The sequence below is a fragment of the Hyperoodon ampullatus genome (assembly GCF_949752795.1).
Source record: "Hyperoodon ampullatus genome assembly, chromosome: 18".
Taxonomy (NCBI): Eukaryota; Metazoa; Chordata; class Mammalia; order Artiodactyla; family Ziphiidae; genus Hyperoodon; species Hyperoodon ampullatus.
In genome coordinates, this window is record NC_136931.1 from 36,012,753 (window position 1) to 36,156,931 (window position 144,179).

General features: G+C 43.7%; 1 protein-coding gene and 1 long non-coding RNA gene across 2 annotated transcripts in view; one reads left to right on the forward strand and one right to left on the reverse strand.

Moving 5' to 3' along the window:
• The first annotated feature begins 32,935 nt into the window (after nucleotides 1-32,935).
• Nucleotides 32,936-85,694, forward strand: N4BP1 (NEDD4 binding protein 1). The gene is made up of 7 exons (XM_079724407.1): nucleotides 32,936-33,148; nucleotides 67,792-69,485; nucleotides 76,742-76,872; nucleotides 78,747-78,843; nucleotides 80,968-81,075; nucleotides 82,781-82,888; nucleotides 84,932-85,694. Exons 1-7 carry the CDS (start codon nucleotides 32,951-32,953, stop codon nucleotides 85,287-85,289), a joined length of 2,694 nt encoding a protein of 897 aa, XP_079580533.1. The 5' UTR covers nucleotides 32,936-32,950; the 3' UTR covers nucleotides 85,290-85,694.
• A 54,890-nt stretch (nucleotides 85,695-140,584) lies between these two features.
• The window catches only part of LOC307066509, a 7,344-nt gene continuing 3,749 nt past the window's right edge, over nucleotides 140,585-144,179 (reverse strand). Inside the window, exons 2-3 of the long non-coding RNA XR_013811379.1 lie at nucleotides 142,118-142,218; nucleotides 140,585-140,907 (exon numbers count right to left, since the gene is read on the reverse strand). This is a non-coding gene — a long non-coding RNA (uncharacterized lncRNA). The remainder of the gene's footprint in view (nucleotides 140,908-142,117; nucleotides 142,219-144,179) is intronic.

Consider the following 144,179-nt stretch of genomic DNA (forward strand, 5'->3'; position numbering starts at 1 on the left):
AACTCAGTTTAAATATTAAAATACAAACAAGTGTAAAACTATAGAAAAAGATAGATGATGCAAATAATAATAATAATAAAGTTGGAATGGCTATGTTAATATAAAAAAAAAAGTAAACATCAGAACAAGGTCTATTGCCAGGGATTAAAAGGAATTTTTCATAATGATAAAGAGTCAACCTATCAAGAATATGTAGCAATACTAAATTTTAGTGCAAATGATAATAGAGCTTCAAAATATGTGTAGCAATAACTAATAGAATTGAAAAACAAAATAGAATAATCTACAATTACAGTTGGATGTTTCAACACTCTTCTCTCAATAATTAATAGAACAGTAAACAGTACATCAATAGGGCTACAGAACACTTTCAATCAACTTGACATAGTTGACATTTATAGACTACTCCACCCAACGACTGTGGAATACACATTCTTTTCAAGGGCATATGGAACTTTCAACAACACAAACTATGTACTAGACCACAAAACAAGTCCCAATAAATTTAAATGGATTGAAATTATACAAAATATGGTCTCTAACCACAATGGAATTAAATAAGAAATCAATAACAATATGTGGAAATTTCCACAAATATTTAAAAATTAAAGAACACATTTCTAAATAACATATGAGTAAAAAAAGAAATCACAATAGTAATAAGAAAATTTTGGACCTAATGAAAATGAAACCACAATATGTGAAAATGTGGGGAGTACAGCTAAAACAGCGCTGAGAAGGAAATTTATGGTTTCAAATGCTTTAAAATTAATGATCTAAGGTTCCACCTTAAGAATCTGGAACTCCACTTCTTATTTGCTACAGGACTTAAAAGACAAATGCATTTAAAAAAGTATAAATCTATGTGATTGGTACACAATATATAAAGATATAATTTGTGACATCAATAATATAAAGTAGCAAGCACAACTGTAAAGGAGTAGAGTCTTTGTATACAACTGGTATTAAATTGGTACCAATTTAAAATAGATTGTTATAAATTTAGGATGTTATATGTAATATCCACAATAATCCAAAGAACATATCTATAGAATATACACAAAGGAAATGAGAAGAAAATCAAATGTTTCATTACCAAAAAAAATAAAATAAACACAAAAGAAGGCAGTAATGGAAGAAATGAGGGATTAAAAGTCACAAGACAAACAGAAAGCATAACAAAATGGCAAAAGTAAGTCCTTTCCTATCAACAATTACTTTACATTCAGATGAATTAAACTCTTTAACCAAAAGGCATAGAGTGGACCAGAGGGCAGACATCAGAAGCAAGAAGAACTACAATCCTGCAGCCTGTGGAACAAAAACCACATTCACAGAAAGATAGACAAGATGAAAAGGCAGAGGGCTATGTACCAGATGAAGGAACAAGATAAAACCCCAGAAAAACAACTAAATGAATTGGAGATAGGCAACCTTCCAGAAAAAGAATTCAGAATAATGATAGTGAAGATGATCCAGGACCTTGGAAAAAGAATGGAGGCAAAGATTGAGAAGATGCAAGAAATCTTTTAAAAAGACCTACAAGAATTAAAGAACAAACAAACAGAGATGAACAATACAGTAACTGAAATGAAAACTACACAAGAAGGAATCAATAGCAGAATAACTGAGGCAGAAGAACGGATAAGTGACCTGGAAGACAGAATGGTGGAATTCACGGCTGTGGAACAGAATAAAGAAAAAAGAATGAAAAGAAATGAAGATAGCCTAAGAGACCTCTGGGACAACATTAAATGCAACAACATTCGCATTATAGGGGTCCCAGAAGGAGAAGAGAGAGAGAAAGGACTGGAGAAAATATTTGAAGAGATTATAGTCGAAAACTTCCCTAACATGGGAAAAGAAATAGCCACCCAAGTCCGGGAAGCGCAGTGAGTCCCATACAGGATAAACCCAAGGAGAAACATGCTGGGACACATAGTAATCAAATTGGCAAAAATTAAAGACAAAGAAAAATTATTGAAAGCATGAAGGGAAAAATGACAAATAACATACAAGGGAACTCCCATAAGGTTAACAGCTGATTTCTCAGCAGAAACTCTACAAGCCAGAAGGACGTGGCATGATATACTTAAAGTGATGAAAGGGAAGAACCTACAACCAAGATTACTCTACATGGCAAGGATCTCATTCAGATTCAACGGAGAAATCAAAAGCTTTACAGACAAGCAAAAGCTAACAGAATTCAGCACCACCAAACAAGCTCTACAACAAATGTTAAAGGAACTTCTCTAAGTGGGAAACACAAGAGAAGAAAAAGACCTACAAAAACAAACCCAAAACAATTAAGAAAATGGGAATAGGAACATACATATCGATAATTACCTTAAACATGAATGGATTAAATGCTCCAACCAAAAGATACAGGCTTGCTGAATGGGTACAAAAACAAGACACATATATATGCTGTCTACAAGAGACCCACTTCAGACGTAAGAACACATAGAGACTGAAAGTGAGGGGATGGAAAAAGATATTCCATGCAAATGGAAATCAAAAGAAAGCTGGAGTAGCAATATTCATATCAGATAAAATAGACTTTAAAATAAAGAATGTTACAGGAGACAAGGAAGGACACTACATAATGATCAAGGGATCAATCCAAGAAGAAGATATAACAATTATAAATATATATGCACCCAACACAGGAGCACCTCAATACATAAGGCAACTGCTAACAGCTGTGAAAGAGGAAATTCACAGTAACACAATAAGAGTAGGGGACTTTAACATCTCACTTACACCAATGGACAGATCATCCAAAATGAAAATAAATAAGGAAACAGAAGCTTTAAATGACAGAATAGACCAGATAGATTTAATTGATATTTATAGGACATTCCATCCAAAAATAGCAGATTACACTTTCATCTCAAGTGTGCATGGAACATTCCCCAGGATAGATCACATCTTGGGTCACAAATCAAGCCTCAGTAAATTTAAGAAAATTGAAATCATATCAAGCACCTTTTCTGACCACAACACTAGGAGATTAGAAATTAATTACAGGGAAAAAATGTAAAAAACACAAACACATGGAGGCTAAACAATACGTTACTAAATAACCAAGAGATCACTGAAGAAATCAAAGAGGAAATCAAAAAATACCTAGAGACAAATAACAATGAAAACACTATGATCCAAAACCTATGGGATGCAGCAAAAGCAGTTCTAAGAGGGAAGTTTATAGCCATACAAGCCTACCTCAAGAAACAAGAAAAATCTCAAATAAACAATCTAACCTCACACCTAAAGGAACTAGACAAAGAAGAACAAATAAGCCCAAAGTTAGCAGAAGGAAAGAAATCATAAAGATCAGAGCAGAAATAAATGAAATACAAACAAAGAAAACAATAGCAAAGATCAATAAAACTGAAAGCTGGTTCTTTGAGAAGATAAAATTGATAAACCATTAGCCAGACTCATCAAGAAAAAGAGGGAGAGGACTCAACTCAATAAAATTAGAAATGAAAAAGGAGAAGTTACAACAGACACCGCAGAAATACAAAGCATCCTAAGAGACTACTACAAGCAACTCTATGCAAATAAAATGGACAACCTGGAAGAAACGGATAAATTCTTTTAAAGGTATAACCTTCCAAGACTGAACCAGGAAGAAATAGAAAATATGAAGAGACCAATCACAAGTAATGAAATTGAAACTGTGATTAAAAATCTTCCAACAGAAGTCCAGGACCAGATGGCTTCACAGGCGAATTCTATCAAACATTTAGAGAAGAGCTAACACCCATCCTTCTCAAACTCTTCCAAAAAATTGCAGAGGAAGGAACACTCATTCTATGAGGCCACCATCACCCTGATACCAAAACCAGACAAAGATACTACAAAAAAGAAAATTACAGACCAATATCACTGATGAATATAGATGCAAAAATCCTCAACAAAATACTAGCAAACAGAATCCAACAACACATTAAAAGGATCATACATAATCAAGTGGGATTTATCCCAGGGATGCAAGGATTCTTCAATATATGCAAATAAATCAATGTGATACACCATACTAACAAATTGAAGAATAAAAATCATATGATCATCTCAATAGAGACAGAAAAAGCTTTTGACAAAATTCAACACCCATTTATGATAAAAACTCTCCAGAAAGTGGGCATAGAAGGAACCTACCTCAACATAATAAAGGCCATATATGACAAATCCACAGCAAACATCATTCTCAATGCTGAAAAACTGAAAGCATTTCCTCTAAGATCAGGAACAAGACAAGGATGTCCACTCTCACCACTCTTATTCAACATAGTTTTGGAAGTCCTAACCACGGCAATCAGAGAAGAAAAAGAAATAAAAGGAATACAAATTGGAAAAGAAGAAGTAAAACTGTCACTGTTTGCAGATGACGTGATACTATACATAGAGAATCCTAAAGATGCCACCAGAAAACTACTAGAGCTAATCAATGAATTTGGTAAAGTTGCAGGATACAAAATTAATGCACAGAAATCTCTGGCATTCCTATACACTAATGATGAAAAATCTGGAAGTGAAATTAAGGAAATACTCCCATTTACCACTGCAACAAAAAGAATAAAATACCTAGGAATAAACCTACCTAGGGAGACAAAAGACCTAAATGCAGAAAAGTATAAGACACTGATGAAATAAATTAAAGATGATACAAATAGATGGAGAAATATACCATGTTCTTGGATTGGAAGAATCAATATTGTGAAAATGACTATACTACCCAAAGCAGTCTACAGATTAAATGCAATCCCTATCAAATTACCAGAGGCTTTTTTTACAGAACTGGAACAAAAAATCTTAAAATTTGTATGGAGACAAAAAAGACCCCAAATAGTCAAAGCAGTCTTGAGGGGAAAAAACGGAGCAGAAGGAATCACACTCCCTGACTTCAGACTATACTACAAAGCTACAGTAATCAAGACAGTATGGTAATGGCACAAAAACAGAACCATAGATCAATGGAACAAGATAGAAAGCCCAGAGATAAACCCACGCACCTATGGTCAACTAATCTATCACAAAAGAGGCAAGGATATACCATGGAGAAAAGACAGTGTCTTCAATAAGTGGTGCTAGGAAAACTGGACAACTACATGTAAAAGAATGAAATTAGAACAGTCCCTAACACCATACACAAAAATGAACTCAAAATGGATTTGAGACCTAAATGTAAGACCGGACACTATAGAACTCTTAAAGGAAAACATAGGAAGAACACTCTTTGACATAAATCACAGCAAGATCTTTTTTGATCCACCTCCTAGAGTAATGGAAATAAAAACAAAAATAAACAAATGGGACCTAATGAAACTTAAAAGCTTTTGCACAGCAAAGGAAACCATAAACAAGACCAAAAGACAACCTTCAGAATGGGAGAAAACATTTGCTAATGAGTCAACGGACAAAGGATTAATCTCCCAAATACATAAACAGCTCATGCAGCTCAATATTAAAGAAACAAACAACCCAATCCAAAAATGGGCAGAAGACCTAAATAAACATTTCTCCAAAGAAGACATACAGATGGCCAAGGAGCACAAGATAAGCTGCTCAACATCACTAATTATTAGAGAAATGCAAATCAAAACTACAATGAGGTATCACCTCACACCAGTTAGAATGGGCATCATCCAAAAATCTGCAAACAACAAATGCTGGAGAGGGTGTGGAGAAAAGGGAACCCTCTTGCACTGTTGGTGGGAATGTAAATTGATACAGCCGCTATGGAGAAGAGTATGGAGGTTCCTTAAAAAGCTAAAAATAGAATTACCATATGATCCAGCAATCCCACTACAGGGCATGTACTCAGAGAAAACCATAATTCAAAAAGACACATGCACCCCAATGTTCATTGCAGCACTATTTACAATAGCCAGGTCCTAGAAGCAAACTAAATGCCCATCAGCAGATGAATGGATAAAGAAGATGTGGTACATATATACAATGGAATATTACTCAGTCATAAAAAGGAAAAAAATTGGGTCATTTGTTGAGACGTGGGTGGACCTAGAGATGGTCATACAGAGTGAAGTAAGTCAGAAAGAGAAAAACAAATATCGTGTATTAACGCATGTATATGGAACCTAGAAAATTTGTACAGATGAACCAGTTTGCAGGGCAGAAGTTGAGACACAGATGTAGAGAAAAAAACGTATGGACACAAAGGGGGGAAAGCCGCGGAGGTGTGTGGGGATGGTGGTGTGATGAATTGGGCAATTGGGATTGACATATATACGCTGATGTGTATAAAATTGATGACTAATAAGAACCTGCTGTATAAAAAAATAAATAAAATTAAATTTAAAAATTATAAAAAATGCATAGAGTGAATAATTTATTGAAAAAAAAATGTTCCAACTATATGACATCTACAAGAGGTTCATTTTAGACCTAAGGAATACATAGACTGAAAGTAAAAAGATATAAAAAGATAATTCATATGAATAATAAGTAAAAGAGAGCAGGAATGGCCACATTAATATCAGACAAAATAGACCTTAAGTAAGAAAAAAAAAAGTTGCAAGAATCAAAGAAGAGCATTCTTTATTGATAAAGGGGTCAATTTTCCAAGAATATATAACAATTACCAAATCTTAGAGCTCAAAAATATATGAAGCAAACATTAACAGAATTGAAGAGAGAAATAGACAGTTTTACAGTAACAGTAAGGGATTTCAGTACCCCCACTCTCAATAACAGATATAACAGCTGACAGAAAATGAAGAAAGAGAGGACTTAAACAACATTATAAACCAATTGGACGTAGCAGTCATATACAGGACACTCCACCCAATAATAGAAGAATACATATTTTTCCCAAGTATACATGGAACATTCTCCAGAAGAGATCATGTATTATGCCAAAAAATTTTTAATAAAATTTAAAAGATTGAAATGATACCAAGTATCTTTACTGATCACAATGGAATGAATCTAAAAATCAATAGCAGCAGGAAAACTGGAAAATTCACAAATATGTGGAAATTAAATGACACATTCTTAAATAACCAATTGTCTAAAAAGGAAATCAAAAGGCAAATTAGAAAATATCTTGACAGAAATGAACATGATAACACAACATTCCAAAACATAGGATGCAATGAAAGCTGTGCTAAGGGGAATATTTATAGCTGTACAAAAGAGAAAAGGATCCCAAATCAACAATCTAAGTTTATACCTTGAGGAATAAATAAATAAATAAATAAATAAATAAATAAATAAATAAATAAATAAACTATAACCAAAACTAGCAGAAGAAAGGAAATAATAAAGATTAGAGCAGAGATAAATAAAATAGAGAATAGAAAAACAATAAAGAAAATCAATGATACCAAAAGTTGGTTCTTCTAAAATGACAACAAAATTGACAAACCTTTATCTATATTAAAAAGAAACAGGGGTCTCAAATTACTAAAATCATAAGTTTAAAATGGGAATATTATTATCAATTCTACAGAAATAAAAAGGACCATAAAAGAGTAGTATGAAAAATCATATACCAAAATAATTGGATAACCTAAATGTAATGGACAAATTCCTAGAAACACACACCCTACCAAAACTGAGTAATAGAGAAGTAGAAAATCTGAACAGATCTACACTTACTAAGGAAGTTTAATTCTGTAAGTTAAAACTTCTCAACAAAGAAAAGCCCTGAACCAAATGGCTGTAATTCTATGAAACACTTAAAGAAGAACTAACACCAATCCTTCTCAAATTCTTCCAAAAAACTGAAGAGAAGGGAACACTTCCTCAATCATTCTACAAGCTCAGCATTACCATGATACCAAAGCCAGACAAAGATACTACTATATATATATATATATATATATATATATATATATATATATATATATATACAGACCAGTATTGTTTATAAATATTGGTATAAAAATACTCCTCAAAATACTAGCAAACCAAATTCATCAGCATGTTAAAATGACTATAAAACATGACCAAGTGGGATTTATTCCTCGAATGCTAGGATGGTTCAACATATGAAAAACAATATGATACACTAAATTAAGAGAATGAAGTGAGAAAAACATCACATGATCCCCTCAATAGAGACAGATAAAGCATTTGGCAAATCCATACCTTTTCATGATAAAAAAAAATTAATTCAATAAACTCAGAATAGAAGGAAACTACCTCAACATCAGAAAGATCATATATGAAAAAACTACAGCTAACATCATATTCAATGGTTAAAGTTGAAAAGCTTTTCTTCTTAGATCAGAAACAAAACAAGGATAACTTTCATAACTTCTATTTAACATAGTGTTGGAAATTCTAGCCAGAGCAATCACAAAAGGAAAAGAAATACAAGGTATCCAAATTAGGAAGGAAGAAGTAAAATTATCTCTGTTCACAGATGACATAACCTTATACATGGAAAACCCTAAAAATTCCACAAAAAAACTGTTTGAACTTATACACAAATTCAGCAAAGTTGAAGGATACAAAATCAATACACAAAATCAGTTGCATTTTTATACACTAACAGTGGACAATATGAAAGGAAAATTAAGAAAACAATCCCATTTACAGCAGCACCAAAAAGAATAAAATACTTAGAAATAAACTTAACCAAGAAGGTGAAGACTTGTACACTGAAAACTACAGAACACTGTGGAAAGAAATTAAAGAATATACAAACAAATGAAAATGCATATTCATAGACTGGAAAACTTAATACTTTTCAAATATCCATACTACCCAAAGAAATCTAGAGATTCAATGCAATCTCTATCAAAATCCTAACAACATTTTTGCAAAAATAGAAAAGTCCATCCAAAGTTTCAAGGAACCCCAAGTAGTCAAAACAATCTTTGAAAAAAGAGCAAACTTAGAGGTCTTATACTTCCTGATTTCAAAATAAATTACAGCTACATTAATCAAAACTGTATTATCAGCATAATGGCAGACCAATGGAATATAATAGAGAGCCCAGAAATAAACCCTCACTTATGTGGTCAAATGAGCCAAAAAGGGAGCCAGGACTACACAATGGGGAATGAACAGTCTCTTCAACAAACGGTCCTGGGAAATCTGAACATCCACATGCAAATGAACAAAAATTGGCCCTTACTTTATACCATAGACAAAAATGAACTCAAAGTGGATCAAACCTAAACATAAGAGCTAAAACCATAAAACCCTTCTTAGAAAACATAAGGGTAAAACTTCATGACATTTGGCAGTGATTTATGGATATGACACCAAAAGTACTGACAACGTAAGAAAAAATAGATAAGTTGGACTTCATCAAAATTAAAAATTTTGTGCATCAAAGGGCACTACCAACAGAATGAAAAAGCAACTCATGGAATGAGAGAAAATATTTGCAAATCATATACCTTATAAGTGGTTAGTATCCAGAACATATAAAGAACTACAACTCAACAAAATATCCCATTAAAAATTGGGGAAAGGAGATTTCCAGTGTCCAATTCCATAAAAAAGGAGCTGAATATACTGAAAAACTAACAACTCTTTTTGGATCCATAAGAGAGGTAAGATCAAAGGGCAAATCAATGTTGAAATTGTTACCTCTAAAATCAAGAACAAGATGGAGATGCCCACTCTTACCACTTTTATCCAACATAGTACTGGAAGTCCTAGCCAGAACAATTAGGCTAGAAAAAGAAATAAAAGTCATTAAAATCAAAAAGGAAGAAATAAAACTGTCTCTATTTGCAGATGATATGATGTAGAAAACCCTAAAGACTCCACCAAAAAATTTGTTAGAACTAATAAAAGAATTCAGTAAAGTTGCAGGATACAAAATCAATATACAAAAATCAGTTGTGTTTCTATATACTAACTTCAAACTATTAGAAAGATAAATTAAGAAAACAATCCCATTTATATTTCATCAAAAGAATAAATATCTAGGAATAAATTTAACCAAGGAGGTGAAAGACTTGTACACTGAAAACTATGACATTAATGAAAGAAACTGAAGACACAATAAATAGAAAAATATTCCATGCTCATGAATTGGAAGAATTAAAATTGCTAAAATGTCCATACTACCCAAAGCAATCTACAGATTCAATGCAATCCCTATCAAAATTCCAAGGGTATTTTTCACAGAAAAAAAAGTCCTAAAATTCATATGAAACCACAAAAGACCCTGAATAGCCAAAGCAATCTAGAGAAAGAACAAAGCTGGAGGTATCAAATTTCCTGCTTTCAAACTATATTACAAAGCTATACTAATCAAAAGAGTATGGTACTAGCATAAAAACAGACACATAAATCAATGGAATAGAGAGTCCAGAAATAAACTCACGCATATATGGTCAACTAATTTATGACAAAGGAACAAAAAATAAAAATGGGGAAAAGAGGGCTTCCCTGGTGGCGCAGTGGTTGAGAGTCCGCCTGCCGATGCAGGGGACACGGGTTCGTGCCCCGGTCCAGGAAGATCCCACATGCCGCGGAGCGGCTGGGCCCATGAGCCATGGCTGCTGAGCCTGCACGTCCGGAGCCTGTGCTCCGCAACGGGAGAGGCCACAACAGTGAGAGGCCCGCGTACTGCAAAAAAAAAAAAAAAAAAAAATGGGGAAAAGATAGTCTATGCAATAAATGGTGTTAAGAAACTAGATATCCACATTCAAAAGAATGAAATTGGACCCTTATATTATACCATACATAAAAATTAACTCAAAATAGTTTAAAGACTTAACTGTAAGACCTGAAACCATAAAACTCCCAGAAGAATACAGGGGAAAATCTCCTTGATATTGGTCTTGTCAATGATTTCTTGGGTATGGCACCAAAAGCACAGCCAACAAAAGCAAAAATAAACAAGTGAGAGTACATCAAACTAAAAAGCCTCTGTAAGCAAAAGAATAAATCTACAAAATGAAAAGGCAACCTCATGGCATTCACAAAAATTAACCTGAAATGAATCATAGGCCTAAATGTAATCGTTAACTCTCAAAGAAATCATAGACTATTTTGAAGTAAGAGCAGGCAACATTTTTTCCAATAGGATACAGAAAGCACAAATCATAAAAGAAAAAATATGATAAAATTGGATTTCATCAAAATTAAAATCTCCTCCAGGATTATGTAAAAACTCCTTAGATGTGCCTTCACTTCCCATACCTTAAGCTCTTTGGGGTTACTGGAGGTTAACCCACCCAGAAAGCCTAAGTCTCAGCCCTGGGCATTTGAGGTGAAATTTGAAGCTGACACATGCACTGTAATAGATGACAATAAATTTTAAGGAAGTTTATAATGCACGCAAGAACTGCTATTTAATAGGTTGCTTTGAAAACAATAAAGATACTTTTGGAATTTGTATAGTTATCCATGTTTACGTTTATTGTCCTTACAGTTGAATTTGTCTCCTGGTGAGTCTTTGAGGTCTTCCTCACATCTTACAGCTGGGAAGAGGGAAGTGGGGAGGAGGAGGGGGCAGGAAAGGACCCCAGAAGAAAGATGGAAAGAAGAGAGGGGACAGAAGACAGGAGGAAAGAGTAAATAGTGTGATGAGACCCTTCATCACCTACCAGACCAGTAGGGGATCCACAGGGGGAAGAGGGTAAAGATGAAAACTAGTGTTTCCTAAGGTGAGGACCCCAGGCACATGGCTGAGAGGTGGGATTCTCCCAGCCTCCTGCCCATAGATGACAAGCACTTTTGCCCTGGTCTAGGGATGGAGAACCATGAGGGACACTTCTCAGCCACAAGTTAGAACTCCTTGTGGACCCTGAGAATGGGAACTGTCTGCCTTCTTCCCACAGTGCTGGGCAAGTAGGGCTCTGAAAGCCACTAATATTCTGCAAATTCTTGAACATTAAAACAGACAAGGTCCCTGCCCTCAGAGACAGTCAAGTGGGAAAGACAGATACATGAACCCACCAAGATAAGATTACAAACTGCTACAGAGAAAAAAAGAGGATATTTAGATTTAGATTCACAGTGTCAGATGTTGCAAAGGTAGGGCCCCAGCAAGGACAGAAGCCTACCTGGCTTACCTGGGATTTAGCTCTGGCCCCTCGCCTTGGCAGCCTCCAGCTGAGATGCCAGGGCCAAGGCACTTCCTAGCTGGCATTACTGACTGGGAGCAAGTCAGGGAGACAGATGGATTCCTCCCATGCAGTGTGCTTGGCCAGAGGAACACTGGGGACTAAGGCATGTTATGTGAACAAATAAATAGCCTTCCCACTTCTCAGCACCAAAATAAATTTTGAAAATTAAATCTTGAAAATCCACTTGGTAGAAGAAAAACAAAATTTAACTCCTGCTCTCCTAAAGATATCATTTTAAAAAATGAAAGAGCAAGCCACAGAGGGGGAGAAAATATAACACATATAGTTGAAAAAGGATTGGTGTCCAGATAAATTTTTTAAAAAACAACTCTTACAACTCAATAATAAGACAATGCCCAATAAAAAATGAGCAAAAAATGTGAGTAGACACTTCGCAGAAGAAGACTTACATAAATGGTCAATAAGTCCATGAAAAGATACTCAATCAACATCATTAGTCATCAAGAAAGTCCAAATTAAAATCAAAATGAAGAGATACCACTGCACACTCAATAAAATAGCTAATATAAAAAGACTGACATTGGGACTTCCCTGGTGGTCCAGTGGTTAAGAATCCACCTTCCAATACAGGGAACACGGGTTCAAACCTTGGTTGGGGAATTAAGATCCCACAGGCCGTGGGGCAACTAAGCCCACACACCAAAACTACTGAGCCCACGTGCCACAACTAGAGAACCTGAGTGCTGCAACTACAGAGCCCATGCACTCTGGAGCCCATGTGCCACAACTACAGAGCCCACATGCCCTGGAACCCACACACCACAACTAGAGAGAAGCCCGAACACCGCAACAAAAGATCCTGCATGCTGCAAATAAGACCCGACGCAACCCAAAATAAAAATAAATAAATAAATATTTTTTAAAAAACAACCAAACCAAAACAACAAAAAAAACCCACAGTGCTAAAAAAAAAAAGCAGTCAGGTTTAAAAATATATATCAAAAGACCGATATTATCAAGCATTGGTATAGACGCAGAGCAACCCAACCCAAGACCCTTATACATTGCTAATGGGAATGTAAAATGGCAAAATCGCTTTGAAAAATAATTTGGCATTTTCCTTTTAAAGGCTATCCATTATAGTATGACTCAGCAATCCCACTCCTAGGTATCTACCTAAGAGAAATGGAAGTATACATCCACACAAAATCTTAAGGAATGTTCATGGAAGCTTCACTCATATTAGACAAAAACTGGAAACAACTCAAATGTCCACCAAGAGATAAAATGAATGAACGAATTAGGGTATATACATATAATGGAAACTAGTCAGAAAAAAAAATTAATACACATGACCTGGATGAGTCTCAAAACATGCTGAGAGAGCCGGACATGAAAGAATACTTACTGCAGGTTTCTATTTACAGGAAGCTCTAGAAATGGCAAATCTAATCTTTCGTGGCAGAACAGAGGTCCGTGGGTACAAGGAAATGTGGAGTGACAGCACTGTTCTATATTTGAATGTGGTGGCAGTGGACACCTGGGTGTAAACATTTATCAACACTCGTGGAACTGCACACAAAAAGGGGTTGCATGTTATTGTACGTATATTATACCTCAGTAAATTTGTTTTTTAAAAATCTCAGGCCTGGAGACTTTAAGCATGACATCACTGAAACAAGGAAGTCAGGAGAATTTTCTTGGTGAGATAACAGAGCTGAAACTTGCCTCTGGCCTTACCCTCTCATACCAGCTCCACCCTCTGCTGACATCTTCTCCCACTGAGGCCCAGATTTATACTCTTAAGCTGCCCAGACAGAGTAGTGTCACATCCATACAACAGTCCTGCAAACAGGTAAAGAAAGGGAAATACTAGGTCGTAACAAGCCCTAGAGTGAGGAACAAAAAGCCCCTCAGCTTTGCCCCCCACCAGCTGGACAGCCTTAGTCAAGGAAGTGGCTTCACTTTGGTGGCCCTTGGCTCCCTGTCTGCAAAACTGGGGTGATCATCAAGAGCCCTGGTAACTCTGAGGGGTCTGCTTGCTGGAGTGATGAAGCAGGAGCCTGGCCAAGGGGACCGGGAACGGAGGTGCAGGAGAAGACAGCGCTTAAGAGTTCCCCATGTCCCACCCAGCTTGATTACAGAATACCATTGAATCCAGTCAAGAAAACAGGCCTGTAAGCCCTTTGCCAATTGCTAAGGGCTAAGCAATTGTAAGCGACTGGCATTTTGTCCCACTACTCCTGCATTTTCTCTCTTCTCTCATTTCCTCAATGGATCTTGACAGGACAGTTTTCTCCTCTCTTGATGTGCATGCCTGAACATGGAGCAGGCACCTTATTCCATAGGAATTCCCTTTTATTTATTTGTTTGTTTGTTTGTTTGTTTGTTTATATTTTTGGCTGTGTTGGGTCTTCGTTGCAGTGCATGGGCTTTCTCTAGTTGCAGCGAGCCAGGGCTACTCTTCCTTGCGGTGCACAGGCTTCTCATTGCGGTGGCTTCTCTTGTACAGCACGGGTTCTAGGCATGTGGGCTTCAGTAGTTGAGGCTCATGGGCTATAGAGTGCAGGATCAGTAGTTGAGGCACACGGGCTTAGCTGCTCCGCAGCATGTAGGATCTTCCTGGGCTAGGGATCGAACCCGTGTCCCCTGCATTGGCAGGCGGATTCCTTTTTTTTTTAAGGTTTATTTTTATTTTTTTTTTAACATCTTTATTGGAGTATAATTGCTTTACAATGGTGTGTTAGTTTCTGCTGTATAATAAAGTGAATCAGCTATACATATACATATATCCCCATATCTCTTCCCTCTTGTGTCTCTCCCCCACCCTCCCTATCCCACCCCACAAAGCACCAAGCTGATCTCCCTGTGCTATGCAGCTGCTTCCAACTAGATGTCTATTTTACATTTGGTAGTGTATATATGTCCATGCCACTCTCTCACTTCGTCCCAGCTTACACTTCCCCCTCCCCGTGTCCTCAAGTCCATTCTCTACTTCTGCGTCTTTATTCCTGTCCTGCCCCTAGGCTCTTCAGAACCTTTTTTTTTTTTTTTTTTAGATTCTATATACATATGTTAGCATATGGTATTTCTTTTTCTCTTTCTGACTTATTTCACTCTGTATGAGTCTCTAGGTCCATCCACCTCATTACAAATAACTCCATTTCATTTATTTTTATGGCTGAGTAATATTCCATTGTATACATGTGCCACATCTTCTTTATTCATTCATCTGTCGATGGACACTTAGGTTGCTTCCATGTCCTGGCTATTGTAAATAGAGCTGCAAAGAACATTGTGGTACATGACTCTTTTTGAATTATGGTTTTCTCAGGGTATATGCCCAGTAGTGGGATTACTGGGTCATATGGTAGTTCTATTTTTAGTTTTTTAAGGAACCTCCATAGTGGCTGTATCAATTTACATTCCCATCAACAGTGCAACAGGGTTCCCTTTTCTCCACACCCTCTCCAGCATTTATTGTTTATAGATTTTTTGATGATGGCCATTCTGACCTGTGTGAGGTGATACCTCATTGTAGTTTTGATTTGCATTTCTCTAATGATTAGTGATATTGAGCATCCTTTCATGTGTTTGTCGGCAATCTGTATATCTTCTTTGGAGAAATGTCTATTTAGATCTTCTGCCCATTTTTGGATTGGGTTGTTTGTTCTTTTTTTGATATTGAGCTGCATGAGCTCCCTGTATATTTTGGAGATTAATCCTTTGTCAGTTGCTTCGTTTGCAAATATTTTCTCCCATTCTGAGGGTTGTCTTTTCCTCTTGTTTATGGTTCCCTTTGCTGTGCAAAAGCTTTTAAGTTTCATTAGGTCCCATTTGTTTATTTTTGTTTTTATTTCCATCTCTCTAGGAGGTGGGTCAAAAAGGATCCTGCTGCAATGTATGTCATAGAGTGTTCTGCCTATGTTTTCCTCTAAGAGTTTGATAATGTCTGACCTTATATTTAGGTCTTTAATCCATTTTGTGTTTATTTTTGTGTATGGTGTTAGGGAGTATTCTAATTTTATTCTTTTACATGTAGCTGTCCAGTTTTCCCAGCACCACTTATTAAAGAGGCTGTCTTTTCTCCATTGTATATTCTTGCCTCCTTGATCAAAGATAAGGTGACCATATGTGCATGGGTTTATCTCTGGGCTTTCTATCCTGTTCCATTGATCTATATTTCTGTTTTTGTGCCAGTACCATACTGTCTTGATTACAGTAGCTTTGTAGTATAGTCTGAAGCATGGAAGCCTGATTCCTCCAGCTCCATTTTTCTTCCTCAAGATTGCTTTGACTCTTCAGGGTCTTTTGTGCTTCCATACAAATTGTGAGATATTTTGTTCTAGTTCTGTGAAAAATGCCATTGGTAGTTTGATAGGGATTGCATTGAATCGGTAGATTGCTTTGGGTAGTATAGTCATTTTCACAATGTTGATTCTTCCAATCCAAAAACATGGTATTTCTCTCCATCTGTTTGTTATCCTCTTTACTTTCTTTCATCAGTGTCTTATAGTTTTCTGCATACAGGTCTTTTGTCTCCTTAGGTAGATTTATTCCTAGGTATTTATTCTTTTTGTTGCAATGGTAAATGGGAGTGTATCCTTAATTTCTCTTTCAGGTTTTTCATTATTAGTGTATAGGAATGCAAGAGATTTCTGTGCATTACCTTTATATCCTGCTGCCTTACCAAATTCATTGATTAGCTCTAGTAGTTTTCTGGTAGCATCTTTGGGATTCTCTATGTATAGCATCATGTCATCTGTAAACAGTGACACTTTTACTTCTTCTTTTCTGATTTGGATTCCTTTTATTTCTTTTTCTTCTCTGATTGCTGTGGCTAAAACTTCCAAAACTATCTTGAATAATAGTGGTGAGAGTGGACAACCTTGTCTTGTTCCTGATCTTAGTGGAAATGGTTTCAGTTTTTCACCATTGAGGATGATGTTGGCTGTGGGTTTGTCATATACGGCCTTTATTATGTTGAGGAAAGTTCCCTTTATGCCTACTTTCTGGAGAGTATTTTTCATAAATGGGTGTTGAATTGTGTTGAAAGCTTTTTCTGCATCTATTGAGATGATCATATGGTTTTTCTCCTTCAATTTGTTAACATGGTTTATCACATTGATTGATTTGCCTATATTGAAGAATCCTTGCATTCCTGGGATAAACCCCAACTTGATCATGTTGTATGAGCCTTTTTATGTGCTGTTGGATTCTGTTTGCTAGTATTTTCTTGTGGATTTTTGCATCTATGTTCATCAATGATACTGGCCTATAATTTCCTTTCTTTGTGACATCTTTGTCTAGTTTTGGTATCAGGGTGATGGTGGACTCATAGAATGAGTTTGGGAGTGTTCCTCCCTCTGCTGTATTTTGGAAGAGTTTGAGAAGGATATGTGTTAGCTGGCAGATGGACTCTTAACCACTGCACCACCAGGGAAGTCAGAATTCCCTTTCTTACAGTCCAAGTCCTTTTCCCCAGCTCCGTTCCCTGTTTTCTGTGTAATTCAATCTATGGTGGACTTAGCAGTTTGGAGAAGCTATGTTGTATTGAATCATTGTAAAATTCAAGCTCATTCAGATCCATAAACAGAGGTGTAGCACTTTGTGGGGGAGGACACATGGCAGCAGCCTTTCTCAATACACAGCCATCTTCCCAGAAAAACAGTCAGTCCTCAGCTCAGCATTTCCCCAATGGCAGTCATGTGAATATACCTTCATTATTCTGCCAAGATTGTTATATTCACTTATCACCCAACTAATCTAATTTTCTTTAAATCAACTTCAAATCAGTTTATTATTTTTTAACTTAGCTCACTCTAAACAATAATAACCATGAAGTCATGAGTATGATGTGTTAATAATATATCTTCCTAATTAAAAAATTATATATATAGAATTACATTCATCCATATAACCTTTAACATCATTTCATGTACCACCATGTTCCACATACCACACTTTGGGAAACACCACTTGAAGTCACCACTGTGACCCAAGACCAGGCCTCAACATAATAGTAACACTAGTCAACCCAAACCCCTTTTTAATTTATTTTTATTTTTTATTTTTTACAACTTTATTGGAGTATAATTTCTTCACAATGGTGTGTTAGTTTCTGCTTTATAACAAAGTGAATCAGTTATACATATACATCTGTTCCCATATCCCTTCCCTCTTGCGTCTCCCTCCCTCCCACCCTCCCTATCCCACCCCTCCAGGCGGTCACAAAGCACCGATCTGATCTCCCTGTGCCCCTTTTTTATTTTTATTTTTAATTTTTTTTTATTGAAGTATAGTTGATTTACAATGTTGTGTTAGTTTCAGTTGTACAGCAAAATGATTCAGTTATATGCACATATATATCTTTTTTTTCAGATTCTTTTCCCTTATAGGTTATTACAAAATATTGAGTATACAGTAGGTCCTTGTTGGTTATCTATTTTACATATAGTAATGTGTATATGTTAATCCCCAACTCCTAATTTATCCCTTCCTGCCTTTTCCCCTTTGGTAACCATAAGCTTGTTTTCTATGCCTGTAAGTCTATTTCTGTTTTGTAAGTAAGTTCATCTGTGTCACTTTTTTTAGATTCCACATATAAGCTATATCATATGATATTTGTCTTTCTCTGTCTGGTTTACTTCACTTAGTATGATAATCTCTAGGTCCATCCATGTTCCTGCAAAATAACATTATTTCATTCTTTTTTATGGCTGAGTAATATTCCATTGCACATATATACTATAACTTCTTTAACCATTCATCTGTCGATGAACACTTGGGCTGCTTCCATGTCTTGGTTGTTGTAAATAGTGCTTCAGTGAACATTGGGGTGCACTATCTTTTCAAATCATAGTTTTCTCTGTATGTATGACCAGGAGTGGGATTGCTAGATCATATGGTAGTTCTATTTTTAGTTTTTTAAGGAACCTCCATACTGTTCTCCATAGTAAGACCCCATTTTTTAAATAGAGCTTCCACTGTATGTGCTCTGTCTGGATTGAGGTTATTGCTTTTGGGGGCTTGTATTAGTCTGCTAGGGCTGCCACAACAAATTACCACGGACTGGAAGGCTTAAACAACAGAAATGTATTTCCTCACAGTTCTGGAGTCTGTAAGTCTGAGATCAAGTTGTTGGCAGCGTTGATTTCTCCAGAGGCCTCTCTCCTTGGCTTGTAGATGCTGCCTTCTTGCAGAGCATGCAGAGATGCTATAATGTAAACAGCTCAGATAGTATTACCCCCTCTTCTACAAACTCAGAAAGATTAGGTGAATGACTTACCTGCAACTCCCTGGGAAGGAGAGAGGGGCGCTCATGCCAGAACCCAGGTCTCTGACTGCCTGGCTCCAGTAAATAAAATAGCACAGGTCTAAAAATAGTCTAAAATTTGGGGGTCCACACCAGAAAGGCCTCCTTCTCTTGCTACAGAGGAAATATATCAAAACTGTTATAATTGTTTGCTCTGGAGCCAGGCTGCCCTGAGTTCCCTCCCAGCTCCAGCCTTCACCTCTGAGGGAGCCTGATCAAATCACCTCATCCCGCTCCGTCTCTGCTCCCCCAGCCCTGCAACATGGGAGTAACAATAATACCTGCTTCAAATAAACTAATCCATGAGGAGGACTTGACACAGTGCCCGACGTATAAAAAAGGCTCAATAGGATGTAGCTAGCAACACCCTGTTACCACAGACAGGAGTCACCCAGTTCTTATGGTCACCAGCCGCTTTCTTGATGGTAATGCCAAGCTGTTGCCACAGGGTGGCACTCTCGTCTCTGGCCTCCTTTCTTGCCTGAGTCACTAAAACTTCATTTCTCAAAATGCCAGGTTGGGCAAGGATGAAAGACAGACCCAGAAAAAGATTTAAAAGTTTGGGCACTACAGCCAAAAGAGTGTCTACCCTGTCACATCAAAAGTGCAGAAACTGCTTCATTCATTCATCTCTGCTGGCTCTTAGAGCTGGGTTCCCAAGCAGGGCTGGTCCCCAACCTTCAGAAGAGGCTGAAGGAGCTGATAAAACTGGATGGTCCAGCCTCACCCCCACACACCATGCAGGGGGGTCAGGAGTCGGGCCTGGGAGTCTGAGGGAGAAGGGTGATTGGAAGTCACTGCCCCAGAGCAGAGCTCTCTCAGACTTTAATGCACCTGCAAATCACCTAGGGACATTGCTAAAATGCAGATTCTGATTCAGCTGGTCTGGGGAGGGGCCTGGGATTCTGCCTTTCTAACAAGCTCTCAGGTGATGCCCATTCTGCCTTGAGTACCAAGAGTCTAAAGGACCTGGCCCATTGCCTAGCAGCATACACTCTTTGAATGCTTACTATATGTCCTAATTCACTGAACCCTCACGATAGCCACATGCACTCAGTACTGTTGTCCCTGCTTTCTGGATGAGAAACAAAAACATTAACTAACTGTCCCAAGGTTGAAACGGCTAATTAATACCAGAGCCGAGGCTCACAATACACTTTTGCTAAAGCAAATATTAAAGTAAACACGATCCAGCTTCCTTCCCTCACTTTCCAGGACAAAGAGGAAAGGTCACAGAGGCAGCAGAGCAGAGCAGTGAAGAGCACAGATTCTGGAGCCAAACCACCCAGACTCACAATCTCAACTCTGCCACTTAGGAGCTGTGTGACTTTGACAGGTTGCCTGACCTCTCTGTGCCTCATTTTCTTCATCTCAAAACTGAGAATAACAATAGCACCTACTTCAGGGAGTTGTCACCAGGATTAAGTGAGGCAATTGAATAAGGTGCTGAGCAGGCCCCTGGCACGTGGTCAGCACCCAGCATTGCCTGTGCCCCAGTCATACTTTCAAGGCTGTGAGAATGGCAGGGACAACGAGGTCTCCACTCTGGGTTTGCAGGAGCTCACAGTTTAATGAGGGACAGTGGGAGAAAGTGCTAATGGAAGGGCCATCAGAGCACCCATGGAGAGTGACCACCACCATGCAGCACGGAAAGAGGTGGCACCCCAGCACCCTCGTGTGCAACTTACATTAATTCATTTGTATGCATCTTCCCACCTACCCCCCCCAAAAGTTTAATATCTTGAATGACTCCACTCCACCCAACAAGCCCAGAGAGGGCATGAGATGGGGGCTGTGAATCTGCTGGGCCCTGTATGCCAAAAGCCTCTCACGGTGTGAGCTGACCACAACGTGGGTGACTGCAGTGTGTAAAGACACTTGATTTGGACCCCAAGGCCCCTAAATGCACACCTGCTACTCCATATGGCACGTTATCCATTCCAGCTCTGGAGGAAAAACAGCCTGGGATTTACTGAGGCAAGGGGCCGAGTCTTGAACATGGGCCTGTCGGTCTGAGTCTAAGCAATACATTTTATTTTGAGGTCATGGTTTAAACTCTGGGTAAGTTGAGCGGGCTCTTTTGGGTGCTGGTTACCAATATGTTTTCAAGAGACTGGAAAAAATCTTGAGGCCCATCAGCAGGGGAGTGGTGAGTGGAAACTATGGTCTCTGTACAATGAGCTACTCTAGCAGCTAACAGAAGCAATGAGGTGCCGCATTATTTACAATAGCCAAGATGTGGAAACAACTTAAGTATCCATGGATGAATGGATAAAGGAGGTGTGATGTGTATGTATATACACAATGGAATTCAATCATTAAAAAATCAAAAAGCAGGAAATCCTGCGATTTGCAACAACATGGGTGGACCTTGAGGGTATTATGCTAGGCAAAGCAAGTCAGAGAAAGACAAATACCATATGATCTCACTGATATGTGAAATCTAAAAGACAAGCAAACAAAAACCACACCCATAGCTACAGAGGAGGGGGTGGGAGGATGGAGAATATGGGCAAAGGGGGTTAAAAGGTACAAACTTCCAGTTATAAAATAGATGTCATGGGGATGTAATGTACAGCATGGCGACTCTAGTTAATAATACTGTACTGAATATTTGAAAGTTGCTAAGAGAATAGATATAAAAAGTCATCATCACAAGAAAAAGTTTCTGTTAACTATGTAAGGTGACAGATGTTAACTAGACTTATTGTAGTTAAGGTATACAGATGTTGAATCATTAGGTTGTACACCTGAAACTAACATAATGTTATGTTGATTATACCTCAATTTAAAATTTTTAATTCTTAATTAATTTTAAAAAGGAATGAGGGGCTCTTGAAGTTCTGCTATAGAAAGATCTCCAAGATATAGTGTCCTATGACAATAACAAGATGCAGATTGGTATGGATAGTTTGTTACTCTTTGTACAAAAAGGAAGGGGGGGGATGTATTTGTATGTATTCATGTGTACTTTAAAAAGGAAAGATCCATATAAAACTAATAGCGATGGTTACCCATGGTGAGGGGTCACCAGACAGGCGACAAAGGCAAGAGAGAATCCTCCTACTGAATGCCTCTTTTAAAAAACTGTGGTTAGGGCTTCCCTGGTGGCGCAGTGGTTGGGAGTCCACCTGCCGATGCAGGGGACGCGGGTTCGTGCCCCGGTCCAGGAAGATCCCACATGCCGCGGAGTGGCTGGGTCCGTGAGCCACGGCCACGGGGCCTGCGCGTCCGGAGCCTGTGCTCCGCAACAGGAGAGGCCACAACAGTGAGAGGCCCGTGTACCGCAAAAACAAAAAACAAACAAAAAAAAAACTGTGGTTAAAAAAAAAACACATAACATAAAAGTCACCATCTTTAAATTTTCAAGCGCAGTTGTCAGGAATGTTAAGTGTATTCACGTTGCTTTGCAGTGGTACTGAATACGTTTTAGTACTTTGAAAAATTTTTGAACCACATACCTGTGTTGCCTACTTTAAAAATTAACTCTAAAATCGTTATACCCAAATAATGTGAATAAAGAGAATTGTTGTACAGGGAAAAGTTAGGGAAAAAGAACACATGCTTTGAAATCAGAATGAATTGAATTCCAATCCTGTCCCTGCCATTTACTGGACTGGGGCAAGTCAAGTAATCCTCTAAGCCTTAGTCTCCCCTTTCTTTAAAATGGGCAGAAAGACGGTGCCCCCTCAAAGGGCAGTGGTGAACATTAAATGAGAATTCTCATGAAGCCCAGGGGCAGTACCTCGCAGGAAGTAAGTTCCCCATCCACAATCAGTTATTTTTTCACTGCGCCTGGAAGAAGCCTGGACAAAGGAGTGCCTTTCAGGCTAGTGCAGTGGTGTGCATCCTTTGAAGGACAAGAATCGCGGGGGGGCGGGGGGGCGGGGACGACACTGCCTCCCAGGACTCCACTCTAAACCCACTGCCCCAGAATCTACTGGTGAGACCAGAGCACTCCGATTCTAACACCCCCCCTCCCCACCACCAACTCAGACCAAAGCGAGAGAACACCTAAGGTGGAGAGCCTGTGCTCCTGGATGCACCCCGGCCTCCAGCTGCAAAACCTACCTGGACTTTGAGCTGTTTGCTCAAGCCTCCACCAGGCGGAGGAGGGCGGGCGCTGGCGGTGGGGGCGGGAGGTGGCAGGCCCAGGCGGACGGACATGGAGATGTCATTCTGGACGCAGAGGAGTTCCAGCCTCCTCGCTGAGACTGCTGAGAAAGAGAGCTTTGGGGAGCAATTTCCGTGTGTGTTGCGGGGCGGCGGGGAGAGGAGGTGCCTTTTCTGTACCTTGAATCGTGCATCGCCTTCCTCTCCACTTAAAGCAGCAAAAAAGAATGCACTGTCCCAATTAAATTCATTCATCATCCATTTATTGAGCTTCTGATGCAGCTCCCCAGCTGCTCTCTCCACACCCGGGGATGCGGTGGCGAGCAGACCCAGTGCCCCTTGGTCGCCTGGAGGTGCCAGTGGTAAGCGTTTATCCCAGAGAAAAGCACGGCGAGACGAGGCGGCGGCGGCGGCTGCCCACTTTCCTTCGGTTCTCTCCGGGCCCTTCCATCCGTGGGAGGCTTGTCTTCCAATCGCCCACATCCATTTACTTTGTATCCCCTTTCGGCCTTGCCAGCTACTCGCAAAATACCTGCGTCCCCGGATTTCCCGGGGTTTCTCATCCTCTCCCTCCGGATGAAGGGGGCTCGAAATCGGAGGCTGCACTGGCGCCAGGGGGACAGCAGGTGGCGCCCTGGGCTTCGGTGGCCGAGACAAGGCGGCCTTAAGTAACGACTTTCCTACAGAGAGCAGAGGTGCCCGGTGCAGAGGGGCGCAAGGAGTATTGGATAAGGAAGCGAGTGTGCATGTGAAGCATGAAATCGTTTCCCCTTACACTGTCTCCTGGTCTAAGCTCCAGAGCTGAGGAGGGTGGAAGAAGGAGAAGGCGTCTGCTGGAAAGGCGGCAACCTCCTCAACTGCAGAAAAGGGTAACTCGGCCCAGAGCCAGGAGGCTCACTCAGGCCCCCAGGGGGAATGGCAGAGCCAAGATTCCTGTCCTTCCAGCTCCTGGGCCAGCCTAGAGCCAGCCCTTAGACGCACCGACGGGGCTCTTCCAAAAAATTTGCCGCTATTCTCACAGCCCTTAAGAGATGGTGTACTGGGCTCTGAACTAAGATGAGTATTTCCCATGCTCGAGCCCTTTACATCCTTGTTCGTGATTCTGGCCGTATCTCCACACCACCCGAGTTGTTAACCGGTTAACATTTTTCTTAAAATCAACTCACGTTTTAAATTTAAATATAATTATGAGGGAAATATTTGATTGCTGTAATAACTGGAAGCTCGGTATTTCTTGCCAAAAATAGGACTGTAGAAAGAAATACATAACAATTATAATTCCTTAGAAGTCTGGCTGTTTCCCAGTGAAGATCATTTGCCATACCAGCAGTGACGAGTTTTCCACACTTTAGGAAAAACTGGAATTCCAGTACAAGCTCTCCCAGTTATTCTGAATGAGAGGAGACAAGAGGTGGTGATGGGAGAGAAGGGAGCGGAGCTGGAGAGAGAGGCAGCTACACTTTTTACCCCGTTGCAGAACAAAGGGAGCCTTGACTAATATTCCATGTCCTTCCTGCAGTATGCACGCACTTCCGGAAACAGCAAGTTATTTTTTACTCTGCGAAGCCGGAGGAAAAGGGTGGTGACCCAGCTTCCTGTGAGTCTGCCCCACCCTTTCTATGGAAAGAAAGACGGCATCTCAGGGTGAGGAGGCCCTTAGATGTTGCCCAGCCAGAGAGTTGGAGGGGAACCGAGGTAGGCCTCCACCCTTTCTGCTTCTGTCTTCAATACTGCAGACCTGCTCTGCCAGTCCTGCCTCTATCACTTCCTGGTGGCGGGGACCTCAGACAAGTTCCTTAACCCCCCCTAAGTCTCAGTTTCTTCATCTGTAAAATGGGCATGATGCCTACTTCATAGAGTTGTTTGTGGGCGCTAAATAGGATCATCTGTGTAGAGTCAGCCAATCAATAATCTGCAGAACACCTACTGCTGTAAGTGCTGGGTGCATAGCCCAGTTCCTCACATAGGGTTAAGCCTGCAAGGAGTATTTGGAAAAGCAGTGTATATAATATACTCGTAAGTTTGTATAGCATATCTTCCATGCCACAGCAACTTCAGCCAATCCCCTCCTCGTATGTGGTCTCTGCATCTTCTGAGTGCCCTCAGCACTTCCTGTGGTGGTGACAGCATCCTCCCTTTCATTATGGAGACATCACCTTCCTTCTCCTTCTCCAGGAAGACAAGCAGAGCCCACTGTAGTCATCACTGCCCCTCCCTCCCACCCAGTGTCTGTAGAATGCCCTGAACATTACATAGGCACTCACGTGAAGTTTGTTGTCTGAAGTTCCACTGCCCGTGTGGCTCAGACCAGAGGTCCTGCAAAGCAAACACCTTTGGTTTGGCCGTTTTGCTCTGAAAGTGTCTGTAACCAGCCAGGTGTTGGACCTGATCACAGTGCACGTGACTGAGCACCTGGAGTCTCCACCCCTCCAGCTTGGTGGCCTCACCAACACACAGGAGCCCTGCAGCCCTTTCTTCCTGGCTCAGCCACACCTCCAACAAACAGGAAACCTAACTACCAGGACACTGAAGCCCTTGCCTTTGTGACTTGGAGACCCCATTTATCAAGGAACATTGATCACCTTCTGGTGACTTCCCATCACATGTAAAATAAAATCCGACATCCTTCCCAGGTCCACTTGGCCCCCATGCTCTGGCCTCTGCCCACCTCTAAACCTCAATCCCTTCTCCTCTTCTCATGCCCCGCCCCCAGCTTCAGGCACACCGGCCTCCCTGCTGCTCTGCAAACACACTAACTAACCACTGTCTCTGCCTAGAAGCTCTTCTCCAGATGTCCCCACGGCCCCCCATCCAGATCACTGCTCAAATGTCAACCCCTCAAAGAGGCCTTCCCTGTCCAACCTGTGTTGAGTAGCACAAACACAGCTTCTCCTTGGCAGAGCCCTTGTCACTGCTGGGACACTCTTTTTCTCATATTCTTCATATTTCCATGTGGAGGAAGACCAGCCAGACCATCTCTGTTGGCCTGTCTCCCTCCCCATCACTCCCTGTTCTCTGTGGGAGGATTGAGTTGTCTGATGGATGAGTCTGGGGGAAGACACTGAGCATGCTCAGCTTGGCCGCCTTCTTTGGGGAGCCAGCCTTTCTGCAGAGAGCAAGTTCTCGTCTGCTCTCTGTCTCACAAAAGGGGCCTCCCCACCTGCCCAGGAGGGAGGAGGAAGAAGAGAAGGCCTGAGGGTATCCAGTTGTGCCAGTCACTGAACTCTGTCTAGTTCATGAGTAAAGCATTAACTAGCCATATCCTCCAGTCAACATTACCAATTATAAGTTTAAATATCTGTTGGGCTCTTATGTTGGCCTGTCATTGCTATGGATTTAGATGTGTCTCTTTTATCTATCACTGCATAACAAATCGCCCCAAACTCGGTAGCTTAAGTTAACAATTTACTATTTCTCAAGAGTCTGTGGGTTGACCAGATAGTTCTTTTGCTTCCCGGTTGTCAGCTGGAATGCTGGACCGGCTGGAAGGCCCAAAATGGCCTCACTCACATGGCGGGTGTTTGGTGCTGGCCACTAGCTGGGAGCTCACCTGGGGCTGTCTGCTGCGGGGTAGGGGGGTGGTGGGCGGGGCTTGGCTCTCCTCCGCAGAGCGGCTTGGGCTTGGGCTTCCTCTTGGCATGGCAACTAGGTTCCAAGTGGGACTGTTCCAAAAGCAAGTGCTCCAAGAGGAAGGAAGTAGGAGCCAACAGTCTCCTTAAGAGTTGGTCGTAGAAGCCCTGGAATATCACTCCTACTGAATCCTATTGGTCGATGCAGTCACAGAGCCATCCCAGCATCTTGATGTAAAGAGCAGTCTGCACATACAGGGAGGGAAGGGCCTTCTTTGGAAACTACCTACCACACATGGGGGATTGACTATTGAGCCCTCCAAACCCCTACAGTTACGCCCCCACACTACATCATTCGTTCATTCATTCATTGTCTCTTCCCTTCTAGTAAGTTCATGAGAGTAGACACTTGGCTTTGTTGATTGCTGTATTCCCAGGACTCAGAACAATGCCCGACACATAGTAGGTGCTCAGTAAATATTTGTTGAATGGATGAATTAAACAGCCATTCAACTGCCCTCACCAGCCACAGGAAGTTGAACAGGCCAACAAGGATTCATGGAAGAAGGGAGACTTAAACTTGGCTTTAAAGACAGCTAGTCCTGGCAAGAACATGTTCTACAGACAGGCTGAGGAGAAGCAGTGATGGGGCAGTAGTGATGGGAGTTGCGTTGTTTAGTCGCTTGCCTGGTGGACACACGACTGTCCAGAACTCTCTTAAGCCATGTTGTTCCACATTCAATACAGACAGGACAGCAAATCGAAGGGAACTCAGAGAGCTTTCATTATACTAGATGTGTGTGTGTGTGTGTGTGTGTGTGTGTGTCCCACAGGGAGTATGCAGAAGGGAGGAGGAGATGGAATCTGAATTCCCATTAGCTCAGCCCCAGGGACAGGGCTTTCCCTGAACTTGTGGAGACCAGTGATTCTCACTGGGGGTAATGGTGGGGGTTAGTCTCCCCACTTCCGCAGGGGATATTACACAATATCTGGAGACATTTTTGTGGTGGGCACAATTGGGGTGGGAGGGCGCTAATGGCATCCAGTGGGTGAGGCCAGGGATGCCGCCAAACATCGTGTAATTCACAGGACAGGTCGCCACAGCAAAGAATTATCTGCCCCAAATGTTGACTTTTATTGTGCCATTGTTGAGAAACCCTGCTGTAAAGGGTGGTGGGAAAGTACAGGGAGCTGGCAGGCAGGCAATCTTTGTAGCAGAATTCGGTCCAGAAATTGCGTCCCACTTAAGATGACTGAATTTTATAAATAACTCCCCTCAATGCTGTAGTAGTAGTAGCAGGTTGAATTAATGTTAGGGGAGTTTCAACAGCATGGATAATAAAACTGCAAAGGAATTATAAAGGGAGAAAAATACATGATGAGAAACAGCAGAAGCAGCAAGGTTTTTCTGCAGCGAAGGAAAAACAAGTCCCTTGCACTTTAATGTCAAGATTCTACCACCAAAAACCCTCTCAAATTCCCCCTCTCTGCCTCCACTCCAAAGTCCCTAGTCCAAGCCACCGTGATCTCCCTCCCAGACCAATATCCCCTAAGTGGTCTTCTCAGGTTCGCCCCTCCCCCCTACCCCCCAGGCTTCCTCCCCCAGGGGAAGGAGAGAGATCTTGGAGCATAAAATAAATGGTGCACTTGCTGTTTAAAAACATGGGAAAGGACTTCCCTGGTGGCGCAGTGGTTAAGAATCCGCCTGCCAATGCAGGGGACACAGGTTCGAGCCCTGGTCCAGGAAGATCCCACATGCCGTGGAGCAACTAAGCCCATGTGCCACAACTACTGAGTCCGCATGCAGCAACGTCTGAAGCCCACGTGCCTAGAGCCCGTGCTCCGCAACAAGAGAAGCCACCGCAATGAGAAGCCTGCACACTGCAAGGAAGACTAGCCCCCACTCACCGCAACTAGAGAAAGCCCACAAGCAGCAACGAAGACCCAACACAGCCAAAAGTAACTGGCCCACCAGGTTCTGGAGGATTCAACCCTATTTTACCTGAGGGTGCCCCCCAGCCTCAGCACATTCCAGCCATGAAGGGCTGCTCTCCATTCCTGGAATACTTCTAGCTCAATCCAGGCTCAGATCACTGGCCCCCTGGAGCTGAAGTTCTGATGACATCTGGAGATGGACATGCACCAGTCATATCACACAAATGCCTGTAAAACTGGCCCTAGTGCTAGGAGTGAGAGGGCCACAGTGCCCCACGAGCCTGGGACCAGGGGACTTGACTCATCAGAGAGACCAGTGAAAGAATTCTTGAACAAGTCACTCCGGAACTGAGATCTGATGGATGGGCAGGAGTTAAGTCAGTGAAAAGAAACCTAGAGGAAGAAACAGCTTATGCAAATACCCTCAGGCAGTATAAACTGGGCCAGGTGGAGGGAGGAGAAGAAAGCAGGGGATGGATCTTGCAAGTGCTGCAAACCAAGTTAGAGTTTGAATTTTATTCTGAGCATAATGCGAAGCTCTTGTAAGGTCTTAAGCAAGAGATTAACTGATGAAATTTGTAATTTGAGAAGATTACTCTGGCCACAGAGTAATTTCTCCCAACCTTCCAGCAGTTGTAGCTCCTGAAATTTAGAGAGAGGCCAGGAAGAATGTGGGAGAGACCCCACAGCTGTCAAAGGGAGAGATGACGGTAACTTGGACTAGTGACAAGGGAGATAAGAGACACTGAACAGTTTGCCAATGTATTGAAATTTCTGTGAGGCTGAAGCACAGTTGTATTCCTGTTCCTTACTCTAAGCCCTAGGTGTTATTACACCAAAAACAAAGAACCCAGGAAAACACTCCATCTTGAGTCTGTTTATTAGATGGGTTGGTGAGCCAAGCAATATGACAGGTTCAAGTCTGTCTGCTTTTGAGAGCATCCCAAGGCAAGGAGGGTCCAAACATGAAGGGGTTAGTCATGAGAACATATTATTTCCTCTTGCTTTTGTACAAGGGCAGAAAAGGGAGCCGTCTGCATATATAACACCCAGTACAGAGTCAAACTTCCAGGATTCAAATGCCTATTCCTACCACTTCACTTACCAGCTCTGTGGAACGTTCCAGAACCTCTCTATGCTTCTCTTTCCTCATCTTTAAAATAGGAATGATAAAAATAGCAACCACTGCTGGAGTTTTAGGAAGCCAGTAAACGTTTACTCTTCCTGACCGTCCTGCATTCAGGACTGAGAAATAAAAGCAGGTGTCAGACAGGTAGAGATCAAAGTGTCATCTTTATTACTGACAAAGCTGGACTGGAGGATGTGGCTGAGTGAAAATACTTCACACAGTCACTGACACGGTGGGCAACCGCAGACAGCAGATAATAACACATCCTCTCTGGGGGCAGGGTGGCCCAACCCAGCACTGATCCTTCTCAGAAAGTCAGCCAGTCAGTGGGGTCAGAGAAGTTCTTCTCCTGCCCTGGGGGAGACTGGGCGACGGGCACTGCATGTGTTCTTCCACAGTCAGCCCTGCCGGAGAAAAGGGTAGGAACCCACCGCCTGCCCTCACAATGAAAGTATGAGAAGGGGAAATAAGTGCTTCACTCAACACCCTCTCATGGGTTGTTATGGAGATTAGAGAAAACAAACAGGTACAGTATCTAGAATATAGACTCCGTGAAGGTCTCATCCCTGGTGCTAACTGTCTTGGGTGGTGAGGCCAGCCAGGTAGGCAAGACTGGCCAAGTGATGGAAGTTGTGGTTGAGAAACGACAGGAAGCAAGGGAGTTTCCTAAAAGGGGATTTCTCTCTCTCCCTCTCTCTCCTTGTTCCCTACACTCAGGAAACCTTGAGAGTTCCCTAAAGGGAAATGCTGACCAGATATGAACTGGCAAGTGTTCTAAACAGAGGGAAAAAATCCCAAAGCTGTGTCTCTGTCGATACACCAACCCAGTGACTTCTGAACACAGTCTAAAGGCCCAATTTTCTTCTGTGGTTGTGTGTATGAACTACTAGTGCTGTTTTAGGGCAGGTTTCTTGGGGGAAAGGGGAAGGAGCTGTAGTGTGTTTTTCAAAGCAGCCTCTTCTCAGCCCTAATAATTAAGCAATTAAGACTCACCAGCAAGGAAGTTGCTTGGAGCAAACAGGAACCACCCTGGGGAAAGCCCTGTCCAATCACTGAACAATAGCAATTCCATTTAAGGTGAGTGCACCAGAAAGACAGGAAATGACACGTTGTGTTGACTCCTGCTCTGGGTGCAGTCTATCTGCAAGGCCACACTCTCCACCTGGCCTGCCAATCTCAGGTCATCTACCTGATGGAGGAAGGCTGCTGGCTGTGTGGACACCCAGGGAAAAGCCCAGGGAAGCAGGAAGTTGTCAGTCTGTGAGCCTAGTGGTTCTCTTCCCTGTGCTGAGTCATCCTTTGGTGGGGCACCAGGGGACCACACCTGTCTGAATTTCTGAGGCATATGGAAAACCCCAGCAGCCCGGATCCTTGAGAGGTTCTACCTTGGGTAATCCCTCTTACCAAGACCATTCCCACTTGGCCTTTCCAACTGCAACATCTTTAGTTCCCCTTCTTTCTCCTCAAGGGGGAATCTATACAGCGGGAGGGGGCTCCCAGGCCCATAAGTTCAGTATGGTTGCATAATCCACACAAAGCTTTTCTGTGAAAATGGAGCCTTAAATATATTGCTAATTTAACAATAATAATAGCTAATATTTAATGATCATTTACTGTGTCCAGGTACTATCTTAATTTTCACAGTAGGAAGCACTATTGTTACCCACATTTCCAGATGAGAAATTATGACTTAGACAAGTAATATGCCCATGGTCCCTAACTGTCTACTATACCCACAATATTTAGCCCAGAGAAAGGAAACCACTATCTTCCACAATCTGTTTTCATGGACTCAGAGAACATAATATCTGGAAAAGACTTCGGAGATAACTAGAGCAACCCTTGAATGTACAGATGGAAAAACAGACCTGGAGAGGCTTAGGGTGTACTTGCCCAAGTACCCCACTAAAATCACGGAGGAGCCCCTAGTCCCACACTTCTTGTACCTCTTCTATAACACATTCTCCTCCTCCCTTCCCAGAAGAAAACACTCTCTTGACCATTCCTTAATCATTTCTTTGCTTTTCAATTCTCCATACACATTATTCCCATTTTCTTCTCTTCCTGTTACCATTTTTACTGAAAAAACAACGGAAAGCAAAGGAAAGGGAGAGAGAGATCTGTACTACTGGTGATGGTTTTGTCAGATTCTCAGAGGGGTCTGACATCCCCAAGAGGTTCAGAATCCCTGTAGCGGAGACCTGGGAAGAGAGGTGGGGGAGGGATCGAGGGAGGAAGAGAAAAAAAATCTATCAATAAATGAGAAGCTGGATAACTCAGCTTGCTAGAGTGCTATATTGGGCTTCAAGATGTCTGAAAGCAAGCCAAATCCCTTGTGTGACACTGGGTCAGTCCCGCCTACTGGCTCGGAGCCTCAATTTCCCCATCTGTAAAACCATAAATTCATCATCCACCAGGCCACGCAAAAGCGTCGTGGCCTGACCAAAGGCCACCCAGGCCCCCCTCCAGAGCCATCGTTGGGCCCTCAACAAACATGGCGACTGTGCGTGACGTACACTTTCGTCGCCTCCGCCCCCAGGGAGTGGCGACACTCAATGACGGCGGCGGGCGGGGCGCATGCGCGGCGGCGGGGCCCGGCCCGCGGCGGCGGCGGCGGCGGCGGCGGCGGCGGCGGTGGCGGCGGCGCGGCGGAGGGGCTTTTTACCCGCAGTTGCCCAGCTGCGGCTGCCGCGGAGGGATGGTGTAGCTAGGCCTCCGGCCAGGCGGCAGGGCGCGGGCCGGGCCAAGGCGGCCTGGAGGGCCGACGCCGCCTGACGGGCTCGGGTACAGGGGCAGCACGCTGAGGGGGCGTCGCCGCCGCCGGCCCCCGGCGCCGCCGCGGGAGGCCGCGCCCGCCATGGCGGCCCGGGCGGTACTGGATGAGTTCACGGCGCCCGCCGAGAAGGCGGCGCTGCTGGAACGGAGCCGCGGCCGCATCGAGGGCCTGTTCGGCGTGAGCCTGGCCGTGCTCGGCGCGCTCGGGGCTGAGGAACCGCTCCCTGCGCGCATCTGGCTGCAGCTCCGCGGGGCGCAAGAGGCGGTGCACAGCGCCAAGGTGAGCCCGGCCGCCGCCCCCGCGCGATCGCCTTCCCCAGCCCGGCCCCCGCGGCCTTCTGTCGATCGGGGTCCCTGGGCGTCCCCACCCCCTTCTTCCCTGCCCTTCCTGCGCTGACCGAGCCAGGCGCGGTGGTGAGAGCGCGGTCTCCCGAGCCTCCTCTCTAGAGCCATGTGACCTTGGGCTAGCGGTTTCATCCCGGGCGCCTCAGTTTCCCCATTTGTAAAGTGGCGCTGACGAAAGCAGCTGACTCGGAAGGCTGTCGCGAGGATTGGAGTAGGTGATGTGCGTAGAGCGCAGAGCGCAGTGGCTGGCAGGCACGGAGTGAACGCGTTGAGAGTGTCGCCTGTTGTTTGTTATCTTTCCCCCCAGCCCGCGGGCTGGTGCGCAGGGCCTGATGGCAGGGCCCGCAGCGTCCTGGCCTACCACCTCAGCCACTTATCTCTTCCCAGGTCTCCGCTACAGGGATTCTGAACCTCTTGGGGATGTCAGACCCCTCTCAGAATCTGACAAAACCATCACAGTAGTACAGTACTCGGAGAATATCAAGAAGAGATAGGGATGATTAATAGTAGTGTTAAAATAGCATTATTCCTTGTATTGATTTTGTGTACCACTGACATTTATCGAACGGTTGTAGCACATCAGACGTTATGTTCAATACTTTGGAAGGATTATCGAATTCAGTCCTTAAAAAATCCAGTGAGGTAGATTTTATTATCTTCCTGTTTTTAACAGCTGGGGAAACTGAAACTTTCGAAGAGGTGACTCACGTTCTCTCTAAATCAGCATTTCACACTTAGGCTTACTTCGGGCACCTTCAGCTACTCCCTTCCCTCCCCAAGCCCAAATATTGCAAGAGTACATCCTCCCCCTCCCGGGGAGCCAAGTTTTTCCAGGTTTTCCCATCGAGTAAGTGGGAGAGCCAGGATTCAGACCGGGGGAGTTTGTTTCCAGAGACCTTGCTCTTGATACCTATCTCCCAAATGATGAGCACTGGGGGTGGGGATCCATTTTTGGCGTCGTACTTCAGAAATTTCACAGTGCCCTTGAAGAATCTGATTAGCTGTGACTCTTGACTTTCTTAGATTAAAAAAGAAGCCTGTGTGCTTGCTTTTAACGTGCTTAGAGGAGATAGGACACTTAACTGTATGATTCTTCTCCACAGCTTAACTTAAAACACTGCAGATGTTGAATCAAGTTTGCTTTCCTGTTCTTGATTTTTTTGAACCAGTTGTCTGGTCTGACTCCTTCCCAGTCCCCTCCTTGTTTTCTCCCCAGCTACCCAATTGCTTCCCACTCCCCAGGGCTAAAAAGTTTGACATGACTAAGTCCTATTATGGCTTCTGAAAGTCTCTTACATGCATTCATTCCTTCCTTTTCCATTATTTTTGCAGCAGTTAAGACCTTCTTTCTTGGTATGCGCCCTCTCCCTTATTTCATTGCCTTCCCTCCCTCCCCAGTACAACTTGCATTAGACTAATCCTCCCACAAAAAGTCATTCTCCTGCCCTGAGATCTAGTAGAGCCTCCTGTTACCTATCTCATTCACTCGAAACTTTTCTGATTTACAAAACACTTATTTATTCAACCCCACTTTATTTTCCTAATTCTTTGCCTTAGCAGCTCTCAGCTTAAATCTCCACTGTAGTCTGACTAGTCTCACTGCTTTTATTGTGTACTCTGCCTGATCCCAGTTCAGCTTTACTCAAGGCTCACTGCAAGCATGGAAAGTGCTTCTTTTGCTCTACAGAAAAACCCTGCTGGACCCTCCCAACTCCAGTTGCCTTGCTTGTCCCTGCCATGCAGTTCAGCATAAGCTAATTGGAAAAGGTGTGTCTTACAGTATCTTGGTAGTATGTGTCACCCGCCCCTTTATCTTTTTGTTGTGTGCTACTCATAATCCAACCCTCCCACTTATAAGAAATCCTTTTTTTCCCTTTGAGATTTATGGGGAAAAGTTGAATGCCATACTGAAGCGCTTTTTGTTCTTGTTAATTCATTTTGGAGTTTGTTTGAAAACCATTAACTTGATTTTTAAAAATTAAGAACAGAGGGAAGGAGCTTCCCAGGTGGCTCAGTGGTTCAGAATCCGCCTGCCAATTCGGGGACACGGGTTCGAGCCATGGTCCGGGAAGATCCCACATGCCTCGCAGCAACTAAGCCCGTGCACCACAACTACTGAGCCTGCGCTCTAGAGCCCACAAGCCACAACTACTGAAGCCTGCGCGCCTAGAGCCCGTGCTCCGCAACAAGAGAAGCCACCGCAATGAGAAGCCTGCACACCGCAGCGAAGAGTAGCCCGCGCACCGTAGCCCGCGCACCGCAACGAAGAGTAGCCCCCGCACCGCAACGAAGAGTAGCCCCCGCTCGCCGCAACTAGAGAAAGCCCGCAGGCAGCAACGAAGACCCAACAGAGACAAAAATAAATAAATTAAAAAAAAAAAAAAAGAACAGAAGGGAATTCCCTGGCGGTCCAGTGGTTAGGACTCTGTGCTTCCACTGCAGGGGGCACGGCTTCGATCCCTGGTCGGGGAACTAAGATCCTGCATGTCCCATAGTGTGGCTAAAAAAAAAAAAAAAAAATTAAGAACAGGAGAACACTCTTCAACGTCTACAGTATTTTAAGTTAAGCTGTGGAGGAGAAGAAGGTTTGGGGAAGGAAGATTTAGAGGAAGGACTTTTTTAAACTAGCTGGTAGAGTCTCCAAGCAGCTTTGTGGGTCCCATCAAGTGGTTCATGTTGTCCTCCTCCTTTAAAAATGTTCGTTCAGGGCTTCCCTGGTGGCGCAGTGGTTGAGAGTCCGCCTGCTGATGCAGGGAATATGGGTTCGTGCCCCGGTCCGGGAGGGTCCCACGTGCCGCGGAGCAGCTGGGCCCGTGAGCCATGGCCGCTGGGCCTGTGCGTCCGGAGTCTGTGCTCCGTAGCGGGAGAGGCCACAGCGGTGAGAGGCCCACGTACCGCAAAAAAAAAAAAAAAAGTTCATTCACTACCCTTTAGCAAATGCTTGAGTAGAGGAGAACGTGGAGCTTTAGTTAGTTTTAGGGCTCCATTCGCTGGAGAGAGGTGAGATGGGGCTATTGGTAGAAAGTGATAATGTCCTGGGAAGTTTTTGTTTTTTTAAAAAAGGCACATGCTCTTGAGTGACCACTTTTGTCAAAGGGGAAATTTGTTGGAGGAAGCAGTACTTGAGCTGGGCTTTGAAGATCTGGGAAGATTCCCAGATAGAGGTGGTTGCGAGCAAGGGCCTCGAAGCCAGAACAACGTGGAGTGTCTGGGTAGGAAGAGTCATGCTGCCCTGTGAGAGATGAAGCCTCCAGGGACCCAGATGCTGTGCTGAGGCCACTGGGCCTTATCAGTAGGGAGTCAGTGAGGATTTGGGAGAGGAAGGATTTGCTTGAAACTCTGTATTTGAAGACAGGCAGACCCAACTGTGGAAGGAACATTGTTCCAGTTTAGAACTGGACATGGGTGGGGTGACACGGTTTTCACTGGGACTTGGCAACTGAGTGGATGTAGGGATTGAGGGAGAGGTTTGAAGCCCTGGTGTCAGGAAGGATGGTGGATACGTTGTTTGACCTGTAGGTTGGTGGGACCGGGTAGCCGATACTTAAAGAAAACTTCTGTGCCAGGAAGTACACTAGCTGTTGCCTCTGGACCTCAAGGAACCCACAGCCTAGTAGGGGAGACAGTTGGAAACAACGTTTAAGAGTTGAAGTATGTGCAAGTAATATAGGAGAGGAAGGGTTGTTCTGCCCAGTGGGATGCTGGAGGATGAATGAGAGTTTTCCAGAAGGAAGAGCACATGCAAAATCACAGGGATATGAAGTAGTCCCATTTTTTTCATGGATTCCTCAAGTGAAGGACAGGAATGGGGGAAGGTGCCAGCTCACAAAGCACGTGCGACCTGCTAAAGAACATGGATTTTACCAAGCAGGGAGGCAGCGGGAGAGTAATGGAAGGTTGTAAGAACACCAGTGATGCTGTCAGATTTACATTTCAGTGCCTCCATCATCAGGCCCATTGCTGGCTACTGATGATATAAGTATAGAAATTGGGGATAAGTGTTTAGAACTTTTATAGCAATGTGACATTACTACAAGGGCTAGAGAAGTAATGTCTGAAAGTGAGAGGGAAACCAAAAGCCAGCATTGTCCCTAGGGGCCCAGTGGGAGGGGACTGAAGTCCAAGGTGGCAGACATCATAGAAACAAAGGAAGTTGAGGATTGAATGTCAGAGAAGAAGTGGAGGAGGCACTGACTATGAGCTGCCTCATTCACAAAGAACTAGAAGATTCAAAGCAGGGGTGGGATCTTGGAGTCTGGCCTGGGTGAGGAGAGATGAGGCTGAAGAGATCTCAGTCCTGGGGAGTGCAAAGAGTTAGATCCTTCCCTTAGATGAAAGAGCCACTAGGACTAGGTGGGGGACTGCATAGGGAAGTGGCTGGTTGGTCAGAAGGAACGGGTGAACCAAGGTGCTCATGCCCTGTGGGAGAAGGCAGATGCTCACGCTCAGTATCAGCTGGTTACACAGTTTGGGCCTAGTGATGTCTGATCTTCTCACCCAAGGGAAGCCGGAAGTCTGCATTTTATAATGGGAAATCTGTTTTGTTGTGGTTTGGTTTTTTGTTTTGTTTTAAGGGGCAACTAATTTATGTTTTAAAAACCATGTATGCTGTGAATTACATCTCAGTAAAAGTTTTGCACTAATACATTCTTTTTAAAGTACATATTCTAAAAAAAGAAAAATAGAAAGCAACCACATATGCTAAACAAAACATGGCAGTGGACCAGATTCAGCTTTTGGACTGCCTTTTTAGGACCTCTGCTTTAGGTAGTGGGAGACAAGATGAGTGAGGATACACATTTTTTTTCCCATTTGGTGAAAAGGGCAATTGAAGGCCTTAATGGCCTATAGTACTGTCTTAGTAAGGTGGGATGCCAGTTTATGCCCAGAGAGGGAGGGTGAGAACTTGAAGACAGTGCAGTATGTCAACACAGATATAGTGGAACTGTTGGAAGTGCATTAGAAAAAAACAAAAAAGGACTGTGGACTTGAAGTGAGGGCCAGGGAAGTTTAGGTGGTTTGAATTTATAGTATCACTTGATCCAGAAATTCTCAAGTAGGTGATGATTTCCCCCACTCAGGATGTTGGTGAAGCCAGCACATAAAGACTAAAGGAGTCTGAGGTGCAATTGAGCAAGGCAAAATGGGGCCCAGGAACTGTTTCTGAATGGTCAGCCTTATTTGGGCTAGGACAGTCCAAAAATATGCAAGACTTACCTTCTACTGTTAGTGAACTAATAGCTTGAGAGGTTCAGACTGGAGAGGAGGCAGGTGAAGGCACAAGGCATAATGAACTGTAAGAATAAAGGGAGGGACAGGACCTTAGACCGTGTCCCCTCCTAGACTCAGGGAATCATGCAGCAGAGGACAGTTTCAGTAAGTGTTGGAGAATTCTAGAGGTGGTAGTTAGAGAGGCATTTCATAGATCAGAATCTTGGATCTGGAGGAATTCTGAAAACCAAGGGGTGGTACCTCAGTGGTCGTGGGTGAAGTGGAAGCATTCCTTTTAATTTAGAGAAGTGAGAGGCTAAAGGATGGACGTGTGAGGCATCTAGAGATAATGCAGTGCTGAGATCATGGAGGTCCATAGCAGGGAACTGGGTGCTAGAGTTAGTTGGTGAGCTAGGAGCCTGTCCTGGAGGTTAACAAACAAAAGAGGAATAATTGGAAGTAAACAGCATGGCTACTTGTTGTATGGTTTCTCCCTGAACCTTTAGGGTACTGAATTTGCTACCTACAGCTGCCCATCAGGTGGTGTCATTTCAGGCTTTACTTCGTGGCAGTGAATAGCCACCGTGAAGCATAGCCAGTGACCCTACCAAGAACACCAATCTGGAGGACTTATAAGGAGAGTAATTTGGAGGACTCATCAGTCTTAAACATTGAAATTACAATACACCTGAGAAACTGCGGTAAGGTAGACTAACCTCCAGTCTGCTTTTAATTTGAGAGGAAAAGAAGAGAGGGTCTTATGAAGAGTTGATGATTGTCCTTTACCTCAGTTTTTGCTTGCATATTTGTGGAGTAAGAGAGGAGAAAGATAAGGGTAAAGAAAACGCAATTCCAGTAGAAGTGGCCTGTTACTTCATTGACTTCAGACGGTTAAGATGGACCCTGTATTGTTTTATTTCCTTTTCCGTTAGAAGAACTTGAATGAATTCTTGAACAGTAGATTTGTTCATGGAGGAATTAATTTATAGTTGTAATACTGGGTAGTGACAGAGTTTTTTGTTTTGATTTTACCAGAAAGGAGGTTGGAGGCCTTTTTGCTTTTTCTAGAATGATAGTTTTTAACTCACCATGGTTGTGAAAATCATCTTCTTAAGAAACAGAGGTTTGTTCAGTCTCTTTTATGGTTAATACTTTGGGGTTATACCAGAATGTTGAAATAAGGGATACTCATGCTGATTGTACTAGGGTCAAAGTGATGGCTCATGACTGTAGTTTCCTCTTCCCTGTTTGTTTACCAGCTAGTATTACAGGGTTTTAATTAAATCAGGGACAACATCTTGTTCTATGTTGACTTTTTACTAAATTAATATAATTTTATGAAGTTAGAAGTCTTGCATTTCAGAAACAAAATTATAGGGGGGAAATCCTTACAGTAATTAATTAAAGAACTGTTTTTTATAAAAATAAGTTATGTCATATGGAAACAACATAGGAAAATGCTTTTGTTTAAAGAAACTGAATTATTTCTTTTAATTGTTAATTTAAGAGGTTCCTTTGAACTTAGAGAAAGTTTTATTCAGTCTTAGTGCTGACAGAATTACTTACTTTAATTGATGAATAAGAACTGTGTGGATTCACATCTGAATTTTCTATGTAAAAGTCAGTTGTGATTATGACACCTTTTCATTGAAAATCCCTATCTACCAGTCATCTGGGATCTTTATCCATTCTTGAACCTATATGTTTAGTTCACAATATGTTTCATTATTAACCCTGGTATTTTTTAAATTAAGATAATAAAGTCATTACTTTGTTATAATAGGTTAATGCAGATGATATATCTCTAACAATTAGGCTGATAGATGGATCAGGATTTGGCTGCAGTGATAGAAATTATACAAAATGGTTTAGTTTTCTTTCACTCAATGAAAAGTCTTAAGATAAACAACAGTCCAAGGCTGAGCAGTGGTTAGGAGCTGTCAGGGTGAAGGTCTCTGCAGTTCTTTTGGTCTTTCCCTCATGGTCACAGAATACCTACTGCAGCTCCAGCCATCAAGTCTCTATTTCAAGAAGGAAGGAAGAAGCCACAACACCTTTCTACAACACCCCAGCAGACTTTTCCTTATCTCTTTTTGGTGAGAACTATGTCATATGGCCAATACTTGCAGGAAAGAGAGCTAGGAAATGTTCAGTTTTAACTAGATACATTGCTGCCCTGAACAAAATCTGGGTTCTGTTTGTTAAAGAAGCAGAATGTGGTTATTGGTAGACAATAGGAACGACTGCCACATCATATTATCTACTTCTCAAAATATTCCTTGAATCCTCACCATTTTTTTAGTTTTGTTTTTGTAAATAGGAATTTTTTAAATGAGCACTTTATTTTTGGTTGTTTTTTGTTTTTAATTAAAATGTAATTCCTAAAGATACAAGGTGAGCACATGTCAAGCATTTATTTATAACTCATTTTTGAGGGAACTAGCTGGATAGGAAAACTGGTTCAAGGAACAGTACAGGAAATGAATATAGGTACTGAAAAAGAATGTTGAAATAAGACCGCTAGATTGGATACAAAACTTGAACAAGTTTTGTCCTACAGGATTATGAAACAGTAATTTGGGGGGTTATCACAGAAATCATCTGTGTCTTTACTGGACAAAAATATGCAAGTTAAATGTGTAATTTCACAGATTCTGGGCCTTTTTCAATATAAATAGTATGTCAAACAAAAAACACATTCTCCTAGAGCATACAAACATGGGTGAACTTTTTCTGTAAAGACCCAGGTGATAAATATTTTCAGACTTTATGAACCATACAGGGTCTCTGTCTCATATTCTTTTTTTTTTTTTTTGCTTTTTACAACGCTTTAAAAGGTAAAAACAATTCTTAGGGCCCATACAAAAATAGTTTGAAGGCTGGATTTACACTGTCCAGTGTGTTGCCACTACCACATGTGGCTGTTTAATTAAAATTCAATGAAATTAAATATTCATTTCCTCATTGTATTTCATGTGCTCAGTGGCCATATGTAGCTATTGGATACCAATTTGGACAGTGCAGATATAGAACATATGTCATTACAGAAAGTTCTATTGGACAGTGCTGCCCTAGCTATGAAATAATCCTTGGTCAGGCCTGCTAGACAGTTCTCTAGTATGACACTGAGAGAGCATGCAGCTATTCTTTTACCTTACTTCCAGAGTTTCTGTAATTTGTGTTAATTGTGCCCTTGTAGTTATAAATAGCCTCAAGGATTACTCTTGATCACACACACACACACACACACACACACACACACACACACACACACATATGCATGTAGACTAGCCTGATTGTATATAGAGTATGGCAGGAGGTATTAGCAATTACTAAGACTAGAGAATTATCCTCTCTGGAAATTTCATAAGGAACCTTAGGTTACCTTTTCAGTAGCTGGGTGGTTTTCATTTGTTTTTGGTTTTAGTTGCCTCTTTTGTCTCTTCTATTTTAAAGCTAGGAAAGAAATCTCCAAAAAAAATCAAGAAAATCATCTCTACATATTTCACCTATAGCATTTATACATTTGGATGAATTCTTCTGTCCTCAAGATTCCCAAAATATGCTAAAATTTCTTGCCTGCCAGAAAGGGACTTTCTTTATACTGCATGCCACAGAGTAGGTACCAGAGCAGTATCCTGAGTTGGTTCCATACATGAACTACAATCCTTGTTTTTTAATAGTAACCTTGCCATACCTGATTAAGTGAGGTTTATTCTTAAATATGACATTCTAATTATGGTCTGTGTTGCACAATGAATTTGTCTAATTTTGTCCTAGTAAAAGGGAGGACAGATTCTTAATGATCCTGTGCAAGTAATTACATTGCCATGAAAAGTGAAGAGACTCAGTAGAAGTAGACAAGCTTCCCTTTTGATTTGACACAGTTAATAAGTGTTTGCGATTTAAGAAGTTCAGAGTAACCCAATGAAATTAATAGTTTTAGCATCCTTATAAGGTGAAAGACAAATCTTTGTGATTGATTGTCTGGGGACCTTTGCGAAACATCAAAGATAGTTTAAGTGTAAAAGACGTTCAGAATGGTATACTACATAGCAATAGAAAAGAGCAAATTACTGAGACATGCGGTAATGTGGATGAATCTCAAAAATAGTATGCCAAGTGAAAAAAGCCATACACAGGGCTTCCCTGGTGGCTCAGTGGTTGGGAGTCCGCCTGCCGATGCAGGGGACACGGGTTCGTGCCCCGGTCTGGGAGGGTCCCACGTGCCGCGGAGCAGCTGGGCCCGTGAGCCATGGCCGCTGAGCCTGCGTGTCTGGAGCCTGTGCTCCGCAACGGGAGAGGCCACAGCAGTGAGAGGCCCGCGTACCGCAAAAAAAAAAAAAAAAAAAGCCATACACAAAAGAATGCATACTAATTCTATTTGTGACATACTAAGCAAGGCAAGAATTGTGTAATTATGGTGGGGAAAAAAATCAGAATAATTAGAACAGAGCAACTGGAAAAACACATTAAATACAGACTGGGTATTAGATGATACTAAGGAATTATTGTTCATTTTCTTGGGTGCAATAATGACATTGTGGTTATACTAAAAAGAAAACGTGTAATGTGTGTGTTTATGCTTGGCGTCTCTCACTTGGAAATTAGCCATGTATCCAAGAGTGTCCATTAGTTAACCATTTACTGTTGGTCCAACCAAGGTCTTAAAGTTAACTAAGGATGTTGGAAATTATGCTTAAGCTGACAACTACTGAGCAACATAACTTCTGATATCAAAAAATGTAGCAGTGTTATAATTCAATTTAGTTTAATGTATAAATTTTTATTTTTCATAATCAGTCTCTTCATGAAAGAAAACTCTTAAGTTAAAAAAATCTTATGATGCATTGTACTCTGCCCTGATAAAATCAGAGAAAGGCCATCTATTTTTTTTTTTTTTTTTTTTTTGCGGTACGCGGGCCTCTCACTGTTGTGGCCTCTCTCGTTGCGGAGCACAGGCTCCGGACGCGCAGGCTCAGCGGTCATGGCTCACGGGCCCAGCCGCTCCGCGGCATGTGGGATCTTCCCAGACCGGGGCACGAACCCGTGTCCCCTGCATTGGCAGGCGGACTCTCAACCACTGCGCCACCAGGGAAGCCCAAGGCCATCTATTTTTAAATTAGCATTAAAATTATCAAGTCAGATTGATTTGTCCAAGGATTTTTTTTTTTTTTTTTTGCCATGTCTTGCGGCCTGCAGGATCTTAGTTCCCCAACCAGGGGACCAGGGATTGAACCTGGGCCACAGCAGTGAATGTGCTGCTTCCTAACCACTGGACTGCCAGAGAATTCCCTAAGGATTATTTTTATTACATGAATTTGGATTCTAAATACAGATACCTTTGAAGTTTCAGCTTCTGTGCATTTTGCGTTATTTCTCTTTTGTCCTTAAAAAGCTAACACATTATAAGTTTGGATGTTTAGTTTCTTTATTTTCTAGGAGTTCTAGAAATACAGATTTATGTAAAAGCTTGTTCTCTATAAACCAATTCGAACAGAAATTCTTTTTTTTTTTATTTTATTTATTTATTTATTTATTTATTTATTTTTTATTAGTTTCTGCTTTATAACAAAGTGAATCAGTCATACATACACATCTGTTCCCACATCCCTTCCCTATTGCGTCTCCCTCCCTCCCACCCTCCCCATCCCACCCCTCCAGGCGGTCACAAAGCACCGAGCTGATCTCCCTGTGCTCTGCGGCTGCTTCCCACTATCTATCCACCTTACGTTTGGTAGTGTATATATGTCCATGCCTCTCTCTCACTTTGTCACAGCTTACCCTTCACCCTCCCCATATCCTCAAGTCCGTTCTCAAGTAGGTCTGTGTCTTTATTCCCGTTTTACCCCTAGGTTCTTTATGACTTTTTTTTTTTTTTAATTCCATATATATGTGTTAGCATACGGTATTTGTCTTTCTCTTTCTGACTTACTTCACTCTGTATGACAGACTCTAGGTCTATCCACCTCATTACAAATAGCTCAGTTTCGTTCCTTTTTATGGCTGAGTAATATTCCATTGTATATATGTGCCACATCTTCTTTATCCATTCATCCGATGATGGACACTTAGGTTGTTTCCAGCTCCGGGCTATTGTGAATAGAGCTGCAATGAACATTTTGGTACATGTCTCTTTTTGAATTATGGTTTTCTCAGGGTATATGCCTAGTAGTGGGATTGCTGGGTCATATGGTAGTTCTATTTTTAGTTTTTTAAGGAACCTCCATACTGTTCTCCATAGTGGCTGTACCAATTCACATTCCCACCAGCAGTGCAAGAGTGTTCCCTTTTCTCCACACCCTCTCCAGCATTTATTGTTTGTAGATTTCTTGATGATGGCCATTCTGACTGGTGTGAGATGATATCTCATTGTAGTTTTGATTTGCATTTCTCTAATGATTAATGATGTTGAGCATTCTTTCATGTGTTTGTTGGCAGTCTGTATATCTTCTTTGGAGAAATGCCTATTTAAGTCTTCTGCCCATTTTTGGATTGGGTTGTTTGTTTTTTTGCTATTGAGCTGCATGAGCTGTTTATAAATTTTGGAGATTAATCCTTTGTCAGTTGCTTCATTTGCAAATATTTTCTCCCATTCTGAGGGTTGTCTTTTGGTCTTGTTTATGGTTTCCTTTGCTGTGCAAAAGCTTTGAAGTTTCATTAGGTCCCATTTGTTTATCTTTGTTTTTAGTTCCATTTCTCTAGGAGGTGGGTCCAAAAGGATCTTGCTGTGATTTATGTCATAGAGTGTTCTACCTATGTTTTCCTCTAAGAGTTTGATAGTTTCTGGCCTTACATTTAGGTCTTTAATCCATTTTGAGCTTATTTTTGTGTATGGTGTTAGGGAATGATCTAATCTCATACTTTTACATGTCCCTGTCCAGTTTTCCCAGCACCACTTATTGAAGAGGCTGTCCTTTCTCCACTGTACATTCCTGCCTCCTTTATCAAAGATAAGTTGGCCATATGTGCGTGGGTTTATCTCTGGGCTTTCTATCCTGATCCACTGATCTATCTTTCTGTTTTTATGCCAGTACCACACTGTCTTAATTACTGTAGCTTTGTAGTATAGTCTGAAGTCAGGGAGCCTGATTCCTCCAGCTCCATTTTTCGTTCTTAAGATTGCTTTGGCTATTCGGGGTCTTTTGTTTTTCCAAACAAATTTTGAAATTTTTTGTTCTAGTTCTGTGAAAAATGCCAGTGGTAGTTTGATAGGGATTGCATTGAATCTGTATATTGCTTTGGGTAGTAGAGTCATTTTCACCATATTGATTCTTCCAATCCAGGAGCATGGTATATCTCTCCATCTATTTGTATCCTCTTTAATTTCTTTCATCAGTGTCTTATAATTTTCTGCATAAAGGTCTTTTGTCTCCTTAGGTAGGTTTATTCCTAGATATTTTATTCTTTTTGTTGCAATGGTAAATGGGAGTGTTTTCTTGATTTCATTTTCAGATTTTTCATCATTAGTGTACAGGAATGCCAGAGATTTCTGTGCATTAATTTTGTATCCTGCTACTTTACCAAATTCATTGATTAGCTCTAGTAGTTTTCTGGTAGCATCTTTAGGATTCTCTATGTATAGTATCATGTCATCTGCAAACAGTGACAGCTTTACTTCTTCTTTTCCAATTTGGATTCCTTTTATTTCCTTTTCTTCTCTGATTGCTGTGGCTAAAACTTCCAAAACTAGGTTGAATAAGAGTGGTGAGAGTGGGCAGCCTTGTCTTGTTCCTGATCTTAGTGGAAATGGTTTCAGTTTTTCACCGTTGAGGACAATGTTGGCTGTGGGCTTGTCATATATGGCCTTTATTATGTTGAGGAAAGTTCCCTCTATGCCTACTTTCTGCAGGGTTTTTATCATAAATGGGTGTTGAATTTTGTCGAAAGCTTTCTCTGCATCTATTGAGATGATCATATGGTTTTTCTCCTTCAACTTGTTAATATGGTGTATCACATTGATTGATTTGCGTATATTGAAGAATCCTTGCATTCCTGGAATAAACCCCACTTGATCATGGTGTATGATCCTTTTAATGTGCTGTTGGATTCTGTTTGCTAGTATTTTGTTGAGGATTTTTGCATCTATGTTCATCAGTGATATTGGCCTGTAGTTTTCTTTCTTTGTGACATCCTTGCCTGGTTTTGGTATCAAGGTGATGGTGGCCTCGTAGAATGAGTTTGGGAGTGTTCCTTCCTCTGATATTGTTTGGAAGAGTTTGAGAAGGATGGGTGTTAGCTCTTCTCTAAATGTTTGATAGAATTCGCCTGTGAAGCCATCTGGTCCTGGGCTTTTGTTTGATGGAAGATTTTTAATCACAGTTTCAATTTCAGTGCTTGTGATTGGTCTATTCATATTTTCTATTTCTTCCTGTGTCAGTCTTGGTAGGTTGTGCATTTCTAAGAATTTGTCCATTTCTTCCAGGTTGTCCATTTTATTGGCATAGAGTTGCTTGTAGTAATCTCTCATGATCTTTTGTATTTCTGCAGTGTCAGTTGTTACTTCTCCTTTTTCATTTCTAATTCTGTTGATTTGAGTCTTCTCCCTTCTTTTCTTGATGAGTCTGGCTAATGGTTTGTCAATTTTGTTTATCTTCTCAAAGAACCAGCTTTTAGTTTGGTTGATCTTTGCTATTGTTTCCTTCATTTCTTTTTCATTTATTTCTGATCTGATCTTTATGATTTCTTTCCTTCTGCTAACTTTGGGGGTTTTTTGTTCTTCTTTCTCTAATTGCTTTAGGTGCAGGGTCAGGTTGTTTACTCGAAATGTTGCCTGTTTCTTAAGGTGGGATTGTATTGCTATAAACTTCCCCCTTAGAACTGCTTTTGCTGCGTCCCATAGGTTTTGGGTCGTCGTGTCTCCATTGTCATTTGTTTCTAGGTATTTTTTAATTTCCTCTTTGATTTCTTCAGTGATCACTTCGTTATTGAGTAGTGTATTGTTTAGCCTCCATGTGTTTGTATTTTTTACAGATCTTTTCCTGTAATTGATGTCTAGTCTCATAGCATTGTGGTCAGAAAAGATACTTGATACAATTTCAATTTTCTTAAATTTACCAAGGCTTGATTTGTGACCCAAGATATGATCTATCCTGGAGAATGTTCCATGAGCACTTGAGAAAAATGTGTATTCTGTTGTTTTTGGATGGAATGTCCTATAAATATCAACTAAGTCCATCTTGTTTAATGTATCATTTAAAGCTTGTGTTTCCTTATTTATTTTCATTTTGGATGATCTGTCCATTGGTGAAAGTGGGGTGTTAAAGTCCCCTACTATGATTGTGTTACTGTCGATTTCCCCTTTTATGGCTGTTAGTATTTGCCTTATGTATTGAGGTGCTCCTATGTTGGGTGCATAAATATTTACAATTGTTATATCTTCTTCTTGGATCGATCCCTTTATGTTATGTAGTGTCCTTCTTGGTCTCTTCTAATAGTCTTTATTTTAAAGTCTATTTTGTCTGATATAAGAATTGCTACTCCAGCTTTCTTTTGATTTCCATTTGCATGGAATATCTTTTTCCATCCCCTTACTTTCAATCTGTATGTGTCTCTAGGTCTGAAGTGGGTCTCTTGTAGACAGCATATATATGGGTCTTGTTTTTGTATCCATTCAGCCACTCTGTGTCTTTTGGTGGGAGCATTTAGTCCATTTACATTTAAGGTAATTATTGATATGTATGTTTCTATTCCCATTTCCTTAATTGCTTTGGGTTCGTTATTGTAGGTATATTCCTTCTGTTGTGTTTCTTGCCTAGAGAAGTTCCTTTAGCATTTGTTGTAAAGCTGGTTTGGTGGTGCTGAACTCTCTCAGCTTTTGCTTGTCTGTAAAGGTTTTAATTTCTCCATCAAATCTGAATGAGATCCTTGCTGGGTAGAGTAATCTTGGTTGCAGGTTTCTCTCCTTCATCACTTTAATTATGTCCTGCCACTCCCTTCTGGCTTGTAGAGTTTCTGCTGAGAGATCAGCTGTTATCCTGATGGGGATTCCCTTGTGTGTTATTTGTTGTTTTTCCCTTGCTGCTTTTAATATGATTTCTTTGTGTTTAATTTTTGACAGTTTGATTAATATGTGTCTTGGCGTATTTCTCCTTGGATTTATTCTGTATGGGACTCTCTGTGCCTCCTGGACTTGATTAACTATTTCCTTTCCCATATTAGGGAAGTTTTCAACTATAATCTCTTCAAATATTTTCTCAGTCCCTTTCTTTTTCTCTTCTTCTTCTGGAACCCCTATAATTCGAATGTTGGTGCGTTTAATGTTGTCCCAGAGGTCTCTGAGACTGTCCTCTATTCTTTTCATTCTTTTTTCTTTATTTTGCTCTGCATCAGTTATTTCCACTATTTTGTCTTCCACCTCACTTATCCGTTCTTCTGCCTCAGTTATTCTGCTATTGATCCCATCTAGAGTATTTTTCATTTCATTTATTGTGTTTTTAATCGATGCTTGATTCATCTTTAGTTCTTCTAGGTCCTTGTTAACTGTTTCTTGCATTTTGTCTATCCTATTTCCAAGATTTTGGATCATCTTTACTATCATTATTCTGAATTCTTTTTCAGGTAGACTGCCTATTACCTCTTCATTTGTTAGGTCTGGTAGGTTTTTATCTTGCTCCTTCACCTGCTGTGTGTTTTTCTGCTTTCTCATTTTGCTTATGTTACTGTGTTTGGGGTCTCCTTTTTGCAGGCTGCAGATTCGTAGTTCCCGTTGTTTTTGGTATCTGTCCCCCGTGGCTAAGGTTGTTTCAGTAGGTTGTGTAGGCTTCCTGGTGGGGGGGACTAATGCCTGTGTTCTGGTGGTTGAGGCTCGATCTTGTCTTTCTGGTGGACAGGTCCACGTCTGGTGGTGTGTTTTGGGGTGCCTGTAGCCTTATTATGTTTTTAGGTAGCCTCTCTGCTAATGGGTGGGGTTGTGTTCCTGCCTTGCTAGTTGCTTGGCATAGGGTGACCAGCACTGTAGCTTGCTGGTCGTTGACTGAAGCTGGGTGCTGGTGTTGAGATGGAGATCCCTGGGAGATTTTCGCTGCTTGATATTATGTGGAGCTGGGACGTCTCTTGTGGACCCGTGTCCTGAGGTTGGCTCTCCCACTTCAGAGGCACAGCACTGACTCCTGGCTGCAGCACCAAGAGCCTTTCATCCACCCGGCTCAGAATAACAGTGAGAAAAAGTAGAAAGAAAGAATTAGTAGAAGAAAGAAAGAGAGAGGGAAAGAAAGGAAGAAGGGAAGAAAGGAAGGAAGGAAGGACGAAAGAAAGAAAGGAGGGGGGGAGGGAGGAAGGATGGAAAGAAAGAAGGAAAGAAAGGAGGGAGGGAGGGAGGAATGAAAGCAAAAGGAAGAGTGAATGGAAGAAGGGAGGGAGGGAGGGAGGAAGGAAAGAAAGAAAGAAAGACAGGAGGGAGGGAGGGAGGAAGGAAAGAAAAAGAAAGTGGAAAGAAGAAGGGTGGGAGGGAGGGAGGGAGGAAAGAAAAAGAAAGAAGGAAAGGAGGAGCGGAGGGAGGGAGGGAGGAAGGGAAGGTAGGAAAAAAAGAAAGAGCAGGTAAAGTAAAATAGAATAAAGTATGAAATATAGTAGCGTTATTAAAATTAAAAAGTAATTATTGAAAAAAAAAAACACGGACCGATAGAACCCTGGGACATATGGTGGAAGCAAAGCTATACAGAGAGAATCTTACACAGAAGATTACACATACACATTCACAAAAAGAGAGCAGGGGGAAAAATCAAAAATCTTGCTCTTCAAGTCCACCTCCTCGATTTGGGATAATTCGTTGTAAAAAGAGGAAAAGGGCGAGAAGTCTGAAATCTTGCTAAGTCCACCTCCTTAATTTGGGATAATTCGTTGTAAAAAGGGGGGAAAGTCTTAAATCTTGTCCTCAAAGTCCACTTCCTCAATTTGGGATGATTCGCTGTCCATTCATGCACTCCACAGACGCAGGGCACATCAAATGGACCGTGGAGCTTTAATCCACTGCCTCCGAGGCTGCCCAGAGAGATTTCCCTGTCTCTGCTCTCACAACTCCCGGGTCTCAGCCTTGGACCTGGCCCCGCCTCTCCGCATAGGTCGCCGGAGGGCGTCCGTTCTTCGCTCAGGCAGGACGGGTTTAAAGGAGCCGCTGATTCGGGGGCTCTGGCTCACTCAGGCAGAGGGGAGGGAGGGGAATGCCCTCTCCTCGCGCACCAGGCAACAAAAGGGAAAAAAGTCTCTTGCCTCTCCGGTAGCTCCAGACCCTTTCCTCGGACTCCCTCCGGGCTAGCACTAACCCCTTCAGGCTCTCTTCCTGCCGCCAGCCCCAGTCCTCTCCCTGCGCTCTGACTGAAAGCCGATACCTGAGCCTCAGCTCCCAGCCCCGCCCGCCCCGGCGGCGAGCAGACAAGCCTCTCGGGCTGGTGTGTGCCTGAGGGCACCGATCCTCTGTGCCAAAATCTCTCTGCTTTGCCCTCCGCACCCCTGTTGCTGTGCTCTCCTCCGCTACTCCGAAGCTTTCCCCCTCCTCGAACAGAAATTCTTTAAGAAACTTTATTATCTACTTTATTAATAACCCCTGGAGATAGGAATATATTTCACATTCACACCATGAAGAAGTAAAGGCTTTTTCTCATTTATAGAGACAAACACACAGAGAGCTTTCAGCTTTGGTTCCCTAATTGTAGCCACAAGTCGAAAGTAATCCAAAAACACAAAACTGGCCCAGATTTCATAAGGGCTGTTCTTCTGTCAGTAGTCCTGAGACATGTTCTTGCACAAACAGAACAGAAAAGACTAAAACCAGATTTTCCTGTCGTCTCTCATGCCACAGAAAGTGGATCCCTGTTATCTGGTGACAGATTGCCGCATGGTCAGACTGTAAAACTCAGATTCCTGCAGACTAGATTCATGTGTGAGACTGACCTGGTAGTCTGTAGCCAGTTGGTCCCTGAGGCAGTGTGGAAACAGACATGTGGCGAAGAACCATAAAGTGAAAACACAAAATCAGAAGGGAAAAGAACAGGGTAACAGCACTAGTAAAATTCACTTCCTGCTTGGGATTCACTCTAGGAGCCAAAATTAGGTAAGCTTGGGCTCCCAGAGCCAATGAGGTACCCTTCTTGGGCCACTCAGTTTAATAGCTCCCAGCAGGTGAGCTCACTTGGACATCTCCATTGGTCTTACAAGACTGCCAAAGTGAAAATTTATTTTAAAAGTTATAAACATGACTTTCAGACAGTCAGGTATCTCATAAATGAGGGAACCAACAGGAATGGAAAGGTGATTCAAAGAGCTTTTGAGGATCTGAGGCTCTGAGTATCTGCACCAAAAAAAAAAAAAAAAAAAGAAATGATGGAATAAAATTGCTTGTAGATATAAACTGGCTAATATCTTACAAAGCAGTGAAGTTATAACCACTGGGGATATCGTTTCCACCAGATGGAGATAATTGGCATCTCTGCTGGACAGAAATCTACGTTTTGACACGTAGCATCACAGTCCGGGCCCTAATCAATAATAAATGGTGTGTAAGACAAAGGTACGTTTCCCAGAGAAGTAAATCATCTTTGGGTGGGCGAAAGAGAGTGCTCCATTGTGATTGAGAGCCCATCCTTTTGCCATATTTAGAAGTGTTTGATAATTTTTCTTAATGTTATGCAATCTATTAAAATGAACACCCTCCCCAACTTTTTTGTCATTTGGCCACACTCTCTCCTAAACAATGTTATGCACATCATTGATACTACTAGGCTGGATGTCAGCCTGTGTTCCCAAACTTCCTAATTCCTGTTTTGACATGTATTTGTTAGACATTTATTGATTGATTCAGGTTTTCTCAACAGTGGCACTATTGACATTTTGGTCAGCTAATACTTTGGTTGTAGGGGGCTGTAATGTACACTGCAGGATGTTTAGCAGCACCTCTGGCCTCTACCCCCAAGGTGCCAGGAGCACCTCTTCAGTTGTGACAACCAGAATTGTGTCCTGACATTGCTAGTTCCCCCAGGAAGAGCAGAAACACCTCTGGTTAAAACCAAGGCCAGTACCCACACTGTCTAGTAGAGTTATGATAAATGCTGTTATTTAAATAATAAGATACTGTTGTGTGTAGAAAACAGATTAACATCCTCCCACCCCATTTTTGCCAATTCTTAAAGGAAGGGTTAAATTAGGCTCCAAAAATAAGAAAACATGCTGAAGTCCAAACCAACAAAGACTTTGAGTATAATTCTGAGGATCTTGAACATTAATCCTTCTCAGGGAGGAGCTTCAGAAAGTATTTGAGTAAGGATGTGAAGGGTGTGTTTTCAGGCATAGCTTTTATACTGTTACAAGGCAGTGGAGTGGGACAAGACTGGCAACAGAAAGAAGAGGTTAGTGTTGGTTGTAGTGTTCACATGCAACTAGGTTTGTGAAGGATTGCAAGCAAAGGAAGAGGAAAGAAAGCTTTGAATCTAGGCATCTGCGTTTCATAGAAAGGAACTTGGACCAAAGATGGAGTGGAGGAGAGCTGAGAGCTCTGATTCAGACCTGTAAAGTTTGAGGCACTTGTGGGATAGGTAGAAATGCCCAGGGGATAGTCTGCAGCCTAACAGTATTAAAGGCTAGAGGTGGACATTTGGAGTTACCATCAGAGAAATAAAAGTTACGGTTGGAACTTGAAAAGCCTATTAGAGTGTAATTGAGGGAGAAGACCAAGACAGAACCTCACGGAATATCTACATTTAATGTACAGTAGGAAAAGGCAGCAAAGGATTTGGGAGGATAGTCAGAAAGATAGGAATTAAGGACAGCTAGTGGTATCTCAAATGTGTGGAGGGGAAAGAACTTGTCAAGAAGTTGGTCAACGGTAGATATCGTGCTACCTACCAAGTAAGTAGAGAGCCCAAGTAGGAGAGTACAGAGAAAAGGGCCTTTGGGTTTGGCATTAGTTGTCATTCAGGAAAGTGGGTTCAGCTTGAATGGGGGCAGAATCCAGATTTCAAGGGGTTGACAGGGAAAGGGGTTTAGGCTACTTTTTCAAAAAGTGTGAAGATGAAAAGACCGAGTGGTTGCATGCATAGGCAGTCGGGCTGAGGGAAGTGTTCTGGAGGGTCAGGAAGACTCACGCATGTTTGTAGACAGAGGGGCAGGGTAGGTGGCTAAAGGGGGAGGGATGAATCAAGGTCTGGGAAGATGGCATGGCTTTGAAGCAGAAGCAAGGAGAAAGAATTTGTGAAAGGTAGAGTTTTTAGATGAAAACAGAGAGGCAGTCAAAGGAATTCATATCTCCAGGCTCTGGTAAAATAACATCTTTTACTAAGAGTGAGAAAATTGACAGAAATGAGGTTGGGGACCTGAAGACATTATTTGGGTAAGAGTGAAGATAAATTTCTCAGGAGAGCTGAAAGTTTTGGAGGCTGTAGAATTTTAGAGATTTACAGATGTAATGGGGATGAGGTCTAGGGTAGAGTGTGGCCCCTGGTCTGTCTCCAGAAGTAGACTCAGAGTGAGCATGCAGGGAAGTCCCTGTGGAGCAGTTAAAGTGCTCCTCCTGGGGAGGAACTCGGTCGGCATTTTGGAAATAAGGTTGAGGAGAAAGATGGGACAGAAAGCAAATGTTGGAAATGCATTGGAAAAATGACTAAAATGGTTATTTTAATTTTATAGTGATATTATTAATGTAGGTGACCAGATAGAGACATGTTACCTTAACAGGTTAAAATGGACCTGTTACAGATACGTAGGTAATGATATTAAAAGTTTGTTTTATCTAAGGCACTATGGTGCTTCTAATTTATATACGTTCCGTAGGACTCATATGTCAAAGTCTAAAAATCATATTAATCCTTCTACTTTCTTTTCTCTTAGAGATAACATATACCACCATTTATGCGAGAGTATCTTAAGTTATAAGAAATCTTCAGAATCTTGAAGTGTGCAGCCAAAGTAGACAACTACTGGTCCGAACAGTTTTAGAAATCTATCTGTAATGTATTAGGAGCCTCCTTGCCTGTGTGGTTTCTCCTTCCTCCTTGATTTGTGGTGGACTTGAATATCTTCTGTTATATTTGTGCCAGGGTGCAGTTATGCTCCTGGCAGCTGCCAGAGCGTGTCAGTTCTACACTCATGATAGATGATCTCAAGTTGCTATGTTTTTTAACCATTTTGTCTTCCTTATTTTTGCACCTGTGCTGTCAATTATCATTTGCTGTTGCGTGCTCTGCAGGTAGCACCTTATGCTGTTCCTTCTATGCTTTCATTCAGCTGTTTCAAACCATGTGTGATCTGGGAAACAAGCTGATAAAGTCCCTCAAGTGTGTGCCCATAAGTAAGAGGTGGTAGATAGTGAAGAGTGGTGCCAAGAACCCTTTCCCCAGGTCAAACCTGCAGACTCTTGAATAGCCACTTTGATCCTTTCTGGTTTTAGCTATGTTCTGAATGGCAGGGGTTGCCAGGAGCTTCTCTCTGATTCGTGAATTGTTATATAGTTGAGAAGAGCTGAATTTGTAGAAAGTAGAATAACAGAAATTCATTTTGCCATATGAAAGGGAAGTTACTGTTGTATATATTATATGCTCCCCCCCTTTTTCTTAAAATCCTAAGTAAAGTAAAACAATACATGAATGCTGCAGGCTGGAGGGGAAACAATTTTTGACTAACATTCAAATGTTCAGGTACCAAATACAGCCAAATGCAAATGATGACTACTTAGATCCACAGAATCTTTCTTACCAATACAACTGATGGCCAGACATTTTTGTAACACTGTATGCCTGTATACTTTATTGCTCACTCCTGAACTGGCGTATAGAAATCAATTGTTGCTATTAGTAATTTCCCAAGAGTAAATTGTTAATGAAAAAATTGAATCTGAATCTCAAGGGATAATTACTCATTCCTCTTAGGGCACACACAAACAAAAAGGAGTTTTGGGTATGTGAAGCTATAACAAGCTCCTAGCACAGCTCTTCCTCAAATCTATGCAGTTAATCTTGCATTAATAGTTTTGGTTACTTGGGGGATAATGCCAGACAGCTGTGCTTGTATTGGGCATTTCTCTGCCAGTCTTACTAGTGCTTACACAATAGGAGCTCTCCTGAGGCCCTCTATAATCTTGTCATACAGCATCACAGCATGTTATGCATCCACTTTTAAACGTTTTTATTAAAATTGGGAAGTAGGGAATGTAATAAAGTAATATATGCACATGGTTAAAACAAGTCAAGTACTCCTGAGAGTTTTTATTAAAAATAGCAGTCCCTTTGCTTCTACTCCACCCCAGCTTCCTGAAGGTAACTACTTCTCATTGTTTTTAGCAGTTTGTTCTGATGTTTACCTAAATAATTATAAATAATATACTGCTATTTCTTATCAATATTAGGCATTATGCACTTTCTTTAAGATAAATGATGAAGCAAAAACTAGGCCCATTTTCTCATTGCTATGGTGTGAATATTTGTGTCTTCTCAAAATGAATGAATGTTGAAATCCTCATGCCCAATGTGATGATATTAGGAGAATGGGGCCTTTGGGGGGTGATTAGGTCATGAGGACAGAACCCCCATGGATGAGATTAATACCCTTAGAAAAGAGGCTTGAGAGAGCTCCATTGCCCCTTCCACCATGTGAGGACACAACAAGAAGTCCGCAGTCTGGAAGAGGGCCCTCACCCGACCGTGCTGGCACCCTGATTTTGGACTTCGAGCCTCCAGAGCTGAAAGAAATATCTGTTGTTTATAAGCCACTCAGTATGATAATTTGTTACAGTAGCACAAACAGACTAAGACACCAACATAGTTTTTTGTTTGTTTGGTTTTTGTTTTTTGGCTTTTTTGTTTGTTTGGTTTTTGTTTTTTTTTGGCTTTTTTTTAGTTTTTTTAGGTTTATATAATTATGACATATAAATACTACTTGTTGCAAGGCCAAGTACTTTATTATATTACATTATGTTCTCTTTCTAGTATAGCTTTTAATTTTTCCTGGGATTTTTATCTGCCCTTTTCTCACCTACTTATGAAATTTGCTTTAAACATCCCTAATATTTTACAAATATTCCTTTATATCTTAAGATATAAATATTCCTTTATATCTTAACTATTCTTTAAGACTCTTTTTTCTAGGAGAACACCCCTAGAGTCCTCTTCCCTCCTCCAGTCAGCTGATTGCTCAGCTTATCTGCTGCATGGCTAAAATCTGTGGACTTCTATTTGCCACTCTTGGATGGAATTTACTAATTACTTTATCTCTCATATTTTTGGTGGCCTTCGTCTTAAAATAGTTTCTCAAGAAAATAATCCATGGGAGTAATTTTCTCAGCCTTTGGCATTCTAGAAATGTCTTTATTCTGCTTTATATTTGGTAGGTAATGTGGATGTTATACAATTATAGATGGAAGATCATTTTCCCTTAGCATTTTGAATGCATTGCTACCCTGTTTTCCCCGACTATCCAGACTTGCTACTGAGAATTTGACATTCTGATTATCATTCCTTTATGTGTGCCCTATTCCCACCCCGCCCACCAGATTTTTTTCTAGTGGGCCTTTAAAAAGTAATCATGCTTGGCTATTCTGTGGACCCTTTCAAGGTGGGATCTGGGTGCACTGGCTCCCAAACAAGACTTAATGTAACTTTTTTCACTAATGCATGGGGTCTTATGCATTTTAGTTCCAGGAAATGATTTGTGTTATTTCTTTATTAAGTGCCATTCTGTCTTTTTGGAATGCCAGTTATTTGGATTTAGGATATCCTAGATGGACGTTTAAAGTTTCTTTTCTCTCATTTCTTTCTTTTTCTGATACTTTTGGAGGGATTTCTTCTACTTTGTCTTTCGGTTCTTCTATTGACTCTGTTTTGGCCATCATGTTCATAATTTGCTAGTGCTCTTATTCTGATTATTTTTTTCGTAGTATTTTGATATCTGTTTTATGAATTCATTATCATCTTATATCTGTTTGAAAGCAGTAATTAAAATTTTGTTTAAGTTTTCTTTTCTACTCTGCATTACCTACTTTCCTCCAGTTTTTCTCTATTTTGTGTTCTACTTTATTGGTTTCTATCTTCATATTTGCCACACTTTCTTCTGACATGGGTTTTTTTCTTTTAATGTTTCATACTAAATCTGAAAAGCCAGTTGGAAGCCTTGTGTCTGGGCAGGATCTGTTGATAAGTGGCCTTTACCTTGGATCAATTAGAGAATTAGCCCTTGTTTGAGAGGATTTTTTTTTTTTTTGGAAGTCTGTTATCTGGAGAAGAAACCTCTTCTTTCCAGGCTGGCTCACTGTTGCTGACATTCCACTGAGTGGATGTAATCCACTTTTTCTTATCCAGTGGCTGCACAGAAGTCAGCAGTATTTGACTCCTGTGAATTCAACCATACACTTACTTACGCTAAACAGGCAGCATCATTTACATATTAGCAGGCAGCAGGGAGCAGCTCCAGTTCTGAGTAAGATAGACTCTACCCTGCCAGTCCTGTGAATATAGTGATAAAACCTGCACAGAATGCATGGAACAGCTATTTAAGGACTCTGAAAAGTAAACAGTAGCAGGCAGATTGGGAAAGAAAGCCAGAATTCACAGTACCACCAAACCAGTGGTGAGTTTACCATTTTTTCCATTGTTATCCCTCAGCCTGAACTCAATACAGCCTAATCTGGAAGTGGAAATGGGCACTAGGGCACAAAAGGATCACCTGGAGAAGCCCTCTAGTTTAACTCAAGGGGCAGAAAATGGAGCATGTAATACTGTGCGAAAATCCGTTTTTGTTTTTCTTCATTCCATTGCACACCAGTTTCCAGACAGTCCCATGATGGTGGCAGTGGGAGCTTGCAGGAGCCAAAATTCTGAAGGAGGAGAACCTTCCTCTCTGATTGGTGGCGTTGTGGTTCCAGGAGGATGGGGCCAGTCTCATTGCTTTCTCTCCCCTCTGTCCTTTGGATGGACCAGGCACAGTTGCAGAAGTGTAAGGCAAAGTGGGGTAACCAAAGCCCCATCTTTCTGACTGGAGGACTGAAAAGAAGAGCCCAGGGAACCAGAAAACACTAGAAAGATGGCAGAGAGGGAGGAACTCAGGAAAATGACTCCATAAAAGTTGTGTGTGATCTCCTAGGTTCATCCCCAAGCTACACACACGCATGGATCTACTCCTTATCAACACAACAAAGACTTTTGAGAACAATAGAAAAACTACCATCCAGGTCCCAGATTGGCCACTGGGTATCGCACATGTGGGACAGATACAAATAGCACTGCAGAGGCTTTAAAAACTGAACTGATATTGGGACCACAGCTCACAGAAGTCTGGGTACAGCTTGCAACCTGAATCTAACTAGGTCAATTACCTGCTAGAACAGAAATGTTGACATTCATCAGGGGTTTAAACAAGACACAGAACTCATAATATTTAAAATGGATATAATACAAAATTACTTGGCATATGAAGAATGAGGAAAATACCAAATCTCATGAGAAAAAACAGTGGACACCAATGCCAAGATGACATAGGTGTTGGAATTATTTAACAAAGAATTTAAAGCATGTATTATAAAAATGCTCCAACAAGCAATCAAAAGTACTCTTAAAGCTAATAGAAAAATAGAAAGTTTCAGCAAAGAAATAGAAGACATAAAGAAGAACCAAATGGAAAGGTTAGAACTGAAAATTACAATAACCTAAATAACACCTCTCTGGATGAACTCAGTTTTTATTTTTTTAAAGATTAATTAATTAATTTTTGGCTGCGTCAGGTCTTAGTTGCAGCACACAGGATCTTTCGTTGCAGCGTGAGGGCTCTTCGTTGTGGCACACGGGCTTCTCTCTAGTTGTGGAGTGCAGGTTTTCTCTTCTCTAGTTGTGGCGTGCAGGCTCTAGGGTGTGTGGGCTCTGTATTTGTGGTGTGTGGGCTCTGTAGTTTGCAACATGCAGGCTCTCTAGTTAAGGCGTGCGAGCTTAGTAGTTGTGGCACAAGGGCTTAGTTGCCCTGTGGCATGTGGGATCTTAGTTCCCTGACGAGGGCTCGAACCTGAATCCCCTGCACTGGAAGGTGGATTGTTTACCACCGGACCACCAGGGAAGTCCCTGAACTCAGTTTTTAAATGGAGATGACGGAGGAGTCAATGAACTTGAAGATAGAACAGTGGAAGTTACCTAATCTGAACAAGGTGAGTAGAGGAGAAAGTGTGGCGCTAAAAAAAAATTTGGAGAAATAATAGCTGAAGACTTCCCAAGTTTGGCAGAAGATGTAAACATAATGATTCAAGAAGCTGTGAACTCAAGCATAATAAACTCAAAGAATTCCACACCAAACATGTCATAACCACACAGCTGAAAACTGAAGACACATTAAAAATCATGAAAGCATCCAGACAAAAACACAGTTCAGGGAACAGCAACTACAATGAGTACAGATTTCTCATCAGAAACCATGGAGACCAGAGAAGTGGCACAATATTATTTAAGTGGTGAAAGAAGAGGACTGTTAACCAAGAATTTTCTGTCAAGTGAAATGAAAGTGAAATAAAGCATGATAAAGCATTCTCGGTTGAAGAAAACACTAAAATCATTGCCAGTAGCCTGCTGGAAAAGAATTGCTGAAGGAAGTTCTTCAGACAGAAATGATATACTATATCTGGGTAAATACAATAGATTACTTTCTCCTGTTGAGTTCTTTAAGGTGAGTTAATGGTTGAAAGTAAAATTTATGACATCATCTGATAGGATTTCAAATGTATGTACGTGGAATTGATGAGATAGCTGTAACATACAAGAGAGAGCAGGGAGGGTAGAGACTGAGGGTAAAGGAACCCATATGATGGTGGTGTTCTAAAATTTATACCCATAGGAGTTTAAATTATGGAGGTGACTGAGTGATGGCACGGAGAAGTCAATGCCATTGAAAGAAGAGTTTGATTACTTAACATTTCCCAAGACAAGAGGGCATGCCTCACCTTGCAGGGCCATCAGGTTTTTGGCAGGAGGCAGAAGCAGGAGTAAGGGGAAAGGCATAGCAGGATAAACAGTTTAGGACTGGCTAGTTTGGATAATCCCTGCCGGCTTTGGGGCATAGGGGCTGTCCTTAGTTGTTTGGTACCTGGTCCTGGCTTGGTACAGGGCTTGATTTGTGAATTAGATAAGGAGAAGGGGTGGGGGCACAGCACTGTACTTGAAAGGCATGCTCTAAGCAGGCTGGCCACAACTCCTAGGAATTAGCTAGCTGGGCGGGTAAGTCTCTCCCCAGGTCTGAAAGGCCTCCCAAGATGTCAAAGCATCATAAGATATAGAAAATAAAAAACACGAATAGTATGGGTGGTAAGATTTATACATTCCTATTGAAATGATAGACTATTGATTTTAAGTGGACTGTGAAAATTAAGTATGTAATTGATCACATGACTACTTTAAAAACTACATAAAGAGATACAGTAAAAAATACAATAAATTACATTGTAATACTAAAAAATGTTTGCATAATGCACAAGAAGGCCAGATAGGGAAAAAAGGAATTAAAAATAGGGAACAGGCAGAAAACAAACAAATGGTAGACCTAAATCCAAACTTACCAATACTTTCATTGAAATTAAACAGTCTAAACACACCAATTTAAAATAGATTATCAGAATGGATTTAAAAAACAACCAAACTGGGGCTTCCCTGGCGGCACAGTGGTTGGGAATCCGCCTGCCAGTGCAGAGGACACGGGTTCGAGCCCTGGTCCGGGAGGGTCCCACATGCCGCGGAGCAACTAAGCCCGTGTGCCACAACTACTGAGCCTGAGCTCTAGAGCCCGTGAGCTACAACTACTGAATCCTGCGTGCCTAGAGCCTGTGCTCCGCAACAAGAGAAGCCACCGCAGTGAGAAGCCCGCGCACCGCAACGAAGAGTAGCCCCCGCTCACCGCACTAGAGAAAGCCGGCGTGTAGCAATGAAGACCCAACGCAGACAAAAATAATAAAAAATAAAAAATAAAAAAACCAAACTGTGTGGTGTCTTCAAGAGACTTATTTCAAATGTAATGATACATGTAAGTTAAAATTAAAAGGAGGGGAAAATATACTGTGTAAACATTAACCAAAAGGAAGCTGGAGTGGCAATATTACTGTCAGACAAAATAGCCTTCAGAGCAAAGAAAGGGTCAATTTACTGAGAAGACATAACACTGCTAAATGTGTATATTCCTAATAATAGAGCTGCAAAATAGTTAAGACAAAAACTGGTAGAACTGAAAGGAGAAATTGACATATCTACAGTAATAGTTGGAGGCTTCAACATGTTTCTCTCAACAGTTGATAGAACCATGAGACAGAAAATCCGCAAGGATATAAGAGAACTCAACACTGCCAACAAACCAGGTTCTAATTGGTGTTTATAGAACACTCTGCCCAGCAACAGCAGAATACACATTCTTTTCAATGCCCACGGAATGTATATCATGATAGATCATAACCTGGGCATAAAACAAATCTCAACAAATTCAAAAGAACTGAAATCATATAGAGTGTGTTCTCTGACCACAAAGGAATCAAACTAGAAATCAGTAACAGAAAGATAACAAGAAAATATCCAAATACTTGGAAACTCAACAACAGACCTCTGAATATTAGATAATTTGAAGAGAAATTTTAAAATACATTGAGCTGAAGGAAAATGAAAATAATATATATCAAAATTTGTGAGATGTAGGTAAAGCAGTGCTGAAAGAGAAATATTTTTAAATTTAAAAAATAGATTTATTTATTTTTGGCTGCATTGGGTCTTCGTTGCTGCGCATGGGCTTTTCTCTAGTTGCGGTGAGCAGGGGCTACTTTTCGTTTTGGTGCATGGGCTTCTTATTGCGGTGGCTTCTCTTTGTTGCGGAGCACGGGCTCTAGGCGCGTGGGCTTCAGTAGCTGTGGCTTGCGGGCTCTAGAGCGCAGGCTCAGTAGTTGTGGCACACAGGCTAAGTTGCTCTGTGGCATGCGGGATCTTCCCGGACCAGGGATTGAACCCGTGTCCCCTGCATTGGCAGGCGGATTCCTAACCACTGTGCCACCAGCGAAGTCCCCAGAAAGAGAAATTTATAACACATATAACATTAAAAAAGAAGAAAAGTCTCAAATCAATAATCTAAGCTTTCACCTCTAGGAACTAGAAAAAGATGAGTAAAATAAACTCAAAGTAAGCAAAAGGAAGGAAATAAAGAGCAGAGGTCAGTGAAGTTGAAAATACAGAAATAATAAACTTGATGAAACAACAAGCTTGTTCTTTAGGAAAAAAAGTCAGTGAAATTGACAAACTTCAGCAACACTGAAGAAGACATAAATTACTCATGATCAGGATATCAGCTACAGACCCTGCAGACATCAAAAAGATAAGGAAATCCTACCATTTTACACACGTAAATTTGACTTCAATGAAATTAGCCAATTCCTCAAAAAGTGCAGACTACCATAACTTACCCAGTATGAAACAGATAATTTGAATAGACCTACAGCTGTTAGGGAAATTGAATTAATAATTTTAAAATTCTCAAATCACAGCAAGATCCTTTTTGACTCACCTCCTAGAGAAATTGAAATAAAAACAAAAATAAACAAATGGGACCTAATGAAACTTAAAAGCTTTTTCACAGCAAAAGAAACCATAAACAAGACAAAAAGGCAACCCTCAGAATGGGAGAAAATGTTTGCAAACGAAGCAACTGACAAAGGATTAATCTCCAAAATATACAAGCAGCTCATGCACCTCAATATCAAAAAAACAAACAACCCAATCCAAAAACGGAAGAACTAAATAGACATTTCTTCAAAGAAGACATACAGATTGCCAATAAACACATGAAAGGATGCTCAGCATCACTAATCATTAGAGAAATGCAAATCAAAACTACAATGAGGTATCACCTCACACCAGTCAGAATGGCCATCATCAAAAAGTCTACAAACAATAAATGCTGGAGAGGGTAATGTAGATTGATACAGCCACTTTGGAGAACAGTATGGAGGTTCCTTAAAAAACTAAAAATAGAACTACCATATGACCCAGCAGTCCCAGTACTGGGCATATACCCTGAGAAAACCATAATTCAAAAAGAGTCATGTACCACAATGATCATTGCAGCACTATTTAGAATAGTCAGGACATGGAAGCAACCTAAGTGTCCATTGACAGATGAATAGGTAAAGAAGATGTGCACATATATACAATGGAATATTACTCAGCCATAAAAAATGAAATTGAGTTATTTGTAGTGAGGTGGATGGACTGAGAGACTGTCATGCAGAGTGAAGTAAGTCAGAAAGAGAACAACAAATATTGTATGCTAACACATATATATGGAATCTTTAAAAAAAATGGTTCTGAAGAACCTAGGGGCAAGACAGGAATAAAGACGCACACACAGGGAATGGACTTGAGGAGACGGGGAGGGGGAAGGGTAAGCTGGGACAAAGTGAGAGAGTAGCTTTGAGACATATACACTACCAAATGTAAAATAGATGGCTAGTGAGAAGCAGCTGCAGGGCACAGGGAGATCAGCTCGGTGTTTTGTGACCACCTAGATGGGGGGGGGGGGCGGATAGGGAGGGTGGGAGGGAAGCACAAGAGGGAGGGGATATGGGGATATATGTATACATATAGCTGGTTCACTTTGTTATACAGCAGAAACTAACCCAACATTGTAAAGCAATTATACTCCAATAAAGATGTTAAAAAAAAACATAAAAATAAAATTCTCATAAAAGGGACTTCCCTGGTGGTCCAGTGGTTAAGACTTTGCGCTCCCAATGCAGGGGACCCGAGTTCGATCCCTGGTCGGGGAAACTAGATCCCGCATGCTGCAATGAAGCTCCTGCATGCAACAATAAAGACCCTATGTGCTGCAACTGAGACTTGGCACAGCCAAATAAATAAATATTTTTTTAAAATTCTCATAAAAGGGCTTCCCTGGTGGCGCAGTGGTTGAGAGTCCGCCTGCCGATGCAGGGGACGCGGGTTCGTGCCCCAGTCCGGGAAGATCCCACATGCCGCGGAGCGGCTGGGCCCGTGAGCCATGGCCGCTGAGCCTGTGCGTCCGGAGCCTGTGCTCCGCAACGGGAGAGGCCACAGCGGTGAGAAGCCCGCATACCACAAAAAAAGAAAAAACAGAAAAAAAATTCTCATAAAAGAAATTGCTGAGCCAAGCTGTTTCACTGGAGAAGTCTACAAGGTGTTTTTAAGAGTTAACACCAATTCTTCACAATCTCTTCTAGAAAATACAGGGGCAGAGAACACTCCTATATTCATTTGTAATTAGTATTTTCCCGATGCTAAAACCAGACAAGGCATTACAAAATATAGCAAATAGAATCCATCAATGTATAAAAAAATTATACATCATGACCAAGTGGTGATTATTCCAGGGATAGAAGGCTGGTTAAATATTGAAAAATCAGTTAATCTATCATACTAACAGGCAGAAGAAGTGAAATCATAACATGATTACATCAGTTGATTTAGTTAGGCATTTAACAAGTTTCGACACTCATGTTTCATGTTCATGCTCCTAGAAAAGTAGGAATATAGGGTAACTTCCTTAATTTGATAAAGAATTATCTACAAAAAGTTTAACTTAATGGTGAAAGATTGAATGTTTTCTCCAAAGACTGAACAAAAGCAAGCATGTCAGCTCTCACCACTGCTTTTCAGCACAGTGCTGGAAGTTCTACCAGTACAATAAGGCAAGAAAGTAAAAGGCATATAGATCAAAAAAAAAAACAAAAGGAAATGACATAATTGTCTGCATAGAAAATCCCAGGGTATCTAGAAGAAAAAAATCCTAGAATTAGAAATATGATCAGCAGGGTCACAGGATATATGATCAGTATACAAAAATCAATTGTATTTCTATTTATTAGCAACGAACACATAGGAACCAAAATTAAAATTCAGTGCCATGTTCAGTTGCTCAAAAAAATGAAATACTTGGGCATAAACCTCATAAAACGTGTATAGGACTCAAAACTATAAAACAGTGATGAAAGAAAGCAAAGATCTGGAGAAATGGAGAGACATACCATGTTCATGCATCAGAAGAGTCAGCAGATGTCATTTGTCCTCAAATCAATGTGCAGGTTTAACATAATTGCTAAATAAGATTATGCTAAAATTTGATATGGAAAGGCAAAGAAACTAGAATAGCTAAAAATAATTTTTAAAAGAAGAATAAAGTGGGAGCAGTCATTGTCCAATTTTAAGACATTAGATAATTATAATAGTCAAGACTGTGGTATTGGTGAAGGGATAAATTCATAAGTTGATGGGACAGAATAGGAAACCCAGATGTAGACCTACACAAGTTTGGCCAACTGACTTTTGACAAACAGGCAAAAGCAATTCAATAGAGAAAAGATAGTCTTTTCAGGAAATGATGCTAGAGCAACTAGATATCCATAAGCAAAAAATGAACCTCGAACAAAGCCTCGCATTTGATAAGAAAAATGAACTCAAAATGGATTATAGATTTAAATGTAAAACTTTTAGATGCTAACACACGAGAAATCTTTGGGACCTAAGTCTTGGTGAAGGAAAAACCAATAAATGGGCTTCCTTAAAATCAAAAACTTTTTCTCTCACAAAAGAGGATGAAAAGACAAACTATAGATTAGGGGAAAATATTTGCAAGCCACTTACTTGACAGAGGATTCATTCATACCACCAAGCCCATAGATACTCCACGTTTATCCAAAAGAACATAAGAGAGTAAAGAACTCATGACTGAACATTATTATACTGCGTGGGTTGAGCTTTTCCCCTTGATGTTTTCCTTGTATTTCTGGTGTTTCATCTCCTTGTAGGAATCTTGTAGTTCGAAATGTGTAAACAAGGAATATGTACACATTTGTATATAAATTCTAGTGGAGGACATGTGGCCATTATAACAGCAAGTGTACATAGTAGGTGCAAGTTTGTAAAGCCTCATTGTAACCGGTTGCACAGGTAGATCTTTTTAAAATAGCACCATTTTGGGTAACGCCATTCTGATTTTAGTGTAAAGTATAGATCAGATATCGCCAGGCTCATTTCTTACAGATGTCTGTCCAGAAAGCTCTCACTGATAATTTGAAGTAACAGTGTTTATTATTTAGTAAGCACGTGTGAGACACTATTGTCAGAACTTTACATTTATTATTTCTTTGAACTTCCTCAAAACACCTGAGATTGCGCTAGCCTCTCTCTCTTTCACTGTTGCAGAAACTGGGCTCAGAAGGGTTAGGTAACTTGAGCAAGGTCACCAGTTGCATGGCTGGAATTTGAGCCTAGGAACTGGCTCCAGTGCCCAGGTTATTAACAAGTATGCTCCCTTGTTGGTGTGAGTGCTTTTTGCATGTTTACTTGATTCACACTTCAGCCTCCAGTGGCAACCTAATTGCTTAAGAACCCAGTTCCCTTTTTTACCTCGTTCAGGCCTCTTTCAATACCAAATTTCACTGGAAACCGTAGCTTTTTTTTTTTTTTTAATTTATTTATTTATTCGGCTGTGTTGGGTCTTCGTTGCTGTGCGAGGGCTTTCTCCAGTTGCGGCGAGTGGGGGCCACTCTTCATCGCGGCACGCGGTCCTCTCACTATCACGGCCTTTCTTGTTGCGGAGCACAGGCTCCAGACGCGCAGGCTCAGTAGCTGTGGTTCACGGGCCCAGTTGCTCCACGGCATGTGGGGTCATCCCAGACCAGGGCGCGAACCCGTGTCCTCTGCACTGGCAGGCAGATTCTCAACCACTTCGCTACCAGGGAAGCCTGAAACCGTAGCTTTATATCTGAGAAAGGCAGTACTATTCAGCATTCTGTGGTTCTTTATATTTAGATCTACATTTAAATAGTCTGGTCTTTCTTGGAAAACAGACGTAAAAGTATATAGTGTATATACATTGTTCCAGCCAACTAGAAGAATTCTTTTGTTAAACTGATCTTGTTTTTAAATGCCTTCAAAAAAATCAGTCTGTTTCATCTGGAAACAATAGTAGCAAAACAAAAGTCAAGGGTTGTTCTGGAGCAAATCACTTGATTTGATTATCTTCTCTCTTAATTATGTCATAGTAGTAATAAATGACTAGTAGCAAGCAAAGATGTTTATTCTTTATAGACATAAATAAATCCAGTCTTGTCATTATCCACTGTGCAGCTGGGCAAACTCCTAAGATCACATTGCAAGATACACTATTGAAAATGTTATACATACCTACCTTTTAGACTTAGATGTAAAGTTTTCAGTTCCTCTGAAAACAATTAAGTGACTTATATCTGTTATTTTAAATATTTCAGCTAAAACGTGGTATTTTTTCCAAGGATATTAGCATGCTTTTAACTTTTGTGCAGCTTGATATTTGTAATTTCATGTGTAACATGGTAATGTGCTGTAAGGAGCTTTTGTAAATTGATCTAATTTCTTATTTTCTCTTTACCAGGAATATATTAAAGGAATCTGTGAGCCGGAGCTAGAAGAAAGAGAATGTTACCCCAAGGCCATGCACTGCATTTTTGTTGGGGCACAGAGCCTGTTTCTGAAGAGCTTGATTCAGGACACCTGTGCCGACCTCTGCATTCTCGACATCGGTCTTCTTGGCATCAGAGGAAGTGCCGAAGCTGTGGTCATGGCTAGGAGTCACATTCAGCAGTTTGTAAAGCTCTTCGAGAATAATGAGAACCTACCCAACAGCCAAAAAGAATCAGAGGTAAAAAGGGAATTTAAACAATTTGTTGAAGCTCGTGCAGACAGTTACACAATGGACTTGTTGATTTTACCCACTTCCTTGAAAAAAGAACTTTTGGCACTCACCCAGGGTGAGGAGAATCTGTTTGAAACAGGAGATGATGATGTAATTGAAATTAGAGATTCTAAACAAACAGAGTTTACACAGAATGCTGCCACAGGGCTGAATATTTCCAGAGATGAAATTGTTTTGCAGGAAGAGGCAAGAAATAAAGCTGGGACTCCTGTTTCTGAGCTTACAAAACAAATGGACACAGTCTTTTCTAGTTCACAAGATGTACTTTTTGTTCCAATAAATGGTGTAACGCCAGATGAAGAGGCGCTTTCCAAAGACAGAGTTTGTCACAAAAGGAGGTTTTCTGATTCTGAAGAAAGGCATACCAAGAAACAGTTTTCTTTGGAAAATGTTCAAGAGGGAGAGCTTTTACATGATGGTAAGACATTAGCTGGAAGTGTAATCATTGACCTATCTGATTCTTCTACTGATGCCGAAAATTTAAGTCCAGATGTAAAAGACACTACTGAGGAAATGGAATACAACATCCTTGTAAACTTTTTTAAAACCATGGGCTATTCCCAAGAAATTGTAGAAAAGGTCATTAGGGAGTATGGGCCATCTACTGAACCATTATTACTCTTGGAGGAAATTGAAAAGGAAAATAAAAGATTCCAAGAAGACAGAGAATTTCCACCTGGTACTGTGTATCCAGAGACCAACAGAACCAAAAATAAAGGTGTTTGTAGCAGCATAAATGAGCTTACAGCAGATTCCACTCCAAAGAAAACACAGACTCACACACAGCAAACTATGGTAGAAAATTTTTCTCAGTTACCATTCAAAGTAGAATCGAAGCCATGTACCTCAAATTGCAAAATTAATACTTTCAGAACAGTGCCAATAGAACAGAAACAAGAAATCTGGAGTTCAAATCAGAACTACATTTGTAATATAGACCTTGAACCTGATGGCCTTTTACCCTCTCTAGCCCCTTCAAGTCCCAAAGAAATTGTCAATTTTGTTTCAAGAGGAGCTTCAAGTCACCAGCCCAGAATTCCAGTTTTTCCTGAAAATGGTGTGCGGCAGCAAGCAGAACCCTTGCTTCCAAATAATATGAAGTCTGCCTGTGAAAACCGCTCGAGGTGTTGCACTTCTCCTCAGTCTAAGCCAAACTGTCCACCCCTTTCTCCACCAATGCCGCTGCCCCAGCTGTTACCTTCAGTTACTGATGCAAGGTTGGCAGGACCTTCCGAGCATATTGATTCCTCAGTTACTGGGGTTCAAAGATTTCGAGATACTCTGAAAGTGCCCTACAAGCTGGAATTAAAAAACGAACCAGGGAGGACGGATTTGAAGCACATTGTAATAGATGGGAGCAATGTTGCAATTACGTAAGTCCACTCTCTTCAAATTATCGTTTTCAGTAGGCCTCTTAGCCATGTCTCAGAATTGCATGTGTTTGTAGGAACTATCCTGTGCGTCTGTGTAGTTGACCTATAGCCTTACCTGACAAAAAGAAAGAAGAAAACAGCTGATTGGGAAAGTTTTGTTATTCCATCCTCTGGCATCATATAAACTCTTTCTTCACTCTGCTGAACCTGTATTTCTGAGAGCAAGGAATGATAGAAAACTTGCCTTTTCACATTGCATTTCCCAGTGATAAGCAGTAAAGAGACTTTTAAATCCTTAGGTTCTTAATGCCATGAACACCATTAGGTTTTGAATACGAGGATGAAGCTTAAGACAAAAAAGAGATATTTTCTTTTTATGTACAGCATGCCAGGTCTTTAGCCACGTATGTGCAGGGATAATAGGTGTGATGTACTTCCGTTATACTTTTGTTGATAGAGTGATAGCAATTTCCTTTCTAAGGAAATTCTTCAGTTTGAGCTTCTTTATGGGCCTCTGCTCCTACTAAAAGTTTGTATATTTGTTTTTAGTAAAAGGAGTTAAATGATCGTTTCTATTTAGCCTGTCTTGGAACCCTCTTAGGATTCTGATTTTATACTTCCAGTGTGGGATTGGATTTGTTCTCTAAGGGGCGGTTTGATATAGTGACTAAGGAGAGTTTGGGGGTCACAGAGTCTCCACCTCACTGTGGACCAGCTGTTTGACATCAGGCAGGTTTCGGCCTCCTGAGTTTCACTTGCTACAGCCTTTTGCCCCGTCCTAAAGGACATCTTTATTGTGCCATTTCAACAACTGCTAGGTAGTCTCCCTCCGGTTTTCAAAACCAGTCACTCCACTGATTTTGAAGAAGTCTTCAAGGTTTAGCATTTAAGTAGCTGCAGTTCAAGAAATGGAAGGTTGGCAGGACCTTCTGACATGGAATGAAGTCGTTGAAATACAATTGGCCCTTTAACGATGGACGTTGGACATGGAATGAAGTTGTTGAAATACAACTGGCCCTTCAACGATGTGAGGTTAGGGGGAACCGACCCTCTGCCCAGGCAAAATAACTTTACCATTCGGCCCTGCATAAAGCTGTTCTGCATCCTCGGATCATAGAGTACTGTAGTATTTACTACTGGAAAAAATAATCCACGTTTAAGTGGACCTTGAAGTTCAAACCTTGTGTTGTTCAAGGGTCAGCTGTACTTTTCTGAATTGCTGAATGTTTATGTGACCTCTTTCCTAGGAGCTCTAAAAGATCAGTTAATCCCCTGATTTTTCAGGAATACTTGATAAATTTGAAAAATAAAGTGAATTTTATTATTAAAATACACATTTATTATGTATTCGTTATTTTTTGTTTTGTTGATTTTTTTTGTTAGAATTTTCAAAGAAATTCACAAGAAGATAATAGGATGAATTCCATGTTGGTTTCATTTGGGATTCCCATGTGCCCATCACATACATGGCCCGTCTTGTTTCATCATTTCAAACATTGTTTCACCTATACCTCCACCTGCTGGCTTTCACCCATTTTGAAGGAATTCTCAGATATTTCATTTCCATCTATAAATATTTTAGTATCTATTTTTTAAAATACAGGGATTCTTTTGATTTTTATTTTTTTGAATGGTGCTGTACTTTGCTGTCAAAAAAAGAAGAAAATGCCAGCATTTCATGTTAAAGTTTGAATATAAGCAGTAAAAATGTGTAATATACTTGTCTTCATTTCCAAATAATACTGTTTATTGTCATTTCACTTTGTTTTTTGGCAGTTCTTTTGGGGGAAACCCAGCAAATGACCCACAGCTGCATAGCATTAAGTAAAAATGTAAAGTGCAATTTCAATCACTCACAGTCCAAGCCCCACAGTAGTTCCTCCTTGTTAGAATTTCTTGAGCCAAATGATGATATAAAATTTAGGTCACGATTATGAGCAATATTAATCCTTTCTCATTTTTCTGTGTATGGAGAGATTTCCCAAATTGGTGTTCAAAGACTAAGAAATGCAAATTAAGGTAGAATGAGCAGTGATAATGACACTTTTAAAAAACCTTTTTGTGGTAACTAGTCTATTTCTCAAAGGGGTCGCTATTGGAATTTAGAGTGGCACTGGCTATCCAGGACAGGGTGTTTTGCATATCTAGTCCCTCCTACTCTGCCCGTACTGCCCCCCGGCCATTGTGACACCCCAAAACAGTGTCACATATTTCCTAACACCCTTCAGTACAGTACCATTTCTTTTGAAAACCGCTGAATTAGTGCAGTAAGGGAAACCATAAGCTGATTATTTGAGAGAGGATTTCGATTTTCTTTGAATTCACAGGTGTCTCAAAAGCACCTCTTTTACAAAGGATGTATTATCCTAAGAAGACAGACTTATACTTAATTTGATGTAGATTGATCTGAAAATATCAGTAATTAAAATTAACTCTTATTCTGGGAAGAAACTGTTTAATGGGTACGGGTTTTTATTTTGGAGTGATGGAAATGTTTTGGAATAAGATATAAATGGTGGTTGCACAACACTGTGAATGTACTAAATGCCACTGAATTGTTCACTTTAAAATGACTATTTTATGTTATGTGAATTTCACCTTAATTTTTTTAAGTCAGAAAAAATCATTATTCTAAATCAACTGCTTCAATATTATATGTGAATTATAGACTGTAAATTCCATAAAAGAAGCAATGCATGTCTGTTCTGTTCCCTGAACTACCCCCAAGGTCCATGGTGCCTGGCACATAGTAGCCACTAAGTGATGATGGCTTGAATGAATCAATGAATTAAAGACTAAGAAAGATTAGGATTGTTTAAATGATTTTTCACCACCCATTTATATTGCTATTCCAATTGCTATTCTAGTAATCAATTTGGATTACATTTGAACAAATATTTGGAGTCTTTTTTTAAATAAATTTATTTATTTTATTTTTATTTATTTTTGGCTGCGTTGGGTCTTTGTTGCTGTGCTCGGGCTTTCTCTAGTTGCGGCGAGCCGGGGCTACTTTTAGTTGCATTGCGCGGGCTTCTCATCGCGTTGGCTTCTCTTGTTGCGGAGCACGGGTTTCAGGCGCATGGGCTTCAGCAGCATGTGGGCTCAGTAGTTGTGGCTTGCGGGCTCTAGAGTGCAGGCTCAGTAGTTGTGGCACATGGGCTTAGTTGCTCCGCGGCATGTGGGATCTTCCCGGATCAGGGCTCGAACCCGTGTCCCCTGCATTGGCAGGCGGATTCTTATCCACTGCACCACCAGGGAAGCCCCCAAATATTTGGAATCTTAAAACAAACACTTGTTATGTGTCAGGTGCTCAACTTTATCTTTTAAAATATCGTCTTCACACCAGTTTTGTGAAGTAAAAATTAATCTGTAATGTATATAATATGATATGGCCCAATAATCTTGTCCAAGATTATGCAGATATGAGATTTGGGCCCATGATATTACTCTCCAGAGCCATCACACACCCTGCCTCTTCCCACAGAAGCTGAGGTTGAATTTTTAGGCCTTGGCAACATTGGATACATAAGTCTTGAGTTGCTCAGGCACTGCTGAGTAAACCTCACTAATTTGACCCAGCTAGTTGAGGAAGTAGTTAAAAAGGAAATTTGAGTTCTTAAGCAATAGGTTTGAACCCCACCTTAGAGCCATTCAGGTGCACCCATCCCTGGGTTTCTGCAAAGCCTTGTTTATTTGTCTGTTCAGTGTGGTGTCTGCAGTTTATAACACACCGTGAGAAATTCCAAAATACCCTACTTAATGCTGCTGATTATGCATATCTCTACTTGGTTTTTCCCATTTGTCACCATGAGTGAGTCAAACGATGAGTAAATGGAAATTGTTTGTGGTGTGTGGCTAGGCATCACCATGGAGGCCAGATAACACTCGCTCTCTGTCAGGCTGAAACTTCAGCATAAGAGCACCTGACTTATCTGTGTAGATAATTTTCCATGTAGATGAGGTTTGTCCCTTCACTTGCCTCTACATTTTAACCATTTTTCATGCTAGTCTTTCTATATCAGGGTTCCATGGCTGTTTTTATTAAGTGGAAGCTATAAAAAGGGATTATTCTTTCCTGGGTAACTCAAAGGGTTTCTCTTTTCCCACACTGCCCTGTCTTGGTTCTGTGATGGCCATGAGTGTTTATCAGGTATTTATCACCCACCTCCTCTCTGCCTTGGACCCTCTTTCTAGTTGACTGTCTGCTACAATATGGAAAGCAACCAGATATTATAAGTTGTTCCCAAGTTTATGGAAACAGGAGTTTAAATCTCCCTTGAGAGCCTGCACATCTGGCTTCTCAGGCTTAATATCTGTTAATTCTATGTTTGGATCTGGGAACCCCGGAGCTTTGGCCTTCGCAGACGTAGAGAGGTGTTATTGTATGTATACCCTTTGTCTCTGAGTCAGAAAAGACCACTGGTGTGAGTTTACCTGTCAGCAAGTTGCTTTGGTTTGATTGCAGGGAGGCTAGGAGACAGCACATTTTTTGCCTGGTCAGGGTGTGAGAGTAAAAGTAGGCAAGGTCAAGGACACTTCGTATTATTTTAAGGTCAGTAATTTGGCTCCCCTTGATTTTGTTTCTGTTGTTTTATGGATTAGTCCATTTGTTCTCTACCAGAATTTTGAACTATTTATTCCTAAAACAGCCCTAGAGATTTTTCAGGGTATTAAAAATGATTTGATCTTATCACTGAGGATAACTAACCCTTTGGAAATTTGTTTTAGTGCTAATGTGTCTAGAAACTCCACTTTATCCCTCTAAGCTTGTGAGGGGTCCAGGGCAGCAGAATTTTATCTACTGTCATTTCCCTCCCTTTCCTTAGTGACCCAAGGTAATGGACTGGGGACTTTATTTCCACCCAGTTTCTACTGTTTCCATCAACAGAAGCATTTAAGGAAAAGAGGAGAAAAAGAGTTCATACACATTTGTGTCTGATGAATAAACTAAGAAGGCACTTTATAAGCTTTTTTAGTGCATTTATCTCAAGGGTAAGACCCCCTGTACAAAAACTATCCCCCTGCCCCAGTAATAAATGTCATATTGCTACATTCTTGCCATATTTAAATGCTTTTTTTTATAAATAAACCACTGCTAAGTTATTTCATCAAGAATGGGTTTGTTTACTTGCATACTTTTTCTGGGGTATAGCTGATGCCTGTGCAGTCTCTTATTTATGGTTCACTGAGAAGAGAGTGGGCTTTAGCTTCTAAAAGGAGGCATTTCTGAGCCACTCTTCTGGACTTTAGATGTTTCTTACAGGTCCAGCCCATTCCTGCTCCATGAGAATGTAGATTTAGTTGGGGACAGTACCACTGGGGGGTAGTTGAAAGGGCACTGGCCCAGGAGTGAGGAAATGTCAGTCTAATTCTGGCTCATCCACCCTCTGACAGTGCAAGCTGGGCAAGTGGCTCTGCTCTCAAGAGGTGTTTCATTCTTTTATCTCTAACATGACTTTAAATGCATTCCTAAGTTCTGTGGTTCTGGTGCACAGTACAAGATAGCAAGTCAGAGAAAAGAAGAGGGATGGTTGAGGGCCTGTGTCTAGAGACAGCTTCACAGAAGAAGAGAGACTGGCCTTGAGTCCTGAGGGCATTCGGGGAGGAGGTTTAAGAGATAAGAAAAAGCTCAAAATCCAGGAAGAGTCAAATGGCAAGACCACCTGGCCAAAATCCAGAGTGTGATGACGGATGGTGGTGGAAGCAGAAGGTATGCTTTGGCCAGATCCCATCTGACTAGTCAGGTGTGGAGGCGCCCTCGAAGCCAGCCACTGGATTTGTGTAGAAGAATGGTGCTGTAGAAGGCCCTGAGCAGAACCAGAGACTGCGTGGCTGCATTTCAGGGTCAGTCTGACTGGAGTCAGTGCAGGTGGGTTAGAATTATCAGAGCCTGGGGGTGACTTGGGACACTTTGTGCCTGAGGAGGCAGAGCTCCAAGCGAAGGAAGTACCTGCCAAGTGGTTTTGAGATGTGAGAAGACAGGACTGAAGATGCAGAATTTACTGTCATTGCATCATAGGCGATCATTGAAGCAGTGAGGACAGATTGTGCTCATCTCAACTGTAACATCACAGGGATTTCTCCCTTTTTCTAATACTCATGGGTAGACAAACGGATTACCACCTGCAAAATTTCAAACTTTTAAAAACACTTTTTAAATAAAACCTTTACTTTTACTTAACTGCTGGAGAATAAATTTTAAATATTTTTCTTCTTTTCTTTTGAAATTTGTTACCAGGTTTTGGGGTGGGGAACAGTTTTTAATCCTCTGTACCAGGGGTTACAAGTTAGGGGCGAAATCTGGCCACCACCTGTTTTTATAAACATGGAATTTAGCTACACCCCTTTACTTACGGTTGACAGTTCAACCGTGGCGCAGCAGACAGTGCCTGGCCTTTTGCAGAAGTGTACTCAATCATGTTCAGTACTGTCCCGTGTTTATTTTCCGCCTGCTTTCTGCTGCCTTCAACAAAATCACGGCCACGGTCCCCAGGTAGTTTCATTTGAGCCTTGCCCTCAACTTGTTTCCTGGAAGCTGTAAACCGAGTCACTTTCACAGTTCTCCACAGAAGGGGATGTAGCCCTCCCGGAGCCACAGGCATTCGTGAAGCCTTTGGAAGTTGTGGTGGTGAGGACCATGTCATGGAATAGTTCTGATCACAGCTGCTTCTGCTTCAGCAACAAATTCCTTCATAAAATTCATAGAACATTCTTAGAGGCCCATGGACTAGGGCTCTCTAGAATGGGCTCTTTATCTGAAAACAAAAATAAAAGGTGTGGGGGCTTCCCTGGTGGCGCAGTGGTTGAGAGTCCACCTGCCGATGCAGGGGACATGGGTTCGTGCCCCGGTCCGGGAAGATCCACATGTCGCTGAGCAGCTGGGCCCGTGAGCTATGGCCGCTGGGCCTGCGCATCCGGAGCCTGTGCTTCGCAATGGGGGAGGCCACAACAGTGAGAGGCCCGAGTACCGGAAAAAAAAAAAAAGGTGTAATAAACAAGTATTGTCCTGAAGCTAAAACTGCTTTCTAACACAAAAGCACACTCAATTAAATCAGCTGAATAAAATACAACAGAAATCACAGAGCTATTAAGAATCCTACCTCCTGTCATGGGTTCTCTCTTGGCTTTGCAGAGCAGCAGACTATTAAAGGAAATTATTAAATTAAATAATTAATTATTAAATTAAAGTTATGGTGAAACTTAACACAGTTTAAACATGCTTTAAACTGAAATAAATTTTACTTTTTCTCTTATAGCCATGGTCTGAAAAAGTTCTTTTCTTGTCGTGGAATTGCGATTGCGGTTGAATATTTTTGGAAGCTTGGCAACAGAAATATCACTGTATTTGTCCCGCAGTGGAGAACAAGGCGTGATCCTAATGTCACAGGTGAGGCAAACTGATTTTTCCAGATTACTAATTAGGTATTTAATGAGTTGGCTGGTAATTGCAACACACTACTTAGAATAGAGACACGTGCAGCAACTTTAAAAACAAAACTGTAAATTCATTGCACCCAGTAAAAAAAAATCAGTTGAAGAGTGTTACAGCATAAGAAATACTTGGGGGAAGGATGGAAAGTTAAATAGCTGTTTATATAGAAAGTTATATTAGACTTCATTATATATCATAAAAATTTTCTTTGACTTTCTAAAAAGTTGATTAAATATGTCTTTCTAGTAGGCTGGGTTTCTTCCTCTTTAAACAGTATTTTTGAAAATGGCCATTTGATAAATTTGGAACCCTCAAAGAGAATGTCTTTTCAACAGTCTGTTTAATAGCTTAATATAAGTCATTTATGTTAATTGTAAGGTACTGCGCGGCTGACCTGCAGGCCACACACAAAAAGATTTGAACTTGGGCTTCCCTGGTGGCGCAGTGGTTGAGAATCTGTCTGCCAATGCAGGGGACACAGGTTCGAGCCCTGGTCTGGGAAGATCCCATATGCCACGGAGCAACTAGGCTCGTGAGCCACAACTACTGAGCCTGCGGGTCTGGAGCCTGTGCTCCGCAACAAGAGAGGCCGTGACAGTGAGAGGCCAGCGCACCACGATGAAAAATGGCCCCCGCTCACCGCAACTGGAGAAAGCCCTGGCACAGAAACGAAGACCCAACACAGACAAAAATTAATTAATTAATTAATTTTTTTTTTTTTTAAGATTTGAACTTATAGATCCTTAAATATTCCAGAGAAGCTTAAAGTTTTTTTTGTTTCTTGGGTCATAATAGGAAAACCAGTGAAAGGGCTATGCCAGGCAGCTTAACACATCAGATTACTTGGAAATAAAAGGTAGGTTGGGAGGAGGAAGCGTGAGAACAGGACTCACCCAACACATTTACCACAGGAAGTAAAACTTAGTTACTGTTGAGGTGGAAATGGTAAAACCACATTTCCCAAGTATCCCAACTTGCCTCACTCAGGGGAATGTATTGGTCCTAACAGAAGGTACTTGAGAAATGAGGCAGATCCACTCATTTCAGTTATTTTTGCAGTAAGATCCCTGTAAGAGTCTTGTAAGCCTTATGTGCTGTGCATTTCTAGAATCATAAAGACACCATGTTTGGGCATTTCAGCTTAAGTCAGTGGTGAGTACCACTGTAGGGAATGTAGGTGTGGGGATCTTAGATTCTGAGCTTTTAGCTTCATTTTTGCCCATTACTCGTTTGTGGCTTTGGCCCTCCTTTATCTTCTGTCACAAGCCACTCCCATGAAAATCAGTAAATATTTGTGCAGATAACAGAGAGAGGTTAGATAGGATGCCAGCCAGAGGGAGATGTGACAAACTCTTGGGATAGGGACCAAGCAGGCCTTTCTTGGGGTCGGGACAGAGCAGTTTGTCTGCTTCTACTGCCACCACTCTTCCTGTCCCCACCCCTGCCCTCCCTCCCAGGGACTCGTGCCCTTACTCTCTTTGTCCTCTACTGCTTGTAATGTGGCTGTGATTAAGTTCTTAATGGTAACATCCATTAAATATAGGCTTATGGTTTACTCTTTTTAATTTAAGAAGCAAATGAGTTGAACAGTTTTAACTTTAAAAAATAGCTAAAGTCAGTTTTTATGTTGTATTTGTCTTAGTATATGTCTTGCTTGATTTTTTTTTTCTTCCGTTCCAGTAAGTTAGTAACATTGAGTCTTCTTGAGTCAATAGAAAAAAGGTTTCCCACAACTCTCCAGGTGAAACATTTGGGAGTGCTTTCATTTATTTAAATATCTGGGACGATAGCCTTTTTCTGAATGTGTGTTCAACTTATTCCATGAACAGAACAACACTTCTTAACCCAGCTCCAGGAGCTCGGAATATTATCTTTAACTCCTGCACGGATGGTCTTTGGAGAAAGAATTGCTTCTCATGATGACAGGTATGAAAGGCTGGTTTCCTTTCTAAAGTGGGTGTGGGGTGGTGAGGGGCCAACCACCTGCTCCACCGGACGGTGGACACCCTTGGCTCGGGTTCAAGAATTTTAACATTTATGGTCATTAAGGTTATGCATTCAGTGGTCTTTGCTGTACGGTTTAGGGAGATTACCAAAGAAGCTGTTGAGTTAGAATTTTTAATAAAACATGACTGAGAATCAATAAGTAAAAGCAGATATTGAGTTTGTAGTCTTTTTTGATACTTCCTAAAAGTAATGTTTGTCTTGTCCTAGTGTGGCAGCCTCAGGAGTGGTTTTCAAACATTCCTCTGTCTCCTGCTTGTTATACTTGGCCAGTGACTTAGTCTGTCATTGTGATGCCTGAGCCCTCAGTATTTCTTCCACATCATAGAACATGGTCTCAGCTGCCCCTTGTGTTATAGGAATAAGCTGCATTTCTTAGGTTGTTACATTGCTCAGAGAGCAGGTGCTGAGATGACAAGTGTCTGGGAACCTAAACAATGGCTGCCTGTTCTTTCCTCTCCTGCCCTCGCCCTCTTTCTTTCTCTCTGGCCTCTAGCACTTAAGCCCCCTAGTGGTTTAGCCTCAGCGTTCTACCACAGTGCTCCCCCACATTGAAGACAGTGCTTAGCTTGTAACCCAAGGTAGTGAGTGATGGTCAGATGGGTGAGAGATGAAAAGAGGGGCTTAGCAGGGGAAGGGGACTTGGGGTGACAGCAGACATTCAGCAGAACGTCCAAAGGGCCTTCTCACTGACAGCGCCTTACCCTTCACCAGGCTGGTATGAGAGACCAGATCTGATGGGGGGGGGGTGGCATGAAGAAGAGTGTGGGAGGAGGCACCTTTGGGCCGGGGCATAAGTGAGAAGGTACTGGGAGAGTGGGATGGAGGGCCCACCCTTGCTCCAGCTCTAAGATACTGGGTAGGGACCATGGAGTGCTCAGGTGAAAAGGCAGGTTGGACCGCCAGGCTCGTGAAGAACCTTGAGATGCTCTAACGCTGCAGCTTCATTCTCACACCAGCAGAAATTGAATGCATATGTAAGTGTGTAGGCTAGGCTTTTGCTTAATTTATATGGCTCTCTGGGTTTTTAGCAGATGTGAATATGTGTCCTGATTCAAAGTACATGCACAGAAGCCCTTACTACCTATTTTTGTTAATACGTCTGGGCAGATATTACCACTTACAGTTCATGCCAGTTAGAAATAATTTAAGATACTTATTAATAAATCCAAAATGCTAAATCATTTACTTACCAAGGTTTCCTAAGATTTCTGAAACTAATGAGGCTTGTTTTTTAATCTTCTTTTAAGTACTCACTACTATTAATAAAAGCAGTTGTTTGCACCTTTAATTCTAGTAGTGATTCTCTTATTTTATTGTTTCATTATCTTTGTCTACATTGCCTCAGGCAAATGCCGTTATCCTGACTAGGAGATAAAACTCATATTATCCTCACAAATCTCTCATTAAGAGGGCTTGAACATGAATAATCTCCAACAATGAAATAGAATTCTCCTTAATATTTAATTCTTAAACTTTTTGATTACCATGTATCTTTTCATAATTTGCATTTGAGTGGATCTATAACTTGGACTAAACTGAATGGCTGTTCTAGACATCTCTTCTTAAGTCAGAGCAGAAAATGTGAATTTCGGCATTAAAAAAACAATTGCAAGGCTGACTGTCAAGCAGCTAATCTTGGAACCAAAGTACCGTAGCTTAGCAACTAAAACCCTAACAGTGATTTCACAGGCTTATCAACTCTTACTCTTCTCTGCTCTAGTCCTCATGCATTATCTTATTACCACCCTTTATTGATGATACAACTTCTCTAGAAAGATCTATAAATTATGGTTGAGATTATTTTGAAGAAGAGTTAGATTGTATGAAAACCAGATCTTCATTTATAATTATTCTAGTGATTTCAGATGTTCAGTATTTCAGATTGATCTTCAGTTGACAAGGGCTTAACTTTCTGCTTCCCTTGGTTAAATTCTTTGGTGATTTTCCTGTGAAGAGGAAATCCTTTTGTTTTCTTATAACACAGCTTCTGAGCCAGGGATGCCTGCCTGCTTGCCCGTTTTAACCACTCTTATACTACCATAGGTTTCTACTACACTTAGCGGACAAAACTGGTGGCATAATTGTAACAAATGATAACTTCAGAGAATTTGTGACTGAGTCAGCCTCTTGGAGAGAAATAATTACAAAAAGGTAATATTTTCTTCTTTGTCTTTGGTCAGAGATGTGTTTTGTTGTTTATTATTTGTTTTGTGTCCACCTTGGAAGCAGCGTAGGGGACCTAAAGTATCGTAAGACTATGCTCCCAGTCCACAGGATGGCTGGCCCTTCTCAGTAAGTGGGAGGACTCAGCACAAAGCAGTAGCTCCAGCAGGTGATGTGTGAGCATGTTCTGGTGCCCAAAGGTGTCTTCTGTAGATCAGTTTTCCCTGGCAGGAGGCAAGAGGCACATCTTTGTGGCACAGTTAACTCTCTGTTAACTGTGATGGAGCAGAAATGGCCACCTAACTTCACCCTGCCCTGATGCTGAGGGATACTTGAGCAAGTCATTGGGCCTCCTGACTTTACTCAATTATGAAATATGAAGGTTGGGGTTTAATGACAACTATGAGTTCATCAAGAGGGTAGGACCAAAATCAATATGCTGATTGGGTTTTCACTTTTGGGAGAGGAGAGAGTGTTTCTACTTTTTACTATCTGATGCTTTTCTTGAGCATTTTACCATCATTTTACCAAGTTTAGTCATCTATATTGAAAACATGTTGAATATCATCCAAAATAACAAAGTCAGGAGTTTGCGATCACTACTGTAAGTTTTTTGTTTGTAATGACACTCTGAATGTGTTCAACTGCATTAAGATCAGTGAACACAAGCTTCCAGGACTTTCCATTAACAAGCATCGTCTGACAAGTTACTTAACAAAAAGCAATAGTCTTATGGCAGTGCCAGGGATGAGTCATAAATGCCACAAATCTAAAAAACATACCTCAAGGCTGTGTATATCTAGTATAACTATTATATAACTACTGTAACTACATACTTACCTCTTCAGGGGTTTCACAGTTGCCCCTTGTCTGATATTTATATTTTGTTGAATCATTGGAGGATTTTAGAAAATGATTCTTTGGTTCATCATTTTAGAAAATGATGCCCAGGTGAGAGTTAATTACTATATGCATTTTGACTGTTAAATAACTGTTGTTGATAGCTGAACTCAGAACTGGTCCTTGACCTGGGTACAGTTAACAAGCCATTAATCTCCTAGTGTGTGTTTCTGTTGGATCTGTGCCCTGGGCTCATTGTCAGTATTTATTGGACACTCATCTGTGTATGCATGGAAGGTTTAAATGCAGTCAAGACTCAGTCACACACCAACCCATTGCCTTCAGAATTCATAAAACAAGGCAGAAACCAAAGTCCAAGCAGCATACCAGTCATTTGGACTTTTTTCTTTTTTAAACATTTTTGTAGACTTGATAAATCATGCTCAACTGACCTTCAATATTCTTTCTTCATGCACTGTTTCCCTTTTTTAAAAGATCATCAGTGGGTTTGCTTATGGACTCATTTATTCAAAAGTTAAACCTTGATTGAGCACCTGTTGTATCCTGAGCACCTGTTGTATCCTAAGACAGTCTTCCAGTCTTATTTTTCAAAGTTACATTGAAAGTCAGGAGAAGAAACTGCTTCCCAGGCCCAGATAAAAATCTGAAAGTCTTGCTAAGAAATGTGAGAGCCAATAGGGTAAAAGTTTCTTACTCTATTGTATTGACCAATATTTGTATCCAAAAGAGAAATTAAAATGGTTTAACTGTGGTGTATTTGTTTTTTGCTTTAGGCAGTTAAGCAGTCTTTTAGTTTTTTTCTCCAGCATTGTAATTGTTCTCCATGTTGTAGATTGCTCCAGTATACCTTTGTGGGGGACATATTTATGGTTCCTGATGATCCTCTGGGAAGAAGTGGACCTCGATTAGAAGAATTTCTTCGGAAGGAAGTCTTCCTTAGGTATTTCCTTTTCCAGATTGTCTTGCGTTTACAAGTGTTTGTTCAGTTCTTTGTGCTTCAGGGCGAGTGCCCTCTCTCTAAAACTTAAAAATGGCGTTTTATGTTTTAAAATAGCCTTAGATTTAGTGCCGGTGAAATATATGTGGAATGTCTCCCAAAGACCAAATCTTCATTTGTGGTCCTTTTGGTTTTAATCCCAGGAGAGGATGGGGAGCCAGATTTTCTGTAGGTCTAAGAGGACAAAGCAGATTTTGCTAGTGGTCAGTTATTAGTGAATGCTGCTTGGGTTCATTGTGTGTGTCTGAATATCTTTTTAAAATTCATTTTCCCAAGTCATTTGCTTTGAATATTTTATGCTTATATTAATTTATTTACTATTCAGGAATCACTGCCTGGGGAAGTGTTACTTTCTACCTCACTTAATAGGGAAGCCAGTATTCTTTATTTATCCGAAATTGATTTGATAGCTTAGGTTTTCTTTGTTGTAGATTAGGGGTTTTTGCTTGTTTGTATTTAAAGACATGTTGCTAGTGGTTGTTTCTGTTTTCAGAATTCTCAAGTAATGGACGCTGTTAACTCAAGTGTCCTGTGTGCCTAAGTGGCAGATCATATTCCACAGTGATAGACCTTTTCCCTTTTTTAAAGTAAAACAGGCTACATTTCTGTGTATTTCTCAGCAGATGTTTGCACAGGGATGCTATGGAGGTCTAAACTGAAAGGAATCAGACGCACAGCTCCCCCAGCTTTTTTTTTTTTTTTTTTTTGCGGTATGCGGACCTCTCACTGTTGTGGCCTCTCCCATTGCGGAGCACAGGCTCCGGACGCGCAGGCTCAGTGGCCATGGCTCACGGGCCCAGCCGCTCCGCAGCATGTGGGATTTTCCCAGACCGGGGCACGAACCCGTGTCCCCTGCATCGGCAGGCGGACTCTCCACCACTGCGCCACCAGGGAAGCCCTCCCCCAGCTTTTTAAGGCAGTGAGACTATAGCTGATCCTTTCCATTTATAACAGGATCCTTTGGGGGGACGGGTGGTCCACACAGAGCTGTCTTCTGCACACAAGACCATCATGATTTCAGCTCCCAGGTCTTGTGAATCATTTCTCTTTTGAGCCTTTGGGTTTCATTACACAGATGAGGACTTAGTTCCCAAAGGTCCTGCTTCTCTACCGACACCAAGAGAACGGCAGCCATTTTTAACACCTGTTGGATGTCCGTATGTCTCATTTTTCTTTCAGAAGTCTGAACTTGGAAATCCTCTGCTAGGCTTTAAGACCTGAGGCCTGTGTGCAAGCATCAAGGCCCATGGGTCAAACAATGGAAGGAGAGCTCTGGCTCCTTCTACAGCCTCAGCAGCCTGGCAGCAGGGTCAGTCCTGCCTGCTCACCTAATGGCTCTTCACAAAAGTGTTAACTAATTGAATAAGAAGTTAGTAATAGCTCCCCCCACAGAGGGGCTGAGCTTTTGAAGGTGCGAAAAGTGTTCAGTCCACCCCATTTTTCAGCTGCAAGGCAGAGTCAAGTGGGAGGCTTTTTAACAGTACGGACGCTGTATACACACTCACGTGCATTCAAGTTGTGGGCACCAATGTCTCACTCAGACTTGGGGGGCTAGGGCAGCCTCTCTGCCCAAAGTGGGTTCCTTTTTCTCAGCCCCGTCAACCAGGCTCCACAGAATCAGAATCTGCAGGAGAGTAGGGCCCTGTTTCCAGTTCTTTTGAAAGCTTCCAGGTGATTCTGGTACACCCTGGTTTAGAGCCAAGCAGCTGGATAGGGTCAGTCCTCACAGCAGCAGGCCAGGGAGGTGGAGTTGCTCATGAAGAGCTAGCATTCCCTGTCATGACTGGTGGGGAATTGGTGTCATTGGCATCCTCACGGGCCCCTCTGTGGACAGCTGCCATCCCCGCCTTGGCTGCAGTCTTCTATCTTGCCTTCAGAAGCCAGAGAGCAAGCAGCTCCTTGAGCCTTGATGTCAGCAGCAGATGTTTAGACAGATTTCTTGTTTATCTCATAACCCAGCTCACCAGGACTTGCTTCCATTCACAGAGATATGCAGCCCCTACTCAGTGCCCTGCCAAATATGGGCATGTTTGACCCCAGCTTCAGAGTCCCTGGCACCCAGGCAGCCAGCACCAGCCACCAGCCTCCAGCCCGGATTCAGGGCACCCCACCCAGCCACTGGCTTCCTCAGCAACCCCGCTTCCCACTTTTGCCAAACCTTCCCAACATCCAGCAGAACCTGCCCATGCCAGCACAGAGATCTTCTGCGGAAACCAACGAGCTAAGGGAAGCCCTTCTGAAGATCTTCCCTGACTCAGAGCAAAGACTGAAAATCGACCAGATCTTGGCAGCTCATCCGTACATGAAAGACCTGAACGCGCTTTCCGCCATGGTGTTGGACTGAAGGCCGTCGGGAACTGGGGCTCTGGGCTGAAGATGCACTCAAGCTAGTATCTGCACATGGCAGCAGGAAGTGACATAATGTGAAGAAACCAATTTCCCAGTGGAAATGCTGTTGTAGTGTATAGAAAAAAAACATGTTTTGTGTATAAAAAAATCTGGGTTTTCAAAACCAGCTTTTTTCTATATATAAATTATGCTGCTATTACAGATTTAACATTTTCTGTAAAAGGAAAGTCTACATTTTCTGCCTGTTCAGAACTGTTTAATAGCAGTTACTCTTGAGTGTACTTACATTTTTATGTTTTTTAAACTATTTTCCTTAACGCTGAAAATATTGACAAATGGATATGATTAGCCTTTCTAAATAAAAAAAGAGTTGCTTTCTTAGGGAAAGCAAGACCTCTTATATTTTCTTGAGATGACTATGTCACATCCGCTAACATGAAGTGTGCTCACCCCTCCCAGCCTCCTCTGCCCTCACCCCTGGAATTAGAGTCCCTAGGAGTTAATTTTGCTCCTCTGGGGTCTTTCATTGGAGCCATTTGTGAGAGTGAACAAGTGGTGCCACTAGATGGCACCTTGTGCCTAGCCGTTGTTAATGACCAGGGCAAAGTTAGACGCACAGAACATCCAGGCCGGAGGAAACTTGAGAGCTCACGTAGTCTAGCCCTTCCTCCCCTCCCACCCTGCAGAAGAGGGAACTGAGGCTCAGAGTGCCCTCTGTCTGGACGCACCCACGTCCACAGCCGTGGACCGGATTCCTCGTCCTGGGCTCAGACACACTCACCAGCCAGTCCCTGACTGACTAGAAGTTACATATTAGCTTCTGAAGATACTAGTGGGATGTGAGAAAGTTTAGTGAAAAGCCCCATCATTATAGTAATTTTGTGTCCACAACCTTGGGAGACACCCCCCCCCATGTGAAGTTTGTGCAGCTTTGCCAAAAAAATGGTTTTCTATTCTCAAGAATGACCCAAGCCAGTAAATAGCATTAGTAGCTTCTGTGGGGACCCAGAGCCCCATGTTTATTTTTCCTGTGTTTGTCTCTCTAGTGTCCTCCTAAGCTGTCCTTCCTGTCTGTGAGTCTTTCTCAGAACTGACGTCTTAGTATTGTGTTTTCAGTGTTGCCTAAATTCCGTGTCAGTGAAATTCTTTTTCTGGCTAATTAATTCTTAACATCTTTATTGTTCTCTGGACCTTCAAAGGGCTTCGTATTTTGTACCTGTTCTCTCCCTAGGCTGCTCATGGTCAGTTTCACATCTGCCTTGTAGATCACATCTCTCCCGGTCCCCAGAAACAGCTGCCGAGGACTCGGTGCTGGTTTGTTCTTCATGGTAAGGGGACTTAGTTGGCCATGAGCTGACCTAGGTGTCTCCCCCCGATGCTCCCTCCAGGCGTGTCTGACCCCCACATCCCTCGAGGGGCGAGTCCAGAGTCCTCCAGGTGGCCAAAGTCGTACTTCAATCATGTTTTCTCTTGGATGCCTTTAAGATGCATCCTACTGTGGAGCTGCTTGTCAGCAAGGGGGCAGGTTGCCCGAGTCACCCAGCTATGCACGTGGAGGTAGAAGACTCGAGGCAGGCCGGAAGGCAACATTAGTCCCAGCCCCTGTGCCTCAGCTTCACAACTGGTGGTTTTTAAAAACAACAGCAGAGGTGTGAGGGCTGGGTCTTGCAGTGACTCTGACCTGGGGTCAGGGTTTTGTCCAGCAGCCTTGCCAATCCAGCACTTCTTCTGTTTCAGAGGAGGATCTAGAGGGCATACCTTGATTGCCAGGACTTAGCCACAGGTCTTCCTGGAAGGGGGCTGGGCCTCCACTGATGCCAGGTAGAGCTGGCTAGGCCTAGAGGTCAGGAGTTTTCTGGGCTCCAGAAGTGACTTGACCTTTGACCTATGAATTGTGTAAGCCTCTGTGGTCTTAGTATTGTTTCTGAGAGCTCTACCTGCCCCTTTCTACTTTCTCGGCTGCAGGAAGGAAGAACATAGAAGACCAAGTGGGAGGAGTGTCAGAAAAGCATTACTTACTTACCTTGGTAAATGAAACAATTCATGGTTCTTTCTGAACTCTATCAAGTTTAGTTAAATTTAATATTTTAAAATTCAATTTTCAAACGATTATTTTAAAAAGTCATTACTTGTTCTCAGGCTCCTCTTAATACTAGGATCAGTGTTGATGCTCTAAAATATTTCTTGATGGTCTACCTCCCATGGAAGAGTTCTAAACTACCTTGGGAGTGTCAGCAGCAGTGCTTCCTGTAACTCCCTGGGGCTGTAGGGGGCTGTCGTGTGCAGTGGCTCTGCATCCCGTATTCCATGGCATTCCATGGAGTGAATGAAGTAGGTGGCAGGGCAGAGGATGCCACCCTCATTCAGTAGACTGGTGTCTGCTGCTCAGAGAGGTTGTCCAGGGTTAAAGAATAAGTAGGTGGTGATGCTGAGTGATTCGTGGGCCTGCATTCTTCCCCAGGCCCCAGGCTGCCGCCTCTGGGAGAAGAAAGACTGGTTTGACCTTTCTGTCAAGTAGCCGGTGTTTGAGACCCTGTAGGCTGCCAGCTAGAAAAACAGTAAGAAGGCCTCTCAGCCATCCTGGATGAAGGGTCAGCATTGTTCTGGCAGATGTAGCAGGCCATGGCTGTGTCTCCAGGGATTCTGTGGGCCTGTTGCAGCTTTTGGTGTCAGTGAGAGGAGGGATGGTTTTGCTTTATTGCCCGGGCTTATTGTGGCACGTGTGGAATATGATCCACGCAAAGAAGCCCATGAGGCTCTGAGCTCACCCCGCCACCGCCAGGTCCGTGCCTCTCTCCCCAGGCACTGGGCCCGGGCACCACCCCCCTCTCAGGCCCAGCCTGCCTCCCACACACCTCTGAGACGCCGCGTCCTTTGGAGGTCCCTCCCCAGTTCCGCCTCCCCACCAGCCCTTCCGCGTCCCCACCTGTCCTTCCATCTGTCCGTCCGTCCCTGGGCCCATTTCCTCTCATCTCCCAACAGTTGTTTGTTTGGTTAGTTACTCAGACTCCATTTCTGCATTATCTACCTCTCCGTTATTCCTCACGTACTCCAGATCCTTGAGATTAAAATAACCTGATTTCCCTAAGGAACTCTGTTGCTACTTCCCCCCGACCCTTGCCACTCTTCACTCCCCTGTCTGCAAACTTGGCCTCCACCCCACCACGTGGGAGTAGTCTAGGAAAGTCGTCGGAGACCGCCCAGCTGCCAACTTCAGAGGCCTTTTCCCAGTCCTTAATCTCCGTGTCCACATTCAGTGACCGTGGCATGACATCGTTGACCTTATTTCCCTATTTTCTGAGATTTCCCTCACTCCTAAACAGTCTTCATTCCTCTTCCTTCTTTTACCTAAAGGCCAGTTCAACAGGTGGTTCTCAAACCTTGGACCAGCTCTGGGACACTCAGGGGGGAGGGCAGCTATTAGTAAAAATGCAGATTGCTGGGCACTACCCCCAGAGATGTTTATGCAGTAGCTCTGGAGTAAAGCCTGGCAATCTGCAACTTCAGCAAGCTCCCTGGATGGTTCCCATGCAGGTGGCCCAGGGACCACATTTTGAGAAGCCCTCACCCTTCGGGGCCAGCACGCTTCCCTGACTCCCACCGCCCCTCTTTGCAATGGCTTCCAGTCCCAGCTCCAGCCCTGCCCTTCATGAGTTCATTTCTAGCTCTCTCTAGAAGCCCGGGGACATCCTCAGACCCACTGCCCCCCAGACACTGGGCCTGCGTCTGTTCCTTGCTCTCCTTTCCCGCCCCACCCCCCGCCACAAGATCTCCTTGCCCACCCTTGTCCCTTTTTGGCCACTGCCCCCCAGTCACGCTCTCATGGCCTCCCTGTGGGCGTCAGCCTCTGACCAGTCAGCCCGCCTCTCAGCTTTCCCCCTCTCCCTCCCAGACTCCACAACCGCTAGATTTATCTTCTAAGAACACATTTCTGCACACCCCTCTTCTTGTTCAGCGATCAGTGTCTCTCTTGGCCAGAGCGTCAAGTTCAGACCTCCCTGAGCTTAGTAAGTATCCTTGGCTGTCCACCTCCCAGTTGTACCTGACTGCCCACGTTGTATAGCCCACCTGCCCACTCACTGCAGCCACCCTATTTCCTCCGTTACCTGTGGGCTCCCACCTCTGAGTGCATCTCTTCTCTGCTAGAAATGCCCTTTCTCCCACACGGCTTCCCCGCTCAAAGGCCCAGCCCTGCGTCCTCTGTACCCTCGCCTAAAGCTTCTGACAGAAGCAGCCTCATGGTGTTCTGTGACCCCATAGCACTCGTGTCTTGCTTTCGACGCTTGCCACTCTGGCTGGTGTCACCGCAGCTGATTGTGTACCGTGTCTTACCTCCTTTTCTAGACTGTGAGCTCCTCGTGGGCAGGGCTGTCTGTGTTCACTCTCTGTATTTCCCACAGCACCTAGCACAGTGCCTTGCACTTAATAGGTGCTGAATAAAGTCTGCTCAACTGAACTGGAGGATGGTGCCTTCTTGACAGCGGCATCTAGCAGCCAGCAAGGCCTTCGGAAATCAGATTCTCAGCAGTCACTCCCTGGAACCCCCGACTCTCCATTTTCCCTTCACGTCAAGGCTCTAACACCACCTGGTCCAGGGATGAGCACCTGCCCCGGGCTGAGCCAAGCAGTGTGCTCTGACGTCCTGCCCACAGGCGGCCGGGACAGACACCTGGCCAAGCTAAGGCCAGTCAGGACCACTCCTTGGAATTGTCCCCTCTGCTGGTGGTGGGGGAGGCTACAGAGTGTCACACCCAGGTCTGTTGGAGGCTGCTTCCTGCCCTGGGTCGGGGGAGGAGCCGGTCTATAGTGGGAGAGGAGCAGAAGCGTGACAGCAAGACTCCTGGTGGCATGAGTTCCAGGTTCCTGTTGTCATGGAAACCTGAGGGCTCTCACGCCTTTCCCCAGATGTCGAGGTGCCCGTTATCCTGACACACTTCACTTTTTCCTTAAGTTGGGTTTACATCCCTTGAAATCAAGAGTCTTGAGTGAAATACAGATCACTGTCCTTACACTTGGCAGGTTAAATGAGGGAAATGCGTCGTATCGTTAGGAAGATCCCAAAGACCAGAGCATCAGCACTGCAGGAGTGTCCCCCCAGCCGGTTTCCAAGTAACCTCAGGAGGCTCCACCCACAACCTCACGCAGGGTGGTTCCTCCCTGGAATCCTCCGTCCTCTTGAGGTTGTGTCTTAACAAATGCCCTGATGTGAATTTCCTTGCTCTATTGCCTAGCTGGGCAGAGACCAGGCCTGCTTCGTCAGAGTTAGACCTTCCGTACCCTTCCACGTCCTCACCGGCAAGAGAGCGGTGATGGGATCCTCCTTCCTAGCCCAGGGCTGTCGTGAGGAAGAAATGGGCCAGGAACTGCCTGACACAGAGCCCGCTCAGTGACTGTGGTGACTGGCTCTGCCCAGCAGCGCTGCGGGCACTTATGGAACTGTTCACACCCTTACAGATCATCCCAAAGGTAGAGATCTTGTCTCCAAAAGCTCAGCGATCTCGTCTTCCGGATTCTGAATGTTCTCCCCTGTCCCTGCTGGCTCACCCAGAGTGTGGTCCAGACCCTCCTCAGAGCCTCGGCAGGGCCGCAGAGAGGTCCTGCTGTGACCTGGAGAGGACATCGCTCCTCTTAAGAGGCTCGGCTCCCTGGAGAGCCCGTTGGTGTCGCAGCAGAGAGGGAACCAGAGGGACACCAGCGGAGCCGCTGCATGGCCACAGGATGCGCGGGAAAGCTGGTCCCTGGCTGACACAGCACCTGCCAGGCCGGGTCTTGCCTCGTCTGCTCCTTAGGCCACTGCTGTGAGGTCTCCACCTTGCAGGAGAAGAGACAAGGCCCGGGGATGCTGAGACTTGCACTTCTCAAAGCCCGTGTGTCCAGGATGCAGGATTTGAATTCCCGCAGGCCATTCCACCTCCCCAAGAGGCAGGCTCTGCCAAGGCAACTGAGCAGCCAGAATGGCGCCCGAGATGGACCCCGTCCCCCACCCAGGGAACAGAATGGAGGGCTCGTGACCCGGGTCAAGGTTGTCAGCCTGCTGGGCAGAGGGAGGCTGTGGAAGGAAGCTGCCTCCCACCTCCCACCTTCCTGAGTAGTGGGGCCCGTGTCCAGCCCTGTTCCTGTGGGAGGACGCCAGGAACACGTTATTTTTTTTAAGTTGACCAGCACTGCAGAAGCGCCGTCCAGAGTATGCCTGTGTGCACGTCATACCCGCCTTCCTCTTCATTTAGGGGGACGCACAGCAGTAAAGTGACCTTTGATGGTTTTTGAAAACCGAAAGCAGCCTTCTTTACAGCTCAGGTTCCAGTCTTGTGACATCTGTAGTTCCAGGGCTGGTGACAGACAGTCATCGGGGAAACTGAGGCTGGGCATGCAGGGATTTGCCCAGAAACTGGGCATCAGTGGCCACAGCCAGTGCTGGAGCTGCAGCCCAGGAGCCCCGGGGCTCCTGGAATCAGCCCCCTGCCACCTCCTCCCACACAACTCCCAGCCACAGACTATGGCCTTTGGGCCTTTCCCTCCCACCGCTCGCCCCACAAGTCCCCAGGGAGCCCTACTCGCCCCACAGTCTGAAACCCAGTCTGGGGTCAGGCCTGGGCAGGCCCTGCCCTCCCCGCTCCCTGCTTCCAGAGAGAGGAGGAGGGGGCCTCCCCTGAAAAGAATGCGCTTGTCTGCCCGCCTGTCTGGCTCCGGGATCAGTCTAGGGTTTCAGCCACCAAAAAAGGCTGCAGGAAGGAGAGGGCCTCCTGCAGCTGGCCTCGAGGAGCTGCAGAAGCTGCTTTGCTCACATGACCTCCCCAGACTAGAGGGTCTCTCAACGACAGCGGGTCCCTCTCCCCTTGCCAGCCCCTCCCCCGAGGGCACAACACGTGCCCCCTCCCCACCAAGGTGGGCAGGGCACTGGCGCTTCTTCCCATTTTAAGGCTAAGGAACCTGAGGCCCAGTGGTGAGTGGCGGGGGTCGAGCCGGAGCCCCAGCACCCGCATCCTCTGCGTGCTCTCCTGCCAGCCCCTCTGTGATGCCTCCCTCTCCCCTGTCCTTAAGCCGCCGCTGTGTGCCTGGGACAGTGCTGAGGGCGGGGAGAAACAGCCATAAGGGGCCTTTCCAAAGCTCCCCATGCTCCTCCCGCCCTGGCGATGAGGGCGTGGGCCTTTCTCTGGCACTTCCTGCTGTGTGACCTTGAGGAAGTTACGCAACCTGTCAGATGAGGCTGGTCCCCTCATCTGTGAATGAAGAGAGGATGTTGCCCTCACAGCTGGCGGCTTTCAACCCCGATGCACATCAGAGTCATCTGGAGGAAGGGCTGTAAACATGCTCGTGCCCAGGCCACACCCCAGACTGGGGAGATCAGCGTCTGGAACCCCCGGGGATCCCGGTGTGCCCTCAACACACCGACAGCCTATGAAGAGTTGTTGCCACCGGGATACAATCCTAAGACAAGGGCCTGGCACCTGCGAGTCGCTCCCTTTCCTGACACCCCCCTTCAGTCCCACACAGGGCTCCAGGAAGGGCTCGTCCTCCAGGCTTCATCTGACCTTCAGTGTTTTCCAAATCCCAAGCCCCACAGAGGTGGAGGAGTGCACAGCTGGGCAGCCAGGGGGCCCTCCCTCCTGGGACAAGCGGCTGGGACTGGCTTGCTCTCCCCACCCCCAGCCCAGCTGTGCGTCCTCACTGCTGGGCAGAAGCTGACTCTTAATTACCTGGGACACTTCTGAACAAGGACAGAGGGAAGGGAGCGCCCGCCGCCCACCAAGCACACGGGCCTCTTTCCACCAAACCAGGGTCTTCCCGCAGCCCGTCGCTTGCCCTGCGACCCCAGTCACTGCCCTGCATGGCACTGGTGGGGCCTGGGAGCCCAGCAGGATCGGCGCATGCCATTGAGGACTGGAGGAGTCCGCCACGCGGAGACCTCCTGTTTCACAGGGCAGAGGCCGGCAGGCTTGGGCTCCGGCGACCATCAGCCGTTAGGTGAGGCAAGCCTCGCGTCCAGATCTCATACACTGCCTCCCTGGGAGATGCGGTGTCTCCTCTCAGAGTGCCTCCAGCCGTCTGACACCTCCAGGTTTCTCGCCCCAGACCAGGAATGTGGGCATTGAGGACCATCCTGAGCATCGCGCGCGGATGGAGGTCGTGCTGAGTGGGGACGCTGGAGGGTGACTACTGGCACAGCTGGTGGGAGAAGGCCCTCGTCTGCCACAGAGCTGGAGGCCGCAGAGGGGCTGCCTACCTCAGACGTCCCACCCCCCACCCCCCCCCGCCCCCTGCCACCAGCTTGGAGCCATCTGCTGCTGCCACCTGAGGCTTATCGGAATGATTGTCCCAGCCTAACCCACCCCTGGGGCTCTGCGTCCCTCACGGTCGTGGTGCGCCCCAGGAAAGTCTGCGGCCTGGGGCTGGCCCTGAGAACCCTCGCAGCAGGAAGTGACTTGACGACACGAGCCTCGACCCCCTCCCTTCTCCACAGCCCCCTCCAGACTGAACCCAGACCTCATCTGTTTGGTCTTTCCAGGCGTCCGTCACAGTCCCAGCCGCAGCGCCCCACCATCTTCCTCCTTGGATGAGTCTCTGCAGCTGCCCAGTGGGACAGGCAGGAATGACTCCCCCACCCTACAGATGGGGCACCTGAGGCAGGCCCGTCCTGTGACCTGCAGAGCCAAGACTTGAACCCAGGTGTCCACACTCCGTCCTTCCACTGAATGACTCAGGAAGCCACAGCTGGGCGTCCATGCATCCATTCATTGATGTCAACCTCTAGTCCCTTCTGAGTACTGCATTTCTGCTGGCATGGGCAATGGTAGGGGCCTGACAGCCTATTTGGGCGAGGAGACCAGAGACAGAAGTGCGAATGGGGTAAATGGGATCAGCCACGAAGAGAGGGTGGGGCTGTGAATGGAAGGGCGTTCCTGGCAGCGGAACAGCAGATGGAGAGGAAGGCCACAGCGGAGGCTGGAGAGGTCAGGGAAGAGGGTTTGCTGCGTCCTAAGGGATGTGTTCTGCCTTCTTTCCCTGAACTGGGGGCCTGCGGTGGGCCAGCCGGGGTGCACGCTCTGCTCTTTGGAAAAGCCCTTCCCAAGCCTGTTCCTGCACCTTGCAGACAACCCTCGCTCCAGCCCTCCCTGGCTCTTGGAATGGGAACGTGGCCTAAGTTTCTGGCTAACCCAGCTCCATTCCTGCAGTGGGTAGAGGGGGTGGCGGAGGAGGGCACTGCCTAAGTATTCCCTGCTGGGCTCCCCAGGGTGTCTCCCGGGAGGCCCACCGGTCAGCAGCATGTGGTGGTCTGTCACCAAATGGTCACGACTAGATCTTCCCCAAGACTGAGCTGGGTCTCCTCTGCAGCAACACCTCTGGCCCTCCATTTGTCCCCTCCCTGAAGAGCCAGGACCAAGGAGTGATTCCGTCCTGCTGCCTGTGACCACAGAGTTCCAGGGCTTTCCCTGGTATCAGGGAGACCCACTGGCTCCTCTTTGGAAAAGAGGCGAGGTGGCTTTTCTAGGGGCAGAGATTCGTTCCTAATCATGACAGCGTGTGAACTCCTTAACTCCTCTGCGTCTCAGTTTCCCCTATCATACACTCGGTCACCCCCGTTTGGCAAGATAATGCCTGCTGTCTGCCCCTTATTAGTTAAGCGGGCTTAGTTCCTTTGTCCTTTTTTCAACTTTTGTGAAGCGTGGTTGACATACAGAAGAGCACACACATCATAAACAGGCGGCTCACCGAGTGTTCCCAAATCCATCATACCATGTCACCAGCATCCAGACAAAGAAACGGAACACATGAGCTTCCGGGAGCCCCCTGTGCCCTCCGCACCCCACCAAGGTAACCACGACCTTGACTTCCCATGGGCTTTAAGAAGGCTTCACCCTCCTCCTTCTGTACAGAGCAGACCAGGACCCTTCAAACAAGGGGGTGGGGGATGGGCTTCCCTGGTGGTGCAGTGGTTGGGAGTCCACCTGCCGATGCAGGGGACATGGGTTCGTGCCCCGGTCTGGGAAGATCCCACGTGCCGTGAAGCGGCTGGGCCCGTGAGCCATGGCCGCTGGGCCTGCGCGTCCGGAGCCTGTGCTCCGCAACGGAAGAGGCTACAACAGTGAGAGGCCCGCGTACCTCAAAAAAAAAAAAAAAAGGGGGGTGGGTGGGGTGAGGGAGAGAAAGAGCAGAAGGGCCTGCTTCCAGGACTCCTGTGCACACCTGAGCCCTAGAGCTGGGTGGGACCCTGTGTGCCCCGGGGCTTTACCAGCCAGCCCTGCCCAGGGGAACCCAGGAGACACCTCCGGAGAGCAAATCTACAGAGGAGCACTTGTCCATCACTTTCCAAGAAAAAGAGCACTTTTTTCTTATCTTTAAAAATTGTATGGGGTCTTCAGAATCACATGCCCAATTGGTGGACCAGAGAAAAGTAGCGAAGTTTCCTTTTTTTAAAGCTGTAACATTCAAGGAAGAGCCGTCCAGCTGGCCTGCATTCCAGGGCCCTTTTTCAGTGCCCTGCCTTCCCTAGCCCCTCTCTGGAGGCAGCGCCCCCCCTTGCTTGCCTGTCCTCCTGCACTTGGTAATTGCAACCAGCTGTCCAGAGCGGAAACTCACGCTTCCAGGCCCATGCAGGCTGCTATCGGGGTGGCTGTGAGGGCAGAAGTCCTCACCTCTCCCGCCCCCAAGCCCATCTCCTCTCAGGTCAAGGACTGGCCCCCGCCAGTTCTGGTCCCAGCTCTGCTGTGAACTCCCTCAGGCCCGTTCCTTCCCCTGTCGGGGTGTCAGTGTCCCAGTATGTAAAACCAGTGAGTGCCCACACTGCTACTGGACTGGCCCCCTGTGAGACAGACCCATGGACATAAGAGCACTGAGAGATTTGGGAGGGATAGTTCTCCAGGCATCAGCTCCAAGGCCACTCCTCCAGGAAGTCTCCCAGCAAGGCCCCCTCCCCCTCAGCACATCAGCCTCTGGCAGCTTGTACCATCTATTCATTTAGCAGCTTCTACTTGCAGCACAGGGAGCACACAGCTGTGAACAAGGTGGCGTAGCCTCTGCCCTTGGGGAGCCGTGGCCTGGGTCCCTTACCCAGCTGACATCTCCCATTCCTTCTGGGGCGAGTATGTATGTGGGTAGTACACAGGGGCTGGAGGTTGCACTTCTCTTATATGCTTCTGTCAAGAAAGTTGGTTGCAAGAACAGACACCCTCTCAACCTGGCTGAAGCCAGGAGCCAATTTATCGGGAGCTGCTAGTCCCAGTTCTGCCTCTTCCAGGTCTCACAGGAGTTCCCTGAACAAACTTCACGCCTCCCCAGGCCTGGATCCCCATCTCAGGATGAGGGGTCGGGGGCTGACCTCTGAAAACTTGTACAGCTCCAATCTTTGCTGATTCTTGGAATCTCTTTTTCTCATCCAGAGAAAAGGAGGTCAAGACCAGGAAGAACAAACTGAGGCTTCCTTAGAAAACAAGCAGAAATTTCTTATAAAGTTAGATGAGTATCTACCCTATGGCCTAGCAATTCCATTCCTAGGTATTTACTGAAGAAAATGAAAACATATGTCCACAAAAAGACTTGTACAAGAACATCTATAGCAAGCAGCCTTATTCTAATCGCCGAAACAGGAAGCAACCCAAGTGTCCAAGAGGTGAAAGGATAAACTAATTGTGGAACATCCATATGGTGGAATATTACTCAGCAGATACTCAGACAATACTCTTCCGGCTGAACAGATGGTGCACGCAACAGTATGGATGAATCCCACAGTCGTTACACTGAGTGAGAAAAGCCAGACGAAAAGTACACGCTGCATGAATCGTGTATGGGAAGTTTTAGCGCAGGCAGAACTACCCTATGGGAACAGCAATCAGAAAGTGGTGGGGAAGGGAGGCCCAGAGGGAACTATGGGGGCTATAGAACTTGTCTTATATCTTGTTTGGGGTTTTTTTTTTTAAAGAAGATGTTGGGGGTAGGAGTCTATTAATTAATTTATTTATTTTTGCTGTGTTGCGTCTTCGTTTCTGTGCGAGGGCTTTCTCTAGTTGTGGCAAGCGGGGGCCACTCTTCATCGCGGTGCGCAGGCCTCTCACTATCACGGCCTCTCTTGTTGCGGAGAACAGGCTCCAGACGCGCAGGCTCAGTAGTTGTGGCTCACGGGCCTAGTTGCTCTGTGGCATGTGGGATCCTCCCAGACCAGGGCTCAAACCCGTGTCCCCTGCATTGGCAGGCGACTCTCAACCACTGTGCCACCAGGGAAGCCCTTAAATCTTGTTTTGAGCGGTGGATATATGGGCGTATACAATTGTCAGAACGCTGACTGAACAGTTAGGATCTGCGCATTTTACTGTACGTAAATGATGCCTTAATTTTTAAAAGTAAATGAACTAAAACTAAAAAAGAAAAGAAAGAAAACAGCCAAAGCCCTCAGGCCAGGCAGGGAGGCTACAGTCTGGGAGTCCAGCAAAGGCCTGCCCCTCACTCTGAGGGGCTTGTTGGTCTTGTTAGAAGTTAGAGGTTTGCAGGCATGGGACACCAGGGTCCTAGTTGGCCATTTTCACAGGCACAACATCTTCAAGTGAGGAGACTGACCAAGAGGGCGGGGGAGAAGAAGGGGCGGGGACAGGAGGAGCAGCTTGAAGTTTCATTGGCTACAGCCTGGGAGAAGGGCTCATCTATCCTTGGATTGGACGTTCATCGAGCATCTCCCCTGTGCCAGACACCGTGGTGGACACTGGAGGTACAGCAGCGACCAAAACACGTGGCCGCTGCCTTCATGGAGCTCTCTGGGCAGGAGAGACATTGAACAACGTGAATCACACAAAACGAGCACCTCACCCCTGGCCTGACAGCCAAGAGGAAGCCCAGGGAGCTCCCAGATCACCAGCCTGGAGTCCTCCCCTCGCTCGGGTGCAGAAAAGCCGCTCAGGAACGCTGAGTTCAGAGCTGAGCGCTGAACTACTGCAAGATATTAACCAAATGAAGAGTGTGAGAGAGAGCATCCTGCCCCCAAAGCCAGAACCTAACGCAGGAATCACAAACCTCAGGGCCGAAGGGACCAGGCAGGCAGCAGTGCCGGTAAAGGAGCACAGCATGGGCACAAGAGTCAGGTCAGCATGGGGGCACTGAGCACAGGGCCCATCTAGAAAGACAAGCAGAGGAGATTGTTGCTCTGCAGAACTGCAGGCCTGGTGTGGTCCCTTTTTCTTTTCTTTTTTTTTTTTTCAAGAAAACCTAGAAATCTGGAGTTTTTCAATGCAAGCTCAAATCACTTTTCAGACCTTCAAATTTTTAAATCATTTCTATAGATTCAGAGCAGTTCCAATCAAAATTCCAGCAGGATTTTTTGGTAAAAAATTTGCAAACATTCTAAAACCTATGTTGAAAAGCTAAAGAACCTAGAATATCCAAAAACAGTCTTGAAAAAGAACAACAAAGTTGGAGGAATCGTACTACCGGATTTCCAGATTTAGTAGAAAGCTACAGAATCAGGACATTATGTTTCTGGCAAAGGATAGACACATAGATCAATGGAACAGAAGAGTGTCCAAAAATAGAATCACACAAATATAGTCAATTGATTTTTCACAAAAGTGCAAAGACAAGTCGATGAAGAAATGATGTTCTTTTCATTAACTGGTATGTCCGTGTGACAGAAGGACTCTTAGGTGGCCCCGCATGACCCCTGCCTCCTGGTGTTCACACCTTTGTGTAAACCCATCCTCTTGAGTGTGGGTGGGACTTGTGACTTGCTTCTAACCAATGGAATATGGCAAAGTGACAAGGGATGTCATTCCACTGATTACATTATGTTGCATGAGACTCCATCCTGTGGCGACTTGCTCCACAGCCTCTCCCTGCTGGCTTGATGGAGCAAGTAGCTGTGTTTAGAAAGCCCACATGACAAGGAACTGCAGGAGACCTCTAGGAACTGGGTGGCCTCTAGGAGCTGAAAGTCACCAGCAAGAAGCCAAGGCCCTCAGTCCTCCAGCTGCAAAGAAATGAATTCCACCAACAATTTGGATGAGCATGGAAGCAGATTCTTTCCAGTCAAGCCTCCAGATGAGAAGATAGCCCAGCCAGCACCCTGATTGAAGCCCAGTGAGACCCTAAGATGACTCAGCTAAGCTGTGCTCAGACTCCTGGCCCACAGAAACTGTGAGATAATAAATGTGTTTCATTTTAAGCCTCTAAGTTTGTGATAATTTATGATGCAACGTAGAAAATCCATTAGCCAAAAAATAAAACCTCTACCTATATCTCACATCATATACAAAAGAAGTTAACCCAAAATGGATCATAGGTCTCAGTGTGAAACCATAAAACTTAGAAAAAAAAACAAAAACACTGAACACAGGTGTATTTGGTCAGACAGTGGCCAAGGTAGGAGCCATGGGGCAGGGCGGAGGCAGTGATGGAGGGAAGCACAGTCGTGACCCATTAGGACTCGAGGTCCAGAGCTGCCCAAGGTGGCATGGGAACAGCAGCAGCTTCGACCCTGGGATCTCCCTGGTGCATCTCTGGTCTCCTCTGGCTCTCAACTGCCCAGTCCTTCGGTATTCTCTAATCGGGTCCAAATCTGATTGGTTTGGCTAACGCCACCCCAACAGGTCAGAGTTCTTTGCCCCAGGCCCCTTCGTCGTTGGCTGACCAACCTATGGATGCACAGTCCTGGCTCAGTGCCCACCCTAGTTCAGTTTCCACCCCTGAGCACGGCCAGCCACTGCCACCTCCCAGTGGGGCCACAGGAGGGACACTGGATCATACAGATGCCGTGACTGACACATCAGAAAGGCACATCTCCGTGCCTCGACGCCTCTGCTGCCCACCAAGGCGCTAAGTCCCTTTTGTGCCCACGTTCTGAGGTTCCCTGGAGAGGGACACACAGCAGGCCAGGGATCCTGTGGCCCTCCAGCGCCTCCCACGCCCTCACTGCTGCTGGGCTGCAAGCTCAGGCAAGCTGCAGCTGCCTGGAAGCCCCATCTGAGAAGGCTGGGAAGCTGTTCCACCAAGACAGGTGTTAGAAGTTGCCGGGGCAGGGGTGGTGCAGAAAGCTACCTGGGAAGTGCCGGCCCGTCCCTTTCTAAAAAGACGCTCCTAGGCTCCTCCAGGGAAATGGGCAGCGCGGCCCTGAGTCACCACTAACAACCGGCACCAAGGGGCCTCCAGGAAGAGTAAATTCACCAGCACTTCTGTGTGCCAGAGACCAGGAGACGGGGAGCCTCTCAAGTAGCTGAACAGAGTGGCTTGTGAGCCGAGCAAGAGTCAGCATTTGCGGAGGGAGGAACAAAGGGATCCTACAAAAGCAGAGTTAGGTGGAGGGTGCTGGGCCCCAGATGAAAGAGGGGCTGAGTTCTACGCCGCCTTGGCTAATCCCCAATCAGTCCCTGATGCAGTGCCCCCAACAACCCCCTGCCGTGTCGTTTCATTCGTGCCCAGAGCCCCCAGGGTTCTCAGAGCACTCCGCAGTCCTCCCTCTCAGGCTGGTCTGTAGAATTCAGTCATGTCTGCATACGCACTGTCTTGGCAGGACACAGTACAAGGATTAGTTGGCCTCCCAACAGGCAGTGGCTGGCGGCAGGGTGGGGTGGGGACCATGACTCCTAGAGTGTCCCAAGGACACAAAAGCTGTTTCAAGAATCACAAAATACAAATCGTAGTTTGTTTCTTCCTGTGGGCTCGTAAAGCCGCCAACATCATCATCAAGCTAGAAAAGTAGAAGAAAGAAAACGGGGACTATGTAGGAGAAGGGGTCACCCAGTGGGCTCTCCCTGACCCCAAACAAGGTGCCAAGCAGGCATCCAACCAGTTCACGATGTGGGGAGAAGACCTCAGAGGTAAGAGACAGGGCGAAAACCTCCAAGGATGGGTGGAAGCGAAGGCCTGTGACTTCCGTGCCTTCTGCGATGTCTCTGTTGCTTGTCATGAGATGCAGGTCGCCATGGTGATGGGTAGAGGAAAGGTCCAACAGAGGAGATTGGGAAAAGGTCTCAAGGGAAGATGCTGGGGGCGTTTGCTTGTTCTGTTGTGTACCCTGTGAGCCTTTGTCAACTTATATTCATTTGAGGTGGTCTGAGGACTTTACATAGCCTCCCCCTAGTGCTGACCAGGGGCCACCTGGTAACGGAGCCTTCCTGTGTCAGGTGACAAGGGTGATCCAAAATATAAAGGGCTCCATCCTGGGAGGCTTCCTGGAGGAGACACATGTGGGAATGGGTCTGACAGGCTCTAACAGCCCTGGACCTTGGGAGCGTGCAGCAGGACGGAGCACTCCCGGTGGTGGGGGCCACGAAGGCCCCTGCAGGAATTATTAGCAAGTTGTGTCCAATGGCCTGGAAGAGACCAAAGGATCCTTAGACAGGGGGAGGAGCTGCCAAGTGGACCAGCGTCTGAAGTTCATCAGCTCCAGTGGCCATCAGGATCTGCCGTCTGCTGCCACCCACAAGGTCCCCAGCCATCCTGGTGCACCTCCTCACTCCCTGTCACCTGCTGGTGCCCAAGGGATTCCTGGAAGCACTGGAATTCTGCCCTGAGGTTGCTGGAGCCTCAGCCCTGAGGTTGCTGGAGGTTGCTGGCCCCTGCCTCTCACCAGCTTCGTTTGAGCAGTGGAGGGTAGACCCCAGGTTACGTGTTTAAGTACATCATCCTGCTGCACTGCACTTAGGTGACAGGTGGTGAGGCCTCGTTTGCCCCAACGGTGGAGGGAAGGGTTGGCCCAACTGATCTTGGAGGGCCTCTCCAGACCTGCTGTTCTGAGATTTTGGGTGAAGAGAGCCAACTGCAGCAGCAGTGGCATCAGAGGGCACCCCTCCCCAAGGCCTGCTGGGCAGGGCCCGACAGACAGCCTCTCCAGAGGCTCCCAAAGCGGCAAATAGCCACCGCCCAGGGAAAGCTCACCTCCCAAACAAAGGCTGCCTTTTCTTGTCTTCCCGCATGCGATCCAAACCAAAACCTAACACGCTCTTCCCAGCCACCTGGCTGCCCCTGTGAATCACCTGCCCGGATGCCAGATGAAGCTGCCTTCCCTGGAGTCCTTAGGGATCCCAGCAGACCTGAATCCAGCAGGGAGCCAAGGACGGCTCTGGAGCGGGGAGCTGGGGAGGGGTGCTCCATGTCGCTGTCAGGGCTCGGAGGTGGTGGGAGTCTGGCCAGCACATGGCATCACTGAGGTTGGGTGAAGTTTGGCAGCAGGGCCCGCCCCATTTCCCTGCCCAAGATGGGGGTAGCTCAGTCTAGAGGCAGGAGCTGGGGCTTCCCTCCCAGGGCAGGGTCTGTCTTCAGCACGGCAGGCCCTGAGCTAGAGTTCTGCTCTGGGCTCCTAGCCAAGCCTCAAGTGCCAGGACTGATTCCCGGGGCCCCGAGCATGCTCTGAGGTTCCGAACAGCCTCGACATTTAGAGCCTTAGCATCCTCTCTCCTCTTGACCTTTCATTTGTCCTTGTCACCTCCTCCTTAGTGGACTACTTGCCCCTCTATGTGACTCCCACTCCGCCCTCAACCAAAAGTCACTCCCCACCCAGTGCTGCTGCCTGGGGCCCCTGGGGTCTTTCCACTGGGGGACCTTGTAAGTGCTCCTGGTTTTCAGGGCAAAGCCAGCATACTCAGACTCTCTCCTGGGACCAGATAACAGCTCCCCACTTGTCAGGTGCCTACCATGTGTCTTAGGATCAACAAAGTGATGGCCACATATGTCTTATGAATCCCCGTTTCACCAAGGAGGAAACCCGGGCTCAGGGGATTAAGTGTTTCACCCAGGAACACACAGTTGGGATTTAACTCAGGCCTGTCAGACCCCAAAGGCCATGTAGTCTCTCTACTGCACACCCTTTCCTAACTTCACTCCCAGCCCTGAGCCTCAACTGAGTCATAGCCCTCTGCGCCCCAGCTGGGCTACTGTGGTGGCCAGGTGCCTCCTCTGGAGAAAGCAGCACCCCCTATAGGTCAGGACAGGCCTCCAGGAAGAGCTGTCAGCCAGACAATCCACAACCACCAGGTCCAGCTGGCTTTCCGGTGACTTATCCACCGTGTGCTCTGGTTCCCTCTGATGCTGCGCCCTGCCCTCCTGCCCCTTGGGAGAGCTGGCAGTGGGGAAATGGGACCCACTTTATTCCCTGCACATCATGAAGCTCTGTTCCTGACTTCCATTCCTCAGATCTGGAAACTGGTCTCCTGTCCAGGCCTCTGTTACTTCTTTTTCTATCTATTTTTTTTAATTTAATTTTTTATTTTGTGTTGGAATATAGTTGATTTACAATGTTGTGTTAGTTTCAGGTGTACAGCAAAATGATTCAGTTATACATATACATATATCCATTCTTTTTCAGATTCTTTTCCTGTATAGGTTATTACAGAATATTGAGTAGAGTTCCCTGTGCTATACAGTAGGTCCTTATTGATTATCTATTTTATACATAGTCATGTGTATATGTTAATCCCAAACACCTAATTTATCCCTCCCCACCACATTTCCCCTTTGGTAACCATAAGTTTGTTTTCTAAGCCTGTGATCCTGTCTCTGTTGTATAAATAAGTTCATTTGTATCATTACACCTGAGGAACTTTAAATACTGATGCTCGGGTCCCACTCCCAGAGATTCTGACCCAATTGTTTGGGAGTGTGGGCGTTGGCAGCTTGAAAGCTCTTCATGCAACTAGAGTGTACAGCTAGGACTGAGAGCCGTTGCACCACACTGGAGCTGATCCATACTAATCTCTGTCCCCGGGCGGGCACTTCGGTCTCATTCAGTGTTGCATGGATGAATGAGGTGACCCCAGATAGTCCAGGGAGCCGGGGTGGCTGCTGCTAGTGCCCTGAGATGGGAGGAATACTGCCTGTTCTCTTCTCCTGTTCCCTCTCCCTCTCCCCCCTCCCTCCTTCTTCTTTTCCTCCTTCTTCTTTTAATTAATAAGCTTTCTTAGAGCAGCTTAGGTTCACAGCAAAACTGAGCAGGGAGTAGAGATTTCCCACATACTGCCTTTTCCTACACACATACAATCTCCCTACTACCCACACCCCCACCAGAGAGGCACTTCTGTTACAATCAGTGAACCTACAGCATCACCCAAAGTCCACAGTTTACATTGGGGTTCTTTCTTGGTGTTGGACATTCTGTGGGTTTGGATAAATGTATAATGACATGTATCACACAGAATAGTTGCACTGCCCTAAAAATCCTCTGTGCACTGTCTATTCATCCCTCCTTTCCTCAACCACAGATCCTTTTACTGTCTCCATTTTTCCAGAATGTCAATATAGTTGGAATCATTTTCAGATTGGCCTCTTTGACATAGTAGTAGGCCTTTAAGTCCCCTCCATGTCTTTGCATTGCTTGATAGCTCTTTTCTTTAAGAGCTGAATAATATTCCATTGTCTGGATGCACCACAGTTTATGTATCCACTCACCTACTGAAGGACATCTTAGTTGATTACAAGTTTTGACAACTAAGAATAAAGCTGCTATAGACATCCATGTGCAGGTATTTGTGTGGACATAAGTTTTCAGTTCATTTGGTTAAATACCAAGGAGTGTGATGCCTGTATCTTATGGTAAGAGCATGTTTCATTTTGTAGGAAGACAAACTGTCTTCCAAAGTGACTGTACCATTTTGCATTCCCACCAGCAATGAATGTGAATTCTTGTTTCTCCAAGCATTTGGTGTTGTCAGTGTTTTGGATTTTGGCCATTCTAATAGGTGTGTAGTGTTATCTCATTGCTTGTCTCATTGTTTGAATTTGCTGTTCCCTAATGACTGTGATGTCCAGTACCTTTTCATATGCTTATTTGCCATCTGTATATCTTTTTTGATGAGGTGTCTGTTAAGAACTTTTGCCCATTTTTTGATTGGATTGTTCACTTTTATTGTTGAATTTAAGAGTTCTTTCTATATTTTGGATAACCATCCTTTATCAATCAGGTATGTCTTTTGCAAATATTTTCTCCCAGTCTGTTGCTAGTCTTCTCATTCTCTTGGCAGTGTCTTTTGCATAACAGAATTTTTAATTTCAATGAAGTCTAGATCATGAATTATTTCTTTCATGGATTGTGCCTTTGGTGTTGTATCTAAAAACTCATCACCATACCCAAGGTCATCTAGGTTTTCTCATAGGTTATCTTCTAGGAGTTAATCCATTTTTAGTTAATTTTTGTGCAAGATATAAAGTCTGTGTCTAGATTCCTAATTTTTTTTTTTTCATGGAGATGTGCAGTTGTTTTAGCACCATTTGTTGAAAAGACTATATTTGCTCCATGGTATGACCTTTGCTCCTTTATCAAAGATCAGTTGACTATATTTATATGGGTCCATTTCTGGGACCTTGATTCTGTTTCACTGAACTATTTGTCTTTTCTTTCACCGTACCACACTGTCTTGATTACTGTAGCTTAATAGTAAGTTGGGTACTGTCAACCATCCCACTTTTTTCTTCTCCTTCAACATGTTGTTGCTGTTCACAGTTTTTGTCTCTCCAAAATTGTCATCTTGACAATATTGAGACTTTCTTTCCATGACTATGGAGTATCTCTCCATGTACTTAGCTCTTCCTTGATTCCACTATTCAGAGTTTTGTAGTGTTCCTCATATAGATCTTGTACATATAATATTTTGACAGATTTATATCTAAGTATTTTACTTTGGAGGGTGCTAATATAAATGGCAATTTGTTTTTAAATTTCACTTGTTCATTGCTGGTGTATAGGAAAACAATTAACTTTTGTGCATTAACCTTGTATCCTGCAGCTTGTTATAATCACTTATTAATTTCAGGAATTTTTTTGGCAATTCTTTCAGATTTTTCTATATAGTTATTGATGTCATCTGTGAGCAAAGAGTTTTATATTTTCCTTCCCAATCTGTATACCTTTTATATCTTCTTTTCCTGTCTTATTGCATTAGTTAAACCTTCCAGTGAAAGAAAATGAATGGTGTGAGGGACATCTTTGCCTTATTCTTGATCTTAGCAAAAAAGCTTTGAGCTTTTCATTATTAAGCATGATGTTAACTGTAGGTTTTTGTAGATTTTTTTTTATCAGGTAGAAGAAATTCCCCTTTACTCCTAATTTGCTGAGAGTTTTTTATCATGAATGAATGCTGGATGTTTTCAAATGCTCTTCTGTATCAGTTGATATGATCCTTTGATTTTTCTTCTTTTAGACCATTGATGTAATGGATTACATTAATTGATATTCTAATGTTGAACCATTCTTGCACATGTGGAATAAATCTCACTTGGTCATGGTGTATACTTCTTATTATACATTGTTGGATTTGGTTTGCTATATTTTGTTGAAGATTTTTGTATCTATGTTATGAGAGACACTGCTTAGTGGGGATTTGTGTGTGTGTGTGTGTAATGTTTTTTCTGACTTTGACATCAGGGTAGTGCTGGCCTCATAGAATGACTTGTAAAGTATTCCCTCTGCTTCTATATTCTGGAAGAAATTGTAGAGAATTGATATAATTTCTTCATTAACTACTTGATAGAATTTACCAGTGAACACATCCGGGCCCGGTGTTTTCTGTTTTGAAAGGTTGTTAATTATTGATTCAATTTCTTTTAATAGATATTGGCCTATTTGCTTGTCTATTTCTTCTTGTGTGAGTTTTGGCAGATTGTCTCTTTAAAATAATTGGTCCGGGCTTCCCTGGTGGCGCAGTGGTTGAGAGTCCGCCTGCCGATGCAGGGAACGTGGGTTCGTGCCCCGGTCCAGGAAGATCCCACATGCTGCAGAGTGGCTAGGCCTGTGAGCCATGACCACTGAGCCTGTGCGTCTGGAGCCTGTGCTCTGCAACGGGAGAGGCCACAGCAGTGAGGGGGCCGTGTACCACAAAAAAAAAAAAAAAAAAAGAATTGGTCCATTCCAACTAGGTTACCAAATCTGTGGTCATAGAGTTGCTCATAATAATATTCCTTTGTTATTGTTTTAATATCCAGGGGATCTGTAATGCTTTCATTTCTGATATTTCTGAATATCATTTCTGATATTAGTAATTGTGACTCCTATTTTTCTTAGAAGGAATCAATGGCTAGAGGCTTACTAATTTTATTGATCTTTTCAAAGAAACAGCTTTTGGTTTCATTGACTTTTCTCTACTGATTTCTTTCCTGTCTTCAATTTCATTGATTTCTGCTCTAATTTTTATTATTTATTTTCTTCTGCTTATTTTTATTCAATTTGCTATTCTTTCTCTAATTTCCTAAGGAGGAAACTTATCTTATTGATTTTAAATCTTTCATCTTTTCTAATACCTGGATTCAATGCTATAAATTTTCCTTTAAGTACCACCTTTGCTGCATCCCAAAAATTTTGATGAGTTGTGTATCCAGTTGCCTGATGGTGCTGTTGAGGTCAACTATGTCATTACTGATCTTCTTCCTACTGGATCTGCACATTTCCATTAGAGGGTGGTAATGTCTCCAAGTATAAGAGTGGATAATCCATTGCTCCTTGTAATTCTATCAGGTTTTGCCTCACATATTTCAATGCTCTGTTGTTGGGTGCATATACAAAAAGATTGTTGTGTCTTCTTGGATAACTGACCTCTTTATCATTATGTGATGTCCCTGTTTATCCATGATAACTTTCCCTGCTCTGAAGTCTGCTCTGTCTGAAATTAATAGAGTTACTCTTTCTTTCTTTTGATTAGTGTTAGAAGGGTATAACTTTCTCCATTCCTTTACTTATAATTTGCATGTATTTTTATATTTAATGTGAGTTTCTTGTAGACAACATATAGTTGGGTCTTGCTGGTTTTGGGGTTTTTTTTTTTACTCCACTCTGATAATCTCTGTCTCTTAATTGATGTATTTAAACCATTGTTATTTAAGGTGATTATTGCTGTAATTGGATTAACATCTGTAGTATTTGTTACTGATTTCTATTTGTTCCCCTTGTTTTTTGTTCTTATTTTTGTCTTCTACACTTTTTCTATCTCTTTGTGGTTTTAAGTGAGCATTTTATATAATTCCTTTTTCTCTCCTTTCTTAGAATATCACACTTTTTAAAAAATGGTTGCCCTAGAGTTTACAATATATATTTACAATTAATCCAAGTCTACTTTCAAATAACACTATACCACTTCACTGTAGTGCAAGTACTTTATAATATTCTAAATTTCTCTCTCCCATCCCTCATATCATTGCTGCCATATATATTCAAATGCATTGTTGCTATTATTATTTGGAGCAAATTGTTATCTCTTAGATCAATTAGAATAATAAAAATAAAAGTTTTTTTTTTATATTTAATGAGGTGTCAGCCTTTATTCATGCCATTTGAAAGCCATGTGTAAGTGATAATGTTACTGAGGGAGGACCTATGCCCCAGTAAAACTTTCTTATCAACACATATAATAAAGAATTTAACTTGATCTGAGAAATTATTTTCCTTTACATTTGAAGTACAAACAAAACCTAGGCTAAAGTACTTTCTAATCGGCTTTTTCTTTACTTAGAGATATTAGAGGCTGTTTGATTTATAACTAATTTAATTAATGAATCTGTTGTTTTTCAATATACTCATTTGATGGGTGAAACAGGAAAGAGAATGCTAGCAAGTTAAGAAAATAGAGTCAAATGATTTTAATCCACAACATGGACACCACATAAGTAAACGATCTGGAGCTGACTGTACTTGAAATGTCCTTCTAAAAAGCCACTACTTTGAATAGCTCTTGATTTTCTTTTTAAACAAGAAAGAATTCAAGAAGGGACTCAGGGAGATTGGAAGAGAAATGTGTGTTGACAGATGGGCGAGCCTTCCAGTGCTCCGCTGCCAGGTAAAATGAGTCCACTGGAGTTGCAATCCGTTTCTTCCACAGCTGCGAGGCAGCTGGAGGCACATTTCACTACTTGTTAGTGCAGACCCAGTCCATTTGGAAACTTGTAGGGATTCAGGGCCCTCAATCTGCCAAAGCCTAGTATAAAGCCTTTTCCAGCGTTCCTTGGGCCACCGACGCTCCTTGGTTCGTGGCCCTCTTCCTCCGTCTTCAAATCAAGCAGTAGCAGGACCCCCTCTCATGTTGCATCTCTCTCCCCTTCTTCCATGGTTGCGTCTCTCTCTAACCAAAATAAAAGTTTTTATTTCACATTTACTTATTCATTCTCTAATGCTTTTGCTTTATGTGAGTCAGAGCTTCTGACCCATGTCATTTTCCTTCTTTCTGAAGAACTTCTTTTAACATTTCTTTCAAGACAGTTCTACTGATAACAAGTTCCCTCAATTTTTATTTGTCTGAGAAAGTCTTAATCTCTTTTTCACTTTTGAAGGATAACTTTGCAGGGCACAGAATTCTACGTTGGTGATTTTTTTTCTCTCAACACTTTAAATATTTAACTCCACTCTCTTCTTGCTTGCATGGAGAGAAGTTAGATGTAATTCTTATCATTGCTCCTCTATAAGTAAGATTTTTTCCTCTGGTATCTTTCAAGATTTCTCTATCTTTGATTTTCTGAAAATTAAATATGATATGCCTAGGTGTAGTTTTTTTGTATTGTTTTGGCATTTATCCTGCTTGCTGTTTCTGAGCTTCCTGGATCTGTGGTTCAGTGTCTAACATTAATTTTGGAAAGTTCTCAGTCACTATTGTTTCAAATGTTGCTTCTGTTCCTTTCTCTCTTTCTTCTTCCACTATTCCCATTACACTTTTTAAGTTGTTCCACAATTCTTGGATGTTTTGTTCTGTGAGGGGTTTTCTGAGTCTTTTTTCTCTTTGCTTTTTAATTTGGAAGTTTCCATTGTCATACTTTCAAGCTCAGAGATTCTTTCCTCAGCTAATGAGCCCATCAAAGGCATTCCTCATTTCTGTTATGGGGTTTTTTTTCTTTTTTTTTTTTTTTAAGATCTACCATTTCTTTTAGGTTTTTTCTTAGAAACTACATGTTTCTGCTTACTTTATCAACCTGTTCTTGCATGTTGTCTACTTTTTACATATTAATCATAGTTTAAAAAAAAATTCCTCATCTGGTAATTCTAACATTCGTACCATATCTGACTCTGGTTCTAATGCTTGTTCAGTTTCTTCAAACTGTGGTTCTTTTCTGTTAGTGTGCCTTGTAATTTCTTTGTTGAAAGGCAGACATGATATATTGGGTAAAAGGAACTGTGGTAAATAGGGCTTTAGTAATGTAGTGGTGAGGTGTAGGAGGAGGGGAAGCATTCTATAGTCCTGTGATTAAGTCTCAGTGTTTCAGTGACCCTGTGCCCCTGAACTGCGAATCTCATCAGTGCTTCTCATTTGTCCCCTACTCCCCACCGTAGGTGGGGCAGGATGGCTGGAAGGGACTGGAGTTGTGTGTTTCCCTTCCCCCACATGGAAGGCTAGAGTGGGCTGGAATTAGGTATTTCCCTTCCCCCAAGTTGGTTAGGCTCTGATAAAATCCCAATAGTTTAAGGTCTGGCAAAATAGATTCTCCTGGCCTGTTGAGAAGAACAGAGGGCTGTGGCATATTTCAAAATGATCCCTTTTCCCTTTTCCCTTCCCCCTGCCAGAAGCACAAGGGGATTTTTTCCTTCAGTATTCACTTTGAGAACCTGGTAGAGCTCCTGGAGGTAAAACTCACAAAAGCATAGGAGACTGCCATGACAGGGTCCCCCTGGAGTTTTTTACTCTCAGAGTTGTTCACATTGAGCCTCCAGCAATTCACTGTTTACAGTTCTGGTTTCCCTACTCTGTCACTGGTTCTCAAAGAGGTTTCTGCTCCAGTAAGTTGTGATTCTCTGTATCCAACCTATCTGTGTCTCCAATTTTGCAGCCTCACTTCTCTGATGGATTTAAGAAGAGTTGTTGATTTTTCAGTTTTTAAACTTGTTGTTAGGACATAGTGGCAAATTCCAAGCTCCCTACATGCCAGACTGGAAACCGGAAGTCCCTTGCTCTGCCGTCTAATGCCTGCCCGCCAGCAGCTCCTCCCCAATTATGGACAGGCCCATGTAGGTGACTCTCTGGGGCCCCAAGTGCAAAAGAGAAGAGCATATGCTGGGGAGGTTACATTTGACCAGTGGAACTGAGCCAACCAGCAGGTGGTACAGGGAACCAGCACCACCCCCAACTCCATTCCACTCTCCATCCTTGGGCCCCACTACCTTCCTCTGGGAGGCAGCTAAGTTCTAGGACCTATACATGCTCAGTCTAAAGCACTCTCCCCACCCACCCACCCCAGGCTCCCTCCTAACTTTCCTAATTAGTCCTGACTCAGCCTCCAGAATAACTCAGGCAACCTGACCCCAATCTAGTTTGGAATTTTCTGATATGCTGTCATGGAACAGAGCCTGACTTGTAGAAGGCTTTCAATAAATCTTTGTGACAGAAATGAGTGCATAGCACTGTGTTTCTTTCTGTTAGTGTGTGTGGTTCCTGCTGTGATCAAACATTCATTGAGATGATTATATATACTGTACATCTTTCCCTTTAGGCCATGAGGATTTAGTTTTTCATAACTGAATTCCCTACTTTTAGCACAATGTGGCATATAGTAGGTAATCAACAAATATTTCATGAATGGATGGATGTATGGATGATGAGAGGTGAGTTGAGTCCCTCATTGAACAGAGAGGTTTAAATGTGTTTGGGAGCCCATGTCGCATACGTGGCGGCAAAGGTGGGAAAGCACTGTTCTGGGATGAACTCACTGGTGTTCTGGGGAGACTGTCAGCAAGACAAGCTTGCACCTGGAGGCCAAATAACTTGTGGAATTTGCAAAAGCAGTTTTCGGTGGATGTGTTGGGGTGGCGGGGAAAGGAAGTGTTTCGCCCCAGTCAGCAGCTCATGTCAAAGGCAGGCAGGGAGAGAGCAGGCAGGCCCGGCTGGGAGGAGAGTTTGTTGGGACCAGACACCCAGAAACCAGTCAGCGTCCCCAGCAGATACTGACTGATGGGCAGCCTCTAGGTGGTGGACAGAAATGGGCCCTCCAAACCCAGAGTCTGTGGCTCTGCATTGGTGGGGAGGTTGGGGTCCTAGTTGGTGGACTGTAGGAAACTAACAGGATGATGAAAGCTCATGAGGGCCTTAGGGAAGGCGAAGATAAGGGGACTGGTGAGGGAGGCTGATGTCAGAAGCAGGTCTTCCCTGGGTGGCAAGAGCCCTCAGTGGGAGGAATGGAGGCCAGGCTCTCACGTAGCTAATCTTAGACTTCCGCCAGCCCACGGATAGAGCCTCATGCTGTGAACTGCAAGGTTCTGGCTCTTCCCATTTGTGAGACCTCAGATTTGTTGTGGCAATGCAGAAGGTCAGAGACCCACAGGCTTACTACACAGGCGGGGAAACAGGCCCAGAGTGGGGAAGATAATATCCAGGGTGCCACAGGAAGGTAACAGGTGATCTGAACCTGAGGCTGATGTCCCAGGGCTCCAGGGCCACCCACTTACTATCTTTAGAAAGTTGCTCTAACCTCTCTGAGGCTTAGTGCACTCATCTATAAAATGGGGATAATAATACTTACCTTAGAGGATTGTTGTATTAAGTGAGATCATTCCTCTATTCAATAAATATTTATTGAGGGCTATGGCAGACACTGCTAGTTATCCTCCCTTCTTGGAAACAGAGCCCCCACTGTTAGCTGGGAACACAGCCACCTGGAATAGATTACATTTCCCCCATTTCCCTTGCATGTGTGGTGATGAGACTTGGGAAGATAAGTGGAAGTGGTATATGAAATTTTGAGAAGCCTGACAACAAGGAAGCGTGATTTTTATTCCCTCCTCCTTGCTGGATAGAATTTGGCAGTGTTGGCCAGAGCAGCCATCATGGACCATGGCGCTGAAGTCAAGGTAGAAGATGCCTGAGTTCCTGATCGTCATGGGGTCCCCATTTCATAACTGTGGGGTAAGAAATGGGACTCCTTAACACTAGCCTTTGCTCACATGAGACAAAGATGAATGCGTATTTCTTTAAGTCACCATTATTCCTGGTTTTCTGTCACTCACTGCCACACCCAATCCTCATTGACGCAAGAGCCATTCATGTGCCAGGCCCTGTACTCTACATGGGGGATAAAACAGAGAACAAAACCACACGCAGCCCTTTCCCTCCCGAAGCTTCCAGTCTGGTGGACGCGAGAGACAATCAGAAAAGCACAGGCAGAACTTCCGGGTAAGATGGCGGAAGAGTAAGACGCGGAGATCACCCTCCTCCCCACGGATACACCAGAAATACAGCTACACGTGGAACAACTCCTACAGAACACCTACTGAACGCTGGCAGAAGACCCCAGACCTCCCAAAAGGCAAGAAACTCCCCACATACCTGGGTAGGGCAAAGCGGAGAGATTCCCGCACAGAGGATCGGTGCCGAGCGGCACTCACCAGCCCGAGAGGCTTGTCTGCTCGCCCGCCGGGGCGGGCGGCGCTGGAAGCTGAGGCTCGGGCTTCGGTCAGAGCGCAGGGAGAGGACTGGGGCTGGCGGCGAGAACTCAGCCTGAAGGGGGCTAATGCGCCACAGCTAGCCGGGAGGGAGTCCGGGAAAACTCTGGAGCTGCCGAAGAGGCAAGAGACTTTTTCTTCCCTCTTGGTTTCCTGGTGCACGAGGAGAGGGGATTAAGAGCGCTTCTTAAAGGAGCTCCACAGACGGGCGCGAGTCGCGGCTGAAAGCGCGGAGCCCAGTGACGGGCGTGGGACGCCGGGGCTGCTGCTGCCGCCGCCAAGAAGCCTGTGCGCGAGCGCAGGTCACTGTCCACACCGCCCTTCCGGGAGCCTGTGCAGCCCGCCACTGCCGGGGTCCCGGGATCCAGGGGCGGCTTCCCTGGGAGAACGCATGGCGCGCCTCGGACTGGTGCAACGTCACGCCGACCTCGGCCGCTGCAGGCACTCCGTGCCCCTCCCTCCCGCCCGGCCTGAGTGAGCCAGAGTCCCCGAAGAGGCTGCTCCTTTAACCCTGTCCTGTCTGAGCGAAGAACAGACGCCCTCCGGCGACCTACACGCAGAGGCGGGGCCAAATCCAAAGCTGAGACCCAGGAGCTGTGAGAACAAAGAAGAGAAAGGGAAACCTCTCCCAGCAGCCTCAGAAGCAAAGGATTAAAGCTCCACAATCAACTTGATGTACCCTGCATCTGTGGAATACATGAATAGACAACAAATCATCCCAAATTGAGGAGCCAGGAGTCAGTGCTGTGCCTCTGAGGTGGGAGAGCCAACTTCAGGACACTGGTCCACAAGAGACCTCCCAGCTCCACATAATATCAAACGGCGAACATCTTCCAGAGATCTCCATCTCAACACCAGCACCCAGCTTCACTCAACGACGAGCAAGCTACAGTGCTGGACACCCTATGCCAAACAACTAGCAAGACAGGAACACAACGCCACCCATTAGCAGAGAGGTGGCCTAAAATCATAAAAAGTCCACAGACACCCCAAAACACACCACCAGACGTGGACCTGCCCACCAGAAAGACAAGATCCAGCCTCATCCACCACAACACAGGCACTAGTCCCCTCCACCAGGAAGCCTACACAACCCACTAAAGCAACCTTAGCCACTGGGGACAGACACCAAAAACAACGGGAACTACGAACCTGCAGCCTGCAAAAAGGAGACCCCAAACACAGTAACATAAGCAAAATGAGAAGACAGAAAAACACACAGCAGGAGAAGGAGCAAGATAAAAACCCACCAGACCTAACAAATGAAGAGGTAATAGGCAGTCTACCTGAAAAAGAATTCAGAATAATGATGGTAAAGATGATCCATGATTCTATTTCTAAGATCCAAAATCTTGGAAATAGAATAGACAAAATGCAAGAAACAGTTAACAAGGACCTAGAAGAACTAAAGATGAATCAAGCATCGATTAAAAACACAATAAATGAAATGAAAAATACTCTAGATAGGATCAATAGCAGAATAACTGAGGCAGAAGAACGGATAACTGAGGTGGAAGATAAAATAGTGGAAATAACTGCTGCAGAGCAAAATAAAGAAAAAAGAATGAAAAGAACAGAGGACAGTCTCAGAGACCTCTGGGACAACATGAAACGCACCAACATTTGAATTATAGGGGTTCCAGAAGAAGAAGAGAAAAAGAAAGGGACTGAGAAAATATTTGAAGAGATTATAGTTGAAAACTTCCCTAATATGGGAAAGGAAATAGTTAATCAAGTCCAGGAGGCACAGAGAGTCCCATACAGAATAAATCCAAGGAGAAATATGCCAAGACACATATTAATCAAACTGTCAAAAATTAAACACAAAGAAATCATATTAAAAGCAGCAAGGCAAAAACAACAAATAACACACAAGGGAATCCCCATCAGGATAACAGCTAATCTCTCAGCAGAAACACTACAAGCCAGAAGGGAGTGGCAGGACATAATTAAAGTGATGAAGGAGAAAAACCTGCAACCAAGATTACTCTACCCAGCAAGGATCTCATTCAGATTTGATGGAGAAATTAAAACCTTTACAGACAAGCAAAAGCTGAGAGAGTTCAGCACCACCAAACCAGCTTTACAACAAATGCTAAAGGAACTTCTCTAGGCAAGAAACACAACAGAAGGAAAAGACCTACAATAACGAACCCAAAACAATTAAGAAAATGGGAATAGGAACATACATATCGATAATTACCTTAAATGTAAATGGACTAAATGCTCCCACCAAAAGACACAGAGTGGCTGAATGGATACAAAAACAAGACCCATATATATGCTGTCTACAAGAGACCCACTTCAGACCTAGAGACACATACAGACTGAAAGTAAGGAGATGGAAAAAGATACTCCATGCAAATGGAAACCAAAAGAAAGCTGGAGTAGCAATTCTCATATCAGACAAAATAGACTTTAAAATAAAGACTACTAGAAGAGACAAAGAAGGACACTACATAATGATCAAGGGATCGATCCAAGAAGAAGATATAACAATTGTAAATATTTATGCACCAAACATAGGAGCACCTCAATACATAAGGCAAATACTAACAGCCATAAAAGGAGAAATCGACAGTAACACAATCATAGTAGGGGACTTTAACACCCCACTTTCACCAATGGACAGATCATCCAAAATGAAAATAAAGGAAACACAAGCTTTAAATGATACATTAAACAAGATGGACTTAATTGATATTTATAGGACATTCCATCCAAAAACAACAGAATACACATTTTTCTCAACTGCTCATGGAACGTTCTCCAGGATAGATCATATCTTGGGGCACAAATCAAGCCTTGGTAAATTTAAGACAATTGAAATTGTATCAAGTATCTTTTCCGACCACAATGCTATGAGACTAGATGTCAATTACAGGAAAAGAGCTGTAAAAAATACACATGGAGGCTAAACAATACACTACTTAATAACGAAGTAATCACTGAAGAAATCAGAGGAAATTAAAAAATACCTAGAAACAAATGACAATGGAGACACGACGACCCAAAACCTATGGGATGCAGCAAAAGCAGTTCTAAGAGGGAAGTTTATAGCAATACAATCCCACCTTAAGAAACAGGAAACATCTCGAATAAACAACCTAACCTTGCACCTAAAGCAATTAGAGAAAGAAGAACAAAAACATCCCAAAGTTAGCAGAAGGAAAGAAATCATAAAAATCAGATCAGAAATAAATGAAAAAGAAATGACGGAAACGATAGCAAAGATCAATAAAACTAAAAGCTGGTTCTTTGAGAAGATAAACAAAATTGATAAACCATTAGCCAGACTCATCAAGAAAAAAAGGGAGAAGACTCAAATCAATAGAATTAGAAATGAAAAAGGAGAAGTAACAACTGACACTGCAGAAATACAAAAGATCATGAGAGATTACTATAAGCAACTCTATGCCAATAAAATGGACAACCTGGAAGAAATGGACAAATTCTTAGAAATGCACAACCTGCCAAGACTGAATCAGGAAGAAATAGAACATATGAACAGACCAATCACAAGCACTGAAATTGAAACTGTGATAAAAAATCTTCCAACAAACAAAAGCCCAGGACCAGATGGCTTCACAGGCGAATTCTATCAAGCATTTAGAGAAGAGCTAACACCTATCCTTCTCAAACTCTTCCAAAATATAGCAGAGGGAGGAGCACTGCCAAACTCATTCTACGAGGCCACCATCACCTTGATACCAAAACCAGGCAAGGATGTCACAAAGAAAGAAAACTACAGGCCAATATCACTGATGAACATAGATGCAAAAATCCTCAACAAAATACTAGCAAACAGAATCCAACAGCACATTAAAAGGATCATACACCATGATCAAGTGGGGTTTATTCCAGGAATGCAAGGATTCTTCAATATACGCAAATCAATCAACGTGATACACCATATTAACAAATTGAAGGAGAAAAACCATATGATCATCTCAATAGATGCAGAGAAAGCTTTCGACAAAATTCAACACCCATTTATGATAAAAACCCTGCAGAAAGTAGGCATAGAGGGAACTTTCCTCAACATAATAAAGGCCATATATGAAAAACCCACAGCCAGCATCGTCCTCAATGGTGAAAAACTGAAACCATTTCCACTAAGATCAGGAAAAAGACAAGGTTGCCCACTTTCACCACTATTATTCAACATAGTTTTGGAAGTTTTAGCCACAGCAATCAGAGAAGAAAAGGAAATAAAAGGAATCCAAATTGGAAAAGAAGAAGTAAAGCTGTCACTGTTTGCAGATGACATGATACTATACATAGAGAATCCTAAAGATGCTACCAGAAAACTACTAGAGCTAATCAATGAATTTGGTAAAGTTGCAGGATACAAAATTAATGCACAGAAATCTCTGGCATTCCTATATACTAATGATGAAAAATCTGAAAGTGAAATCAAGGAAACACTCCCATTTACCATTGCAACAAAAAGAATAAAATATCTAGGAATAAACCTACCTAAGGAGACAAAAGACCTGTATGCAGAAAATTATAAGACACTGATGAAAGAAATTAAAGATGATACAAGTAGATGGAGAGATGTACCATGTTCTTGGATTGGAAGAATCAACATTGTGAAAATGACTCTATTACCCAAAGCAATCTACAGATTCAATACAATCCCTATCAAACTACCACTGGCATTTTTCACAGAATTAGAACAGAAAATTTCACAATTTGTATGGAAACACAAAAGACCCCAAATAGCCAAAGCAATCTTGAGAACGAAAAATGGAGCTGGAGGAATCAGGCTCCCTGACTTCAGACTATACTACAAAGCTACAGTAATCAAGACAGTATGGTACTGGCACAAAAACAGAAAGATAGATCAATGGAACAGGATAGAAAGCCCAGAGATAAACCCACGGACATATGGTCACCTTATCTTTGATAAAGGAGGCAGGAATGTACAGTGGAGCAAGGACAGTCTCTTCAATAAGTGGTTCTGGGAAAACTGGATAGGGACATGTAAAAGTATGAGATTAGATCACTCCCTAACACCATACACAAAAATAAGCTCAAAATGGATTAAAGACCTAAATGTAAGGCCAGAAACTATCAAACTCTTAGAGGAAAACATAGGCAGAACACTCTATGACATAAATCACAGCAAGATCCTTTTTGACCCACCTCCTAGAGAAATGGAAATAAAGACAAAAATAAACACATGGGACCTAATGAAACTTAAAAGCTTTTGCACATCAAAGGAAACCATAAACAAGACCAAAAGACAACCCTCAGAATGGGAGAAAATATTTGCAAATGAAGCAACTGACAAAGGATTAATCTCCAAAATTTATAAGCAGCTCATGCAGCTCAATAACAAAAAAACAAACAACCCAATCCAAAAATGGGCAGAAGACGTAAATAGACATTTCTCCACAGAAGATATACAGACTGCCAACAAACACATGAAAGGATGCCCAACATCTTTACTCATTAGAGAAATGCAAATTAAAACTACAATGAGACATCATCTCACACCAGTCAGAATGGCCATCATCAAAAAATCTAGAAACAATAAATGCTGGAGAGGGTGTGGAAAAAAGGGAACACTCTTGCACTGCTGGTGGGAATGTGAATTGGTACAGCCACTATGGAGAACGGTATGGAGGTTCCTTAAAAAACTACAAATAGAACTACCATATGACCCAGCAATCCCACTACTAGGCATATACCCTGAGAAAACCATAATTCAAAAAGAGACATGTTCCAAAATGTTCATAGCAGCCCTATTTACAATAGCCCGGAGATGGAAACAACCTAAGTGTCCATCATCGGATGAATGGGTAAAGAAGATGTGGCACATATATACAATGGAATATTACTCAGCCATAAAAAGAAACGAAATTGAGCTATTTGTAATGAGGTGGATGGACCTAGAGCCTGTCATACAGAGTGAATTAAGTCAGAAAGAGAAAGACAAATACTGTATGCTGACACATATATATGGAATTTAAGGGAAAAAAATGTCATGAAGAACATAGGGGTAAGACAGGAATAAAGACACAGACCTACTAGAGAATGGACTTGAGGATATGGGGAGGGGGAAGGGTAAGCTGTGACAAAGTGAAAGAGCGGCATGGACATATATACACTACCAAACGTAAGGTAGATAGCTAGTGGGAAGCAGCCGCATAGCACAGGGAGATCATCTTGGTGCTTTGTGACCGCCTGGAGGGGTGCGATAGGGAGGGTGGGAGGGAGACGCAAAAGGGAGGGGATATGGGAACATATGTATATGTATAACTGATTAAATTTGTTATAAAGCAAAAAATAAAAATAAAAAAGATGAAAAAAAAAAAAAACACATGCAGAAGTGAAAAGTACAAATGTGTTGTCATGAGGGTGGACAATACAGGGCCTTGACCTCCTCAACACGGAAGCAGCAATCTGAAGGTTGAGAGGATTTTCCAGGAGGTGGAGAAGTGAAGACGGTTGCAGGGTTTAGGAGACACCTTGTGGCAGGAGGGACAGTGGCACAAAGTGACAAGAGAAGAGGGCCAGGGAGGCCATGGGCAGAGCTGGGACTGCATGGTGTGAGGCAAGGCAGGGGCCAGACCACACCAGCCACGGCAAGTGCAGTCTGGTTCCTCAAAGCAAGATTGACCACAACACCTGTAAAGCGCCTAGCAGGGTGCCTGCTCGTCAGCAGCCAGGCTGTCTGCAGTGTATTTTGAGAGGATTGGATAGTAATAGGAGAACCGGGACTCAGGAGGGCCCCCAGGCCAGCAGAGTGAGGGGGAATACATCGGAGCAGGAAAAAGACCGACGTGGAAGTGGGGCAGGAGAGGAGCAGGGAGAGGACCCGTAAGACCCTTGATCACGTTAAGGGCTTGGCGTGCAGCTCACGGGTGACCCTTTCCCTTGGTGCCTTGGACAAGCTCTCACTCCTGAAACCTGGGTTAAGAACGACTTTTTATCTTTTTGAATAGAAACTGACAAAGGACTTCTTCGGGGTTGACGAAAGGCTTCTCCGGGGTCCCCAAATTGCAGAACAGAGACAGCAGACACAGAAGACAGTGCCAAGGCCAAAACCAAGCATGAGAAAGTGAGGCCTCTGGCACTCTGCCCAAAACTCAGGAAGAACTTTGGACTCCCCAGAGCAGAGTGGGTTTGAGCCTGGCTTGTCTGGACCTCGGAGGTCAGACGCCCCCTCCGCTATACAGTCGGTGACACAGCTCTGAGCTGCCTGTCTAGGGCAGAGTTGGGTGGGGGGAGTCAGTGGCTAGGAGAGGGCTTTAGGGAAACTTGAAAAGTCCCTGGGGCCAGGGCAATGGAATATTTTGTTCCTTCAGCACTCCTGAGTCATCCACCTCTGCTGGCCAGGCCCCAGCCGCCTGTGCACGGGGGCTGCAGCTTTCCTGGGGAAGGTGAAGGAGATGCCCAAGATGCTGCTGTAGTTGCGATAGAGACGCTGGAGCTCAAGGCTTCATCAGGCCCCTGAGCTAACCTGCACTGAGACGTGAGAAGAGCCCAGGCCTCGGGGGATAGCTAAGGCACTCTGTACCTCTGAGGACTCATTTGGCAGGAAAGGACCCAGGCCTCCCTGTACCTCACCTGAGACAACTGATGGCTGAGCTGGCTGGTGTGTGCTTGCCCCATTTGCTTTAGATTTCCTTCTTCCCTTCTTTCTTCCCTCCCTCCCTCCCTCCCTCCCTCTCTCTCTTTTACTCTCCTTCTCTGCCTCCCTCCCTCCCTTTCTTTCTTTAAATTTAAAAATTTTTATTATAACAAATACCAAAAAATACCCAAAAGAATAAGGAAGAAAATTAAAAAAATCTGAACTCCCACCCTCCCTGAGATAACTATCATTCTGGTGACAATCTTCTTATTCTTTTAAAAACCAGCATTTTTGGACTTCCCTGGTGGCACAGTGGTTAAGAATCTGCCTGCCAATGCAGGGGACACAGGTTTGAGCCCTGGTCTGGGAATATCCCACATGCCGCAGAGCAACTAAGCCCGTGCGCCAAAACTACTGAAGCTCGCATGCTCTAGGGCCTATGTGCCGCGACTACTGAGCCCGCGTGCCACAACTACTGAAGCCCATGTGCCTAGAGCTCATGCTTCTCAACAAGAGAAGCCACCACAATGAGAGGCCCCGCGCACCACAACGAAGAGTAGCCTCCGCTCACCACAAATAGCTAAAGCCCGCGCACAGCAACAGAGACCCAATGCAGCCAAAAATAAATTTGAAAAAATAATAATAAAAATAAATTTTTAAAAACTGGCATTTTTAAAAGTAAATGATTTAGGGCCTCCCTGGTGGCGCAGTGGTTGAGAGTCCGCCTGCCGATGCAGGGGATACGGGTTCGTGCCCCGGTCTGGGAGGATCCCATATGCCGCGGAGCGGCTGGGCCCGTGAGCCATGGCTGCTGAGCCTGCGCGTCCGGAGCCTGTGCTCCGCAACGGGAGAGGCCACAACAGTGAGAGGCCCGCGTACCACAAAAAAAAAAAAAAAAAAAAAAAGTAAATGATTTAAAAATGGATTTAGATATTCAGAAAGTTTACAAGGGTAGTTCAGAGAGTCCCCGTACACTGCCCCTGTCTTAGTCAGTTCGGGCTGCTATAACAAAAATACCGTAGACTGGTGGCTTGAACAATAAACATTTATTTCTCACAGTTCTAGAGGCTGGAAAGTCCAAGATCAAGGTACTGGCAGATCCAGTGTCTCAGTGAGGGCCTTCTTCCTGGTTGCAGACAATTAGTTGTCTTCCCCTTGTATCCACACCTGGAGGAGCGCAGGGACCATAAACAAGCTGTGTCTTCTTATAAGGCACTAATCCCATTCAGGAAGGCTCAACCCTCATGACCTAATGCCCCCCAAAGGCCCCACCTTCTAATATCATCCCATTTGATAACCACAAATATTCCATCCATACACCCCCACAAGCAATTTCTCCTGTTATTGTTAGCATCTTAAATATGTATGGCACATTTGTTACAACTAATGAACAGACATATATACCTAAAGCCTATACTGTACTCAGATTTCCTTAGTCTCTCCTAATGTCCTTTTTCATTCCAGAATCCCATCCAGGATTTACTTGCCAGTGTTCCTTAGGCTCCTCTTGGCTATGACAGTTTCTCAGACTTCCCTTCTTTTTAACGACCTTGAGAGTTCTGAGAACTGGTCACATATATTATACAATGTCCATCAAATGGGATTTGCCATTTGATGGACATTGTAGTCTAGTTTTTCTCATGATTAAACTGAGGTTATGGGATGGGGTTGGCCTCCTCTAGAAGAGGCAGCAACTAGTAGGTGGGGAAAAAGCAAGAACTGGGCCCTCCCTTAAGGGAAGGAGCTTGTCTGGTTCCTACAGACCCTCCTGGTACTGGCTGATTTCCCAGACCAGCAGAGAAGAGGAAAAAGGATGCAGCCAGACTGGGGGTCCCCCAGGGCAAAGTCCACCCCCAGGCTTCCTTCCTAAATGACTCAAGTTCATGGCCTTAAGTTGATTATTAATAACAATGACTGGCATGTGTGCAACCCTTCAGAGCTTACAAAGGATTCTTATTAATAACAAAATGAATTACTAGAAAAGCTGCCCCAGTGCCGGGCATTGAGGTAAAGCATAATTTTTGGTAACCCTGGAGGAGGCTGATATCATGCCCATTTCACAGATGAGAAACAGGCTTACTGCGGCTAAGTGACTTGTCCCGTCATTAGGCTGAGAAGTGAGAAAATGGAGATTCAAACCCAGAGCGGACCTGACTCAGTTCCAGCCTTCCTCTATCACACTGCTGACCACCCACATTAATCTACAACCACTGTTCTCATTTATACAAATGAAGAAACCGAGGCTTACAGAGGAGAGGTGCCTGGCCCACAGTGGCCCAGCCCTGCCTTACTGATGGACCTGGACAGAGCCCAGGTGTCCTGATCTACCCAGGGTCAGGGGTATGGCCTGAGGGGCACTTTGTACGCAGCCCAGCCAGGTGGCATTCATAGGGAAGGCATGTGTGGGCCCTGCTGGGTTGGTGGTCCTGTCCCTCTGCTCCCTGCAAGGCTGCCCAGGTGTGGCCGGTGTTCCCAGCCTCTCCTGAGCAGGAAAGGGACCAGAAAGGACCTCCATGATCAGTCCTCCCCGGACCCCGGACAGCCTGGGAGCTTCGGTCCACAGCTGCTTCCTCAGCACAACCAAGCCTGGCACAGAGGAACGCTCACGCAATACTGAGGCCTGAATAAGTCCAGTGCCCACGGGCTGGAATGCCATCCTCACTGGCCCTGGTATGCCATCGATGATCTCGCCTTCTTCCCAGAGATGGAACAGTCACTTCCCACTCTCAGGGCACCTGTCTCTGTTTTTGGACGGTCTTATCTCTTAATTTACAGGCTTCCCTTTAACTGAACCAAAGCATCCTCCCTTGGCTTTAGCTCAACCCTCTGTGGCCACACACAACAAGAAAGTCTTTTTCTCTTCTTTTAACACTCAGCTGGGTGCCCCAGCTTCACCCCGAGCAGTCCCAGCTTCACCTCCAGCCCCGCCTTCCCCCATCCTCCCTCCCTAATGCACTCCCACCTCCCACCTTTCCCTCCTGTTCCACGTTCCAGGTTGAACTGCATCCCCCCACAATTGAGATGGTGACTTCCTAACTGCCAGCACCTCAGAGTGTGATCTTATTTGGGAAAAGGGTCATCACCAGATACAATTACTTAAGATGAAATCATTAGGGTGGGTTCTAATCCAATATGACTGGTGCCGTTATAAAAAGGGGAAATTTGGACATAGAGGCAAACACACATAGAGGGAAGGTGATTGAAAATTCACAAGGAGAGGACGCCAATCTGTGAGCCAAGGAGAGAGGCCTGGAGCAGGTGCTTCCTCGCAGCCCTTAGAAGGAACCAACCCTGCTGACACCTTGATCTCAGACTTCCAGTCTCCAGAACTGGAATACATTTCTGTTGTTTAGGTACCCAGTCTGTGGTCCTTCGTTTTGGCAACCCCAGAAAACAAGCACACCCCCTGTCATTCATCCATTCAAAAATACTGAGCCCCTGACAGGTGCTAGGGATAAAGCAGTGAAGATGAACAGAAGGATAGGTAACAGGAAGGGGTTGCCTTCAAGGGGCTTACACTTCATGGGGCTTACACAGGCAGATAATAAATACCTTAAGATGAAATCATTCCACACTGATAAGAGCTCTGAAGGAAATAAAACGTGGGCTGTTCTGGCTCTTCGTCAACTCTCTCCCCATCAGCCTTTTCGTCTCCTCTGAGCAAAGAGCTCAGGCCTCTCTCGACCTACGAAGGCCTTTGCCCAACGCTGCCGTGCTCCCCCAGCCTGCCCAGCCATTCTCCAGCCCACCTCTGGAGAAACCCTTGAGAGCGTACTCCCCACTCCTGGCATCTCCAGCTCTCCTGCACTCCCAAATCTCCAAGACTGCAGCGTCCTCCCACAGCCTGCAGACTGCTCTTCAGCCGTCCCCACGACCTTGCCACCGCAGCCTCTGCTGCCTTCCTGGACTCACATCCTCTCTCGGCTGCCAGGAGCCTGCCCTCTCCCCCTGCTCTTCTCCTTTGTTGCCTCCTCTCCCTGCTCCCACTTCTTTTCCTTAACTTTTCCATCTGGAAGAATTTCAAGCCTACAGAAAAGTTGCAAGAACAGTACAGTGAATACCGTTATATCTTTCATCTATTGGTTTTCACCAATTGTTAACATTTTGCCACTTTGCTTTATCTCTACGTGTGTATACTTACTATTATTATTTGCTAAACCATTGGAGAGAAAGTTAGAGCCATGATGACTCATCACCCTGAAATACTTCAGCTGTATCTCCTAAAAGCAGGACAATCTCTTATGTAGTTACAATTTAAATGTTAATTAAGGGAATTTTATATTGACACTTTATTATCAAATGTACAGTCCGAATTTAAATTTCATCAATTGCTTTAATTCATGTCCTTTGAAGCATTTTTTTTTTCCTGATCCAACAGCCAACCTAGAATCTCATATTGCACTGAGTTGTCATGTCCTTCTCTCCTTCAGAGAGCTACCAGCTCTGAGGGCTGCCCGCTCTCAGCGAGAACTCTCCGACTTCAGTCATCACCTCTGTGTGGATGCCTCTGGGTTTGCACCTGCTCCATGATTTCCAGCCCTGCTTTGCCCCCCTGTTCTATCTCGTGGTTGTTCACTGCTCCCTGCACTGCCAGCTCCCTGGGGCAGGGATCCAAGTTTATCGCGTTTTCCCTGGTGCCAGGCCCAAAGCTTGAGGAGCACATCAGGGGAGAATGGGAGAAACACCCACCCAGAGTCAGCCAGACCTGGATTTAAACTGGTGACGCACCAGCCTCTGCTGTCGTGCCCTTCGTCAGGTTATTTAACAGTTGCTCTGAGCAGATAATACAGCCTACCCTGCAGGGCTACTATGAGTACTTACTTAGGTACTGGCTCATAGTAGCTTGGAAGGAAGGCAGGAAGAAAAAACAGGGAGGGAGGATGGGAGGGGGTGGGGAAAAGGATGCCCAGTAGAGCTCAAAACCTGGAAAGGCAATGGAGTGCCAACCTGGACTCCCGGACTCACCCCACCCGCCACCCCCAGGGCTCTAAGCAGCCTGACCCTCCCAAGCTTGCTGGACAGAGAGCCTCACATGAAGGAAAGCACATTTAGTGACATAAGAAATCAAGCTGGTCTGGAGCTGGCTCCCAAGATGAAGAAGTGAGATTCAAGCACCTTTAAATTATTGACCGGACACTCGAGGAATGTGATAACCTGGCCATAAATCAGCACACCTAGGGAACACTGCCTACCTGCATGTGGAAGAAACTAGCGACCTGGGGTCCCATGGGCCCAGGACCCTCCAAAACCTCCAAACCCGGGCTGCAGGTTCAGGGGCCAAGGCTTCCGGCGGTAGGAAGGACCAGCTGTCCCAGGAATGCGTTTGTTAATATCAGATTCCTGGGCAACAGCTGGACTGAATTTAGCTGCGGAACATTGACAACGAGGCCTGGCCCCCAGCCAGCACCCCGCAGGAGACCTGAGCCTGCCATTCCCTTTTCCACGGAGATAGAGTTGCTGAGGGCTTGCCCTGGCCCACCCAGCCCCCTTGTGCCTTCCAAGCGTCCAAGCGGCCCAGGGAAGGAGAGGGAGCTACCAGCAGTCGCTGGGACCCCAAGCTTTGTCTCCTGCAGACTGGTCTCCTTGCCTGCCTCCCAGGTTTTCCCAAACACTGAAGTGATTGCCATAGCTCTCTGCATGGATTTTGGGGTTTCTGGGGGTAACACCTCTACCCAGTGCAAAGGGACACACATACTCATGCCCCCCAAACACACACACACACACAGACAGGTGCACGTAGGCACACCATGTCGCTCTCTGGCATTGCACTTCCATCATGCCCTGCACTTGGAAGTCCCAGGTTCTCAGAACAGGCAGATCATCTAGCCCAACCTTCGTTGTCCAGAGAGGGGAAGGAACTTGGCAAAGGTCAACCAGCAAAGCAGGTCCCCATGCCAGTGTACTCCACTGTAAATAAATAATATTTATTAACGATAATAGTAACATTATGTTTACTGGGTGCCTAAATCAACCAAATCTCCTGATGGGTGTTTGAAATATAGTCATTCTTTTAAATTAATCCTCAAAATAACTGGAGGCTTGGTGAGGTTAAATATTTCTCCCAAAGCCTCATACTTTTAAAAAGTGACAAAGCTGGGAGTCAAATTCAGGGCTGCCTGACGTCAAATGATAGGATTCCCTCCGCTGCAGGTCTGATGTCTGGAATTCCACCAGTTAGCCTTCCCAGGCCCTGTGAATAAATGTAAATGGCCCTGGAAAGGTCCTGCCTTAAGCCATCTCCTGCCAGGAGAGGGCGCAGGAGGGAAGGACACCAGAAGGGGGTGTGGCACCTCCCACAGGGAGGTGCAAGGGTGTAAGAGACACTTTCTAACCTTCCCAGCTTGTCAGCCTCGGAGATGTAAGGTGGAGGTGGAGCCTCCTCAGACTGCCTTCCTGGGAAGAGATCTCTTCTGTGGGAGGAGAGTTTTCCAGCTGTGCTGCTCTGGGGCGGGGGGAAGGGAAGTGGGGCTCTAGATACATAGATGAAATCTTCCTGAGGCAGTTTGGTCATTTAGATCAAGAGATTTTCCAATGTGCTTACTTTATGACCCAGTCTTACAGTCCCGACCTCCTGGCTAAGCTTAGAGCACTGGGTACACTGAATGCTCAATAAATAAGTCAAAAACGTATGTAGAGATTGTCCCAAAAATGTATCTGTCTATGGGTTATGAGTGACTTTCCTGTTCCCAGTATTTGTCCTCATCTTTTCTTCTTGTGGTTTTTTGTTCTTTAAGTAAACATATATAAAGTCATTGTTCTAGTCTCTCTGACATTCATCCCCCCTTTTTTTGATAACTAACTGCAACCCTGGTTTCCCTTCCACTCAATCAGTCCATGTATTCCAGGCAGGGTGGGCATGTGACCTAGGCATGGCCAATCAGAATTCTCTCACTTGGCCACAGTGATTGGTACAGGGATGAGCACATGACTCAAACCAGGCCAATGGGATTCAGTTCTGAGACTTTTGTTGGACCTATTGGGAAAGAGACACTCCTTTTCACGGTTGTTAGGAAGCTAGCCGGAGGTGAGCCTGGTGCTGTCGGCAGCCATCCTGCTGCTCATTCTGGTGGGGGGGTGCCTTCCTCCTCATTATGAGGGATGGTGTATGAAGTGGGAGCCGAATTCTTCCTGACTCTCAACCGTAGCATTGGAAGATCTACCGTCATTGTTCCTTTGGCTCGTATAGGCCTTCTAGACTCAAAATGGCAATGCCCTTGGGAAACATTATATGGGTTGGTAACTAAAATAGACCAGAATCCTCCCATTTGGGCCTGCTTGCTGTGGGGCATGATGAAAATAACACCAAGGCAGGCAGTGAGGTCAGCAAGATCAGGGACCGATGGACAGCATCCAATTTCTTCTGTGCATCCCCTGTAACTCCTTGAGCATACGAAAAAATTCCCTTGGGTGGGAGGGGGTGGGAAGGTCACATGAGGCTCAGAATGCTTAAAGAAAGTAGAAAGAAAATGTGAGATTGTGGTATAAAAAGTAGGTTGAATGAGAAAAAAGTCTTGCTGGGCCTGAAGAATTAAAAAGACACAGACTGACTTCAAGAGAGTCTTCATCCACGTTAGGAGCCAGAGGTTTTGCTCCTTACTGTAAGTGGGAAGTAGTTGTGTTTCTGGGTTGGGCAACCACCAGAAGTAAACAGGAGAAGCTAAATGCACTTCTGAATCCATTTGCTTTAGGTTCTACTTATGGATGTGGCAAAAGTCACAGGGAGACAGAAACGGGGGTGGGGTTGGAGGGAAACACACCAGTTCCCATCCCCCTCCATGGTCACTCTCAGCCATCAAACTGTCAACCAGGGGCTTCCCTGGTGGCACAGTGGTTAAGAATCCGCCTGCCAATGCAGGGGACACGGGTTCGATCCCTGGTCTGGGAAGATCCCACATGCCGCGGAGCAGCTAAGCCCCTGCGCCACGACTACTGAGCCTGCGCTCTAGAGCCTGCATGCCACAACTACTGAAGCCCGCGCACCTAGACCCCGTGCTCCACAACAAGAGAAGCCACCGCAATGAGAAGCCCGCGCACCGCAACAAAGAGTAACCTCCGCTCCCTGCAACTAGAGAAATCCCAGTGAAGACCCAACACAGCCATAAATAAATAAATAAATAAATAAACAAATGAATCTAAAAAAATGTAAAACAAAAAACAGTCAACCCGCTGCTGAAACCACAGGGCATCTAATGAAAGTGTGTCTGTTTTTTTTTTTTTTTTCTTCTGAATTGGAGTTGCAGCTTGTAAGAAGTTGGGACTGTGGGTTCATTAAAAATCAATCTGTTAAAAGCCTTGGATTATAGGCCTTTCATAGTCCTTTGCAGAGGGAAAGTGCCTTCTTTAGGAAAATAGATTGCCCAGGGGGAGCCTACATTTCTGCTTTGATATCTGCAAAGTTTTGTCTTTAATGACCATGTACATCAGTCCCACTGGTTTGGAACTGAGATCTGAATTTATGAGACAGGTTTTTGCTGTTCAACATGCTCTTTTCTTGTGAAAAGCTCTTTAAGGGATGTAGAGTTTATTTTTGAGTTAGGATACCCCTCACTTTTTCTCCATTATGAAAAACATTGTGCTAGTCATGGACCTGAATAATTATAAATGTGTGATTTTAGTTAAGAATGTGCTTTTTATTTTTCTTAGAAGCTTTCTTACTTCGAAGCTAGTTCTCAGTGTCTGACACCACGTTGGCAGAGATCAGCAGGAAAGGAAGGCCATTTAAATTGGCAACCTGCCTGGAAATGAGAGAGAGAAAAAGTTCTTCCTTACTAGAGTCGCTAGCTTAGCCAAGGCTACAAAGAAAGAAATATTCTTATGCCACTTTTTTTCCTTTTCTCTTACCAAAGTAACACGAACATATTTTAAAAAAAAATCAAGTGATACAGAAGGGCTAATAATGAAAAGCAATTGCTTCTTTGTTTTGCTCCTAAGAAGGAATCACTTTCAAGTCTGTCTTTCAGTGGATCCTTCCATATCTCCAATACTTCACTTACATAGCTGTCTCTGTTCTTGTTTCTGTTTTGTTTTTTATTGACGTATAATTCACATGGAACAAAATTCATCGTTTTAAAGAGTACAATGCAGTGATTTTTTTTTTTGTATATCTGCAACGTTGTGTGGCCATCACCACTATCTGATTCTAGAACATTTTTATCCCCCCACACCCCCCAAAAAAAACCCATATTCATTAGCAGTCATTCCCCCTTGCTCCTCCCCCCAACTCCTGACAATTACTTATCTATCTTATGTTTCTCCGGATTTGACTCATCTGGACATTTCATATAAAGAGAATCACACAGTATGTGACCTTTTGTTATCTGACTTCTTTCACTTAGCAAAATGTTTTCAAGGTTCATCTGTATTGTAATGTGTATAAGTACTACATTCTTTTTTTTTTAAGAAGATGTTGGGGGTAGGAGTTTTTAGTAATTTATTTATTTTTGCTGTGTTGGGTCTTCATTTCTGTGCGAGGGCTTTCTCTAGTTGTGGCAAGCGGGGGCCACTCTTCATCACGGTGCACGGGCCTCTAACTATCGTGGCCTCTCTTGTTGCGGAGCACAGGCTCTAGACACGCAGGCTCAGTAGTTGTGGCTCACGGGCTCAGTTGCTCCGTGGCATGTGGGATCCTCCCAGACCAGGGCTCGAACCCATGTCCCCTGCATTAGGAGGCAGATTCTCAACCACTGCGCCACCAGGGAAGCCCTCATTCTTTTTTATGGCTGAATAATATTCCATTGTATGGACATACCATTCTTTGTTTATCAGTTTATCAGTTGATGATGAACATTTGGTTTGTTTCCTCTTCGGGGCTATTATGAATAATGCTGCTATGAACATTCAAGTACAAGGGTTTATATGGACAGATGTTTTCAATTCTTTGGGGTATATATAACTATTTTTGATTTATCCCTTTAGACTTCCTGTTATGAGAGATGAGTATTTAGCTTGTCTATACTACTCTCTCTCCTCCGCTGCCCCATCCCACCAATATAGTATTATACATTTTTACTTTCTCTCTTCACTACATTTGTAACTCTAGCAGTTGTTATTGCTCTTCACTCAAATAATAGAAACCTGACTTCAGTGGCTTAAACACATAGGGAGATATGTTTCTCACTTAATAAATCCAGTTAATAAATCCAGTTTATTGCTAGTTCAGCTGCCAAAAACTGCCAGCAAGTTGCTTTCCTCTCTGCTGTCCTTAATGGACTAGTTGTCTCCTTTTGAATACAAGATGGCTGCTACAACTCCAGACCTCACATCTACATACAAAGAAGGAATAAGAGAATGGGAAAGAAACAGAAGCTATGTTGGTTGCCCTTTATCTAGAAAGCATAAGATTTCTTAGACCTCCTCTCACCAGCAAACTCCTACTTAAATCTCATTGGCCAGAACTATGCCACAAGGTCACATCTAGCTGCCAGGGAGCTGGAGAAACCTGTAAGAAATAGGACTGACATCACTGGCTTAGATCAGTGGTTCTCAAACCTGGTTCCATATTAGAATCTTCTAGGGATATTTTAAGATATAGTGATGTGTATGTGATCTTACCCTAGTCCAGTGCTTCTCAACCAGCTGTGATTTTGTCCCCCACAGGACTTTTGGCAATGTCTGGAGATATTTCTTATTGTCACAAATAGGGGTGGGGTGTTCCTGGCATTTTGTGGGTAAAGGCTAGGATGCTGCCAAATATCCTACAATGCATAGGACAGCCCCGCACAGCAAAGACTTATCCAGTCCAAAATGTCAGTAGTGTCAAGACTGAGAAACTGTGCCCATTCTGTTACTAAGAGGCAGAGAGGAGTGGATATTGGTTAGGTATTATGTCTGCCCCAGTAACTTTTAGTCATATACTGACATCAGGTGGGGGGAGGTTTGCGGGCCTCTCACTGTTGTGGCCTCTCCCGTTGCGGAGCACAGGCTCCAGACGCGCAGGCTCAGCGGCCATGGCTTGTGGGATGTTAGTTCCTTGGCACAGTGGTTAAGAATCCACCTGCCAATGCAAGAGACACGGGTTCGAGCCCTGGTCCGGGAAAATCCCACATGCCGCGGAGCAACTAAGCCCGTGCGCCACAGATACTGAGACTGTGCTCTAAAGCCTGTGAGCCACAACTACTGAAGCCCACGAACCTAGAACCCGTGCTCCGCAACAAGAGAAGCCACCAGGATGACAAGCCTGCACACCGCAAAGAAGAGTAGCTCGTTGCAATTAGAGAAAGCCCGCGCACAGCAATGAAGCCCCAATGCAGCCAAAAATAAAATAAAATTAATTAATTAATTAATTAAAAAACCACAAATGTTAAAATAAAAAGAAAACAAAAAGAGCAAGTCAGTGGTGAAACCACCAAGGAAGAAAAGTTAAACAGTGGTCATGCTGTTTAGTGTGATTTTTGACAACACCCTTGGCCAGTGCACAGGAATATGAAAGTGACAGAAATGGAGAACAGAAAGGAGGCATTGGTGTGTTTTTAGTTATCAAAATCACAAGCTTTTCTAACATTTTGTGTGAAAGGTTTTGATTCCCACGCCTGTGTCCAAAGGGGATTGTTGTCTGAACCACATGACTTCTTAGTAAAAACGGTAAAAGTGATCATTACTCAGCAAGTGGTCCTGAAAGTGGTTAAGCTTGCACTGCAGTGTGCAGACATTAGGAAAGAGGCGTGGAGTGGGAGTGAAAATTTGACCAACCCAGTAATAGTGTTACCCAAGGTGTGTGTCCTCTGCAAGTTGAGAATCCCACAAAGTTTCCACTGCCCTCTAGCCTTCCAACCCAAAGTGATTCCCCCACCCTTGGCATCCAAGCAATTCTAGAGCTCCGAGAACGGGGAAATCCCAAGCACAATGCCCCTGTTTGGCCAGTACAAACAGTGGTGGCAGCCGGGCACTAGCTGAAGACCAGCCGCAGATCAGCCCAGCGTGCCCCAGGGTGAAAGGCGCCAGGAACGTGGTGCAGACTTGGCCAGGCATTTTCTTCCATTCCTGTACGCCCAGCTCACCAGAAACGGTCTGTTTTCCCCTGTCCGTGACTGCCTCGGGATAAACCAATTCCTCTAAATCTGCTACTGACTGTGATCTTGGTCGAGTTAGTTAATACATCTCAGCTTACGTTTCCTCTGTAAAATGGTGTTCATCAAAGGGCCTACCATTTAGGATTCAGAGAATTGAGTTAATCCATATAAAGCACTTAGTAGAGTTTCAGGAAGATCAGCAGTGGAAAAAAAAAGCAATTATTATTCTGTTGACAAAACGAGGAGAGCACAGCAGCACGACAGATGTGATATACTCTGCCGGGGCACCTGAGCCTCCCCTAAGGGCCTGCACATGGGGACAGGGTGGTGAGAAGGAAATGTGTATCTAGATCCCCAAATACCATGGACCAAGAGAAGCCATCTCTGCACCTTGGCTGCTAGCTATACACCCACACTCAGTCCTGAAAACCACTGTGGTTCAGCCTGGGTAAAAGTGTTCCAGCTGATTAAAGGCCTTGTGACTGTACTAATTCTGCAGGTATGTTTAAATATTTGAAACTTTCTCTTATACACTCATTCATTCATTCAATAACCATTTACTGATCACCTCCCGTGTGCCAGCAATTGTTCTAGAACCTGGAGATACAGCAACAAATAAGACAGAAAAGGATTTATGCTCTCGTGGAGCTCTTGTTCCAAAGGGCTTTGCCACGTAATGCCTGAGTCCTTAACTTTTGTCACTGAACTTTTCTTTGCTTCAGTTTCCTAATCTATAAAATGGAGATAATAATTGTTACTTCATAAAGTTGTATGAGCATGAGTTGTATGAGGCTTTTTTCTTTTTGGTTTGATTGTTTGTTTTTTGTGAGGTATACTTGACATATAATATTATGGACACTTAAATGGTTCCCATATCTTGGTTATTGTAAATAATGCTGCAGTGAACACAGGGGTACAGATATGTTTTGAGTTAGTGTTTTGTTTTCTTTGTATAAATACCCAGAAGTGGAATTCCTGGATCACATGGTAGTTCTATTTTTGAGTTTTTGAGGACCCTCCATACTGTTGTCCGTAGTGGCTATACCAATTTACAATCTCACCAACAGTGCACAAGCGTTCCCTTTTCTCCACATCCTCACCAACACTTATCATTCCTTGTCTTTTTGATAATAGCCATTCTAATATTGTGGGTTTGTTTTTGTTTTGTTTTGTTTTTTGCGGTACGCGGGCCTCTCACTGTTGTGGCCTCTCCCGTGGCGGAGCACAGGCTCCAGACGCACAGGCTCAGTGGCCATGGCTCACGGGCCCAGCCGCTCCGCGGCATGTGGGATCTTCCCGGACCAGGGCACGAACCTGCGTCCCCTGCCTTGGCAGGCAGACTCTCAACCACTGCGCCACCAAGGAAGCCCTTATTGTGGTTTTGATTTGCATTTCCCTGATGATTAGTGATGCCGAACATCTTTTCATGTAGCTGTTGGCCATTTGTATGCCGTCTTTAGAAATACGTTTATTTAGATCCGCTGCGCAGTTTTTAATCAGGTCGTTTGTTTTTCTTAATGAGTTAATATCATAAAACACTTAGAACAGTGCAAAACACAGAGTAAGCACTGCGTAAGTGCTAGCTGTTACTATTTGGGGGAAGACTGAATGAAAAGCAGGTTTGGGAGAAGATCAGCAGTTTCTTTTGGGTGCATGTTAACTCTGAGATGTCTGTTAAACATCCAGGGGAAGATTGTTGATCAGGAGCCCAGATATAATACAAGTCTAGATGTCAAGGGACAGGTCTGAGTTAGAGATGTAAATCTGGAGGTAGCTGGCATAGAGTTGGTAATTAAAGTCATGAAATTGATTGAGATCATCAAAGGAAGGGAGCTGGAATAGAGACACATCCTGAGGACTGAGCCCCAGGGCACCCAAAGTTTAGGAGTTGAGGATCTGAGGAGGAATAAGCAAAGAAGACTGAAAAGGGGCAGCCAGAGAGGTAGGAGGAAAATTTGGAGAGTGCAGAGTCCTGGAGGCTAAGTGAAGCGAGCTTTGCCAGGAAAAGGGAAGGTGCACTGTGTATGCTCCTGGTGGGTCAGGTGAGATGAGAACTGAGAGGTAGTCATTGAATGTGGCCACAGGAAGGTCACTGGTAACCTTGCAGCAGTTCTGGAATAGTGGAGGCAGATATCATTTTGGAGTATGTTTCAGAGAGGATGGTAGGATGTGAATTGAAGACAATGAGTATAGCATCACTTCTGAAGATATTTCTGTAAAGGGGAACAAAGAAATGAGAGGCAGAAGGGAATATAAGGTCAAGAAACTTCTCTTGTTTCTTTGCCTTTATTTTTGTAATATGGGCTTTGTTTCAGCATATTTGCAGTAGATATGCAAATATATTTGAAGTATTCCTTTATGAGATTTTTTTTGGCCACACCGCACAGCTTGTGGGATCTTAGTTCCCCAACCAGGAATCAAACCTGGGAACCACAAGTGAAAGCACTGAGTCCTAACCACTGGACTGCCAAGGAATTCTCTATGAGATTTTAATAAGATAGTTTTATCAATGAAAGGCACAGAACCCTAGGAGAAATTATCACTGTTCTAGTTATACTGTTCCATGCATTCCTAATACATTGAATGAAGTAGGGAAGTTAACTCAAGAGCTCGATAATATGGGCCTTTTGTGTTTAATAGCTGATGCTACAGAATCAGTGGAGAGTCTTGTAACTGATATGTGCATATAAGTTATATTACATATGTGCAGTTCGATGTGACATATACCATGGTATCTAAAGAGAAGAAGAAAGCTGGTAACCCAGAAGGAAGAGTTAAAAATTGAAAAGTTCTGGGCTTCCCTGGTGGCGCAGTGGTTGAGAGTCTGCCTGCCGATGCAGGGAATGTGGGTTCGTGCCCCGGTCCGGGAAGATCCCACATGCCACGGAGTGGCTGGACCCATGAGCCATGGCCGCTGAGCCTGCGCGTCTGGAGCCTGTGCTCCACAACGGGAGAGGCCACAGCAGTGAGAGGCCCGCGTACCGCAAAAAAAAAAAAAAAAAGTTGAAAAGTTCTTATATAAATGATGGGAAAGGGCTTTAGTGAAGCTCCTGTACCATCAATGAAATAAAACTGTGTGGTGTCTATGGGGTCACCCAGTGAGAGCAGGTAACATAACATGGTGTGCACCCCCAGGACCCAGAATTCTAGGCCTCTGGACAAAAAAATGTTGTGGTCATCAAGCCGTCAGCCACTGCAGCTGTCTCCCACAGCCTGAGGGGAATTCAGAATGGAGAAAAACAGGATGCTGGCCCAAATAGTATGATGCATATCAAGGAATAATGAGCCGGGACCCTTGCATCTTCATATATAGAAAAGCACTAAAATCATTAACTTGAGATGTCTATTTTTTGTGATTAACAGTAATCTTTTGATGTTCAGCTACATGGTTTTTTGTTTGTTTGTTTGTTTGTTTGTTTGTTTCAGAAAAACTATGTATCCTAGCTCTTCTCTTCTCTGGTTGGAACAGTTTCTCAGAGCTCTCTGAGAGGCTGATTCCCAGACTACATTCCTCAGTAAGATCCCGAATAAAACATAACTCTCAAATTTTAGGTTGTCCATTTTTTTTTAAAGTCCACAGGTTTCTGCTGCCATCTTTTACCAAAAGGAACCAGAGCCTTCCTGATGGGGTGGGGGTGGGGAGTGGAGGGGACTTGGGGTAAGACAGTAGCAAGGCTTGTGACATCTTGTGGTGAGGAAGCAAGGATGCTTTCAAAGACTTGAGGGTTCTGTGGAGCTAGGAAAGGAGGCCAGCCTGTGGGGAAGACCCCCACTTGGAAGGGTAACCATGGAAAGAGGAGTTCAGAAGGAAAATTCATAATCTCAGCCTTTTTGAAGAGGCTGAGTCTGTAAAAACTCTCAAGTCCTGAAAAGGAAATGTTAACATGGTATGTTTTATAAGGTAGTTATAATGCCCATGTGAATTGTCAGCATTGTTTATTAGAGAAAATATTATATATTGATTGAACCAAAGTATGACCAAAAGAAAAATAGTCTATTGAGATTTTGTTCAACAAGGAAAGTGCCAGAGTAACTTATTTTCCCCTATATCTTAATCAGTCTGGACTGCTATAATGAACACACCATAGACTGGGTGACTTATAAACAATAGAATTTATTTCTCATAGTTCTGGAGGCTGGGAAGTCTGAGATCCAGGTGCCAGAAGATTCAATGTCTGGTGAGGCCCGCTTCCTAGTTCATAAATGGCTGTTTTCTCTCTGTGTCCTCACATGGTGGAAGGGGCAAGAGAGCTCTCTGAGGTCCCCATTTTTTTTTTTTCTTTTTTTCCCTTGCGGCACGCAGGCCTCTCACTGTTGTGGCCTCTTCCGTTGCGGAGCACAGGCTCCGGATGTGCAGGCTCAGCGGCCTTGGCTCACGGGCCCAGCCGCTTTGCCGCATGTGGGATCATCCCAGACCGGGGCACGAACTCGTGTCCCCTGCATCGGCAGGCGGACTCCCAACCACTGCACCACCAGGGAAGCCCCTGAGGTCCCCATTTTAAGGACACTGCTGACTGAAAAAAAAAAGCACAACCTAAAAGTTGAGTTATGTTTTATTCTGCGGACTTTCTGAGGACTTCAAGCCCTACACACAGCATCTCAGATAACTCTGAGTGACTGTTCCAAACAGGCAACAGGGAGTAGCCAAGATATATAGGAGTTTTGCAGCAAAGACTAGGTAGTAGAAACATCAAAAGATTGCTGTTAAAAAAAATAAAAACAGATATCTCAAGTTAAGGAACTTAGTGCTTTTCTATGTATGGGAAGATGCAAGAATCTGGGCTCATTGAAATCATTCCTTTGATGTGCACATCAGCTATCTGGGGCCAGTATCTTGTATTTTCTCATCCTCAGTTTCCTCAGGGTGCACCCTTGAGGGTGGCTGTAGTGGTGGGCATTCTGTTTCTTTCCTGAGCTCACGTTGGCAAGGCTCTAATGTGATGGCTTGATGGCTGCAAAGTCCTTTGTTTACTGATATGGCAGGCAATATTTTTCATTCACAACACTAATCCTATTCATGAGGGCTCTGCTGTGATGAGCTAATCACCACCCAAAGGCCTCACTTCCACATACCATCACAGTGGGATTAGGTTTCAACATGTGACTTTGGAGGAGACACACACATTCAGTTCATAGTGCCCTGCAAGACTTTTGATCTGTTCAAGTTTGGTTAGGCAGATACTCATAATTTCTGAAGCTTCTGTCTGCCCCAAGTGGTTTTTGATTGGGAGGTAGTGTTGATCAACCTGCTAAACAAAAGGTGTGTATGATAGTCTGCAAGAACTGTTTTAAACTCAATGTACACACAAGCTTGCCACCCGCCAGTATGGAAACTCAGGGTAACATACCCACCTGCCTTTGTCATGAAGAAAGTAGGTCTTGTTCTTAGTCTAAAGAAATATTGGGGAAATATTTCAACTAGAGACCAAGGACAGAGATGCCTTGTTCCCCCCGTCCACTTGTGTCTTTTATTTGAAACTTTCATTTTAATCACCTACTCCCTGTGCCCTCTTCTGGTCTCAACCTAAATTGCAGAAGCCAAGCGCTACTTGTACGTCCTTCCTGCTGTCTGATTCCCACAAAAATTGACTTTGCCACCCACTTCATATTTGCCTCAATTAGAGAGAAATTACTCTCACACTTGGACTGACCAATAAGTCACAGGAGGCATTTCTGGAGAATCTAGGAGACTGACACAGATAGAGAAGCATAAGGCAGCTGGGGTCAAGGACCGAAGCTGCCCAAAGCATCTCTCACTCTCAGAACCCCAGCTTCTGCTGCCCTTTTTGACTGGCTGGGGGAATCCAGCTGTGATGTCATAAAAAATAAGTATTGGCCTTTGTCCCTGGTTCCTGCCAACAGCTCCTAACACCCTTGGAATGTCCAGAGTGATCAATGTCTTTTGTATGCTAATGATATGACTAGTGGCTGGGGGGATGGGGGCTGGTCACCAGAAAGACCAGGCATGATTAGAGCCTTGGAACTTTCAGCCCCACCTCCAGGCCTCCTGGAAGGGGAGAGGGGCTAGAGATTGAGTTAATCACCAATGGTCAATGATTTCATCAATCATGCCTACATGATGGAACCTCCATACAAACCCTAAATAGCAGGGTTTGGAGAGCTTCCAGGTTGATGAACATGTCGGGGTGCTAGGAGGGTGGTGCATACCCCCATACCTTGCCCTATGCATCTCTTCCAACTGGCTGTTTCTGAGTTGAATCTTTTCTTTCTTTTTTTTTTTTTTTTTGTGGTACGCGGGCCTCTTACTGTTGTGGCCTCTCCCTTTGTGGAGCACAGACTCCGGACCCGCAGGCTCAGCGGCCATGGCTCACGGGCCCAGCCGCTCCGCGGCATGTGGGATCCTCCCGGACCGGGGCATGAACCCGTGTCCCCTGCATCGGCAGGCGGACTCTCAACCACTGCGCCACCAGAGAAGCCCCTGAGTTGAATCCTTTCTGATAAACTTCTAATCATAAGTAAAGTGTTCTCCTGAGTTCTGTGAGTTGCTCTAGTGAATTACCAAACTTGAAGAGGGGGTTATGGGAACCCTCTAAATTTGTAACCAGTTGGTCAAAAGTACCAGTGATGACCTGGGACTTGTAACTGGCATCTGAAGTGGGAGCAGTCTTGTGGGACTGAGCCCTTAACCTGTGGGATCTGATGCTGGTTCCAGGTAGATGGTGTCAGAATTGAACTGAATTGTAGGACCCACAGCTGGAAGAATGGTGTGGACAAGACACCACACATTCGGTGTCAGAAGTGTGGTGAGTAAAAATACTTCAGAGGCCTGAAGCAAGAAGAGGAGAGGGAGGAGGAGCAAGGGAGACCTGGGCAGGACACACGGTGTGGACCGGCATAGTGTTCAAGTTCAACAGGCAATCTTTCTGTTTAAAAATCCCATACTTAAGAGACAAAGATTGACAATTACTATTTTTACTCTCTGTGAACTCAGAGGGGGAAAGCCAAGTCATGCCTTCAGGAGGGGATAGCAATTAAGCAAACATGAAGGCTGGATCCAATCATAGAGCACCCAGGCCCAGGACTGGCCCAGGAGTACAAAATAATGGTGACCTTGCCGAATTGGGGGGAGGAGGAAATGAGGTCATGTGTACAAAACTCCTAGCACAATGCCTGGAACACACAGATTTGTCTATAGTCATCACAGGCAGAGGGAAGAAACCTAGTTTCATTTTTCCTTTCTGTTGGAAATGAATGAAACTATTCAATTTTCCTTTCATTTTGCTGTCTGAAAACTGTTTTATTTGAATGAAACCCTGGGCCTAGAATCCAGCAAACAGGGAAGGAGCTGCTTCAGGATAATGAGACACTGATGGGGAAATAGAAAATGATAAAATTTCAACCCACTACTTGGAAATGCAAACACATTTCATGTATTCACAGTCACTGATGTCTTTATTGGAGCTGGAATGTCTACAACATCCAAACAACACATGATTAGTCTCCATAATAGGAATGAAACAAGCTCCCATTGAAGTAATCAGCTGATCACGTTGCAGAGGGTGTTCAGTGCTTTTCAACACATGTGGCACTGGGTTGGTCCCCTGGTGCCTCGCGCTAACGCGCACATGGGGCGTCATCCGTCCCGGCACCTGCTGAGTTCAGATGCTTCAGCATCCTCAGTCACCGTAGCTTGACACCTCCAGCTACTGGGCTCAGCTCCAGACCCTTGGGGGATCAGACCTAATTCCTGACAAGGAGAGATCATGGTGAGACTGAAGTGCGTTGGCTGCTTGTTTATTTGATTAAAAAGAAGAAAAAAACTCCACTGTTACAGAACAAAGAGTGCAAAGCAAGCCCCCAGACCTGGACCTGTTCCTGGCTCCGTTATTTCACTTACATATTTATAAAGCTTGGCCAATATGGAAAATCGCACTATTGCTTAGCAACCCAAATTATAGAGAAAATTAGATCTGAAAGAACCACGACAATAAGCAGGATTCTAAAGGGAGATACAGTAAAGAGAAGGATCCAGAATGACTAAGCTCAAGGCTGACTCCCCTCTGAGCCTACACTTGGCCCCTAATAACAATCATAGTTAACATGAATTAAGTATTCTGTGGGCGAGGCACTACACAAAGTATTACACATTCATTATCTTGTTTATTCCTCACAACAACCCCTGGGGTGGGTATAATGATTACCTCCACTTTCTCACAAGAAAACAGAGGCATAGAGAAATAGGTATTGGTCAAGATCACTCAGCCAGAAAGAGTGGGTCCAGAATTGGAACATCAGACCCCCAGTCTTTTGGCATCATGTATACTAACCCAAGAGTGCAGCTCCCTGTGCCTCAAACATCCAAAAATGCAATTTATAGGAATAGATGTAATTCGGAGGGCTAAATAATCCAGATGGTAAACTCGATTTTTCCCTTCACTGAGACATAGTCATAGATTATTGGAACAAAAATGTTTTTTTTCTGCTATTTTTACAAAATGGAGAAAGTATCATTGTTTTTTTACTGATTATAAAATAAAATACATGCTTATTATAAAATATGAAAATAATACAGGACTGTAGAAAATGGAACCCCCCCCAAATACATGTATATATATAATCCCATTTGTCACAGATGTCAGAGATAATCACTGTTAATCATTTTCTCTCTCTCTGTCTCCGCCCCCCCCGTATGTATATTTTAAAGAAATGCAGCAGACTTAAGAAGCAGCCACAACAAATTAGCTTTCACTGAGAAGAAATAGAAACACTGGTTTAATCAAAACAAAAGTAGAAATCTGTTTGAGGGACAAATCTTCCATACAGAAGAATTTCAAATTAGGCAAGTAAACACTTTTCCCTAATTCTCTATGAATGTGGACCTTAATGCTCCATGAGTGTGGGCTGTTCTTAGAGACCCATTTCCAATGAATATAGTACAGAAAGGGAAAAACACTAACCTTACAGTGAAGAAATCTGACAGACACGACTTTAACTAAATGATCACAGTTAACATCACCAGTAATGATCTCGTTGACATCATGTACTATCTTAATTCAGGCTGTTGTAAAAAAAACAAAAACAAAAACACAGACTGTGTGGCTTAAACAGACATTTATTTCTCACAGTTCTGGAGGCTGGAAGTCCAAGATCAAGGTGATGGCAGATGCGGTTCCTTGTGAGAGCTCTCTTCCTAGCTTGCAGATGACCACCTTCTCACTTTGTTCTCACATGGTAGAGAGAGGGTGAGGAAGCAAGCTCTCTGTTGTCTAGTCTTACACAGGCACTAATCTCATCATAAGGGCACCTCCCTCATCTAAACCTAATTCCCTCCCAAAGGCCTTACCTCCAAATACGATCACATTGGGGGTTAGGGCTTCAACATATGAATTTGGTGGGCGGGGTGGGGGGTGATACAAGCATTTAGTTCATAACACGTACCCCCTGATATGATGTAATGAGAATGATACTTTGTGGTCTATTCATGAGAAAACACCAGACAAACCCAAATTGAGAGATCCTTTACAAAATGCCTGACTAGTACTCTTCAAAACTATCAAGGTTGTGAAAAACAAATAATAAAGACTGATAAAAAAAAAAAAAAAAAAAAAAAAAAAAAAAAAAAAAAAAGACTGATAAAATGGTTACAGACTGTGTTACAGACATGACAACTAAACACAATGCAGTACCCTGGATTGGGTATTAGAACAGAGAAAGGACATCCTGAAAAACCTGATGAAATCTGAATAAAGTCTGTAGATCACTTAATAGCATTATTTCAATGTTAACTTATTGGTTTTGACAAATGTAAAAAGGTTAGGCAAGATGTAATCAACACGGGAAACTGGATGAAGGATACTTGGGAACTCTATACTATTTTGCAAACTTCTGTAATTAAAAAATTATTTCAAAATAAAAAGCTTACTTAAACATTTTTGTTGTTGTTTGAAGATAGTTAGGACTTAAAGAGCTTGAAAGTGCTCGCTTTGGCAGCACATATACTAAAATTGGAATGATACAGAGAAGATTAGCATGGTCCCTGTGCAAGGATGACATGCAAATTTGTGAAGCATTCCATATTTTTGTACATGTATACAATGGAATATTACTCAGCCATAAAAAGAAACGAAATTGAGTTATTTGTAGTGAGGTGGATGGCCCTAGAGTCTGTCATACAGACTGAGGTAAGTCAGAAAGAGAAAAACAAATACCGTATGCGACACATATATATGGAATCTAAGAGAAAAATAAAATGGTCATGAAGAACCTAGGGGCAAGACGGGAATAAAGACACAGACCTCCTAGAGAATGGACTTCAGGATATGGGGAGGGGTAAGCTGTGACAAAGTGAGAGAGTGGCATAGACATATATACACTACCAAACGTAAAATAGATAGCTAGTGGGAAGCAGCCGCATAGCACAGGGAAATCAGCTCTGTGCTTTGTGACCACCTAGAGGGGTGGGATTGGGAGGGTGGGAGGGAGACGAAAGAGGGAGGAGATATGGGGATATATGTATATGTATAGCTGATTCACTTTGTTATAAAAGCAGAAACTAACACACCATTGTAAAGCAATTATACTCCAATAAAGATGTTTAAAAAAAAAAAAAAGAGCCTGAGAAAACAGGGTGCATTGAAGTGAGCCCGGCATTATGCCCAGCTCCACTTTGAGGCATTAACCATAGGGCTAACTAGTGCCATAGGGCTAAGAGGCTCAGAAGCTTCCCCTTGGCTCTTTGCTGATTCATAAGCAGTATTGGGCTCCAATTAGCATCCCAGAAGAGCCACACCCTAGGAATAAAGGTGAAATGGAAATAGCCTGATTATTCAAAAGACTAAAACTCACTTTCAAACCAACTCAGACTCAGACTGGATTAAGGTAATCTGCATTTATTCAAACTAACTGCTAGAGGCAAAAGTAAATCCTCTCTGAAGGAAACTAACACCATGAGAGCCTCAAATTATCTATACAATATTTTTATACCCAATGCCTAGCATTCAGTAAAAAATTTACATGATA

Coding starts and splice junctions, on each gene's coding strand:
- N4BP1 (XM_079724407.1), top strand. CDS start 32,951: ATGGCGGCCCGGGCGGTACTGGATGAGTTCACGGCGCCCGCCGAGAAG. Junction 69,486..76,741: donor GGGAGCAATGTTGCAATTAC/GTAAGTCCACTC, acceptor TTTCTCTTATAG/CCATGGTCTGAAAAAGTTCT. Junction 76,873..78,746: donor GCGTGATCCTAATGTCACAG/GTGAGGCAAACT, acceptor TTCCATGAACAG/AACAACACTTCTTAACCCAG.